The sequence below is a fragment of the Melospiza melodia genome, chromosome 11 (assembly GCF_035770615.1).
Source record: "Melospiza melodia melodia isolate bMelMel2 chromosome 11, bMelMel2.pri, whole genome shotgun sequence".
Lineage (NCBI taxonomy): Eukaryota > Metazoa > Chordata > Aves > Passeriformes > Passerellidae > Melospiza > Melospiza melodia.
The window spans coordinates 26,995,456-27,139,266 of NC_086204.1; the positions used below are offsets into that span (position 1 = coordinate 26,995,456).

Here is a 143,811-nt window from a genome sequence, read left to right on the forward strand (position 1 = left end):
CTGGCAGAGACTTCAGCAAATCCCATAGAATCACAGAACAGAGCTGGAAGGGAGCTAAAAACCCCTGCAGCTCCAACTCCCAGGTGGAAAAGTGGGGGAAAGCTGTCCCAGGGCACAGAGCCCTGCAGGGATGTCCTGTGCTTGGCTGGTGCAGTGCAGGGTGTGCAAGGAAAGGCTGTGCCTGAGGTGTCACACCCCTGTGACACTCCTGCAGCCTGGGCTCACCCTGGTGTCACCAAAGCAGCAGGGCAGGGAGCACCTGGGGTGTTTATGGCCAACAGGAGGGTGGGGAATGAAGGCGCAGTGTTGGCTAAACATTGGAACAGGGCTGTGAGCTGCTCTCCAGGGGAAGCATTGCCAGATGGATTGCATGGACGCAGCTCCTGCCTGTCCTTCCCAGGCTGGGGGAGCGTGGAGGTGGCTCTGGGGAGGCTGTTTGGATGGAGCCACGTCTCACTGAGTTTCAGAGGGTGCCCAGGGCAGGGTGTCACTGTGTCACTGCTCCTGTGGAGGGTGGCAATCTGGTGAGACCCAGAAGCTTTTACCTATTGAACCACAGAATGTTTGGGCTGGGAAAGGACCTTAAAGATCATCATGTTCCAATTCCCTGCCACGGGCAGGGACACCTTCCACCAGACCAGGTTGCTCCAAGGCCTGTCCAACCTGGCCTTGAATGTGTGCAAGGATGGGACATCCACAGCTTCCCTGGGAAAACTGTGCCAGCATTTTACACGGTCCAAAGTCCCTCCTGGCTCTCCTGTAGTCTCTGTGTTGGAAAGGGCTCCAAGGCCTCTCTGGAGCCTTCTCTTCTCCAGGCTGAGCACTTTCCCAGAATTTCCTCGCAGAAGAGATTCCTGCCTCATGGCTTGGCACTCTCTTTCACTTTTGGCAAAACAAATCTGTTTTTCAGAAGCATTTCTCCCGGCAGAGGCAGGGGAGGGGGCTGACACAGAGCCTGGATCCTGCCCCCACGGACCCCTTGGCACACGGGAGTGCATCCCCCATCCCGGCACAGCATCCTTGAGCCCAAGGACTCTGCGCCGGCCGAGGTTAAACATTGTGGGAGCCGGGACATTCCTGCATGGCATTAAGCGGGGCCCGCAGCCCCGGGCCCGGCTCGGCCCGAGCGGGGGGCACCGCCCGCTGCCCACGCGTGTCACCCGCGGGGACGGGGACAGGGCGACGGGAGGGGCTGGCGGTGCCACCCACGCGGGACGGGGACGGGCCCGAGGGTTGGTGCCACGCGGGGGTAGACCGCGGCAGCGCACCAGTGGTGTAGTGGTATCATGCAAGATTCCCATTCTTGCGACCCGGGTTCGATTCCCGGCTGGTGCAGGTGAGCCGTTGTCCCAGTCTGAGTTGCGGTATCGTAAGGTCAAGATGCTCAGCAGTGCCGAAGTGTTCCGAAAGCGCTGGAGAGTCTCCCTTTTAACGACGGAGTGCTCCATCTCTCCCCGCAAAGGGACGGCAGCAGGGATTTAGGGGCCCTTCCTCTCGTGGAGGTCTTTCCTGATGCCCCGTCTGCTCTCTCCTTCCTCCCCGTCTTTACACAGCCGTGCTCGCTGGAAGCTTCACAGAGAGCTAGGACTGCAACCGTGCTCTTCTGCACCAGGTGCGAATTTTGGGCTATTTCTGAATAATTCTCAAATTTTTAAAAAATAACCTTTCTGCAGATACCCACTCCTGGAGTGTGAGAGCTCGGCTCCGAGGGTTCCAAGACCTCCATGGGTTCCTCAGCACGTGGGAATGCACGAGGAACTGGGGGATTTCTGCCACCCCCTCCCTACTCTTTGGGCTCCTTCCATCCTTCCCTGGGACACAGATTGTCCCCTGGGATACAGACTGCCCCCTGTGCAAAAGGGAAAGGCGGCAGGGAGAGGGGGACTGTCCCCCTCGAGACAGGGTCCCCCCGTGCTCAGCTGCCTCAGAAGCCTCCCGAGGCCCCAGTGGTGCGTTGTGGGATTTGGCAGCACCGAGGAAGCTGAGCCAAAAATCCGGAGTGAGGCTTGACCCCATGATCAGTGTCCTGAATGCTGACCCCTTCCAGTGTCAGCTCTGTGCAGCACAGGGGTGACAAGCTGGGTCTGGTGTCCCTGCAGTCACCCAAACCAGAGTTCAGGCTCCCACTTGAGGTCTCATTTAAAAAATCAACATTTCCCCTGCAAACTGTTCACATCCATATTAAACACACCCATCCATATAAACGCTGCACATCCTTGTAAAACATGCACACCTATATAAAGCATTAATGTCCATGCAAGCCATTAATTACAAAATTTATTTTAATTAATTATAATTATAAGTAACACATGTATAATTATAAACAACCCATAATCATAAAAGACTCTCATCTATTTAAAACATTGTTGCGTGCAAACCACACAGATCCATATAAAACATATATGTGCATACAAACCATATACATAATTGCAACATGTACACCATGTAAAACATATATTCATACAAACCATTCACATCCACATGAAACACATACATCTGTATAAAATGTGTGCATCCGTATAAACATTTAACCTCTGAGGAGCTGATAAATAACCAGCCAAAACCACAAATTCCTATTTCCCTGAGAAGCCAGGAGCAGGGACGGGGTTTGCCGGAGGTCACTGGGGATGTGGGGCAGTGTGGGATGCTGATGCTGCGGGAGGGCAGAGGTGGGAAGCGGCGTGGAGACCCACGGAAATCACCGAAATCATCCCGCAAAAAGGGCATCTGCCACGTGTGACGACTCTGCAAAAAATGCCCAAACAGGATTAGCGGATTTCACGGGAAATTATTCGTGGAGTGAGGCAGTAGGAGGCACATTAAAGCTTCCAGCCCTTTCTCCAAGCAGTCCTTGAGCGGCTGCGCTTTGCTCGCCAGAGCCCCCAGCGATCCGCCGGGACTCGGGGTGAGCAGCGGCCCCATCCATCGCCCCCTCCCCGCGGCCCCGTTAATGCTGAACCCGCCCGGCGTGCCCGCCGGGGCCCGCGCCGTGATCCGCGCCCCCCGCGCTGAGCGCCGGCCAGACCGAGCCGCGGCCGCGGGTGCGCTCCGGGACCTGCGCGGGTGCGCTCCGGGAGCCGAGACCCGCGGGTGCGCTCCGGGAGCCGAGACCCGCGGGTGCGCTCCGGGACCTGCGCGGGTGCGCTCCGGGAGCCGAGACCCGCGGGTGCGCTCCGGGACCCGAGACCCGCGGGTGCGCTCCGGGAGCTGAGATCCGCGGGTGCGCTCCGGGAGCTGAGACCCGCGGGTGCGCTCCGGGACCCGAGACCCGCGGGTGCGCTCCGGGAGCTGAGATCCGCCGGTGCGCTCCGGGACCCGCGTGGGTGCGCTCCGGGATCTCAAATCCGCGGGTGCGCTCCGGGCCATCGGCTCCGCCGGTGCGCTCCGGGACCTGCGCGGGTGCGCTCCGGGACGCGAGATCCGCGGGTGCGCTCCGGGATCTCAGATCCGCGGGTGCGCTCCAGGACCTGCGATCCGCGGTCGCTCTCCGGGATCTCAGATCCGCGGGTGCGCTCCGGGACCTGCGCGGGGGCGTTCCGCGGGTGGGCTCCGGCCCCGCTCCATCTCCCCGGCCCCGCTCCAGCCCTTCGACTGCGCTGCAACCCCGCGGGTGCGCTCCGGTCCCTCGGCGGTCGCGCAGCGGGTCCCCGCCGGCGCCATCCCCGAGGGTCCCGGCGTGTCCCGTCTGCCCGAGGCGTGCGGGATGTCCCCGCGGGCGCTGGCGCTGCTGCTGGCGCTGGCGGAGCTGGGTCCGGCCCTGCGGGCGGCCGAGCAGGGCGAAGCCGCCGTCGGGGCCGCCCCTCCGGGCCCCGCTGCTTTCCATCGCGCCACCAAGGTGAGGAGCGCGGGGTGGGGGGGACAGCCCCGCTCCTGTGTGTGTGTCTGTGTGTGTGTCTGTGTGTCTGTGTGTCCCGAACCCCGTGCCGGTGTCCCCGCAGGCCTCGTGGCGGCTGCCCGGGCGCTACGTGGTGATGCTGCGGGCGGGCAGCGCGGCCGAGCGGCGGGGCACGGCCCGGCGGCTGCAGGCCCGGGCGGCTCGGCGGGGACACGGGGCCGAGCTGCTGCACATCTTCCACCTGCTGCCCGCCTTCCTGGTGAGGATGAGCAGCGACGTCCTGGACACGGTAGGACGGGGTGGTGGCAGGGGACAGCAGCTGTGCTGGTGGCAGCACCAGCCTTGGGGGGAACAGGAGCTTTGTGTCCTCCCTGCAGGCGCTGAAGCTGCCGCACGTGAAGTACATTGAGGAGGATGCCTATGTCTTTGCCCAGAGCATTCCCTGGAATCTGGGCAGGATAGTGCGGCCACAGCCCAGCTCGGGCTCCTACAGCCCTCCCAGTAAGTGCTGGGGTGTGTGAGGGGGGCTTTGAAGAAGAGTCAGGTCCCCTCTCCTTGAGGGATGGGAATATTCCTCTGCCCCATGGTGCTGCGGGTCTGGAGCTGCATTTTGGGAGCAGCCCAGGTGGCCCGTGCTGAAGGTTGATGATCATACACCCCCTGTGATGGAGGTTGCCTTTCTCCCCTGCTGCATCCCTGGCAGATAAAGGTGACCTGGCCGAGATTTACCTGCTGGACAGCAGCGTGCAGAGCAGCCACCGGGAGATCGAGGGCAGGGTGACTGTGACTGGCTTCGAGAGCATCCCCGAGGAGGATGGCACCCACTTCCACAGGCAGGTGAGTCCCGAGCTGCCACGTGCTGCATCCTGGCCAGAGCACCCCCCTGCACCCACCAAATCCTGGCCGGGCTTGTGAGGCTTTCCAGGACAAGGGAGACACTTGCTGGGCAGGATGGGCAACAGGAGCTGTGGTTCTGGGGGATATTGGGACCCGCAAGGTGGTGTGTTTGGAGATATGGTTGAGTCGGGCAGGGCTTCTTTCTAGGAAAGTGTTCTAGGGTAGCACGGGTGTGCGTCGGGTAAGAGAGAATGGGGAGACTCTGTGGGATTGCAAACCTGCTTTGCTGCAATGGGCTGGGGCATGGAACTGCGGTGCCCGTGCCAGGCCGGCCAGTGTGACAGCCACGGGACACACGTGGCCGCGGTGCTGAGCGGGCGCGACGCCGGCGTGGCCAGGGGCGCCAACATCCGCAGCCTCCGGGTGCTGAACTGCCAGGGCAAGGGCACCGTCAGCGGCACGCTCATGGGTGAGTGACCCCGTGCCCCGAGGGGAGCAGGGTCCCTCCCGGAGCTCCCTGCCATGGTGTCCTGTCGCTCGCAGCCCTGGAGTCCATCGGGAGGGCGCTGGGGGCTCGGCCGCGCGTGGTGCTGCTGCCGCTGGCCGGGGCGCTGAGCCCCGCGCTGAACGCGGGCTGCCGGCGGCTGGCACGGAGCGGGGCGGTCATGGTGGCGGCTGCCGGCAACTACAGGGACGATGCCTGCCTCTACTCGCCTGCGTCCGAGCCGGAGGTACGGCTGAGGGGGACCCTGGGGCTTGGGTGCCCCCTCATCCCTGCAGGCCATCCCCCGGGTCACCGGGCTGGGGGTGCCACCCTGCCGTGTTCCCTGTCACTGCCAGGTCATCACGGTGGGTGCCATCGACAGCCAGGACCAGCCTGCCTCCATCGGCACCCTGGGCACCAACTTTGGCCGCTGCGTGGACCTGTTTGCCCCTGGGGACGACATCGTCGGCGCCTCCAGCGAGTGCAGCACGTGTTTCACGGCGCGGAGCGGCACCTCGCAGGCGGCCGCGCATGTGGCAGGCGAGCTGTGCCCCGAGGGCAGGGAGGGCTGGTGCTGGCACAGGGCTCCGGGCATGCCCGAGCTGGGCTGGGGGCATCCTTGTGCTCCCTGATTTACGGGGTTGGTGTGTCTCCTTGGGGCGCTGCAGCTGCACAGCGCTCCCGATGGGCTGCAGAGATGCTCTGCCGTGTCTCTGGAGCCCTGCCGCCCACGGGAGCGCCGCGTGGGCGGCTCTGTCCCCTCTGGTTGTCACTGCCGGGCTCTTGCAGGCATCGCGGCCGTGCTGCTCAGCGCCGAGCCCCGGCTGGGCCGGGCCGAGCTCCGCCAGCGCCTCCTGCGCTTCTCCACCAAGGGCGGCCTGGACGCGGCCTGGATCCCGCAGGAGCAGCGCCTGCAGACGCCCAACAGCGTGGCGGGGCTGCCCGCACGGCTGGCGGCAGGTGAGGGGCTCGCTGCCCGCTGGGTGCTCGCACAGCTCTGCCCTGAGCGGGAAAGAGGTGGAAGCGCGGCAGGGAATGTCCCCTGAGCTGTGCGGGAACGGCTGGGCCTGGCTGCTGGCAGGGATAGGCGAGATGGAGGCCTGGTCGGTGCCGTGGGCACTGGATGACACTGTGGGTGACACTGTGGGTGACACTGTGGGTGTGTGGGTGTCACTGAGGATGTCACTGTGGCTGTGAGGGTGGCACTGCGGGTGTCACTGCGGGTGTCCCCTGCTGCTGACGCCCGGCCCCGTTGCAGAGGAGCAGCGGCTGCTCTGCCGCTCGGTGTGGTCGGCGAGCTCGGGGCTCTCCCGGCGCTCCAGGGCCGTGGCTCGCTGTGCCAGCACCGAGGAGATGCTCAGCTGCTCCAGCTTCTCCCGCAGCGGCGGCCGGCTGGGGGAGCACATGGAGGTGAGCAGAGCAGAGCAGAGCAGAGCCGAGCTGCTGCCCTGGAGGCCCGCTGGGCTCAGAGGGTGTCCCCGGCCCCCGAGGGCTGTCCCCGGCCCCGAGGTGACGCCGTGTGCCCCATGCACAGGACAAGCACGGGCAGAGGCAGTGCGTGGCCCACAGCCGGGGCCAGGGCGTTTATGCCATCGCCAGGTGCTGCACATGGCCCAGGGCTGGGTGCCGGATCAAGGCCGGGTCCCCGGGGGCCGAGGGGGCCCAGTGCTCCCCAGGAGAACACGTGCTGACTGGTAACACCCAACACACGGGGTCAGACCTTTGGGCCTGATGGTCAAGGGTGTTCCTACCAGAAACGCCCTGGGATTTGGGGTAAAAGGGTGCATGTGCTGTGTGCACGGGGTGAGGAAGGCTCAGGGCCCGCTGGGGACATCCTTGGCACCAGCGTGTGCGCTGGGATGCTGCCATGGCTGCCCTGTGCCCATGTCCCCTCTCCCCTGGGCAGGGTGCAGTTTTCACTCCCCATCCGTGGTGCTGGGTGCTGGGGGCAGGCCTGTGGAGGGGCTGGGGAGGGGGCCCAGCCGCTGTGCCAGCAGGACAGAGGTGGTGGCACACGCCCTGTGCTGCCCCAGGGCCAGCCTCGAGTGCCAGCTGAAGGAGCACACAGCCCTGGAACACGAGGACAAGGTAGGGATGGGCCGTGCTCCTCTGCCCTGCTATTGTGTCTGCATGTCCTTCTGCTACCCTGATGGCTTTTGGGTGTGGCTGTCCCAGCCCAGCCCTCACTGCTGTCCCCAGCTGTGATGGGATGGGTGACAACAGCCACATCTCCCTGAGCTGTGGGGCCATCGGGGATGGCCAGGCCCTGTGCTGACCCATGGATGGTGACCTCTGCTCCCCGTTAGGTGACAGTGTCCTGTGAGGATGGCTGGACGCTGACAGGCTGTAACACCCTGTCCCAGAGCCCCACGGGAGCCCACATTGAGGACGATTCCTGCGTGGCCACCGCTGGCCCTGGCAGCAGCTCGGCCATGGCCATTGCCATCTGCTGCCGGAGCCGGCAGTAGGGACAGACTGAGCTGGGGGAGGCTCCTGGGGCACAGCAGGGATGGAGGCCTTGCTGCACCCGTGTGGCCCTGGCTCGGTGCCTTCCCAGGGTTTCCAGAACAATCCACGCTCCGACATGCAGCTGATGAACTGAAATAGTTCCCCCGTCGCACACAGCGGGGTCAGGATCCAGGGCCAGCATCCAGGGTGGCTCTGCAAGAGCCCTCCAAGCATCCCCCATGCAGCTGGAGCCCTCTCCCATCACTGGAGTCATCCCAGAGTCCTTTCCCTGCCATGCACTGGCTCTTCGTATAAACACCTTGACAGAACAAGCTGTGGTGTTGTCACCCAACACAGGAAAAATCCACCACTTTTTAAAGAAAAAATGTTGTGAGGATCACTCCTTCCTTTCCTGCTTAGTTGCTCATTAGTTGTCAGCCAATGCTGCTTAGCACCTGGAAAATCTTAGTTTAGCCATTTTGGGGCAGTTTTATAATTGCCTAATGGTATTCCTAGGAGATTTCTTTACTTTTGAGTCAAGTGTAAGGGCTTTAGTTTAAACAGCCTGCTTGGTTAATTAGATTTTTATCTGCATTGCTACAGTCAGCTACTGCTTCATTAGTGCTTTTTTTGTTGTTGAGTCAAAGTTAATGATCTGCTGGTGTTATGTGTTAACAGTTTCAGGTCTTCCCAAGACACATAGGACTGTAGGAAGCTGCAATTCCTTTAAAACAGCCCCAGAATGAAGAAAAATCTTTCATAGCACCTTAGTTTTTACATTTGTACCTTAAATATTTACTTGGAGTTTTATAAAGGAGCATTTTATAAATGTCTTTTTAAAATAAAATTCACAGACCTGTGCTCCTGTGGTTCTTTGTCCGGCTTCACAGACATCCCCCCGGGGAGCTGGTCTGGAAGAGGGAAGGGGGACCCATCCAGCAGGGATTCTGCTTTGTCAGTGGGATCCAGGGTGCTCCTGGATGGCAGCTGGCACCTTTGGAAGCTGGCACAGACAGCCTTGCCCACAGCTGGGCTGTGCTCTGGGGCTGTGTTGTCCCCACACACACGAGAGCAGGAGTTTGTTTTAACAACAGTGGTTCAGGGGAAACACTTCCAGTTATGGAAACAAACATGGGCCAGCTTTGGGAATGTGCCCTTGAACTTGGGTTGCTGCTGTTCCTTCACTTGGGAAGGGCTGGAGCCCCGGGAAGGAGACAAAGCTCGGCTCAGAGCAGGGAAAGGCTGAGAAGCACTAGCAGCCACCAAAGCTGGGTCTCACTTCTCTCTCTCAGTGCTCAGCAGCCTCCTGGTACTACAATATATAATTTTTGTGGTGTTATCTGAGGATAGATGATAAAAACCCCACAGTATGATACCACAAGCTCCAGGTTAACCTGTCAGTTGGGTGTTTTTCCCCATCCAAAAGCCCCCTGCAGCTCTGTTACTCCGGCTTTAATTGGCAAGAGAAGACAAACCCAGCACAAAACACCACTTTGAAAGGTTGAAACTAATTCTTACTTGTTAACTAAAGCTGGCAAAAGCCCAACCCTAATCTAAACATGTAATTATATAACATGGACATAATTACAGCCCATAATTTCATTCAGCTGGAACCTGAATTCTGCACAAAGAGGCAGAAAAGAAAAAGGGCTGTCATCCTGAGAGCTCCTGGACAGCTCTGACACCGAGGGCGATTTCTCAGCAGGCTCCTTGGCTGTCACCTCTCAAAACACACACCAGGATTTCAGCTCTGCTGCCTGCCCTGCCAGAGGGGAGGATCCAGCACAAGGTGAGAGCATGTTCCATGCCTGATAAGCCAGACAGAGCTTCCCCTGCTCCGCTCAAGCCTTCATAAGCCTGGTGGAAGGAAACAATATTAAAAGATTAGCCCTTGCTTTGTGCCTTGTACGTGAGTAGGTGGAAAAGCCTCTCAGTCAGGAGAGCAGGGCTGATCCCAGGGGTGCTGATCCCAGTCCTGGCAGCACTTGGCAATGCCCAGCCCATGCTGCTGGGACCAACAGGGGAGAGCAGAGGCTGGAAAAGTGGGAGTTCTTGTCCTTAGAGCAGGGGACAAAGGCAGAGTGGGGATGGCAGCCCAGCTGCAGCTCCTGGCTCCCAAACAAGTGAGTGATGGAACACCAGCTGTGTGTGCACCCCTCTGGCCCTCACCCCTGTGGGAGGCAGGATGAATTCACACCCAGCTCGCCCACAAATCTCAGATCTGACACACAAAATCCGCTCTAATCCACCACTGTGAGCGTGGCCAGGGTAAATCACTCTGCTGAGGGCAGGAGAGGCTGCACAGAGGTGCAGATGTGACAGAGCCCCAGCACAGGCTGTGGCATAAGGAAATACAGCAGGGCAGCCTCAGGGCCACTCAGCTGCTTCCACTGACTCTGGACAGGAGCCAGAGCAGCACTCAGGGCACCCTTGAGGAGCTCAGCACCTGCAGGGCTGGCCCAGGGAGGTTCAGGGTAAGAGGATCAACAAGAGAAGAGTATAACAGTGTGTGCACAGTCTAAAGATTACACTAGTTTTCTGTGAAAGGAATAACTTTATTCCATTGACCAGGAATCCCAAGACTGTTCATCAAGACTGCCTATTTTTCCAGTGCCAAATGTCTATGCATTAATTGGACAATATCTCCCCGAGCGCTCACAGGCAGGCTGTGCCTGCTCCCCACTGAACATTTTGTAAGCTGTATAAAAACATTTTCATCCAAAAAGATTGGCAGTAAAAATTACAACATATAAATGCATCACAATTTACACAAAAACTAGTTTGGTTTTTTTTTTTTTCTTTTTTTTTTTTTGTCGAACTCTATTTTCCAAAAAATAATCTTCAGCAGGTTCGAATGACAGCAGCTGGAAACAAAAATAAGTGACCAAGTATCATCTCATTGCAAATTATAACCACTGACTTTGTACAAGCGTGAGCAGAAGGGTGAAAAAGTTTGTATTGGTTTCAGGTAGACAGTGGTGATGAGCCATCCTGATGCAATTCCCACCAAGGCTTCCCTGGGCCTGCGGCTAGCGAGGATGTTGTTTCCATAGGAAATAACAGGAACCTGAAGCGACAAGTGGTGCCAACCCATGGGAACATGACCAGCTTCTCCCATCACCGCTGTCTGACTCCTTGGGAAGATTCATGGCCCGTTACCAAAGCATTTGGGGGTGGGGGAAGGAGGGAAGGAAGGGGGGTGTCCGTAAGAAATGATTAGTTCGAAATTAATTTAAAACGCGTCACATTGAAAACGTCCCAGCACATCATCAGAAACATTTACAAAATGCTAACTCTGCCCTGTGTCTGTGAAGACACTGTGGTGCCCCCCTGCACTCCATCCTACCCCACAATAAGTTACAAAGCTGTACAGCTGACATCACGTGCCGTGGTTCCTTCCAACAGTGAAATGACTGGTTACTCTCAATATTAGTGCACAACAGTGAAAAGCTGTCTGCTGCTCTGTGTTTTGGCAGCAGCCTGTGAAAAGAAACAAAAAAAAAAGGCACTTTTTGGCTGGTTGTGCCTTTAACTTGGCAAATTTGTCTATTCTGGAGGTACCCAGGCACTCCTTAAGATGTCCCCCGTTTCTGTGCATGTTTGTTTATATAATTTTTTTAAAGTAAGGCAGAATCCATAAATAAAGGCAAAAAGCAGTGCAGAAAATGTGACAAACACAAAATGTACAAAAGATGAAGTTAGTTGGCACAAAAGAAGCTTGAATCCAGAGCCAGAAATCACTGAACTGCACTTGACATAGAAAACAAAACTGTGCTCAAACCATCCCAACTGGTTTCCAGTTATTTGTGAGCAAATTAAAAGAGCTGTGATATTTTAAACGTTGCCTGTTCAAGTGAAAATGCAAACAAAGCCAATTCTTTCTTTCCCTGTGTTAAAATTGCTCTAAAATCTGCACAACAGTGTTCCCAGCTCACTCAAGGAATTATTCATCATAAACAACCAATACCAACTTTCTCAGTTATTTCAAAGCACAAGCAAGTGATTGCAGATCCATGACTGAGACTACATTTTATTCAATATGTCTCCAAAGGTTAAAAAAATGTAATGAGTAAAACTGCAACAGAATTCCTTCTTAAAGTGCTTTTTTTTTCTTTTAAACTACTCATTAACTTTTTCCTTTTTTAATTCACCAACATCCTTGAATAATAAATGCTTGCATACCTAGAGAACAAAGCTTTTCTTTTACTGCCCTTCCCCACTGTCTGAAGGGTTTTTGGAAGGGTACTGGGAAAGATGACTCATTCCAGAGCTCCTTTACCACTCATTCCATAAGGAATCACTCTTCTTACAGAGCAATCCTGCTGATCTTTCTCATCAAGAGCTTTACAAATTAGCAGGGAGACATATTAAATACAGAAGTCCTTATGTAAACCCATTCTTTAACTAATATTTTACAATGAAATGTAAGTCATCACACATCTTTACAGAAATTTGTGTATTCCTATTCAATATTATCAGAAAGATTAAAAATTTGCCCTCCATACATAAGGGCAGTCTGTTTCTTTTTTTTTTCCTGTATAAAAACCAAAAGATTTTTTTTTTTTTGCAGCATCACAGAAAAGCAACAGTTTTACATTCACTCATTTAATGTTCACATAAAAATTCAACCACTAGCGTTTGTGTATCTGATAAAATCTTCTTGACAAACTTGGTTTCGGTGTTTTTTGGACTGTCACAAGCTACTCCAGGTGAGGATGTAGTTTTCTAGAGCATTTGTTGATCTGAAGCCTTTGTGGCTAAAAAAATGCTTTTATCTTGCAGGGAAACAACCTCCTCCAGCATCTCCTCTGGTCCTGTGCAGCCACTGCTCCCCCAGACTGCCAATGGCATCAGCAACACGACTCCAGTTCCAGCAGGGACCAGGCATTGAATGTTTGAGCTGGTTCTTGTGTTCACAGGGGTCTCCTCTAAGGGTCAACGTCATCAAGGTCACTTTTAGGCTCCCCAATCATCATAGGAGACTCTGAGCCCTTTCAAACAGGGGACAGGGAGAGAAGGACACAGTCACTGACACAGTCACTTCTGTAAATGCACAGCTGTTCACAGTATGATCAGTGATGGTTCTGACCCAAGCCCCAGGGAGCAGCTGCCCCACAGAGGCACACACCAGGGTGTAAGGGGGTAAATCTGCCCTCATTTTACCTGCTGCAGGTGCCTCTCTCCATTCTCATTGGCAGGGCTGCTTTCTGACCCATTGCTGCTCCCAGACTGATCCTTCTCATTCAGCAGGGCTGTGGCATAGGCCAGAGTGTCCTGAGTTGCAAACAGTCCAAGAGAGTGTCAGGAGGCATGGTGATCATTTCACATTTTTTAACATTTTTATTGTTTTATTATTACTGTTTTAAAACAATAATAGCTGCTCTAGTGAGACAGCCAAGTCACCACAGCCAAGTGGTGAGATAGCTGAGCTACCACTAATGAGTGAATACTCATTAGTGAGTATTCACTAATACCACTCAAGGGTTAATTTTCTCCAGGAACAACTACAGGGGCTGAGCTTCTAAAGGAAAATCAGCCTGAAGTGCACCAAAATATCACAGAACCATTAAGGCTGGAAAAGACCTTTTAAGATCATCAAGTCCAACTGCCAAACCAGCACCACCACCATGCTCATCACTAAACCACGGCCTCAAGTGCTGTATCCACATATTTTTTGAACATTTCCAAGGATGGTGAGTAAAGTTGCCAAACCCCAAGATGCTTCCAAGAAAAGAAGTGAGCAAGTTTAACATCCTCTGCCAGGATGACACATACCTGTGCTGAAATAGTGCGCTGGAAGGTTTTTGCAGTGGATGTTTCATTGGACACGTTACTCTGAGGAGCCCAGTAATGTTCAGACATCTGCATAAAAAGCCAAGAAAGCCATAAAATTTGCCATTTGATTTTTACTTGTGTAAAGCCTCAACCACCACCTTGTGATGGTGGGTGAACTAAGACTGGAGAAAGCTTCCTGAATCCTCTGGCAGCGAGCTGGAGGTCTGGGGCTCAGACACTTTAAATGCAGCCACAAAGGTTACTGTCCCTCAGCTGCAAACCAGCACCCAACTTCTGCTGAGCTCCAAGTTTCCAAAGTGTCCTTGGGTATTTATGAAAGATATGTTGGCCAAACTACATTGAGTTTAGAGGGAAGAACAAACACTACACGTGTGGGAGGAAAAGCTCTATCAGTTGGCAGCTGTGCTTTGTGCAAAGCTGTGATGATTCTGTAAGGAATCCAATCATTTAAACATTCTCCTGCATCAACACACAGGCAATGGAAAACTGCTTTTTTGAAAAAGCTGAAGCCTCCCAACACGAATATACAGTGGCACTGAAAGCTTCCCACGTAGCAAAGGATAATCACTGCAACCATTCACACTTGGTTTTATTCACTGTAAATGCATTTATGCCTGAAACATGTGGGGAGGCTACTGAAATTTTGGCATTGCATCAGATTAGCTGCATCCAAGTAGTCCTTGTAAAAAATGAAGTATTTTGTTTTTAGAGCCATCTCAGAGAGCCGTGCAGAGGATGGAGACTATCCATCCATGATCATTGTTGTAAATGAGTGACAATTTCCCTGTTACAGCCAAATTACCTTCTTCTGTAGCCACTGCACAGCCCAGCTCCAGTGGTGTGAATTCTCCTTGAAGTAATCTTTTGCAGTAGGGCACCTTGGGAATTGAAATTATATTCATTAGTTAGGAACAAGGCATTCTGGACAACACAAAAAAAATATGAAGACTTCTCTTTCTTTGCACTGCTGCCCTCTGTGTGCACTCTTATCACTGCAAACTGACTTAAACTCTACAGCCCTGTTGAAAATTGAATTAGCAAAAGCAATAATTTTAGTAAAATATTCTCAAAGCAGTCTACTCCACAGGTTCACATATTTCAGAATTACGCTTTATTGGGACATATGCCAAGTCCTAAACAAAGAGAATTTAGGACTCATAATATTTCAAAAACCTGGAACAGCTTCCCTATGTTTATCTGGTGTTAATGTCAGACTCCTGCTGTGCAGAATGGCCCTTTTCTTTATAAACACCAATTACCATTTGTTACCTGAGAAATCCCTTCAGGTACCAACCAGTAAAGATTTCACTTCACACTGGCACGTGTGCTACCAAGACCTTGCACCAGTAACAAAGGATAAAAAACTGATCAAAACCAGGAGTAGTAGGTTTGACAACAGCCACAGAGGGAGCTAAGGCAGGGATGAGGTTAAAGCCTGAGACCTTCACTACTCACTTCTGAGCCAGGGTAACCAGGAACTTGACACACTGGTAGCAGCGGCTGCTGTCCACGTGATTGCTGTGGTGCATCAAGGCTGTGGGGAGAAACACATGGATTAGAAACCACAACCCAGATTTCCATCCACCAGCCAGTCTGGAAGCAAAGATGAAGATAAAATTTTAAGTTAGGGAATAGATTTTGTTTCTACAGATGTGAGCATGAGTATTTGTGTTAATCACGCTGCTGTAAGTGCTGGTAGTCTTGAGTCTTCCACAACTCTACTGGATTAAAAATAGAACTGCTGCATTTTCACTTTGATCTTTCAAATGCAGTACCTGAATTTTAAACAGCCCTAATGCAGTTATTCTTCCCCTATAATCCATTCTATGTTAGATAATCACTATGGTTACATTTGTCTGAAGGAAAAAAAATATTTGTCTGAAACCCCCATAAATGAACCAGATCACCAGCTTCCACCTGGATCAAAGTTTGCAAAGCCAGAGGAATGTTTAAAGCTTCTCCACATAAACAAGCATAGCAGAATTCAACAGCCATGAAACTGTTCCATGGGAGACTCAGGCAAAACCCCAGGCCATTCCTACCAGCAAGTTTTCTCTACCATGAATTCCCACCACTTGAACAAAATTCTCTGACTGAGAAGAAGCACAAAGATTTCCCCGATCAGATTTGCTACTCAAAAGTTGCTCTGTCCATAGCAGTCAGCAAAGGACACTGCAGTGAAACCTCCAAAGATGGCAAAAATTGTTTGGGAACTGCAAATTGCCAGTTTTAATACTGCTGAAGCAGAGCAGATGATAAAAATTACAGCAGTGCTGTACTACAAATTATGCACAAACATCCTATTAAGGAGCACCAAAACCTATTATGTGCTGATTTCCCTTTCCTGGATTAAAACCAGTCAGTGTGAGGGATGTTGTTCAATGCTATTGTGAGGAAACTTCAAGGCAAAACTACAACTTTTACTCCCAAACCTCAGGGCAGTTCTCAAAGCCTTCAACATAAAAATCCAATTGAACACTTGCACTTCTCCTCTGCAGAGGAAAAAAGGTCATGTATTGCTCAAGTTACAGCACAGAATTGGTCCAACTGGGACCAATTTATCCAGAAATTAAAATAATCACTTAGCTATTCTCTTACACTGCTGCATATTTCCTTCTCTGCCATCAGCCACACATGGAAACTACTAAACAGGGGAGCACTGATGAGAGAAACGAAGAACAAAGCTAAATATTCTTTCTCCCTCAATCAGAATCCAAAATAACTGAAGGTGAAAGCCACAATCTGAAGCAGCTCCTCACCCAAACAGCCATGAAAGAGCTGCTCCAGCTGCACTAACCCATCAGAGGGGCTCTCTGTGTAACCCCACATTTCATTTACACACCAAAGCTGCTTCTCCTGATGCACATGAAATAGGTTATTTCTTTATATACCTTATTACTTCTGAGCTTTTTTCTCTTTGAATGCTTCAGTAAAGTTTTGTATCTAATGCAGAGACAACACTTTGTATGAGCAGCAACAGGTGGGAGCCACCTGTCCCACTGTGGGGCTCTGCTGCAGTCAGCAGGGGAAGCATCCTGCTGGGTGAACCAGGTTCTTTTTATGGTAAATAAAATATGTCAAGTTTTTTTCCCTGAGAAGTAGAAGAGTTTAGGAGGATTAGGAACCAGGAGATGGAGTGAACCTCTACCACCATGAGGGTCAGTAGGAGACTGGAGTGTTCCCCCACTGGCTTACTTGCCTATTAATCCATTTTCAGTTTCAAAGGCAAATTTGATGCGCTCTACTTGCAATGGGTCCTCAATAACCTGTTAGGAAAGAAAAATATCAACTTAGGTAAGTTGTGTGTGATTCTGTATCTGTTCTATGGAATGGTTTTACCCACCCCCACATGCAAAACAAGTAAGACTCAAGTTTTATGTGTCACTGGATTTTCAAGACAGAAATTTAGGAAGTAATAAAACTTCAGACTGAAGGATTAAAATATGTGTGGATGTTGAAATAACCAATGCAGTCCCAACTTTTTTCATTACACATCAATACAAAAATCTATCCTGTACAAGTTTTACCCTTCACCTACCAGGATCTCATGGAGTAACTGGAATATGTTTTTCAGTTCATGAGGAGGAGCAGTTTCCAGTTGAGTCTGCATGTAAGAAAAAGTTACTTAGATAGCAAAATAAGCTGGTTAAGCAAAAAATTTCAAGACAGCTTTAAAGATTTTTGAAAATTTATTAATTTAAACAATAAAGGCCTAAGAAAACCTAAACCCCAACACCCCCTCCAAATCCAACAAAGTGGATTGTTCTGTGGTGATGGCACAAGACACAGGATGACCAAAGGCTGGGAGAAACACCCATGGGACAGGTTTGTGCTGGCTTTGTGTGTACCTTGATGAAGTGCAGCACAGTGAAGGAGAAGTGCTCGTTGCAGAAGCAGCAGTACACCACCATCTCCATGAGCACCGACAGCGACCCCGTCAGCTCCCGCAGCGCGTGCATCACCTGTGGGCACAGCACTCCCTTCACACACAGCTGCCTCCCAGAAAACAAGGCTGTAACACGGTGTTTGCCCTCCCCAGGAAGGATGCAGCTCTTTTCCCCAGTGCCTGCATGGTCCAGGAAGCTGAACCCTTGCCCTTAAATCACTCCTTCAGCTCCTGATGCTCACCGCCAAAGGTCGAGCATCATCTATTAAATCAGAACAACTCAAGTTAGCACCTGAATTTGACATGGTAAAAAGCTGCAAAGGCCCTTGCAAAATGTGCATCAAACCAGACTGTGCATAAAACCAGGCCCCAAAGCTTAGGGATATACTGGAATATGAAGAGGACAAGAAACTAAAGGTGCCTTCTTATTTAGGCCTAAAAATAGCCACTGGTGTTGGATATTCGGTGTTTTTCACAAAAGGATTTGTCAAAGGAATACATCACATAAGTTTTTAGGTTCAAGCAGGGCAGAATTTAGAGCAGATACCTCCATTAAGTAGGGTTTTCCCTCAGACAGGAATAGCAAGGCTTCCACTTCTTCATGGAGTGCCAGAAGTGGCCCTGAAGCAGTGATGCTGAGAGGTGGACGCTGCTTAAAGAGACCAGGAGCTATAACAGCAAATACAAAAACAATCCACTCATAGATTAGTTTGTTCTAACACACCTTGAAGACACTGCTGCTCATTTGGCACCATGAAATCCCTCATGACACTCATCTCAACTAGTTTATAGCTCGTGTGCTACCACTCCAAGCAACAAATCTCTTGCACCCTGAAGTGTCACTTATTTTAGTGACAGCAGACAAAAGAACTGCAGGAAGGTCAAAGCAAAATGTCCACAGACTATCAGTAGTTTGAGCTTTAGTTTTACTCCCAATCCCTCTTGCACATTCACCATATACAGAATATTTATTATTCTCCTGTTACCTTCTGATTTTTGACTGCTTTCAACCTCAGACAGAAATTAAGTTATTCTTTTAAAAGACAATGTCAAATTCCTCCTTCAGGAAACTGAAGATTTTAACTTACTCCTTTATTACCTTTATTTGGATGTTTCTGCCTCTCATAAGAAGTAACTAGGAGAGTGTTTAATTTTTTGTTATTCAGTAACTTAGTCTAAATACTCCCCTTTAGATAAGCTTGAGACAACACAAGTCTAAACAAAATACAGCCTGTGAGTCTGTCCAGCCAACAACAGAGCTCAATTCACTCACATGAGGAAATACCTGTTAGGCACATGGGGAAGGGAAGAAGGTACAAAACTGTTAGTATCAAGATCTCCCTCCTCCCAAAATACTGTTTGCCACTCAATACATTTACAGCAAAATCAGAAGTAATCAAACTTGTATTAACCATTTCTGCCTTAAATTCAAAATCACTCTATTTTCCTCACTAATATTAAGTTACTCCAAATCAATGTAACTGAAATGCCAAGGCACCAAAAGACTAAACCACAATTCTTACCAACATTTCTTTGTGAGGAGACATCAGAGTGCAAGACGAGCAGTGCTACAGTGTTGTGAAGATATCCAAACTCACGGGCCTGTGCTGAACTCCACCTGCGGTTCTGCTTGAGTCAAAGACACATTTAATTAACTTTGGTTTATTTAATCAACTTTGTTTAGCCAAAACAATGTTCTTACAGTCCACCACCATGATCTAATACTTTAGAGTGGATAAAAATTTTATTATTATTAAAAACATCATGCTCACTTCTGCCAAAACAGTTATTCCATGCTAACTACACATAGGTGGGCTCACACTTGCACGAGGTTTATAGAATAATTGAAGGATTGTTTATTCTACCACATGAAAAGTATTTATTCATAATTTAAACATAATAAAAAACGTGGGGATGGCCTGTACCTGATTGCTCTGCCGGTTGGGGCCAAGGAGAAAGTTGACCATGTGCCTCAGGGCAGAGTGCCTGAGGAGAAGACTGCTAGCCCTTATTCCCTGCTGTGAAGAAAAAAACAACAAATTACCTTCCTGTGCAGGTGAAGAATTAGTGCTCAAGAGAACAAAAGTAAAATGCACAGGCTAAAACCTGCGTTTTCCACTCTGAAATCCCCAAAATATCCCAACACAGATCAGTAAGATAAAGTCCTAAAGAGTCTCATTGTACACAGCACATTACACAAACCAGAGCAGAATCAGCAGATGCACAATAAATATCTTACAAGAAATAAAGAAGGCAAAAAGAATAGAGAAATAGAAATAGTAAATTCGGTCCGTTATTCTGCTCTCCATGGAATAAAAATCCTGAATGCTTGATTTTTTAATATATATACATATATATAATTTTTTTTAAAGAACAACTCTATGCAACCCTTCAAAACAGACAACCAAAATTCATATGCTGGAAATAACATCTTCCACTGGTATACTTTTGTGATTTTATCCTACTCCATTATTCAAAGCCATTTATTTAAAAAACAAAACAAAATAAACCCGATTACTCCTAATAAAAGTTTTGAGTTTCACTCTACTGCAAATCCTTCTATGAATAAGGATCACTAGCTGCTTTATTAATGTCTTCTTAAAGTTAAATAGCCATTCTTACCTTCTGTACAAAGTTATTGAATAGCAAAAAGTACTGAGCACAGTTTTTACAGTTTTCAGGTACATCTTTATCCAGTAGAGCAAGTAGCACCTCCAGTAACTGATGTAGAGTTTTTAACTGTGAAAAGACAAATATTTTGAATGTAAAGAGCTGTCTACTGCTTAAAAACCCAAAGTGTTTCAAACAGCTCCTGGGCAGGAAGAGATGAACATCAACCTAGAAATTAAGGGGGAGGATGGGCTCACACAGCTCTGCCTGCAAACAGAGCAAGAGGCACCAGGGAGAGCCCAGCCAGGGGATGTCTGGAGAGGAGGTGGCAGCCACTGACCTTCTCCTGATAAAGCAAGGCACTGTCGAGGGTTTTTTCGAGGATTGTGGCCACAGCAACTCGCACCTCCCTCACGCTGCATTCCAGGAGGAAAGTCCTGGAAGAGAAAAGGTGAAGCTGCAAAGAGAGCTGGAATCAACATGCACACACAGCTGCTGTGATTAACTGTGGTGTTTAGTGTTTGTTATTTTAACAGTCCAGATACATTTTGTACTGTACTTCCGTGGGTAAGCTTTAATTTACATTCACACACTCCTGCTTGTAGTAAGGCCTGTAATATTTCTATTAATATATTTATTCATTTAAATAAAAAGAGCTCTAAAAGCTCTCATAAGATGTTGTTTTTCAATGCAAATTAAAAGATAACATGTTTTTTACACTGACACACTTTTTTCAGCATGTCAGATCTCCAATAATTTGTTTTCAAAGCACCTATTAGCTGATCCTTAGCTTGGCTAGAAGATAGTCTTTCCAGTTCATCTGTGATCCTTGTCAGGTAAGTACTTAACTTACCTTACCCCCAACACATTTCACCCTGTTCTCCTTTCTCACCACTTGTAGAGCTGACCACACAAACTTAAGCACATTCCAAATCCCTTCACTGAATTCATCACCTGATCCTCCTCCATGCACACTGCACTATCTAATTTGATTTTCAACATTCTCAGAAAGCTCCACAGAGAAAATACTAGAAACAAAACTCCAAGTAATTATCTAAAGTGTCTGTTTAAAGAATGTGCACAGTCAACTCTTTGGGAATACATCAGTACAAGGCAGATCATGTTATGAGGAAGGTTTATCCACACTTGAGACACAAAACATCTCAGACAGAATCACCAGGACTTACTTCACAAGCTCCCGGCCCTCTGGCCCAACAAAATACTCCACCAACCACTGACAAGCATCAATGCTTTTGGAGAGCAGTGCATCTATGGTGGCAATCCATTCTTCTGTATCAGCCCTTCAACAAAACAGGGACAACTGTCAGTAATCCAGGAGCAAAAGCACCTCCCAGAATTAAACCATGTTTCTTGTTTGCCTTACCTGAGTTTCTTCTTGGTTCGGAGATAGGTTTGGAAAAGGAATTGGACTGCCAGCTGTAAGCTCACCTTTGCCATGCAGGGATAATAGGGATGCTTTACCTTAGTCTGAAAGAAATATTAAATTTATAAAATGATGCCTGCAGCGCACATGATGTCTCTTAAACACATCAACATGTTCTATTCAAGTTATTTACTTCACTTGGAAAAAACAAGCCACAGCATTTTTCTGTGCTAAGTCAGTCTCCAGTGCTGACTTTGCTACTTAATAAATATGCTAAAACAGGAGCAAACTTGCTGTAAGGTCAACTAGATCTGTGGATTTCAAAAATTTATTAAATGCTGTTGCTTTATGACTCCATTTAGAAAAACTTAATTCAGAAACTATTACAAATTAAACTCTATCAACTTTGAAGTAATTAACACCAACTTTTGGACCTTCCATATGGAGAGGGATTTCTGTCCCTCTACAGGCTTGGTTTGCATCATTATAAAAGATATGGATTATTAAATAAATTTTACTGGGGCAAAATGATGTTTCTCCCAGTACTAGAAAAGGAGGCTGGAGTTTGCTTTGAGGCAGATGTTATCATCAGCATCCAAAATTACTGGAGGCAAGGAATAGCTTGCGTGGAAAAGCAAAATCATGTCAACTCTTCTCTTCCAGTTTTCCTGGTTTGACCCAAATAGCTTTTGTGGCCATTTTATCCAAAATAATTTGAACACTCCAAGATTAAAATCCAGGTACTTACAGCATTCAGGGAAGCTAATGACAGAACAAAACTGAAGTAGTCACTACTGTATACATCTCTGTTCTTCATAAATTTCAAGTTTTCATCTCTCACCATCTGTAAAAGTAAAGGAAGGCAAAAAAAATTAAAAATGTTGTCAAAATACACTTCTCTAACTAAAACTTCATCTTTTATGTAAATGTGTGATATTTAAAAATCAGTGTCAAACTTATTCTGTTTCCTTTTGAATCACAACTTCAGCAAAGGGAAAATACATACAGGAGATTTAGAAGATCTGGTATAAAACCAGTGATTTTCTTTCAAAGATATTACAAAACAGCAGATGAGGGACATAATCATTTAGCCATTAAGGGAAAAAAGGAAGAAATTGCAGATAAGTTCTATTTTTTGCTTGTTTTTAATAAACAAGCCAAAAGAACACCCCTCAAACCAGAAAGGCTTGCCTAACAAATTTAGATGCAGAGAGCAAGGAGTCCGGGTGTAATTACAAGCTCAGCCACAATAAAGGTATTTAAATGCCAAGCCCTTCTTTTCTCAAATGAGATTTTGCTGAAAGACTCTCAATAAATTTGAGCCAAGCTCTGTTCATTGTAACAACACAATCCCAGATACAAGAATGCCCCAAGAGGCTGTCAATGCCCTGAAACAGCCCATGTGGAGGGCCAGACACATCCTGCAGGGTTTATCCTCCCTGTGTGTGTGATGCAGGCTCTCCTCACTGCTCCTCCTCTTTCTACACTCTTGTGAACTCAAGAACCTGAGGATCACTGTAATTTGCCATCATCTCCACTGCTCCTCGAGTGCACTCCACATGAAGCGCCTTCTCTGCTGTTGTCTCTCTCTGCCTGTATGCTGACTGCTGCCAGATCTCACGTTTGATTTATCTGCCTGCAGTTTCTTCAAAGCAAAGAACTGATGGGCCTTTTTCTTGAGAAAGTACAGTGAAACTTAAAATAAGTATCACTAAAGAGCTTGTTAGTAACTTTACGTCAGAATCCAGAGTTGCTTTTTAGCTTTCCTACAAGGGAATTACTTCAAGGTAACCTTTAAAAGTTACCACGTTTCTCTCACTATGGGCTCAAATTTTATGTGAGCAGAGTTTAGTTGTCACTGTCAGTGTGCTCTACCTGATAAATCCTCACAGGCATTTTCTCTACAAAGAGCCCCTTTTTTTCTCCTTTTCGAACCAGCTTGGTCAAGATGGACAGACGGTCACTGTTGGGCCTGTGGGGTCGAGGTGATGACTGAGGTGAAATTTCTGGTGAAGAGGGAGCAGATCTGAAATACAAACAAGCTGAAGGTGAATAAAGAAATCCTACAGCAAATCTACAGTTTAGGTATAAAATACCACTGCAGCCAGAGTGATCTTATGGCAATTTTGAAGACAGCCTAAATATTTCTTGAGGCTGTCAGTCAGCTGGAACTTGCTGCAATAATGGTAATAAACAAGCAGCTTAAAAACCAAACCAAAACAACAGAAGGGTCAATACATTGCTTTGCTGGACAGGAATGACTCAATTCTTAGTTGTGGAGAGATGTTGGAACTCTGACAGCTGAAAACTTCAAGCTTTCTGAATTTAAGGGTGCCCGCCCTCAAGTAAACACCTCATTTGACCTGAGACCTTGGAAAAGGCATCAAAAAGTGAATGATAGCACAGAAACAGTGTGTGTGTCGTTTGGATAGTATTGTGTGATCTCACAGGTGAAAAAACTTAGATTGGGAATTTAGTATATGGTGATATATGGGAGCCAAGATGGAGAACTTTGGGTGTGGGTTAGTTGCCTTTTTTGCACCTTCCTCTTGGATCTGGGTGGTTTTCTCTAACTGGGCGAAACACATCTGTGTTGTGGGTTTTGGGTGATCATAACAGGGTTAGAAGTATAAATAATACAATTTCAGCTGTTTATCAGATAATTGAGACTTAAATAGCCTTGATTAGACACCATTTTATCTCACTTTCTTGACTTAGAAAGAGCTCACATCCCCTGAGTTTGTAATAGATAAGGGTAATAAACTTCAGAGTGAGACTTCAAACCCAACATCTCCTGAGTTTTATTGGCCCCGACCTCGGAGCCACAAAGAGCCTGGTATTCCAACAGAGAGAGGTCTAGATATCAATATGAGAGAAACCTTTCTGGATACAAGGGGGACTTACAGGGAGAGGTCCTCAGCTTCCTGCCTGACGACACTGACTCTGCTTTTCTTTGGCAGCACAGGGGAGTTCTGGTCGGACACTCTCTGGTAGAACAGCATGTAGGCGTTCCAGTAGCGCCGGCGCACGTCGGGGTAGGGATTTGCTGTGGGGATAAAAGGCAGCCCATGAAGGCCCTTGAAGGTTTAGTACCTTTCCCATTCCTGTATGGAAGCAAAACTGGGGGTACAAGTAATGTGAACTGCAGCAGGATAAATCTGTCAGATCGAAACATCAGTGATTAAAAGTGTCTGAATTATGAAACGGGCGAATATTGGAAATGTGCTTGGAATAAATTCCTTAAAGCATTGAAAAGTTCAACAATATGATGCCACAAAGTGTTCCATGAAGTCATTCTCATTAGCCTAAAATAAGGGCTGATTTATGTTTGGTTGGGGCTTTTTTAAAGCTATATTAACAAGGTGCCATTGTGTTTTTCAATCTCTACTATTAAGTCTACAAAGTGCTGAATCACAGTGAATATGGCTTAATTCATATTAGACCATACACAAGCTGTTCTGTTCTTCAGTAAAGGGAAGGCTTTAGGGGAAAATATGGTTCAGAAGGAGTATTAGTCCAAGTAACTCAAAGTACCTATAATGGACTAAGCTCTACTCAGTCCATTATAGGTACTTTGAGTTACTGAAATCAGTATGAAATTGAATCTACTGTCTGTACTTCTGCTTACATTGATCATAGACTTTAGGTCTATATTCTCCACCAAAACATTCATATTCCAGGGTTTCATCAGTCAAATCAAATTCTTCAACAACGGTGTCATTAAATTTATACCACTTTCCTTTTCCACATCCTCTGTGATCAAAACAGAACAGAAACACAACAGAAACAAAGTTAGTTGATTGTCTCAGCAAAAAAACAAACCACCCTGAACAGCCTAGATGTGACAAGCCTGAACTCACATTTGTTTTGACAGTAAGAAGAAAGCTTAGTTCAATTGATGTCAAGGTTGCATTTTAAAAAATAACCTTGATTAAAACTATGAGAAGCACATCACCTGCAAGTCAGGAAGCCCTCAAACTGTAATACAAGGTACATAAGAATTAATGAAAATTTTACTCTGTGATGTCCCATGTCACTGTGTCATTGCCTCATCACAGGTGCTGAGAAAGGGAAGAGTGGTTCCAGAAGAGCTCTGGATGGCTCCATGCACCTTCCCAGAACAAGAAGCCTTTAGACAGCTCCGAAACCTCCCCCACGAACCTTCTTGCCCGTTACCTCCTGTCCTTGATGAAGGAGTAGTAGTGCCCTGCATGAGCCTGCCCACTGTGGACAATCACACCAACGAGCTCGTAGTTCTCTGTAGGGGCAACTTTCTTCCTTGGGGAGCCTCCTCCTCCCTGCTCTGTGCTCCTGCCATTTTCCCCCACTTCTGAGGAGGAGTCCTGACGAGCCATCCCTGACACAGTGTAAGGTTCCATGTTCAGCATCCAGGGAAACTGTTTGAAGAGATACTTTGGATTAATCAAGACATTGCAGTGTGTATTGCTTTGTGTAATTTTATGAGAATGGTATCAATACTTCCCACATCGGGAACACCAAAGGAAAACATGAGACTTCAACTTCTTATGCTTCTTATACAGATGTTAAATAACAAACTGACCCCAAGAATGTTGCAAACAAGGAAAGCTCTAAGGAAAAACACTTCTTTTCTGTAGCACTACCATGTTATAAAATCCCTGCATCAAAATGTGGGGGAAAAAATGAAAAATGAACAGGAAGAATGAGAGTCCACTACACAAAGTATCTGGGGAAAGCACCATAAAGCAAAGTTTTCTTACCTTTATTTGTTCATCGTATTTAATAGAACGGCCACTCTCCCAGTCAAAGCCAAATCTCATCAGGTGAATCACCAGCAGGCTGGGTAAAACCTTAATGCAGGTGCGCTTCACTGTAGTTCTCTTGAAAAGAAACAAGAATATCACCTCTATCTGACATCCCAGGCCATCTGCAGCACCCTTCTAGAGAGTCACAGTGAAAATCCAGCCATGGCGAGTCATAGGTGTCCACAGAAGCCAGGGTGTCTACAGGATGACTGGGATACATCTCAATGCGTTACACAAAACTTTACCATCCTGTCATCCCTCTAAACCTTTAGTTGACTTTAAACTTTTAGAGGCATTGAACCTTTTGTCTTCAATGCAGCAAGAGCGAGCAGCATCTAAGCATGTTTTCCATGACTATGTAAAGCTTAGAAAACATCAAACGGCACATGAATCTTGTTTCACAAAAATTAAGAATCAATACCTTTTCTTTGCACTTTTCACAGTAGTATGCGTTGCTTCCTTCCAGAACTTCTCCTCTAACAAACTGATCCAGTGATATTTCCAGGCTTTGACATGAAGTCACACCAAGGTTGAGAGCCATGAAGGCTTCCTCACGCTCATACCTAAATTCAAGAAGAAAAACAGATTAGGATTTACCAGCTGGCAGGAACAAGACAGATGTTTAGGAAAGAATGCTGCATTTGCCCCACAGCTATCAAAGCTGTGATGCTCACAGGGGCATTTCTCTACTTTCCAGTGCTACTTTGACATACATATTTTAATAGTTCTGGGAACACATAACTTGGTAACTGATGCACTAAATGTGTCATTACCTGTGAGGGCAGTCCTTGCAGATCTTCTGATCAGAGAAGATTCCTTGAAAAGTATTCTTAAATATTTGGTCTCTTCCTATTTTCTGTTGGAGATGTAAAGTTAGACATCAGTGGGATATATTGCAGGGTGGAAGACCAAGAAATCAGTAGGAATTTTAAACTCCTAAATACTGTGCAGATTATAACATAAGCTAAATGGCTCTCTGCCTCTTTTCTAGAGATCAAAGCAAAAAGAGAAAAAAGGTACCAAGGATATGCATATGAAACAGAAAAGAAATTGCTGAGGTTTTTACCTTGAGGTACTCATCCATTTGATCTATAAGACTGGTGAAGAACTCATAAGCATCCTGTTGCTCTCTAACATAAAGTTCCTTATTCCACATCTTGAAAATCTATATAAAATATAAATCTATGTTAAAAGGTGGTTGCTTCATATATATATCACTGAGAAAAGCATTTTTATATAAATTTATTTTAACATGTTTTGGTTTTTTTGAATTAGAGCTTACTTTATAAATTCTGCAATTGAAAAAGGCCGAATAAATGATTACTTTTTAAGTAGAAAAGCTATAGAGTCTAAACAAAAAGATACAATACCTTCCAGAAGTTCTCAGGTACATAATACTGTAGCTTGCTTTCCATCAAATGACCAAAAAGAGATTGAACTTGATAGAACACATTGTCATCAGGATTGTCAGTATCATCATCAATGGAAAGCAAGGCCTAGAAGGAAACAAATAATCTTATTAAATTGGTTTTTGGAAAAATCATTACTATAAGCTGTCATGGCCCACAGCACTACAACTTAAAATTTATGTATTTATTGTATATATTTACACACACAGAGTTGACTTTTCATTTTACAACTTACTTACAAATGGTGCTAAGATGAAGTGGTTCAAGTGAAAGTAATTCCAAAAAGAGGATTTTATTGGATGCTGAACTAATTACCTCTGGGAGACCAGGCTGCATGTACAGCTGCTGGAAAACAGCATTCATGTAACAAGTAGCACCACCATTCTTCAGTCCCACAAATCCAGAAATAGAGCGACTGTCCACAGGTGGAAGGTACTGGAACGACAAATACATTTTTTGTCCCAAAAACTTATAAAAAATATGAGACTCCAACAACATTCTATAGCTTTTATAACCACCTTTGTATTGTAGAAAAACAGAATGGTATGAGTTGGAAGGGACCTTAATCCAGCTCCACCCCTTCCACTACCCCAGGTTGCTCCAAACCCCATCCATCCTGCCTTGGACATTTCCAGGGATGGTGCAGCCACAGCTTCTCTGGGCAACCTGTGCCAGGGCCTGCCCACCCTCACAGGGAAGAGTTTCTTCCTGATATGTAACCTAAAACAACCCCCATTCAGTTTAAAACCTCTCCCCCTTGTATGTGAGCTGTTAAGAACAATTTAATGGAAAACCAGGAATAAATTCTGAAAAACTGCAAGACTGCTGCATGCAGTCATTTAAATATTTAACACATTGCACAACACTGTTGAAAATGGCCTAAAATGTAATAATAAATAAAATCTGTGATATTTAGGAAATTCTTTCTTACTCAGTTAATAACAAAGACACACTGGAGTATCTGCTTCCGAGGAAGATTAAATGTATCTGCATTTCCCCTTAGCTGCATTGTGGCATTTTAAACTGAAGACCATGGAAATCTCATGAATGAAGCAACAAAGTGAACCATGCCCGGCCCTCCAAACCATGCTAACACAAATTAAAAAAAGCTTCTTGCTTACATCAAACTCCTTGTTGAGTGCAGGGTCACACTGGTGGTGCATGGAAAGCAGCTCCTTTGTGATAAGCTGGAGATTGGAGGGTGAGCTATCAGCCAGCATTACCAGCACCTCATAAGCAGCTAATCTGCTGTCTGCTGTGCTGCACCTGCAAAGAAAACCACAGCTGAGAGCTACTGGCTAGATGACTCAATTATTTCTAATTCCAGAAGGCTGTATTACTCAGAACAGGCAACAATTAATGTTCTAAAGAACACTTTGAGTGATTAAACACTCCTGAGGGACTGCAGAGTGCTGTTTTGTCTTTTTTTTTCTTTCTTGGGGTAGGAGAATGGGGAAGAATCTAATGAGAATAGTTGCAAGAGGAATATTCCATTAAAGCATCCTTTACTGACATGGATACACCTGCTAACATTCAGTAGAAGGAAAAGGAAGTGCTCTAAAAGGAGACAGAATTGGTTGCATGTCTGAGGACAAACAGACACTTTCCATCATGTAACACTGATGGAGACAAAATGACTTTTTTACAGGGAGGGAAACTTGGGAAGAGCTTGACCAGGCAACATCCTTGCTACAACAGATGAGTTTAGACCTGAGCTAGACCAAAACTCTCCCAACTCAGTTCTTTTCAGCAGTCATTCAGCACAGCAGCCCTTTCTTCTGAAGGCCAAAGGCTTCATTTACTGTAGGCAATAAAAAGAGCATGCTTGGGATGAACTGCAGTGGAGCAAAGCTGGACCAAACACTAAGGTGGATCAAGTCCCATTCATTTCAGGGGTTGTTAAATGATTCACTGGAACCTTCTTGTGGGTTTGTGGAAAGGCAGTGAGGATATGCCTGATCTAACACCAACTACTCAATGCAACACAAACAATTCAGCTGCACTAGCTCAGAAATCCACATGAGCTAATTTACACCCACCCCTTCAGATACTGTATGGCCATAAAAGCTGTGACAGGAAGGAGAAAGCCCACTCTTTTTTCTCCAGTTGATCTATTCTGGGCTCCATCAGCTTTCTCAGGTGCAAGGAGACTTGCTTGGTGTTAGCTTTTTTACAAAACAGGTAGGGAGAAGGGAAAAAGAAAGAACTGGAACTTTTGAGATTCTCTTTTACAAGGAGCTTGGGAAGTTAATTTTCTGCTCATGCTCCAATTTAGCCAACTTCCCAAGCAGTAACAAGCTAAAGGAATATTCTTTGGACTCATGAAATCAGCACTCAGTTGTGCCTGAAGTTCATCATTGATCTAACAAAGCACAGACTTTGAAGTACAGAAATGCAAGGATACTGGATCACACAAAACTGTATAAAATGCTATTTGGGCATTTATGTAGGAAATGTAGAAAACTGGAGAAATGCTCCACCACTGGTATTAAATCCTACTGTCTGTAGGGTTTAATTCTGACATCATCATTCATGACACTGAAGACAGAACTCAACATAAAAAGAAAAAAAAAAAGATAATTTTTACTTTGGATGGAAGTCTTGCTGGCTGATTGCAGCACTGCCTGCTGGGGAATGGCTGTTCAGAATAATCCTGGATGCTCGGAACAGGAAATCATCCAACAATGGCTTAATCAAAGATGAACCTGAAACACAGCAATCTACTGTTAAGCACTTACATTATCACTGCAAATGCCAAAAAGGTGTTTCATAAACAACAAAACCACTTCATAGCACCAAATCAACAAAATGTTTTATCAAATATTAGAGGTACTGCTAAACCCAGTCCTTATAGCTCTGTATCACTTCTACTGATGTCTTCACATGACTGTCCAGTCATGTGTTAATGCAGAATTCCCAGCAGTCTAGTCAATTTAAAGAGAAATACTCACCAACCATTTCCTTCTCTGCCCCACAGAGTGAGAGGAGAGTCTTGATGAGCCTCAAGTGTCCTGCTAGCAGGATGTTGTCAGCCTCACTGGTCTCACACTCTGCCGTGCGGTTTGGCTCAAAATTGTCCAGCCAAGTGATCTCATCTTCTAACATGGCAGCTGGGCTGATCTTCAGCTGCTCCATTTCTGATGCTGCAAGGAAAATAAAAAAAGGAACTCAGTAAAAAGTAGCAGCTTTGGAAATGCAGAATGTAATACAAAGAATTTCAAACAGTTTGGTAACGGTCTAGTTTTGCCCTCATGTGTATCAAGTAAACCTTCCACCAGGGAGCTCAGTTCACTTTCCAGAAGGAATGAGCTACCCAATGCCAAGAACAGACCATGCCAGGCACTAGAACAGGACAGAGAGCACACTGGCAGGTCACTCTGAGCTCAAGGTGTAGTAACCCCCTTCTGCAGGCAATTCTACATCTTTTCTAGAGCTTGGAAGCTGCCATCAGAATGAAGGAATCAGGTGTCTGCACATACTTACATGTCAGGTCATCCAGTAATTGACATCTCAGGTCAAAGTATTCTGTACACTGGGACAAAAGTCTGAAACAGATATAAATAGAAGAAAGGTTTACTTAAAATCATGAACTTTTCTCTAACCAGCTGTCTTTTAAAGTCTGTGTGCTCTGTCCCTCTAACCCAAAGCAGCATAACCATGTAGGTGTGCTTCTGCATGCTGCAGCTTAAAACAATTCCTTCCCAACAGCTACTTCTGAATGTCAGCAATCATATTGAATCCTCTTTTCTTCCCTCACCTCATGGCAACTCTAGTTAGTTGTCAGTTGACAATAAAATAAAAACATGCTTTAACTTCTCAGTTACTCCTCTGGAAATTGCAGGATACGTACCTCCAACACTTGCCAAGTGCAATGCCTTTTTCCTAGAGCTTCCACAGTGCTGCTCATTTCAAAATGTGTCAGATTTTCTTCCTCCATAAACACACATGTGACTTACCTCTGGTTGATTCCTCTCATGATGCTGGTTGGTGACCAAAGAGGCAGCTGTGCCCCAAGAACAACGCTCAGGAGGAACTGGTTTGGCTTTTGCACATCTGGGTGAGCTGATGTGTCTGTCTGGCTCAGGGTGTACAGCTGGTCACAGGCAACGCGACGAATCTGCAACAGGGTCATTGTCATTGCCAGCAGTTACTCAAGGGCTGCAAAAATCCCCCACACTCCTGTCAAGTTAGAAATCTAACAGAAAAAATGGGCATTGCAATGGTGCAAACCAGGCTCTGAGCTCTGCACCCATCAGCCAGGGTTTCTAGGAATGCAACAAACCCTGTTCATCCCTGAGTGAAAACCTCTGAGAAACACAAATTGTAAATACAGATAAAGGGTGAGATGCAATGACTTCATGCAAAATAAACGGATGACACATGATGAAATGAGGTAAGCATAAAAGTCAATAGATTTTAGAATATCCAAGAAAATCTTAAATCAAAAAGAATGAATTTTAGGAGGGTTACAACACTTGGAATAAATTTTCAAAATTTCAGAACTATCCATCAAATTTTACCCAAATCAAAGTTACTTGAAACTTCCCCTAAAATACTGGTTTTACAGAATTTGTGTCACCAAAATGAGACTATTTTCGTTAGACTAGTCACAGCACAGTCCTGTGCATCTCATGGATGAAACAAGCCTAGAAAATGTAATACTACACCATTTTCTATCAAACCATCACCAGATACTGGAATTACCAACAATTATACAAAGGTTATTTATTCAAATACTAATCTGTGGGAATACTTGCAATAAACAATTTTATGTTCAGACTATATGAAATTATCAAAACATACACATTTCAGAAGGAGCATTTAGAGGAAGACTCTCACCTCAGCACTTGGTGATCCAAGCAGAATATCAATGATGAAATCAGCAACACAAGGCAAATTGTAAAAAGATCCTGGAACAGAAGAGTACCAGGCTATCTTATTAAAAATAATATTTTAAAATAAGTCAGTTACAGTCTTGCATTAAAATACCACAGGACCTAGAGGACATCAATACTGAAAAGCAGTAAAGGCTATTTCCTGATTTCCTTCCCTCAGCAGAGGCTGCCACCATGATAAAACAGCATTTTCCTTGCCTTCCTGCACCACCAGTGTTTACACTTCCTGTACACAAAGACTCAAGTACTAAACAGGAGCTATGCAAACAGCAGCACTTACAGAATTACAGACTTCAAAAGCAGTGCAAATATTTATATTCTGGCAGTAAGTCAGCTTTCCCAAAACATTTTACTGAAGCATAGCACTACATGCCTTATTTCAGTCCTGGAAAAAAAATCCTGGCAATTTTTAATGAAATGTTGTATTTTTGCTTGAGCAAGTTTCGAATTTTTTTTTTTTTTTCACTTGACTGTATCCAAAAGCCTCCTCCCACCTGGCTTTTTATTCACTCCAAGTAGTGAATAATCCAATTTTTTTCCATACCTAGCTGCTGACTACGTAGCTGAAGGCAGGTTACTAAGAGAGACAAGGCTTCCCCAGCAATGAGAGCATCTTTGGTGGACACAGACTGCTGCCTCACACAGATCCCAGCGTGCAGCGCCGTGGGCTCCCCTTCGCTTCCCGAACTGCAGTTGCTTCCTGCATTAAAAAACAAAGAACAAGTGCTGTAATTTATTAAATTTTACTCAGATATTTTCAGCTTTTGGACAGTTATCTGCAATTCAAAAATTTCTCTGAATCCCTGATGAATGTACATAATTTTGCTCAGAGTTTTTGTAATTTAGTTGTATAATGTCCAAAGCTGGGGGAGATCCAAGAGGATGAACATTGAATGAATTCAGTTTCAAACTCCTGAAGTGTTCAATTAAGATTAAACCAAATGCTTTTGGACTGGTTTAGGGACACAGTTAACCCACCTGAGCTGCTAAGTCTGTTTCTAATCCCAGCAGGGAAGAGAGTGTTGCTCTCTTTGATGGGCTGACTGCTTCCCACGAGGTCCAGGCGTCCTGCAGCAGCAGCCCACGAGAGGCGCATGAAACAAGCCACTGTGGAGGTGAAATCATTCACCTCCATGGTCTGGAGGAACAAGAAACAGCAGTCACTTCTGTGATATTCAACAACCCTTGTTAATCACAGGGATGAGAGGAATGTATCTTCTAAATCGTGTCAAATTGACATTTACATGTTTTCCACTTTCTTCTCTTTACAGGTTAAAGGATTCAAGAGTCTGTTTGCCCCCAGTGAGAGACTGGTATTGCTATCTTAGGAGAAGTAATTAATTTTTAAATTCCCCACGAGGATAGATACCCTTGCCACCTATCTGCAGGCACTCATGCTGATTTCAATTGTTCAATCCATTTGGGAAGCACTACCCAAGAACCTACCACAGCACACTTGTCACATTAACTATGAAGTTTCTTTCAACTAGACTCAATGGGTTTTCAAACAACATTTTTTTAAGGTACTGAAAATAAAAAAAAAAAAATTCTTTTTCTCCACAATACCATCAAGCAAATTTAATTTTTAATGAGTTATTTGGAAAAAGCTTGTCCAGTTCTTTCTAATTCAAAGTATAATGGATTATAAAGCCAGAAGCTCAAGCAGGAACCTTCTCCTTTCGATTCACAGAAAATTAACAGAGTAAGATCTTAAGAGTTAAGTGTGACTGAAGATAAATCACAAGTAAGATTTCTATGTACATCTATTTCTTGTAAGCACTTTTGGGGTACTGCTTCCCTTTGTAGTGCCAAAATAATTTATGATAATATGTTAAAATTCAGATCAAGATTGGAAGAGACAAGATTTTCAGGGACTTTTAAATGGACTCAGGGCAAAAACCTGCATAAAAGACCGATTAAAAATCTCAGAGTTATACAGCTGTCATTGGAGATGACACTGCTACATCAGAGCCATCCAACACTTCCTTACTTGTATGGCAACTCTTGCAGCTGGGATGATTTCTTCTACCCTGATGGAGGATCTGTCAGACACAGAGAGCTGGCGGTAGGAGGACTTCTCAGGAGTGCCACAGATGGACATCTGCCTGCTGGCCTGCCGGCTCACGTTGCGGAAGGGCCGCGAGGACAGAGCTTCCACCCCATCCTTGATGAAATCCTCATCCAGCAGGGTGGGCATTGTCTGCCCAACCAGCAAAAACCTGCATGCACAGAGTAAAAACATCATGGGTATTGTCTGCCCAAGCAGCAGGAACCTGCATGCACAGAGTAAAAACATCATGGGTATTGTCTGCCCAACCAGCAAGAACCTGTAAAAACATCATGGGCATTGTCTGCCCAAGTGCAAAAACCTGCATGCACAGAGTAAAAACATCATGGGCATTGCCCAACCAGCAAGAACCTGCATGCACAGAGTAAAAACATCATGGGCATTGTCTGCCCAAGCACCCAGAACCTGCATGCACAGAGTAAAAACATCAACCTTGTATTTGAATGCTTGCAGAGTGAATGGAACAGAACTCAAAAGTGCCAATAATCTTAAATATTAAAAGCTGCATGCTAAAAGCCAAGAAAGCAGCACTTTCTCTAATGAGAAGCAGTTACATACCTTGCAAGCTGCAGGCAGATGGAATAGACTCCTTGTCTTGTTTCATAGTCCACCTCTGATGGGATGGAATCTCTCTGCATCACATTCACCACCAAACTTAAAAACAATCGATAAGACAGACTCCATTTGGAAATGTTTCAATTAATTTGTCTCTATCTTTCCTTCCTCCTATCCACTCAGCTGAGTTCCAGTTCAAACTAACTTCTTTGGAGGCCAACATCCTAATTTTCTCCTTTTATATCTACAGATGGAAGCTTTCTGCTCCTGTTGGAAAATGCTTCAAGATCTCTCGGGCAGAGGAGTGTCATGGATAGGGTTACTAAGAGCAAAGTATACTTGATAAATCTCACACAATCAGTATTGTCAGGTCTTCCAAACCACTCACACTGCCTCAACTCTTAAATGAAGAGTCTGAATTTTCAAGACTAATTACAAATTCAATTTGGTTCCTACTGCATGACCTATACTGTGACTGCTGAAAATGTCCACTGGTGTCTACACAGAGTAGAATGCAATGTACACACTTCCAAATTTGAACTGAAACATTTAAATGTCAAAAACTGTCCAAGTATCAACTACTTTAGTACCAGCTACATTCCACAAGCTTATTTGTGCCTAACTTGATTTTTGAGATTTAACTCTCAAAAGAGTACATGTACTCTCTTAAATACTCTCTTAAGAGAGTACATGTACTCTCTTAAATATGACAGCTACTGGACAGTGGTGAAACAGCCTTGGGTGGATTTTTTTCTCAGAAAAAGAAGCTGACAGGTGTATTAGTCTGCTGCAGCGTGGAAATAGGAAACCACACACAACTGCTAACTAAATGCAGTGCTACAAATTGAGTCAAGGTTTTGAAATCTAACCTCAAACCTCCTGCTCTGAGGAAGTTTTCACAGAAAGACTTGGCACAGTTTCTTGCCATTTCATCATCTGCAGTTGGCATCAGCTTGGAGCTCAGCACCTACAATAAACAAACAAACAAATAAAATAAATAAAATAAATAAATAAATAAGCAGATGTAGACTACCATGCCTCTTAGGGTTCTTTACCTGTTGAAGTTGGAAACTGTAACAGAAAAAAAATCCACTACAAATGAAGCAATTATTAATACACTTACACAAAAATGCAGTCAGTGAGAAATCTCATATACTCAATAAATCTCAAGTATTTAGAATAACCATGGCACCTACAGATGTTTATTCTGAATCAAAGCATTCTATTGTCACTGCAGTTTATGTGTTAAGGGAACAGATTAGGTACGTGGAATTTTTTGGTTCATTTTTCGTCATATTTTGGTTCATTTGGTGCTTCTTAGGAGCCCAAATTCTTCTTGGTTCTGGATTTTCAATTCACAGTATCCCATAAAATATCCTACAAATGGCTTACTTAATAGTCACACCTTCTGAAATATAATTGTACCACTCTTATTCTGTGTGTTTCTCTGTAAAAGATGGCTCAGGTAATTCTAAAGGTCTTATGAACATCACCCCTCTATCATCTCTCCTGTTTTAAATCAGCACTAAATTTCAGAGTGCAAATACACTCAGAAACATGGCCAGAAGGAAGTCTGTGGTCTCTGTGGGTCAGTTCTTATTTATAATCTTCTTATAATCTGTTTCACTTCACATTAAAAAAACCCAACACCCAAACAAACCAAGCCACCAAAAACCCCCCCACAGAAACCCCAAAACCGTCAACCAAAGAAACCCTGTGCCCTCCCAAAATCCCAGAAAAACCCCACAGATATTATTCACTTTCTTGAGAAGTCTCCTTGGCATGTACAGCCAAAAATGCTGCAAACAAAATACATCTCCTTCCAGGTTCCCAGATCAGAAGAATGTTTTACAGAGTTCCAGGCATGAAATCTTATCACGCCCTGGACATCTGCAACATTCAATTTTCATCTCTTTCATATGTTCTGCAAATTTCCTGTGCACATTTTTTTTCAGAAAGCAGTTCAGACTGGTTCCCATCTTTTCACCAGATCACCAGCTGAGTGGATAAAAAAGCACATACTCCTTTTCCTGAGAAAAACCATCTTCTATTTGGCTTGACTGGCGTTGAGGAACAAGTCCACTCATACAATCTTCACATCTAATCCAATTTATTACTTCTCATCCCTTGCCAGAAAACCAAGCAATTTATTGCTTGCTTTTATTATTTTCTCTGGCACAGAAGCAGCAGATAACTGTCCCATCCTACTGCTATATAACCTGTCAGCTCAACAAGACACCCTAAACCATTTGCTTTGAGTTGTAGAACTTGTCAACATATTTCAAAGACATAATCAAGTATCTTTCACTCCAGCTGTACAGAAAAGGGGGAATCCTAAGGCAGGAGAGTGATGACAGTGTAGGAAGATGAAGAGCTAACATTAGACTGTGGAAACCTAAAGGGAAGCAACCACAAGAAAATTCCTACAGTAATCTTGGCACACACCATGAAGGAAAGAGAATAATTTTGTCTAATGTTCTGGAAGCAGTTGGCAATTGCTCCTCCAACCTCAAGTTGCTCAAATCACATTTGTCATGGGTCCTTATAAACAGTAGGACCTGCAAGTAGAGCTAAACAGTGTCCAGCTTTTAGTGTGCAAGTCACTGTGTCCTACAAACAACACCAGCTGAACTCCTGTAATCTTTAAAATCTATTCTCTGAACTCTAGGAAAGAATCTTTACAGGGCCCTATCCAAAATTTCGGCTAAAGAATGTAGGAGAATGCCTGGGGGTAACAGATTTCTATATATTCCACTCTACCTGTGCAGCCTAAACAGGCCAGAGGCCTCTTGGCCAAAGCCCTGCATCCTTGGATAGTGAAAATTCTTCCCAGCTGAATGCTTTGGAAAAACACTCCTCCTTAGACATAAGATGGGAGACTCACACAGTACAGGAGTTTCTGACAAATTTAATCAAGCAAAACCAATCCAACTTAAAATAGCTTCCATTAATTTTTAAAGGCCAAGTTTTTTTTTTAATATAGATATTTTATATATACACACCCTATAAATTGTAGATTCAGAAATCTAGAGATTCAAGCAGGAATTTTATCCAATCCAATAAGAATTTGATGTTTCTTTGCTCCTCTCCACTTCTTCCACCTTGTAAATCACACAAAGGGCCTGGTTTCTCAGTAAAGTCTCTGAAGGAAAATTTTCTGTCCCTTTTATTTTGTGTAAAATTTACCACATGTATAAAAGCAGACTATGTCACAATATTTGCATTTTTCATAATGACCCCATCAAAGTGGACTCCTGCCCAAAACACCTAGAAATACTTAACTCTTGCTGCTCAGAAACACAGGAAAAAGCAAATTTGTTTTCTTACCTCTAAATTGTAGAGCACTCTGAACGTGGACATGCCTGGAGCAAAAGATCTGAAAAGACTTTCTAGTATTGAACTGGCACTGGGCTGATGTTGGTGTTTTGAAGACAAGGATGGGGATTTTGAAGACTGAGAACTGGATTCTGAAAGCAGTGTTTTCTAGGAAGAAAAAGGCACAGAAGAAATATTTTGAGACTCCTCTGTTTCGCTGTAATTGGGAATCCATCTCCTACAGCCCCTGTAATGACCCTCTCACCTCTGGCTGCTTGGCAGTAAGTCAATAATAAACATTGACTTAACATGAATATTATTTTGCTGTAGTTTCAAACCCTCTCTGTACAATAATCTGACGGGGAATTTAAGGAAGCTGGTAGTAAAATCCTCTTTGTGTAGCTCACCATGATCAATTATTAAATCCATACCTTCCTTCCCAGGGAATCCAGCTGATCAAGAGCCTCCTGAATAGCTGGGTCAGTGGGAATCAGGAGCAGAAGTTTCCTCACTCGCAGCGTTATCCTGAAAAGAAATCCCAAGTTATAGGCACAAAACAAGGGCTCAGCCACACTGGCCTGGTGCCTGCACACAGTGGAATATTCAAAGTGGGCACTGAGAGCAGTTCTTTAATATTTAGTAACCATTTAATCTGCTTACCTTGGCTCCTCCAGGTTGGCAAGCTGGTAAAGCATATCAAACACATTGCACACGAGAGCCATGACGACTCCAGGGAGGGATTTCTCCTGAGAATTGAGCAGAAGTACAAAGGTCTTTTTCTCCCTTCTCTGTTACATGTAAATTTAACAAAGCTCTTCACTGGCCCAGATGCCAGCCTGACCCACAAAAATCCCAGCTACTTTCTAGGCTGAGACAATATTTAGATAATTTAATTTCCCTTTTAACAGCCTATTTTTGAAATCAGCTGTTATGAAAAGCAAAATACAAAGCAGATCAAGAGTGCTCTGAACATGCCAGTTGATGCTTCTTAGTTTACTTTACTTTCACTTTTACTGCAGCTTTTTAGTAGTGAAAATGTGGAAATCTCTACCCTCAACAAACACAATCTCAAAATTAAACCAGATGGGTCCTATTTGTTTAAAAGTCCCTGCAGAGATGAATCAACACCAAGCAGGCTACCATAGGTGACAGAGTACAGATTATAAAATCCAACCTGCATGCTCAAGGCACTTGTGTATGTAGATAATCTGTTTCAATTGTAGTTTGAAAGCAAAACCAGATTACTAAAGATTGGAATATGTTACTGGAGCTTCTACTCTCTCCCCCATCTATCCCTGCTTCAGGAAAAATCTGAGGGAAGGCTTCAGGTCATATTGTACCTGTTCCATTGCATAGGAAGAACTAAATACACTGCTGCTGTTGCTGGAGCTGGTTGAGGAATCTGCAGAGCTCCCTGATGGAGTTCCACTTCCTGATGTTTTTACTGTAAGGATTTGTTCATCAGAGAAGCCCAGCTGATGCAGTAGTTTCTGATCTTTGTTTACTGTTAGCTGCAAGAAAATATTTATTGTTTAGTTCTGGAAAAGACTCAATTTCATCAAGAATGGGAATTCTTTGTGGTTAACATACCAGGCTGTCATTGGCAAATATCTGTATATTTTCCACAGGTGAATTCAACATCTTTGCTATCTTCCACCTGACACTTCCTACAGTTTCATTGCTATGAGCCTGTGAAATTAAACAACACTGGTTCAGTAAGTCTGCTCGAGCAGTAAATGCCAAGAAAAATTAAAATCTTCTGAGTCTTCCTGCATAGGGTGGTAAAAGTATTTTTTGTAAGAGTGTCAGGATAGGACAGCACAGAAATGCTCCAACACTCACAGTGAGCAAAAAACCTCATTTTTCCCATCCTGGAATTTAATGATCAAAATACATTTTGTCCACAGACACTTCCATGTACATATTTTTAACATTTTCAAGAAGAGTTTTCAAGCTGACTGGAATCTTTTTTACCATGTTACTCTATTCAGTCCAGGCATAAAACCCACCAAGAGTGGCTACACAACCAACAGTCCATGGCACACACAGGCTGGGCACACCTACCTCTATGGTGAAGGTATCTTTGGTAGACTCATATGTAACATTAAGGGTTAAAAGATGTCCATGGAAAGAGGCACCATGAGGTAGAATAGTTCTGGGAACAGAGTAAAGGTCCTGCAGGAAGAGAAGGATGACAGTAAACATCACTCTTGAAAACAAAGCCATTTCTGTGATGGTGGGTAACCAGGATTGCATGTTGAAATAACTTTTACTGGTTTTTAATAAAATTGCAAGTTGTGTTCTTAGCCTTGCCTTATAGGAAATGAAACATCTTACCTCTATTGTTATCACATAACGCTCTGCCAACAGCAGCAGCCTCTCAATTATTACCAGTTTAGTTGACCTAAAGATAAACATTGAAAACAAGAGTAACTTGTCTCGCAGATTCATTTCCAACGCCCACGGGTAACTACCCTGAATTGTCTGGTTTTAAAGGCACCTCCTTAAACTTGGAGTTAATTCAGCAGAAATGAACTAGGAAGAGAGGCTCATGTTGTACTGCTTGAGATATTGCCAGCTCCAGAGGAAGATTCATGTTTCTTAAAGGTCCCACCCTATGCCCCTATATTTAAGTTACACATATTCAGGTATAACTAAATTAAGCTTGAGGTTGAAAAAACAACCTTTTCTCTCCTAATTTAAGAAGAACCACACCCACTGCCTCAGAAATATTACATGATTAATAGGCTGGTAATAACCTGCGGGGTTTTTTGTTTTGTTTTGGTTGGTTGGTTTTGATTTTTGGGGGGCTGGAGGCAGGGTGGTTTTTTGGTTTTGACCTGTTGTTTTGGGTTTTTTTATATCTATTTGGCTTTGGTTTTCTTTGTTTCCTTGTTGTTTTGTTTTTAAACACAGTTTTCTCAAAAATCTCTGGAACTCCCATTGCATAGCAATTGGAATATTCAGTTCAGGAAGAACCATCAGAATTTACAACTACCAATTACTGAGATTTTTAATTAGCACTCAAAATCTTGTGGGAAGCAGCTGGGAGCAAATGTCTATTTTGTTCTTTATTCCTTGAGAGGCTGGCCTACCTGTAAGGAGACTGAACTGATGTTGCCACAGTAGGCATGGCAGTTGCTGTGAGCATTTTTGTAGCTCTGGTGACGGCGTGTGTTAATGTTGGACCGCCGAGCGCAGAGCTGGCTGCCTGCAACACAGAGCAGGGCAAGAGACAAGTCAGGATGGCCTGGAAAGCTCAGAGGACAAAAAATATTTGTGGAAAGAATATTTTTCTTTAAATGGAATTATCATAGACAAGTACTCTTATTCTAAGAAACATAATCAAAAGGATGCAGGCACGAGAATAATTAAAATTTGTCCTTTACCTCTAATCGTGTGTAGCAATCAGCAATGAATTTCTTGTGCAGTGAAACTGAATCCTAAAGACAAAGTGTACAAATTAATTAGAACTTACATTAAAATCATGGGAGCTACTCATAAACTGACAGAACCCAACAAATCACACAGCTGAACATGCAGACTATCAGGACTTCATGAATGTCAAAGGACATTTATGTACAAATATATGCCTACCTTTTTCAATCTGGGAGTTAGATTAATATAGCTGTAATTTATTATCAGTTGAATAGCTTCATTGGCAATTTCTTCATCTGGTGACTCCATTGCAATTTTCCAAATGAAATCCATTCCTATTAATTCCAGTTTTTCTACGCTCTACACAAGGAAGAACAACAGTAAAACATGACTGGATTTCTTACAAAAGAACCACAAGAACAAAAGTGTTGGAAAAGCACCTTTTAATCAAAACTTAAAAATTTTCTTTTCCAACATGCTGCCAAACTTTGGCACTGTGCAAAGTTATACCAACTGCTGCACATTTGTGTATTTATACAAGAAAAAAAAATGTTTACTGATAGATAAACAAGTTCCAAAGAACAATTTCAGTCAAGCCAACTGAAAAATTAAAAAATTTAAAAGCATGGAGAAATTTAATCTAGAATGGAATTAGTTTCAAAAAAGTCAACATGGTAACTAACCACATAATAAACCACCACAAAACCTGCTGTGATACTTGGCAAAAAAATCCTGCATTTGAAGTAAGCTCTCTGTGATAAAGATCTAAAATGCCTACAGAAAACTCCTTAACATATAACCATTAATTTAACAAAACCACTGAAGGCTCAGAGTAAAAAATTATAGTAGGTTAGAATTTAAATATGATAAGTCTAACTCCCATGCAAAGAAGAAAAATAAAAAATAATTTAAAAAAAGACTTTCACTGCTAGGAACAAGAAAAAAATTACAGACTAGAATCCATGATTATTTTCAAAAAATAGTTCACCCTTCCTCCTGCAAAGTTTTACAAGCTACAAACCAGCTTTCAATTGCTGAACTGTCAAGATTTTAGCTTCAGAATTTAACAATGTTAATGCTACAAGGACATTTTGGTCCTTAATACAAACATGTCAAACAGCTGCTACTCAATCCTTGTCTCACCTCCTCCTGTCCCTAAGAGGACACAGGCAGGACACAGGAACAAACTTGCCAGAGCAAACTCACCAGCTGAGTTCCTTGCCTCTTCAGCCGATGGTCACACAGGTTCACATTTTCAAAGAATGTTTTAAATAAACTAAAACCTGAAATGAAAAAAGGTGCAGATTTTTCATGCTGGTCAGGCTTAGTTTCTCTGTTTAAAAAGCAGTTATCAAATACAGGAGATGAACTTTTCCATCTAAAAGCTCAAAATGATAGACCCCTTTATTACACTGATTTGTAGAACTGCTTAGATGGTTGATTTGAAGGCTTAGGAAGCAAATTTCTGGTATATATTTCAACTCCAAATCTGTTCACCAAATCCATTTTCTTACCATTCATAGTAATTTCATATGATTCCAGTTTAAGAATTTTCTCTTTGAAGAGCTGTTGCTGCACATCACTCTCCAGATCATGCTGCCCTTTTGTAAACCACTCAAAGCACATCTGTGAATGAAAGGCAGACATAAATTTACCCCATTGTCACATCAAATATTTTAGTTTTATACAGCAAACTATGTCAGATACCACAGTAACTCATATTGCAGAAGTTTTATCTACAGCAAGAGGTTCAAAATTCTCATCTCATGGTAACCTCACATGTTATAGAGGCTTCTGTAGCCTACACAAAGCATAAAATGCATGACTAGTATGTGTTTGCTACTCACACTCCACATGTCTCAACAAACACACATGCTGCTCATGATCCATTAAAATTCCTTCTGCAACCACAGAAACCAACTTTTCAAGTTTCTCTTACCTCTCGGTCCAACTCACAAACATCCTGGCCAGTTACAAGGCATTCCCAGATCTCCCTGGCACGATTCCAGCCCAAATAAAGGGTGGCTTCTTGCAGAAAAAATGCCAAAAATTTTAGATGTGCCTCCAAATACTGAGAAAGAGGAAACAAAAACTCAAGCTTAAGACTTTTCTCTCTGAAACAAGTACTCTGAACATTCTATTTATTTTTGTTTTTGCAAATTTAGCTGTCAAACAAGAGCACACTTTGAAAAGCCTAGAAACAGAAACTGTTTATGAGATTTATTTCTTTTTTAAACATACTTTGTGGCTTTGCTTCTAAAAGCAAACACTGAAGTCTCCTTGGATTTGCTCTTACTTTGCTGGTGGTAGTGATATTATTTGACACTAAATCAAAACTAGCATGGAAAAGATAATTATCAAAGGATTAGCAAAAATCTGCTATTTTTGTGTGTGGCTTCTATGTGCTAATTAGCAAATCTGTTGCAGGTATTAAAAGCTTCACAACACACTCAAGGGTATCGCCTCTACCAGCAACTGAAGCTGGTGAAGAAGCTGGAAACTGCACAGGCTTAGCAACAACAGATCCTAGGATGGGGAGATCTACTTTTCACCAGGTAGAAATTTTGCTAAGGAATTTTGTAATTTTGTGTCATGTTTACAGAACTTTATTCTATATAATAACAAGGGTACAACAAGCCTTCACATAAAAGTAGTAGAACTATAAATAAAAACTAGATTAATTATTCACCAGTGAATTTCAAAAATGAAGTAAGAAGGTAAAGAAATGCGGTACCTCCCGGTAGGTGTATCGTCCATCCACCAGTGTTGCTCCCACCAGCCCTCCTGGGCCTGCCACAGATGCAGCCAAACGGTGACAGGATATCAAGCTTCCTGTCACCAACTTCACTATTTCAAAGTTTTTCTTTAAATCTTGAATAATGCTCTTGGCAATAAAAGAGAGGAAAGATGTTTTTAAAGCGATAGTTAAACAGGGATGTGCGTGCAGCAATTTGCTCTTCTACAGACACACATCTCTTACCAGAAGGAGTCATGTACCCCCACTCAGAGTCAGCTGTTCCCTTACCAAGCACCCAAACCCCCTAAATGCTGGAGTTTTTAGCTTGTGCTGAAACACAAGTGCTGCAAATTGCAAAGTCCCACACCTCCACACAGCCACTCTACAGCACACGACTGCTGGTAGTTTAGTCTGTTTTCAATGTCAATTCAATTACAAAGCAGTTGGTCTAAACATTAGCCATTGTTCATTTCTTAACACAAACATGCCTGTCAATTATTCTACAAAAAGCTGAGAATAAAACAAATTAGTCCTGACACAGCAAACAAATTTATACATGCACAAACATACACTCACAAAGGGACAGCACAGCACCTCTACTCCAATAGTTTGTTTATGCTACATCACTAAACTACTTTTAAAATTGTTTATTAGCCAATTATTTTTTTCTAAATTCAAACTTCCATGTTTGGCTGAGCTACACAGACACAACAAAAGTTTCAACAATCTTGCCAGCATATAGCCTTACCTTGTCTTGTTTTTGGTAAGTTTGCTTAATAAACGACCGCGTGATTTCGTGGAGCTGACGCAGGGCTGGCACCACCCACACAAACTGGGGATTATTGTGCTGGGACGACTGGCAGCAGGAAAGGTAAAAGCAATTACACATTTGGTATGTGCTCAACAACAGATTAACCTTCCTCTCAGACTCCTGGAAGCCTAATGATATCTGTTAAGGCTGCTGTTTCAAAAGAACAGCTACCACATCTGCTGGCTTCAGATACTTGTTCCTCCTCTCTTTTCAAACACACTCAAAGTGCCCTTCTTCACTTTCTACAAGAAGTCCCTTGATAAACACATATGCCATTTTGCTATCCCTATTATTAAGCCCAAAGTGCCAGCTCCTTGCTAGAAAACATGCAAATTAAGTAGCCAAAAAGAGCTCAGTTGCACCAGGGAGAGATGATAACCACCACCTTCCTCAATTATGGGAGATTAAACAGGTCTAAAAGGGCATAAAAGGGCAAATCCAGCAAAATGGTGTCACTGCTAAAGGAAGAGCAATAGAAGAAAGCATTTCAAATACTACTGAGGCTTAAGAGACAAGAAATTTCTGATTGGTGCTGCAAGCAGCTCCCTGACAGGAAGCAAAGGATACTTAAGCTGCATTTTGAAAGAGATCCTACAAAGAATAACCCTCCTACCTCATTTTTAGAACTGCTCATCACTTTTCTGGGAGGCTTCATTTTCTGTAAAGTTTGACCACACAGACCAGCACTGAGGTTGCTTGTTCAGAGAAGTGGTGTCTGGTTTAAACACTGTCAACACCCAAATACCACCTACATACTCAGAGAGGCTGAAGGAACCTAACCATTACAGAGTTCTCCACTGAAGACTTCCTCACAAATTTGAGAAAGCTGCCCTGACATTACATTCCCTCCCAGTTTATGTCTTCATTTCCCTAATGAAGGGAAATAAGAACACCATGCATCTTAGAAGTCTGCTGTATGCTTACCCCAATCCCTTCTAGTTTACAATCACAGCTTTTGTAATGTTTCCCACTGCAGCACCTATGTAAAAGCCCTTGCCAGAATATAATTAAAAGGAATGAGATTAAGAAAGCATAAGAGAAGATCCAAAAGAAAAAAATAAACCCTACAACTTTCAGATATTGAGAACCCAAGATTTGAAATTCATATTCATGAACACACACAGAAGTGTGATCAATATCAAGAACCAACATAATATACCTCCTAAACATCTAAAATCCTCTACAGATGCTGCAACACAGACAAAACCTAATTTATCATTAAAGAAATGAACAATGAAGTACAAGCCTTTTTCTCTATTTACAGCATACTTCAAGCTGAAAAAAGAAGACAAGAGCATTCCTGCAGGCCTGAAGAAAAACTGCCTGCTATGTGAACAGTGCAGGAGAGAATATATGCAGTCTTTTAAGCCATGCACATCTCTGCTGCTGCCAGGAAACAGTACAGGCAGCTTTGGGAATGGCTTTTTTATGTTACAGGAAAAGAGTTAAGTATTTTACTAAAATACAAAACTACTACAATTGAAATATTGATTTGCATTTTGAGACTTAATGGTCATGCCAGAACACATGCTTTACTCAAAATAAACTAATCTAGGCTTTCACATGAAAGGGACAGTTAAAATACTGACATACCTTTACAGTGGTTCCATTTGCAAATTCTAACCTTGGGCCCATCCTGGTAGTTTCCCATAAACTGATCACTCCTTGTGCTGAAAATTTGCTTAAAACAAAGGCAAGAGACTTACTATGAGTCTCATGATCAACAAAGTGGCTCACACAAAGCCTACCCCTCTCGAGGACTCCCCAAGGTAAGAACTTACAGATGGGACACACAATTTGTGCATCTTGAAAGAAAAGGGCAACATCGAGGCTAGATAAGATATCATTTTGGAAAAGATAAAATAATAAACCAACCCTCTTGATATCCTCTATGCATTTGATGATGTAGCTCCTTTTGATTGCCTCTTTCACTGCATAAGCATCACTGAGGATTGTCAGGTGTTCCTCCAAGGCCTGCTGGATAAGACTACACGGTAACGTTGGAAGATGAGCCAGCTCCCAAAGTACCTCCAGAACCTGCAGGAAGAAGGGCCAGGATAGTCAGGACCTAGGGAGCGCAGAGGCTACTCTACATTTAACAAATCAGAAATCCAAAGGAAAACCATCCCCTTGCCTTGCCAGTGGTTGTTTCCACTCGTGCTTCTCGGCCAATGCGCCCAATGAGGCTCAGCAGCTTCTGCCTCACTCGGTCACTCTCTGTCTCCCAGCTCTGCACAGCAAAGAAATCAATGTTAGAGCATATTATCAGGTGTTACATCTCAAGTGTACACAAAAATACAATCCACAATTGCTTTACTGCAGGAAAATCAAAATACAAACAAGTATGTTTCTACCGTAAGAATTCCTTATTTCTGTTGCTGGGAGTTACAGCACTAATTTGCTCAACACTTTTTAAAATACCATTAGAGATTAAATATAATAATAAAATCTCACTTTAAGTCCCTTAGGACTGGCTATCTAATGTACTTAAAATCCAAGTCAATTAGCAAAGCAGTAGCAGATTAGGCTTCTGGGTTAACATAAAAGTTAAGTGGTTTTTAATAGCAAATTTTACATTTATATAGAAAATACAAATGTATTCAAGGTATTTGCCTTTCATTAGGCTGGATGCACAAGCACATCTCATCAATTCTGTTCCTAAGGAATTTAAATTCATGTGAAAACTTACCTTTTGAATTAGAACAAATAAATGATTGAGCTGGTCAGAGCTAAACTTCACAGCAGCTGCAGCAATAATGGTGTGTATGTTCTCAATCACAGTGGAAGATTGTCCCGACTGAAAAGGAGGAAAACACAAGAAGGTAGGTCTTCAACTCAAACAAGCCAGAGAAAAACCTTCATGTAAGCATTATCCTAGCATTATTCACATTAATGAGTGAGAATAACAGCTTTTGACGTGGTAGAAACACAAGTTCAGAGTAAACTGTCTGTGCTCCTCATTTCCCTGGCTGAGAAGTCTTTGGAATTATTTCTAACGCAGGAAACTACAAGTCTGCCATCATTACAGAAGCTTTAAGCTGCTGCAGTGGCAGCAGTACAAACATCACCTTTTCTATTGCTTGGTGAGGTTCACATGTGAGGTTTTGAGTCTTTGAAACTCTTCCAGGCTTTACTCAAAAATGAGCAATACAAAATCTCCTCCCACAGGCATGTGAGCACCATGGTAACAACAGCCAGAGAGGGGGAGGAAGTATTGCTTTTTATTAAAGAATAAAAGTGAGGGAGCTAGAATCACATTTCAACTTTGCTAAGCATTAAAGCCTTGCTACCATGCCACACAAACTGCAGACATGACAGTGTTCAATGAGTTTAGTCTAAAATATCAACATTTGCACAGAGAAAAAAACCATTTCCTGCAGTGGAAGATTAGTTTCTTGTCAAAGTTTCCATGTGTCACTTACATAAACACTCAAACCACCTTCCCCACACAGAAATAAACTGAATATCCTTAAAGTGAAGGCCAAAAGATGACCTGTCAGTCAATTATATGTCTGTACAGGAAGGTAAATGAGAATGCAGCCCACTCTCTTTAAAGTCACACTCTGACTTTAAATCCATACCTCCAGCCACAAACATTAATATCTTAGTTTGGTCTAGACAAATATTCCTGTCACCTGTTTCAGGTGTGAAACCTCTGACAACCTCTTTATGCCAAGTCAAATACTTTTGCAGTTCCTTAACACTTGTTGCAAAGAACTGAACTTCATCACAGGATTCAGCAGCTGTGATACAAGAAATTTCCAGAATAATAGATTTTACATGATAAAGGAAGAAGTAGAAGGAAATCTTTGCATTAATTATACTGCTAAAATCTCAACACCTCCACATTGCAAGAGAGATGTACAGATTATTTTTAAAAATCCCTTAATTTGAATGTTTGTTTATAAGGCAGCCTAAAAGCACCTGCCTAGCCTTGACTGCTTACCTGAATTTTCCAAATTTTAGTGAGCTCATCTAAAGATAATTTGCTGCCCAGCAGTTCAATAATTCCCTTTATACGATCACAGTATTGTGCTTGGTCTATATTACCTGTGAAACAAAGAAAAGCAACTCAATGAATGCATTTCAAACAATATTAAATACATTAATTTTATATAAAGAGCTAATTATTTTAAAAGAGAGAACAAAGCTATCTTCATTTGGAAGGTCTTTCTTTACTGTTACAGACAAGTATTAGTACAAAGAAAAAGAACAAGGCTGTTTCCATTTTTATTTTGTTTTGCTTCATACATCTGATAGTACTCCTACAGAATGTTACTACTTGAGGAGAAAAACACCTCTTTTCTCTCTTTTTTTAGAGGCTAACAATATAAAAACTTTGAGTAAAAAACCCCAAGTACAGCAGAAGACATCTGCACAGATGTCAAACAGAGGACAAGATGATAGTTACAGAATTTGCAGGATTTTACTCTATTTTGGAGACAACAAAACCCTTGAACTCTGGTTAATAGTGCTCATTAAAGTGTATTGAAAGGGAGAGATGAGTTTTTAAAATTTGAGTCATTTAAAGCATGTGCCAAAAGGCTTTAGGAGAGTTCTTACCTTCCAGAGCAATTGACAGGACCGAATTCTCCACGAGCCAATTCAGCAGTCGGTCTGTGTCTATTGCATTCTTCACTGACTTGGACACAGTGCTGTCTTCTATTAATTTTGTTACCTAAAAATTGCAAAATGTAAGATTTAAAAAAAAAATTCCCACCTGCATCACACATACAGAGAATGAAACCTATTAAAAAAGGCTCATGATGAAGCTTAAGTGTGAATCCTGCAATATTTTGAGTACAGAAGGTGTTTGGGATTTTTTAGGTTGGTTGTTTTTTGCATGGTGTTGGCTTTTTAACTTTTTGGTTTTGTTTTTCAGTAAGTTGTTTAAAGGCAAATTCCTAACCAGAAACACCATGTCATCAGTCTCTGATGCAGCAGAATCTTATTCTCAGTCTGACATAGAAAAGCTGGCCTGTGCTGCCAGGTATCTTTCTACAGATATGCCAGAAGTAGGTTATCTCAGGCTTCTGCTTGTTACACTCAAATCAGTGTCCTACTTTTTATCCAATACTGAACTGATACAGGCTCCTCACTCGAGGGAGAAAAAGCACATTTCTGCTAAAATCTTCAAAAGCTGCACTTTTATAAATTCACCACGGATACACAGCATTTATGATTAAGAACCAAACAGCAATGAGTTTAACATCTCAATAGTCTCATAAGTAGAGAAGGAAAAAAGCAGCAAAGATGGACTCTGAAACACTACAGTTTGTTGTATGTCCACAGTTTATTACAGTTGTATATCCACATACAACTGTAATAAAAAATACAATATAAAATAGTACAATTATGTAGTGTAATGACATGATATGAGTGGACTGAAACATCAATATAGATTGTAAGTCCCATTTGGTTTTTTTTCCTGTTTCCTCTCAGTGAAAGAAGAAAAATGGGATATACCTCAGGATGCTCAGCATTATCCCAGAGTGAATATTTAATGAATAGCATAGACCACTGCTCATAAATCAATCTAAAATTATATTTCTTAGAATAGTGCACTTCTCAAACTGTGTCTAACTGGGAGGCCTTGCAGTGGCTACTGAAGCTATAAACAACTCCTGTTACATTAACTTGTTTCGGTGTTTATTTTGAACCGAGCTTTTGCTAAGGCAACACAACTTGCAAGGAGATATTGCACCATCTCTACTTAAGGCTGTGGTTTCAGTGGCTTATTAACAACCCATCCTACCCAAACCCATGCTCATGTGCACACACAGAGCCAGACAAAAAGCCAACCTACCTCTTTGAGGGAGTTCATTTTTGCACTGAAGTGGGGGGATTTCAACATGCGCAGCAGAATGTCCAGCCGCAAGTCATCGACCGCCGTGACCAGGTCAGGCTGGAAGCGCATACACAGCAGTTTGATCCCAGACAGGAGCTCAGGGATACTCACCAGCCTCTGTTTGAAACAAAACAACAAAAAAGGGACAAACAGAGCCATTGGTACTTTTGCTATTCTGCTACGGGTGTCAGAGACTCACAAAGAATAACCAGACTAATTAACCAAACAGACTGGTTAATCAAAACACAATACCTGGTAGAAATGAAAGTATTGCTTGTACAGTAGAAATTTTAAGATAATGAAACTTCTGGTTAAAGCTTTAGATTTGGTAAATTGCTCTCCTTTGGTTCAACAATCTATGAATACTTTCTTGTTTAAAATTAACTATTTATACCTAAGCAAAAAGTCAATACATTTTAATAGAACTGAATGCCAAATTCAGGGTAATGCAGGAAGTAGCCATAAGTTACACAAGACATTTTGCTACCAAATTCTCAGAAGCTATTGCAACAGTAATATGAATTTAACAGACTGCACGTCCGTAAATATCTTTGAGTCAGAGAAGCTGCTGCACAAGGGGACCAACAAAACAAAAAATTTGATAGCAACAGCAGAAAAATATTTAAGAAAGGGTCATAAACCGGATAGTTACTGAAAAGGGTATTGAATGGAATTGGATAAATGCATTTTCACTATGTCATTCAGTCAGAATTCAGAACAAGCTGTATTCCTGCCAGTGAGAAGAAAGCTATTGTTCTAATTTACACTGACAGCATTTCCAAGACACGCAGGAAGTTCTTCCTAAATATTTAATATGTAAAACATTACCTTGTCTTTCAAGTCCTTCTCTTCTACATTCTGTACATATTTAATCATTTTATGAATGACTGGATCCAGCATGGGCTAAAGAACGTGAGAAAAGGCATGACAATCATTTTAATGCTTCCTGAAATCAATTGCATTACTCAAAAGACGTGACTGCAGCAAAAGGAAATACTTAGCTGAAAGCTCACCACTGCCTTAGAGATAAAGCAACACCTACAACAAAGATAAAGCTATCCTGGTAGCTATGTCCAGGAAAATAAAAAGCAATTAAAGTAAGAACCCATTTCAGACCACTGTAATGCAGGTTTGCAAATACAGATACACCAATTGACCTCTAAAAACACCATCAGTTATTAGGTGCATGGGCCTCTCTTACTCCCAGGGGCTTCTAAACTACATCCTCTTCATATAAAGTCTTTCAGTCACTTAAGTCAACAGTTCTTGGTGGTGAGGGCAGGAGTGAAGCCTGGAGTACACTTGCACATACAAAGAGATCCTGGTGAATTATTTTCCTGTATCACAATTTTTGCAGTGTAAACTCTCCTATCCATGTCCTTCATCTCAGCCAGAAAGTTAAACTGAAAGCAAAATTCATCCTTCAGGCTGGATTCTCTCCCCACATGGCTTCTACTGCTGAAGCTTACTAATGGCAGTGGTAAAGCCTCTCACTGCTGCAGATGTAGATACATGACTACAGATAATTGCTTGGAAAATGAATCTGAACATTGTCTGAGCCCTTTACTCATCACCTCAGCGTGCTCAAAACGGTTCTTGTACTTTCTGCAACGTGAGGTTTGAAGGCTTTTCAAATTAGTCACCAGTTGCACACCAACACAGTTGGAAATTAATTTTCAGTCCTCTTACAAGTCATAACAAAGACATTTTACCTGTACTACAGAAGAGTTAAGATACTCTGCACAAACTCCAAATGGTTGAACTAATGCAGAGATTGCCTGAAAAAAAGACAGCAAGTATTTAGGTGCATATTTAAGGAACCTTTTCATAGTAATCTATAGCTTAAAAGGCAAATAAAGGTGAACAAGTATAATTTATATTATGTATTTCCAGTCACTTGCTATGATTGTTTTTGGTGTGCAAGTCCTTTACAACAACACATGGTTTCAGAAAGATTTACTCTATGGCATGCAGTAGAGTATGTGCTTAGTATTATATATGGCATACAGTATGTGTTACATATTTTTGTCTGAAATAAAAAATGCCTTCCCAGTTTTCTCTAATCTTGGTCCTCTCATCACTCTGTTCAGTGTTCTCTGACAGATCCTGTTTCAGTCACAGAAATAAACAGACGGAAAGGAACATATCACATTTTGCTTGCTCTCTACAGCAATCAAAAGTGTGAATGCAAAATTTAAGGTTAAAGCCATATGGCAAATTTCTTTCCCAAAGCAATACGTGGGAGAAAGCTTTTGTAAATGTGTCATATACATGTCAAGATCTCTTCAATGCATGATTTTAAAGTGGTATCTATCGTTAAGAAATTAAATGTATAAAAGCATTTGTTTGCCAATAAATAATATCAAAATCAGTTTCTTTTCACACTGGATCAAGAATTGTGGAACTGAGTGTGCAGCAATGCAATCCAAGGCCCAGATTAATGACGTTGACCCAGATTTCCTTCCTAAGCAAGCAATTATTAATCATTAAACAAAGTCAAAGTTTCTATTACGGAACTGGCATGTATATCAAGGTTTTCCTTATTCTTCTGTCAAGCTCACATATGAATCTATCTCAATACAAAGCAGAAAATATCAATACCCCAAGAAAAGAAGTTGAATTCCCTCCAAGTGGCATGTCACTGGAAGCATACTGATTTTATACTGGGGGACAAGGTTCCAGATGACATAGTTTTCCTTTAGCCTCCTCATTCTCCAAAGCTTGAAAGAATTGGAAGTCTCCTGAATATAGGTTAGGAAGCTAAAACTAACCAAGTTAGACTTCATCACCAAAAATAGCTTAGCTCCATTGAACCAGTCAGTTTTAAGACACTGCTCTTGAAAAGTTGTTTAGGATTAGACACTGTCTGTCTTCCCAAGGATTTTTTCCTTAATGGTGATTTCTATAATAAATGACAGAAGTCAATTCTCTTGCAGCTAAATGCAGCTATGGGTGCAGTAAACAGAAAACCAGGAACATACTGGTGAGCATACAACAAAAGTACTTTGATTGATGTCTAACCAGAAGGCTGAATGCTAGCAGCAAGGTACACTAATTTCTCCTCTTCTCTGTGAAGTCTTAATTGCTCTTCAGTCAGGATTCTTATGTACAACCTCACCTGACCTCCAGCCTGACAGCACTTCTCCAGGGCTCTCTGGGAGTGCTGCTCTGGTACCAAAGAAAAGGTGAAAGCACTGCCAAAAGGGACACTGCTGGTTCTACATGAAAGGTAAAATGGAAAGGGAGAAGTCTCATGACAGAAGATGGACTTACCCCAAGTTCAATATCTTCAGAATTGAGTTTGGACTGAATTGCTGAAAATCCACCCAACTCCGCAAACTGAAATAAAATAATCAGTGTTACACAGTGAATTACAGTATTTTATCTTTTAAATAAAAGATTATAGAAAATATTCCACTGACACTCCCTGAGATGCCAACAAGTGTCCTTTACCATGGAACATCCCATCCAAACAAAGCTCTGTACTTTCATGGAAATGCAGGGACACACTGGGGAATGCAATGCAATTATACACGACAGCAGGGTAAGCATCAAGCTAGAAACTCTGTCCTGAGTGAAAATGGACAGAGGGAAGAAAGGTAGACCACACACAGTAACAGCTGACTGGACTGGCAGTTTTGCCTTGGGGAACCTTTGATTGCAGCCTCAGCTGGGCTCTCAAATTCCTCTAGTCATAGATACCATATTAGGGTAAAGGTGCTCAGGGGAGAAGGCAGCAACTCAACAAGCTACATTTTACAAGGCAGGATTAAAATATCACACTATTTTTTTTGTGGTTGTCAGAAAAGTGATGAGTGAAAAAACAAGGGCAAGGTAATGGTGGGGAGAAGAAATTACCCCTGAAGACCAATGAATTCAAGTGACAAACAACAATTCTGGTTTACATTTACCTACCCTGTTTACCAGATCCACCAGCCACCCATGAGGCTCCTTGAACAATAAGAATGGGAACAAATTAGCAGCTGCAACATCAATGCTAAACATTTGTCTTCTGAAACAGACATTTGGACACACGTTCAGCACATCAACCCACGCCTCAAATGGATGCACCATTACACAAATAAAGCAGGGTTTGTAACAGCTCCTGTATTAAGTGTAGCTGGAGCTCTGGTTGGTTCTCATGAGCATCATCCTGTTTTGGACTCTGCCTGACATCACTGCCCATGTGCTGTGGCAACAGATCACATTGTGGCTGCTGACTCACAAGCAACTGTATTTATAGCACTGTAGCAGTGTGGAACATTACTTCCCCAAAGCAGCAGATGTAGAATTTTCTTTCTACGGCCACAAACTTGTTTCCTGAAGGAGAAATCAACTCCATGATGCTGTTTTGTCCCACCCATCTGGAACAACTGTGACAAGATAGTGCAAACCTCAAAAACTGCCTCCTTGCCAGTGTGTTTGAGTTGAAGATATTTTATCCTTGGCTGTCAGAAAAGCCTGCATTCTCTACTAGAACTGAACACTTGGAGTTATCCTGGTCATTTTACACTCAACAACCAAACAGATGTCAGTCCTTAAATACACAGACCCACCCGTTGTGTGCTTCATGTCTAAAGCAAAACACAGATTGTTGTGCTGCTTCAGACATGAAAGTTCACCCATTTCTAAATGCAGCCTCTAACAGAGAATTGGAACAACTTGAGAGCACAAATTAATGTCTACAGACAAACACACACTCCACATCTATTTGCAGTAATTCTTGGTGACATATTTAAACTTTGTGTTACAAATACCTACTACACAAATAATCTTATCTGAGACAAAGACATCCACCCTACAATTAGTTTTTAGGGCATGGCCATGCTTACCTTCTGAAAGGTGGATATGGGTGAGACAGCATGCATGTTGCCCTCCCCAAAGACTTCTGCCCAGTTTCTCTGGCACACCTTCATTCGGTTCTTGAAATGATATTCATTGTCGGGATTGAATGCCTTCAAAGAAAAGCCCAAGGCAATGAAACAGGTGCCTTATGCCACTTTCAAAACTTATCTTGATAATTGTTTTAGCTGAGCATTCTCCTGGCTGACAGTTAAAGATCTAGCGAAAAATAAAGCTGGATACAAGCCCCCTGCTCCCACCTCTCAGTTCTCAACATATAAAGCATTTTGAAACCTTTATATATCCAATAACCACGTGAGCCAGAGATCCATAAAACAGAGAACTGAACTCAAAGTATTAGTTTTAAAAAATAAACAGCAAAGTGACAAAAAAGTGATATATTCTTTTTTAAACTGTTAGTTTTCAGAAGTTTTGAACAGCACCCACTCCTTTGAATTGCATACTAGATGCAAAATACCTGCAGCAAACAATGGCTGCAGATTTTAAGACAATGAACTACAACTTAAACAGCTGGAAAAAACATCGGCTGCATAAATACAAGATGCCAAATACCCAGATATTAAAACAGCATCAGAGGGTGAAATACCATTGTAAGCACACCAAGCAGGCCCACGGGGATGGGATCTTGTTTTACTCTCTCTGCAACCAGGTCCACCAGCAGCATGAGCATGTTGTAGATTCCTTCATGGATTTCAGTTCCCCACTTGTGAACAGCACTGGATGTCAACAGCTAACAAGCAAAAAAAAAGGCAATTTTTTTAAAGTTGGAGCACAATCACAAACAAGGACAAATTTATCAACTCCTGTGACTCTTTTTTCAGAATAAATGTTTCCTTGGAATGCACTCATCACTATCTGGTGTGGTTCTCAGATGTTCTTTCTGCACTAATGGCTTAAGAGTTAACTCAATTTGTAATTTTGCAGAAGAACACCTTAAATCACAGTTTATGACAGAAAATAAAATCTATCTAAGCATTTTCCATTTGCATGCACTAGGAGAGATTGTAACCTTTGCAAAGAACAACCACTATGAAATGAATCTGTCTGCAGATTGAACACACAACTATTAAATCTTGAAACAGGCAGCCATAAAGCTGCACTGATTCAGCTGAGGTAACCATTTACCTATTCACACTTTTTGAGCAGCTTCTATTGGAAAACAAAGCACATGCAGCAGGAGAAAGAGGTATTTAATGCTGCTCCCACCTACTGAAACATGTTCTTTAAATCTGGTTTCATGGTTGTTTATAAAGGACACTTGGCTGCCATCTGCAAATTCATTTAATTTCTGCTGTGTCTGAACAGAAGCAGATAAAATTAATAGCTTAAATACAATAACTTTTTGTAACATTAATGGAGTTTCTTGTAAATATTTCAGCAAATTGCAATTCAGCACATCCTGAACTTACATTTCTACAGATTATCCTTTTGGAGGAACAATCTACATTGTTTATTTCATATGCAAAAAACATCAAGTGATGTTAAACTACTGTATGTAAGATTAGTACTCTGATAATAATAAGGAAAAAGAACTTTTCCCTTAAATTTCTGCCTTCCTTAAATGAAGTTATACTTTCAGTATTTTAACACTAGGACAAAGTAACTTTTTAAAGGGTATGTATGTGTTTTTATACATATGGACTAAATACTGGGCAGGAAATTCAGGCAGTACCTAAAGTGGATGGAATAGTGGGAAGTCAATTAGTTTGGGGAACTATATAAAGCAAATTCAAAACAGCCCAGAGAAACACAGGGCATTGAGAACTGAGGTGAAAGATAAAATTCCAAATGGATTGTGAAAAGAATTTAGCAACCCTCTGAAGAAATAACAGAAAGAATAGTTAATGGAAATTTGACCATGAACTTGCCACCAGTGGACATATCCAAGGGTCTTTAAACCTCTCTTTGGGCTCTGTTAATTACTATAGGGCTCTTCATTTAAGAGAAGAAAAAAAAAAAAGAAAAAAGCTAAGTGCTACAGTTGGCCAGAGTTACAAAATTGGAACCCTGTATGACTTAAATTTAAATTTCTGTGATTTTAATCTAGGAAAATATTTTGAGTGTGATTTTAATCTAAGAACCCAGCAGTTGCCTGAAGTCTGGATTACAAAAGACTATTTCCACCATGAACAACACAGAGAAACATTGAATTGGCCTACTGTACCTACTTACCTTTTTAAATGCTTCAGGCATGCATCTGTCCATAAACCTCTTGCAATTCTCATCAGAATCAGAAAGACCTTTACAGAAAAGAGAGTTCTTTTTAACAGTACTTTAAAAAAATGACTTTTTAAGATGACCTCGGAGACCTTGTGGCAAATTTGAGGGAACACCAACCCAAATTAGCAGTAGCAAAAGTGCTACTGTTCCTTCATAACTAGCATGCTTTTAAAGCCACAAAAAGCGTGATTTGAGAGAACCTGCCTTTCAGAACTAAGAATTAATTTCCCAATACCTTTTACAGGTTTTTCAAGCATTATTAGCACCATAAGTAACTTGTAAACTTCAGAGTTTACAATTCATACATTACTGATGCTTCACAGCCTCCCACCAACAGCAAATTAAAGCACAGCCTTTTAACACAGATTGCAAACAGAGAAGCAAAAACCAGAACCACTTAACAACTTCTATTCTTCCACGAGATTACAACATTCCTTTAGTCTGCCATCAGGCATGGCTGAAAATCTATCTTGTACTCTCGTTATACACCAGTTGTTGGGTGTGGTGCCTCCCTAACACTCTTAACCCCAGCCAAAGTACTGAATAAGAAGAGTCAAATTCAGATCTAATGCAATATAAGCACTTCACTCATACAAAGTGAAAAGCAACCACTTATACAAGAATGGTACAGCAGGGACTGAGATGACAGCTTGCTTTTATGAACGGAAAACACCCAGCACAAGGAAAAAAAAGTCAGTAATTTAGCTCTGAAAAGATGCAATTCCCACAATTATTAGGACATAAAGAAACATGTGTGCCACTTTTTGAAAAAAAGTTAAGCAAACACATTACTTTAGAGAGAAAGAAAAGAGATCAATGATGTTTTTACAGCACTGGGTAGAACAGTTCACTGTTAAACACTTTCCCAGAGATGTGATTGTTGTGCAGGGTGCAAGAAAACAGCAGCAAGATTAAAGTGAAAGACACAACTGCCCAACACCCTCTGAACAGATAATCTGTGCAATTGTGAAAGGGAACTTACCCAGTCTGGCCAGGTAGGTGGATGCAATTAGGCACTTGCCTAGAGACTCCTCCCTCTTGTAGGGTATGGACCAGTGATCTGTCAAAACTCTGCTCTCCAGCTCATACAAGTTGGTTGTTGGAAACTCAATCCCTTCACCAGAGCAATTCCCATTTTCATCATTTTTCTGCAGGTGGAAAAAAAAAAGTTCAAGCGAAACAGTTTCCTAAACACATTAAAGGGTTTAGAAAAGGCAGCTGTGCTTGTAACAAGCATGTCAAATTCTCAACCCTGAGGCTGCTTGTGTTTTTCAAAGCAGAATTGAATATTTCAATTTGAATTGAAGGGATTACATACCTATATGTATTTCATGGAGGTGATAAGTACCATGTTTACATAACTAATTGCTAACTAATTGCCAATTTAAGCAGCAAATCTTGTTCCATAGCATATCAGATCCTAGAGCCAGGTGATAAGTACTTCCAGTCCCTGGGAGACTGCAGAGTACAAATTTTGATCTCCATAGATCTGCACATTAATCCTCTGTTCAACAACTCCTGTAGAATATGGGAATAGTTTACTCTAAGGGAAATCCATTTCGCTCCATCACACTAGAAATACAGGATACTGTTTCAGTACCTAAAGATTTTCTTTTACTAAAGTAAAACCTACATCAAATATAGTTGTCTAACAAGGTAATGTAATTATCCTTCTGAAGTCATAATGAGTTACTGGCAAATATTCTGGAAGCCAAGAGGGAAAAGGCAAGCAGGTGACTGCAGCTAAGCTTTACAGGTTTCCTTGCTAGGGGCACTAAAGAGCAGCTATTCCTGTGTACAGGACACAGAATTACCCCCTGCTCTCCTCCAAGTGCCATATGAGGTAACTGCCCCAGCAGTGCCAAAGAAAGAGTAGACAAGTTATTCATTTATTTTCTTTTGTTTATTTTTTAACCTCCCAGAGATGCCAGGTACCCAATGTGTCAAAGAGTTCACATGGACTACCTTTCCCTGCCTCCACAAGAGCAGGAGAAAGGACAGAATGTCTGGGTCAAGCCTGGCAGCGAGCAGGAGCCACCGTCAGAGACAGTGGAAAACAAGAGCAGTGATGGTAACAAGATCCCACTGAGAAAGAAGCCAGGCACATGGAGGGAGGAAGGACAAGCAGGAAACACATTCCAAACTAAAAACCAGACAGTGTCAGCAAAGTGAGCGGAACAACTAGAAAGGAATAAACCAAAAGAACTGAACTCTGGAGGAGATGGTATACCAAGAACAAAATCAACGCATGCACACAAGTGTGCTTCCAGCTCTCTCACTGCATTTGCTATTTGTAGGATTAGACCTGTTTTTAAAAAGTAAATCTGTCATTCACTTTCATAATGGTTCAAAACTATTAAGCCAAGGGAACAGCAATTGTGCAGAGCTTAACCTTTAAAGTTCACGGACAGCACGTGGGCTGGACTTGCTAATGTTCTGCAGAGCAGCAGGACAATTTATAGGAGCAGAACACTGCTCAGAAAAAAAACACATATTGGTGCTTGGGAAATAAAGAGCTGCCTTTCTCCAACCCCCTACTAAACACTTTGTGCCCAGTTTGTCTTTATGGGAGGTTGTACTTCAGCAGACCTGAGTATCAGCTTCAGAAACTGTAGTCACCTGATCCAGCACTGATTATGGATGCCTGATGCAATTACCATCTAGCAAATCACACCCTGTTTAAATACTTCAGGTTTTGGAGGAGGGTTGTTTGAAGGTCTACATGAAAAGACACTGAAATTATCTAGAAGCATTTTTTAGAAATTAAACAGTTAATTATAAAGCTTTTGTAAAGAACACCCATGCAGAAAACAAAACCATTTCCTACAGAAAACAAGCGTGCAGTTACAAAGAAAGTGCTCACAGTAACAAAGCAGGAATGAACTTTTAGTATAAAAAAAGCAGACTGAGTATAACTTCAACACCCAATTGCTGGGTGTTCAAGGACTACAGTTCAGCCTCCACTTGTAGCCAAGGAAAACAACATTTCAACAAATGTTACAGAAACAGAGCAACAGTTGCTTCATTCCCTGGAGGAAAGCATCCACATTAAATAAACGCTGCGACAGCAACTGGCATCTAAAGAGGTGCAGAACAGCAATGCAGACCCCTTCAACTGGAGATGAAAAACTCCACTTCTTGCTCTGCTTTCCCATCTGCATCCCAGCAATGCTGCTCATTAGTTGCCTGTTTCCACACAAGTGATTGCCAGGGTCCGCAACACAGAAATTCACATGAAAAGTGAAATAATACATGTTCTTCACAGTGCATTCAGCTCCCACATTATCCTAAATTATGCTTAGAACACATCTGGACTATTGCTAGATTGAGTCTACCAACTCAGTGCAGTGAAAAGATGGTTTTACACAAAAAATGAGCGTGGTATTTGGAATACTGCCCTATAGTAATGGGAGCTGTTTGCTTTGAAGGAACATGCTTTTGGCACTTTCCAGGAATTAGAGGCAATGAGGCTTCTTGCCTGACAGTGCTCTGCTACTAAAACCATGTGCAGAAAGTATCAAGTTCATGTATTAATTTTAGAACACATCACATCCACATAGCTCCACAGCGACTGTGAAACCTGTGACAGTCTCAAGCACACACCCAGGCAGTTTAAAACCCAAATTCCCCTCCAAACCATTAATAAATTGAACACTCTGCATTTCTGGGAGATTACAGCTATGTTCACATTATATTAGTGCAGACTGAGTTGTGTTCCTTAAACAAATCCACGACAAGAAACAGTCTCTTTAAAGACTTACTGCTGCTCTTTCATAATTAGTGTCTTTCTGCACATGAAAAAGCCCAAACCGCTCACCTCCCAATTTTTAAATCAATTTTGGCACTGCTTTTTAAAGTGAGGGATTTATTAGCAGCAGCTGCTGCAGCAAGGTGAAACATCAGCTCGGTTCTTGCATCATCTTATGCTGGCTGGAGATCTGCACACAGATCTCACACTGCAACATAGCCTGCAGAATTCACTTCTCTGCTGACACTCACAAATGCAACACAGCCCTGAACACCACAATTAATGCTCTGCAACTGAGGAGCTCAGGAACTGTCACTGCAAACTCTACTGACAAAGATTTTGAAGAAAAATTACGGTACATGCAAAAGTAAATAGACACAAGGCCATGACAGCCATCCAAAAAGTGATTTTCTCAATCTTGGCTTTGAGGAATTACATGGGGTTTGTTTGCTTGTTTCTAAGTAAATATATATAAAGAGGTAGCTCCCTCCCCTCAAATAGGTGACTTCAGAAAGTTGTCTGCCAGTTGATGATGATCTGTATCAGGACCCTGCAATTCTGGCTGAACAGACTTAGCACTGCACTGGTTCCCAGCATGGTAAGGATTTGTACAGATTTTTTCCACAGAACAGCAAAAAGCAAAAAAAAACCCCTCAACCCTATCCCTGGTAAGCAATGGGTCATCCAAAGATAAACTGTCTAAAAGGCCATTACAATCACTGTTTTCTGCAGCAGGAAATCAGACTGCATATCATAAATCTGTGGCTATTTCTGCAGCTGAAATAGTGACACCAACAAACTTCTGCTGACAAACCTTTAACACAGTTTTCCATGCCTTCTGATATATCTCTTATTGCACAAAAGCCCTGAATATCCTCTCGTTCTAACAGTTTTGGCTCTTCTGGCTTATTTTCAAGGTGTGAAAATGCAGTTATGGCTAAACACACACAGAGGCTCCCAGGAGAAATACCCTCACAAGAACAGGCTCAAGCACTGATTCAAGATTCCCTCTCTGGGGACCTGGCACCTCCCAGATTTGCTTGCAAGGCTGAATAAACAAAAATTGTCCAACATCTGATCAATAAAGCATTGCTTAAATCTGTAGCATAAAACCTTCTGCTGAAGAGTAACAAAGATTAGCACAAAAACTGAAATATGATTTAACTTTAATTGCCAAAAGGCCACAGTTTAAACCTTCAAAATGTACTCATGCAGTATTCAGCTAATTAACTCATCAAACAGTGTTTAACTAAAGCCACTGACAGTTCTCATACCAGTCGCTTTACATAAAATAACAATGAGTTTAAGACTTGTTTTGATTCTAATTGGCAGCCTTAGCAATGAAATTACAGTCAAGTCATAATTTAAATTAGTTAATTTGATTTAGATAAGAGGCTACCAACAGAATCTATTATCACCATAACCAAATCACATTATGTGCTTGTGAATCCAGTATAACTTTAGAAACAAAACCCCAAAGTCTTGCTTCTTTCAACAAGCAACAGGATCAGACTTTCTAAGACACCAGCAGACCAAGCAGCTACCTCCACTTCATGCCTCTCTAATAAGTAATTTTCACAAAATAACCATAATTTTATAGCCAAAAAACGAGATTTTAAAAGTTTCATTGAATTGTTAAACAGAAAGCAACCACAAAACCTTGTTACTATGTACCTACAAACAGGACAAAGTTTAACTGCCCTGAAAAGCAGTCATGAAAAGAATGCATAAAGCCAGAACTAGCTGACAAAAATTTTAGGTTCACCTTTCAGTTTTTAATCACAGACACGACAACATAAAGAAATCAATTTTCCAATGCTACAGCTTTTCCAGCTGCCAAGTGTCAGCAGGGATGCTCCCCTCTGCCCAGCACTGCTGTACCACTCACAAGCGTTTGCAGAGCACTGCAGTGCTCAGGTGGAGGCAAGGTGAGAGAAATACATCAAATACCCATAAAAACAGAGCATTTTTCTGCTCTGATGTACTGTGCCCATCAATTTGTGGGAGAAGCTATGAATCCTCAAGTCATGACCTGACAGTCCCTCCACCTGCCAGACTATCGATTAAAGCGGTTTTTAGTTTCACGCCTGGATGTCAAACCTTTCTTTCTGTTAATTAACTCCTAAAAGGGGGATATTCTGTTACCTAGAACTCAAACACAAGTGTAAGAATTCAAAGCCTTTCAAATGCCTTGAAGCTACCACCTTACACTTACACATAAACACTAAGAACAAGGTCCTGAATGTTTAAAAAAATTGTCACATTTTCATATGTGTAACCTATTTGCTTTTTATAAACTGGTATTTCAGATGGTTAAAGAACTTTCAACTCTTGTTAAGTGGCAGATGTGGGAACAAAATTGGAGAGTATTTCCTAGCTGCCTGTTCCTGCACTCAGATTGAACCCACTGGACCCACACTGCTAAGAGCAAGCTTGATATCTTCTTGTGAATATGTCAGTATTAGTAAGACTCAAAAAATGGTGTCATGTATGGAATTTCCACATTATGTTTCTTATCTGGCAATAAGAAAACCCACTGTGATTTCCTGAATGCTTTACTGACAAACAGACATTTACTTGCAAAGTATTGTCACAGTTTTAAACTGTTTTAAGTCCTAAAGAGATACAGCATCGCATCCTTGAATTTTCATCCAGAGAAACATATTGGGATGCAAAAATTTTAAGTGCAGCAACAGATAGGAATGTTTATTGTTGTTTATGTTTTGCTAAGAGAACATAAGCTTGTTGGTGAGATACACAGATGTTTTGTTTTGTTCTTTTTTCATAGAAAGGAAGCTCTTGAAATTTCTACTGTGGACTACTTCACACAAACAAATACAGTCTTGTCACAAGGAAAAAATACCAGTATTTTGTCATGCCAATATAAGAGGATGATACCAGTCTACTACTAAAGGAAAAGAAATCCTATTTTACAGACTCTACCTAACTGAAGTTGATCTGGACTCTCATTCCATCATAGAGATGTCCTAAGAAAAATCCAATTTATTTAGTGAACTTTCTCACAGAAGGTTTCAGACACTGACCTTAACTGAGAGTTGCACTAGGACACCATCAAGGATGCATGTATATATATAATTTGTTATAATCCTTTACAGCTACTAAGGGTTTAGACTAAACCCTTAGTAGCTGTAAAGGATTATAACAAATTATAACCAGAAAAACCCTATGGCTTCACCTTCCCTCTGCCCCCCATCTCTCACAACCAAGAACTGTGTAAGACTGGGAATAAGAACAAGATATAAATTAAAAAATAAAAATAAATTCAGCAAAGATGAGAATTAACTCAGAGTGTCTGAAAACATGGCTTATACTCTCTCCCTGATTTCCAGGGTGATGGTGAGATGTTACCAGGCAATACTCCCTGATGTACTTGCCTGCCTGTTCAAAGATAAACATAGTCCTGAGTATCACAGCAAAACAAAACACCCGAGGCTGTGTAAAAATAGCACTTGAATTAAAACCTCCATTTAACTTCAAAAATACAAGGAGCTTCTTTGCCCTTTTATGTGGCTACTACCACAGCATTCAGTGAAATCTGAGGCAGAGATTCACTACAACCACTTTTGGCAACGTGTTTCGGAGTCTGATAAGTTGTAGGTGAGGGAGAGGTCATGGAAAGCACTGTTAGGAATGCCATTCATAAGGAAGCAAGGAAAACTCTTATCTTCCATGTGTTTTCACTATTGTCTGTGGCTATATTTAAAAACTTACTCCATTTGTGTAACTACAAACAGCCAGAGTCGGAGTCAACACCATTATCCCTCCCAACCCTTGAGTTTTCATAAGCACAAAACCTCATGCTTGTTCCAAATAACTCAGAATAACTTAGTGTGATATCAGATAAACATTGTGCTTTTAAACAATAAAACAATGAATCACAAGTGCTTAACATTTCAGTACTTAAAATTAAGTCAATGCTTGTATCTCCATTTGCCAAAACACCAGGAATTAATAGAGAAGTGCTGCAGAACCACCACATAAAGTATTTACTGCAACATTTTAGTGACCAAAGGTCAGGCTCTGGGAAGGAAAATTAATTCAATAATGCTACTAAACACCCATCTATACTTCTGTTCTACTGATGTATAGCGAGACAGAAACCAGAACTGACAAAGCAGATGATTTTTACAGTGTGTAATGCCAAAACTGTGACTAACTAATAAAAAAAAAATCTTTAAATGTCTCTCAAGATCGTTCTTGAAAAGCCAGTGGCAGGAAGATCAAGTGGCAAGAAACACTGGGAAGATTGGCTTTTAAAATTAATTTTTAATTTGGCCCCTAAAACATATATACCAAAGGCTATTTCCACAGCAGCACAAATACGTGTTTTTTTCAAAATAAAAGCTTACAAAAGAAACAGGCACTTCCTCTTTGCCCTCCTCATACAAAGAGCTACTGTTCCTTAATCCAAAAGCAATCCAAATGATTTGCTGGAATTAACTTCTAACACTGGCTAATTTGTTTTTATTCTCATTCTTCCTCAGTATTTCACTTCCTTATTAAACAGCTGCCACAGAACAGCACTGTAAACTGGGAAGATGACCAAAAAATGCTTCCAGAGGACATTATACCAGAAACACTTCCTGCCCAGCTGAGAATTTGGCTGTACAGAGCTGCCTCCCACCTTCACTGACCCTGCAGGCATCACCTTCACCAATGAACCAGTAATTACAGAGCGCTCCTCTCAATCCAGCAATTACTCTAACGATCACATTACATGATAATGACTTTGTGAGTTATTCAAAACAAAGCTTACATTTAAAATTAACCAGCTGCATCTCTCAGTATCACCCCTACTTCCCTAATTTCATGTAGCATCTCTATTAGTCTGTGTTTTATCAAGAATGAAACTCAGAGTGTTTTCTTTCAAATGCTTTCAAGGAAGTGTTAATGGAATCAGAATATAGAAAGAGGTTCCACACCAGGGCCACTCATTTTTGAAAACAGTGATGCTGAAAACCAGGAGTGCTAAAATACTAATTCCACTTGACATTCTGATGGCATCCAGCCAGGGACTCGATGCCAGAATCCACCACAGAGCTTTATTTGATTGCTTAATTGTTTTACAAGGCCAATTCGTAGACAAGCCACTCTGTAAAACTTCCACATGAGAATGCAAGAAATACTCACTTTTGCAAAGCTCAAGACTACTTACAAGAGAGAAGACTGACTTTAAATGTGCAGAATTGTAGCGTGAAATCCATCTCATTTGCTTGAAGGCTAAATACCTTCTTTGTCTTTAAATAAATACAGCTCCTTCCATTCAAAGATCAAAGAACTTCACAAGCCTAACATCCATGGTTCTCCTTAATAAAGCACACCCCATTATCCTCATTTTACACATTAAAAGCTAAAGCACATCTGTGGCAGAACTGCTTTCAGTCCTGAGCTTTAATAATGAGGAGAGGTAGGGTTTGAACACCACAGTTCTGCAGCATGACTAGTGAGAATGTTCCTGGCACTGGCACTCACTACGGTTGCCGGCCTGTTTTTTTCACAATATCTCTTCTCTTGCAGCCAAACAGCACCTCAAAAGCAATCTTGGACAAGTTTTATTATAAACCTTACCTAGTAAAATCTGGCATGTATGAGCTTTTGATCCAGTTCAACTAAAAAAACATAAATCACAAGAGCACATGCTGAAGGGGACAGGAATAGCCAGGGGGTAATATAATCTGTTCATCACAATTTAGCTAAAAGGTCATAGTAATGGCTCTCAGAAGCTGTTTGAAAAGCAAATTAAGGTTGTTTTAGTAAAGGTTATACAAATCATTGGTGTATGTTTAATATTTTCACCTGTCCCTCCCCACAATTTCAATCCTCACATTTGTTTAGCCTGCTCTTCTCCACCCCATTCCCTTTCAAACTCATGGAAGCCAGCAATTGTGGCACTTGTGGCAACTCATGGACACACTGACAGACGTTGTCATCACACTCATTTATAGTCTTGTCTTAAATTATAAGGATTTAGCAGCAGTTGATAAAGCAGCTTATCTGTCAGTCAGATGAAGAGATGAGCACAGCATCCTTCACCCGCCTCCTTCGGCACAGAATCACACCGTGACAATCTGCATGCTGCCTGAGGAATAAACACAGAAACCCCACATTCCTGCCAAACTGCAAGATTTGCGTCTGTCAACAGGCATAAACACAGAAGTTATGTCAAACACACAGTGTTGCCTCTTGGAAAAGCAGGTGACCTCAGTCTATCAAGTGTGGTTTGCTGCTACAAAGGGCAAAACTTCCAAGCAGCTGTAAACCTCAAGGTGAACTTCTCGGGGTTTTAGGAGGACTGCACAAATGAACTGAAGCCCCCAAGTTTGTCTGGCCTTTTCCTTTTGATGAGATAAGTGTGGTCATGCTACCAGCACCAATGCCAAAGGCACACCACAGCTATTAACCCAAAACTGAAGCAACTGGGAAACGCAGCCTGCAGAAACTGAGGTTTTAACCTCATGAAATTGAAATTTATGCACACCTTCACTCAAGTCTCATAGACAAAAAGCACAGGGCACATGTTGGGCCAGCTCACAGCAGATATCTTGCTTCTGGGCCAGTTACTCCAAATTCAGGCTTCTTTAACACTTTCAGACAGCCCTGAAGACCAGCAGCCTGGACCACTGAAAAAAGATTCACACTGATTTTTAAAACCTTATCTAAAGAAAATGTGTTCTAACTAGTATGATATGTATCTGGTTGCTGCGCTCCTCTCAAAGAAAACCACTAGACAAGCCTTTCTTTGATCCACATGAATGCTGAACAGATTCTAACATTATGTAATAGAGACCAAATAAGCATATGCAAACATAATGGATTCATTACTGATTAGGGAAAATGTAAAGTGTTTAATCATTCATAGACCTATTCTTATATGCATGCTTAAGTGTGCTCAGCCAAAAAAAGCACATAAATTCAAAGTACAGACCTGTTATACACGTTTTGAAGAATGACTGAAGCAATCTTGTTATTTTTAAATTATAAATCTAATCCTAACTTTTGTTCATGAAGCATTAGATTGGAACATTTTACTTGGGGGAAAAGTTCTAAGAATTCTTCTCCTGTGATTTATCTTCTCTTAATCTCCTATTGCTGATATATAAAATCCAAAAATCTAACACACCACTTCCTCCCCACTGAATTAAAGTTAAAACTGGCATTATGAAGAGAAGGAAGAATACACACTTGAAGAGCTGTTAGAAAGAGAGATGATACTGAGAGGAAGAAAACCAGAAATAACATCTGAATTACCACAAGACAGCATGGGGTACAATATGTTTCACCATAATGTGTATGACTACAATGAATAATATAGCTGCTTCTGCAATGGCTTTCTCTACAGCTTCATATGCCATAAGCTTCTGCTGAATGGAAAACTACTGATTAACCTGATTAATTACTGATTAACCACTTAAAGAATAGCTGTATCTTATTAAATGTAATGCTAGATTACAGCTGACGAAATAAAAAACCCCAAGAACTGATGATAGATCACTTTCCCCCTTTTCATAAAATGTATGTCAAGAGCTGTTAAATTGTACTGCAGTGTTAGACAAATATGCACAGGCAACAATTCCAGTCTCAGGACTTTTATAGATGTAACTCTTTTATTACAAAAATACTGTTTTGCATACACGTGCAGGAGTTGACAGATGCTCATCTGCAAATGAATCCAATTACTAAACTGAGGCATGAATTTATATAAAATTTCATGCAGCAAGACACCTCAATCCTTCTGAAATGCCTGCTCCGTGCAGTGATTTACCTACAATGAAATGTTTTGACTTCCCTCCTGTGGGTTAAAAAGAACACAAGTCAGAGCAAACAAGAAGGCGAGTAGCATAGAAACTATTATAAAGCATAAGTAAATTTGATCAGAAATACAGGATGAAATAATGGGGGGCGGGAGAATCCTCTGAGAGTTGTCAAAGTGCCATTTGTAACGGGAACAAGAGCGGGGAAAAAAAGCGCTGCTCTGAAGTTTACACTGACAGCTTCACTTGAAATGTCACACTGACAAGCCAGACTGTCCCAGCTCTAACCACATCCAACCCAAACGCCAACAAGAACTCTCGTCCACCCTCAATCCTCCACAGGGAAGGTTGGGAAGCGGTTCCCTGGCGCGAAGTCGAGGAGCAGCTCCGTTTCTGCACGGCACACGTGCCATGCCAGGGATCACCTTACTCCACAAGCACACATCAGCAGCTTAGAGCAGCTCAGGACCTAACCCAGTTAATTCAGGGAGCAGGATCACCTATCTTTATTCCGCAGGGCTGGACGTCAGCGCGCCGAGGCTACGGATACGGATGATCTGTGCAAGTGTAGTTACGCACCAGATACGCCCGTGGATTCCTCACGAATTTATTTATGGACACACACACACACATGCATGCACAGAAAGGGAGCACTTTTCTGGCACACAAAACCCTCAGGATACTCGTCACTGGAGCCTGGGAGGGTACATGAGGTTCCCTGGTTTTATTCATGAGCTTAAGCATCTGCTCTTGAGCAGTTCTTGAGACAGAGGCCGTGCAAGGTGGCCCTTTGGTATCACACAAGAGGGGCTTTCTGCTGTTCTCACCTCCATGAGTCCCATAGTCTGGACACTACTAATTAGCACTTTTCTTATGAGCACCCTGTGAAGTTTTGGGAAAAAGACCAGGAGGAGGAGAAGACTTTATAGGAAAGCACTACAAGATTGTTCCAGACAGCAAGGAGAGCACCCTGAGTGTATTTGCTGGTTGAAGGGTGCAGAGTTCTGGAAGAGGATGGAAGAGAGAGAGGCAAACAAGCAGGGAGGAGAGAACCTGGAAAGGGCTGACAGTCTCCAGCGCTTCTATCTACATCACAGCTCTAAGTCATGAGTTAAAGCTCTGCTCTGAAAAAACATTTGACCTCACTGGGTTCCTATTTCAGAACTTACGCTCAGCTTACCCAAATAAAACCGTACGTAAAGTCATACCCACCCTGCGCTTTCCTTCACATTGTGCAAACACTTTCAAAAAAATAGACAGCCCTTAGTCACCGGAATTATGCAAGAAGGCACAAGAGGGGGAGCGAAAAGCAGAGCCCTACGGTAGCCACACATTCCTGGAATGCCAAGGAAAACCCTGGGTGCGCTTCACCTTGCAGCGATGGCAGGGAACGGGCTGTGGAGCGCGCCGGGCGGGCGGAACGCGGGGACGTGAGGAGCCCCGGGCCCCGGGAGTGGCGGAGGGTCCCGGGCACCTCCCGCCGGCCCCACGCCCGGGCCGACCCCCGGGGGGCTCCCACCGCCCCGGGAGCGCCCGCCCGCAGCTCACCTCAGTCTCCACCACTTCGTGGTAGGCGGGCGGCGGGTCGAAGCCGCCCCCGCCGCCTCCGCCGTCCCCGTCGCCGCCGCGGGGGCCCTGCCCGCCGGCGGGGGAGCCGTGCCCGCCCGGCGGGCCCTGCCCGCTCTCCATGGGCTCGTAGCCACCGTAGTGGAGGCCGGGCCGCTCGTTGGTGAGCAGCGCCACGGCCTCGTTGATGTCGTTCTTGGCCAGGCGCAGGGCCTTGCGGATGGCGGCCGCGTCCGAGAAGCCCATGCAGAGCAGCGTGGTCATGTGCTGCTCCTCCTCGCTCTCCATGGCCGCGCCGGGGAGCGGGGCAGGGCAGGGGCAGGACGAGGAGGAGAAGGGAGGAGGAGGAGGAGAAGGAAGAAGAGGAGGCCGGGGCCGGGGGGAAGCCCCGCGGACCGAGAGGCGCCGGGCTCAGGCGCTGCCCGCCCCGCGCGCCGCCATGTTGCCGGGAGCGCCGCTCCCCTCCCGCCGCCGCCGCCGCGGCGGCCGCCCCGCCCTGCCCCGGCCCCGCCCCCCGCGCGCGCCCCGGCCCCGCCCCAGCCCCGCCCACGGCCCGGCCCGGAAGCGGCGGCGAAGCCGCGGCAGGGGAGCGCCCGCCGGGCCCGCGTCACGTGACGGGAGAGGATGGGGATGAATGGACCGGCGTGCGAAGGGGGCGGGGCCGAGGAGGCGCGTGAGGGCGGGCGGCGTTGTGAGGGGAGCGGGGACCCGGACCCGGACCGGGATGGGGACCGGGGACGAGGACTGGGACCGGAGATGAGGACGGGGATGAGGACGGGGATCGGGACCGGGATGGGGATCGGGACGGGGATAGGCACCGGGATGGGGATAGGCACCGGGATGGGGATAGGCACCGGGACCGAGACCGGGATGGGAACGGGAGCGGGAGCGGAGATGGTGATGGTAATAGGAGCGGAGATGGGGACCGGGACGACGATGTGGATCGGGACCGGGTGTGGGCACTGGGACGAGGATGTGGACCAGGGTTAGGACCCGAGATAGGGATGGGGATGGGGACCGGGCCGGCGGTCGGGATCGGGGCGGGGGCCGGCGGCGGTACCTGCGGTGTCTCACGGCCTGCCGGGGGTGGGCAGCCCGGGATGGGGTATCAGGGGTGGGCAGCCCGGCACAGCATACCAGGCCCGGCTCCCGGCGCTGCCGCTGCCGGTGGTGCCGCCGGTGATGAGGGCTGCTGTCCGTGGGCAGTGCCGGTGCGGCACGGCCGGCGCGGTCCCGGCGGAGCCCGAGGGGCCCAAGCGCAGCCGGGGGAGCCTGGGGCCGGAGCGAGCGGCGGGGCAGCCCTGACAGGAGCTGAGGGAATGGGCTCGGTCCTACGGCCCAGCGAGCCCCCGGGGTCTGCCGGCCGCTCCCGGCCCTGGAGGGACGGGTGGGAGTGCTGGGAGGATGCTTTGGCTCCCGGTAGCACATCGTGGAGTTACAGGAATTACATTCTTTAAGTATATGATAGTAGGAGAAAATTCAGCCCTGTGAGGGTGGGGAGCCCTGGCAGAGGATGCCCAGGGGAGCTGTGGCTGCCCCATCCCTGGAATCGGCCGTGGTGGATGGGGCTTGGAGCAACCCGGGACAGTGGAAGGTGTCCCTGCCCATGGCAAGGGTTGGATCATGAATGATCTTTAAAGTACCTTCCAACCCAAACCATTCTGTATACACACAATGAAGCAGAGTACAATCTCTGAAAATAAAATCTCTGAGTACAACCTCTGAAAATAAAAATTCTAGTGCCCAAAGCAGAGAGAAAGTTGTATGCATTCCTTCAACACACTTGGTGAGCCCTTGTACTGCACAGAAGTCAGCAGATCTGGATCTCCTGGCACTCTCCCCGACTAAATTTATTACCTCATTGTAACCATGTATTTTCTGTGTCCAGAGAAGAGGAGGAAGGAGGAAACAGAAGATTTGTCAAGATCAGTGCTGGTATCTCCATATAAACATTTGGTTTTGGAGGCCCTTGTTTTCAGGCAAACTATTTTGTATTAACAGCAACTGACTCCGGGGTTAGGAATCCAGAAGCCCCTGTCTGATGTCTCAGATACAAATCCCATTCAGCACAAAGGAAAGTTTCAATTGTAGGGGACACAAGCAGTATTTAGGTCTCTAACATGAACTTTCAGAGCTCGGTGTAGGTCTTTGAAAGAGACAAACTGATAGATCAGATTGTTGGACTGGCAGACTTTGGATTAATTTTTAGATTGTAGTATGGCACTAGTGATCTCATTTTCCTTATTTACTTTCCTGAAAAGTAATCACAGCTCCTTCTTCTTGCTCAGTCCTCTCTGGCTTTTTTTCTCTAAGCTGGCATTCAGTGGAATGGAGATAATGTGGATATGACTCTTATCTTCACCTTCTGGATCTTAGGAAGGTCTTTTAATCGGGCTGATCTCCAGCTACAAAAGAAATTGTTATGGCTTGATCTTGGCAGGCTTGAGAAAAACTCCAGCACTTCAAATGCATTCAGTTAATATGCAGAATATTGACTCACTGCTTACTCATGTGACTAACATTTAAATGACACTTTCTCATTTTTAAAGGGTATTATAAATGATGGTTTAATCCTGATGAAGTCAGTTGGCATAATTTCCCCCTACTAATGCAAAAAAAAGTTGGTAGGAAAAAGTAAGAAATTTTTTAGATGCCATTATTGCTTTTAGAATTATTTCAAGGAAGTGCTCCTGTAAATTTGTGCTGAGTTAATTAATGAAAACTACACAAGTGATGGAGGAGCTAATTGTAATCCCATGTGGCAAAGGAAGAAGAGGATGCTTTGCCATTAAATTACTCATGCCCTGTAGTCCAGCTGTCCTGAGAGAAGTTTGGGGGAATTTGAATTTACCACTAGGTGAGAATAACACTGGGACACAGCAGCTCAACATAACTGACGGTGAGGGGTGCTGCTCCTCAAAGCATTTTTTACAGGCTTCACTGACAGCACCTCTGTTGAGACTGCTTGAAGGACAAGATCACACATTCCAGCTTAGTGAGGGAATGGGCACATCCTTTTCTAGACATTATTCAGCCTGGAAGTCCCAGTTTGCAAATGTTTTTGTATTGCCTTGTCTAGAAAAGTTGCAGGGAGAAGCAGAGCAAACTTGTCTGAGAACAAGGAAAGGGAACAGAGAGTGATTCTCTGTGGGGCACATCTCCCTAATCTTGCATTTTGGATGGGCAAGGCACTTGCTGTTTAGTGCAGCTGCCTGTTGGGGCAAAGGATATCTTTATGAAAAAAGAGTATCTGGGATATTGCAGAACCAAGTATTTGTATAGTACTGCAAAGCATTAATTTAGATTTTCTGAATGATGTTATCTTTCCTTCCTTCCTTCCTTGTATTCCTTGTCCCACCCAGTCTCTTCCAGTTTCCTGTTTCTAGTGTATTTATAGCTTAATGTAATAGGTGGATTTTAAGCAAGTGCCTTGGGGACTAGATAGTGAAAATACCCCTGCGTTATTGAAAGTCACATTTTTATATATACATATTGATGAAATGTGTTTGGTTGCCTTTAGCAGAGAGGTTCAAAGTGTTAGTGTAGAGAAAAAATTAATAACCCTCCTCCAAGGCAGAGTTGCAATGGCAAAATAATAAAGTAGATGCACAGATGCTTTTGACTCCTCAGGTAGCTGTGCAGCCTCACTCAAAACAGATTTTAGCAACCACAGGAAGTGTGCGAGTCTGGTCACAAGCACCAGCTGACAGATTCCTGCAATACACTTCTAGACTTGGTCTGTGGTAGGAAATTTTGCTGCCTTTTGTCCATCAAGAAAGGAGATTTGAGCTGGGGCAGCCGCCAAGGCTTTGCCTGCTGTCAGCAATGATTTGCACAGGGCAGCTTCCCGTGGTCTCAAGCTGGGACTCGTGCGCACTAGTAATCATAATTACAATATTTAGCTCAAACTCAGTGCTTTTAAGATGGGTATCTAACATGCCTTTTGGGGGATGGAGAGATACCATTAGCTCCTCAACATGTATTAATTTTTGCAACAGCTACAAACCGTCGTGGGGCTGAAAGGGAAAGAAGGTGAACAGATCTGGTGGTGTTGCTGTGCCTCCTGCAGCAAGTCTGTCCCTGTTGTTATTCCAAAGGGAACAGGAGCTGAACCATGAGTGTTTTTGTGCAGCAGAAGCTGGGTACCCGCTGGCCTCCTGAATACAAAGATGAAGTTTCATACTGTGTCCCTTGAATGGAAACAGCATGACGTGAGAGTGGAAAGAGTGGAACAGTATGTTAAGGGAAACAGGACTGAAAGGAGAGAACAGCTGACTCCAGGGGCCGAGCAGATCTGCTGCTCCCTCTGCTTCACTGGGTGGGTTTGTTTTCTGCTCAGAACATCTTGGGTCTCACAGCACAGCTCCACAGCTCTGGGCTGGAAAACGAAACAACTGCAGGGAGGTTGTTCCTTCTTCCTGAAACAAGCTTTGCAGCCTGTGGGAAATGAAAGCTAAGGCTGAACTTCAAAACAAGCTGGAAGTACTCAGATGCAGAAGTGCAGAGTGAAGCCATTCAATAGAGCCAGATTTGGAACAGAGCCCTGAAAAAAAACCTGCAGTTCTGACTAATCCGTTTTTAATGTGTGTGGTTGTAGGTAAAATCACTTCTTTAAAAGATCATTTCTCTCCCTGTATTGGTTACAGCTCTTTACCGTCATTTTAGATAAATGATGTGTTGACACGTGAGCTCAGTTACAGATGGACTGCAAGGACAGAAGTGTTTCTGATGCTGGAGAGGCTCTGGCTGAGCTGCTGGTGAAGGGGAGAAATGATACAAACAGGATATTCAGCGTCAAGCTGCAGCAGCACCCTGAGAGACCCACCCAGGGGCAGGCACTTGAATGCTCACTCTCTCCTGCAGCCAAGTTAGCTGAGGAAACTTGACATAATAGTTGAGTGCGGAGCCCAGTTTGTGCAGGGACGAGGTCAGACAGTGACATTTTAGAAGTGAAACAATCTGAAATGGAAACTTCTTGCACAGAACAAGTCTGTGAAGCACAGGGTGGCTTTTGGGTGCTTTTGTTTTGTGCTGAGTTGTCCCAGCCTCACTTGCTGGTCCCCTTGCAGGGATCCCTCAGTGCTGTCACAGAGCCAGTGAGGTTAACACACTGCTGTAGGGGACCTGTGACACTGTGAATGTCCTGGCTGTTGTGATACCAGCCCAACACTTACAGACTTTGCAGTGTTATGATCAGTAAAGCTGTGAATAGGAGGAGGAGATCACTGCAAACACACATTGACTGTGGCGGGAAACAGCACAGAGACTGTTTAGGCAGCTAGAAAACAGCACAGCAAATCCAGCTGAGATGGGATATACTCAAAGTCTCCCTCAGTCTGGCTAAGGGTGTGTGGTGTGGTGACAGAGCCTGTAGTGACACGTGGTGTGTGTGTGTGTATCTGATAGCAGTTGGTGTTTCCTGGTGTGCACTGGAACATGGTGCAATGTAATAGAGCAAAAGGGAACTCCTTGCTGGCTTCTTGCCCTCTGCAGATTCCTTCTGAATTAGGTGTTGACCTTTAAAGCAAGACCTGCTTCTTCAGTTTCTCATTGTTTAAATTCTGCACTGGAGCTTGAGAAACAAGTCTGTGAAGCTGAAAGATTTTTTTTTAAAGCTCCAGTTAGTGAAACACATAATAGGTTGGAAGGAGTCTGAGGGAGAGAATCACCAAATGGAAACCATTTTACAGATCTGGTGCCTTTTTTTTTTTTTATTTTACTGCATTCCAGAGCAGTATGGGCCTGTGTGGTGCTGCCCTTAGATCAGCACCAAAAAAAAGGTTGATATTAAAGGATGGTCCCTAGCCCTCTCCTGCTGTTAAAGGGGACCTCTGATCAAAATACCACCTTGTTTGCCCTCAGTGATTTGGAAACCCAAAACTGTGCTCCTGCTGCCAGGGTTTTGTACTAGAACACTGCAGCTGCTTGGCACCAGCAGGAGTTTGGAGGTGAGAGAGGCGAAAACCATTATCCTGACTGAAAATCTGGAGGTATTTATGCAGAGGGGCTGCGATGGAAGAACCTCTTTCCCTTCTGGAATGTTTTTAACATTACCATTGCTTCGGCTGCGTTTTCACAGGATTTCTCCATTTCTCCTGCGGGCAGATTCTGACATTTCGTGCAGATTATGAAGTGCTGGCTGAAGGGCAGCTGGAACTCAGCTCTGGGTGGGAGGCAGCAGCTGCCCCGTGCCAGCCAGAGGCTCAGCACAGAGCTTCAGGACCTGCAGGTGGGACTTGCATCAAACCTGAATATTTTTCCTTCCATCACAAGGCTTAATTTTTCAGAAGCACGAAGAGGTTCTTCAAGGCTGTGAGAGCCTAAAGCCTTGGATTTCTCCTGCCTCTTCTGCCTGCTGGCACGCACAGCCCTGCTGTCCCATTTACAAGGCATTGATGTGTCAGTGACTCATTCCCAGGCTCGCTATCTGCACCAGCAAGGTGCTCCGGGGCTGAGTGGCACCCATGTATCAGCCCTGTTACTGTACCCTGTTATCAGCTACTCCTTTCACTCCTGGGGTGCTCCCGGCCTTTGATCTGTTCCCGAACTGCAGCAACAGCTTTTCTTGTTTTTTTAATGCTTCATTACACTGTGCAGGGCCACCAGCCCTCCCCAAATGCTGCAATCTCTGCTGCCTGCACGCTGCTCTCACAAGTACATCCAGGCTTTTTCTTGAGAGCGTGAAATAAAACTCTTATTACCCTCAGCCTTCAATCATGGTGGAAATCAGTTTGCCTCAAGATGGCAATTTCCATCAGACACTACATGGCGCTGTAATGATATGGTTAATTATTCCCTTGCTTCTCCCTGCTGCATTTAGCTGCTGCTTTTAAAAACTTATGGAGCAGAGGCTGTTTACTTCATCCTTACAGCACCTGGTGCTGTGGGCTCTGACCAGTCTGTAAATCCTAATGTAAGTCCCTTTTTTCTGGCCAGGCTGCATCTAGTTTAATTTGAGGCTGATTCTGTCAAAGCTGGAGAACCAAGTGGGAAGAAAGGTGCTCTGTGTGCTGAAGGACTGAAAGAGCTTTCTGTGTTTTACAGTTGATTTTTTTCTGTTTTTTTGAGAGTGGCGAATGGGCAAAGGCAGAGACGCACAATAATTCAAAATGTATTTGCTTAAAATCAGCTAAATTCATAGTAATTGTGGATGAAAGCAGTAGCTGCACCTGAGCTGGTTCTGCTGGAGATGGTTCTGCAGGTTCTGCTTATCAGATGACCTTGCTGGCTTGTAGGATTTGGGGCAGAAACTCCAGCATAACAAGCACATTCCTCAGAGATCCTTCTGAGCAGCCAGCTCCTGCTGATGTGGTTGCAGATCAGTGATCCACCAAAACTCGTTCTGTCCCTGCACACTGGGGTGGGCCTTGCCTGTGCAGTGGGGTGGAGGATGGACAGACAGATGGACAGACAGGAGTGTTGGCTGCACTAGCTCATGCACAGGGAAGGCTGTGGCTGTGGCTGTTTGTCTGCTTGTGGGGTCCAGCCAAGTGGCCCAGCCCTGATCTGCAGCATGTCCCAAACTCGAGTCCTGCCTGTGGTGTGCTGGTCCTGGGGTGATTTCAGTGATGAATCCTCTCCTTCCACTGCCCAGGCTGGGCTCGTTCTGTTTGTGCCTTGAAAAAACTCTCCTCCCCCCATGCTGTGAGCTGTGCCAAAGTGTTTGGCAAGTGAGAAGCTGTGCCTGCTGCGTGGGCAGGAGAGGGGCCAGAAAATGTGTGAGATGTGGGGAGCATGAGGCCAGGACCTGAGGTGTCATTTGTGCGCTCAGTTCAGGACTTGCCCAGCCTGTTTCACAGACTTGTGACTACTGATCCTTGACTATGTTTCAGGCCTGGCCTACAGTCACTGATTGTCAGTGTCCTGGGGCTTGTCCCAGGTTTTAATTGTCCCTATTTAATGTGATGGATGTGGGAAGAAAGGTCATGCTGGAGAAAGGTGGCAGTGTTTTTGCTGCTGCCATTGTCATTGTCTGGGCTGCCATTAAAGCTGCTTATTGGCGTTTGCCCTCCTGTGAAATGTGTAGGTGAGCTATTTATAAATGTGCAGAGAGATTCCACAGCTCTAGCTTGCGCTGTGATTTAAGAGTAATCCTCACCGGGAGGGGAGAATCTGTCCAGCACTGCAAAGGAGGTTAGGGGCAGAGCTGGAAATAATCCACCCCTTGTGAGCCTCAGGGTTGCCTGTGTGATGGGGGGAATTCTGGGGGCAGGTGAGGAAATGGAGAAGCAGCATGCTGTTTCCACACTAGCTGTGTGTGTTCCAGCGTGATCTCCCCTCTCCAGGGCGGAGAGAAGCGCTTTTCCTGCTGCACAGCCCCCTCTCCTGTTCTCTGCTCTTCTACACAGCAAGTGCACTCAGCTCTCTCCCGGGCTGCATCCAACCTTAGCCTTCACTCACTTCTGCTTTTCCTTTCTGGGGCAGATTCAGCCTGGGTTTCAGGAGGGAATGGCCCTTTTCCTGGAGCAGTCCAGTCACAGGCACACAGGAGTTAGTGTCTGTACTTCTCAAAAATTCTTTTGAAAGCAGATACTGCCATTTGCTTCCATTATTCCTCTCCTGCAAGCTCCAAATGACCTCCCCTTTTAAAGCATGCAGTTTCCTGAAGAGCAAGATTAATGTAGCAGGATTGTTAGTGCATCTGATTGTCTTTTACCTTTCCACATGAAGACTTGTGGGTGACTAATAACAGAGAAGCTTCTCAGCCTGTCCTGAGTGGGAACATGATTCTTCCTGACTCCCAGGTATTGTTTGTGATGTTTGTGGTGTTGATAAACTTGTTTGGAAATATCTTGCATTCAGCTTAAGGATGCTGATTAATGTTATTTCCAGAAAAAAAAATTGCTTTCATACCTGTTATAAAGTTTCCCTGTTAACATCAGTTTGATGTGAAACTTTAGTAAACCCAGGAGCTGGAATTTGATGATCCTTGTGGATCCCTTCCAACTCAGAATATTCTGTGATTTTCTGTAATTGAGAGAAATGATCCACCTTTGAGGCCTGCAGCTCAAAAAGCTCAGGTGGGATCACACAGACAGGGGTGCATCCCAACAGCCGTAGGAAGGTTAATGTGATGTGGTTGTGCTCAGGAAATGAGAATTTCTCCTTGAGAGCTCCTGGGCTGCTGGCTGGATCTGCAGGACACACTGCCCTCCCTCGGCCATGGATGGGCTGTGGATCTGGGCTGGGGAAACAGCCTTTCCTGAGCATCCCTGTGCTGGGAACCTGCCTTTCCTGAGCATCCCTGAGGAACCTGCCTTTCCTGAGCATCCCTGAGGAACCTGCCTTTCCTGAGCATCCCTGGGCCCAGGGAAGGTCACTGGAACCTGCTTTGTGCTGTGATTTATAAACTCAGTGAGAGGGGCAGACTTTGTAGGTGATTCCAACAATCCCTCCAGGAGTTTCTGGAAAGATTTATGTGAAGCTTCAGCACTGTGTGAAATCAACTGTGAGAAAAATAGCTTAGGAGTGATTTTATCATTCTGTGCAAGAAAGTGATGTAAGAAACCACAGAAATCTGCTAGGCTGATTCCTGAGCATGCAATGGGAGACTTTCATCTGGCTTCACTTGTAAATGAGAGTTTTATGTAAATGTTAGAAAATCATAATTATGACATAGACTTGTCAGAGAATTTGTACTTCCAGATGTAAGGGAGATGTGGGAGCAATCTGGGAACAGAGAATTGTTTGAAAGAGACGTTTCTGACTTCACCCCTTTTGAGGTTTTGCTCACTCAGAGCCTGTCCCTGGTGCAGTGATCCAGTGTCAGGCTGAGCTCTGGGCTGGTCCATACAGGTATTCTGACAACTGGGATGTAATGGTGCCACATTTTTCCATTTCTGCTACATGTTGTTCTTCTTCCTGCCCTTGTGTGGGTTATGTTGTCCTGGCAGAGTCTGACATTAACACTGACCTCATTAACATTCTCTATTTCTCTTTTAGATTACTGAAATTTCACATTACAGCAAGATGGAGGTGAGGGGGAGGAAAAGTCAGCTGTTTTCCAGTATGATTGTGTTCTTATGTTTTGTCTCTTATCAAAAGAATTACTGTCAGCAAGAAAACTCTCTGTGCCTTAGAAGTGCATGTACTCACAGCACATTCCCTTGGAGGAGCAGGAGCTGGAAACAGGCAGTGCTTGGGTCACAGTGTCTCAGAACAGCCACTGGTGGATGGATACCTCTATATTCACATGGAGCCACAGGGCTGGTTGTAAAAAAATAAAAAATAACGAAACTGTGATCCCAAATATCTTACCTCTCTTACCTGCCTTGCTCATGGGGTCAGGTCCCCCCACAGTGCACAAATTTCTAATTCTACAGATGGGCCTGAAGTGCTTAATTTTGTTTCCTGGTAATCTTGGGGGGTTGGTAGGTGCAGAGAGACACTGGGTTAATATGGAACTGGTTACCTGGCCCACTCTTGTTGTCCTGTGTCAGCTAAACCACAGAATTAGGAGTGAACAACTGTGCTGGCTGACAGGGCCCATGTGGCACTCGCCTCCATGGTGCTGGGGAACACGGGGCAGTCAGGCCAGACTGGCAGCACCCTTGGCACGTGGGTTTGGGGAGCAGGAGAGCAGGAGCACCCATGCCCCTTTCTGGAGTCTGTCTTTTCCTCTGGCAGCCTGCAGGTTCTCTTAAACCAGGACCTACACCTGGCAGTCTCGGCCTGTGGACCACCAGAAATCAGGTTATTCCAAATCTCCCTTGGTATCTTTCTAGTGATTGACCATTTCTGGGGTCAGGCCTCTGAACCTTTTTATTTAAAATTGTAATGAAAAGGAAAAACAGCCAAAGAGGTGTGGGGAGTTATTTTTCTTTTTCTTTTTCTTTTTCTTTTTCTTTTTCTTTTTCTTTTTCTTTTTCTTTTTCTTTCCCTTTTTCTTTTTTCCTTTCCCTTTTCCTTTTCCCTTTTTCTATTTTTTCCTTTTCCTTTTCCTTTTCCTTTTCCTTTTCCTTTTCCTTTTCCTTTTCCTTTTCCTTTTCCTTTTCCTTTTCCTTTTCTTTTCCTTTTCCTTTTCCTTTTCCTTTTCCTTTTCCTTTTCCTTTTCCTTTTCCTTTTCCTTTTCCTTTTCCCTTTTCCCTTTTTATTTTTATTTTTTCCTTTCCCTTTCCCTTTTGCCTTTTTTCTTTTTATTTTTCCTTTCCCTTTTCCTTTTCCCTTTTTCTTTTTCTTTCTTTTCCTTTTTCCTTTTTTCCTTTTCCTCTTTTTCCCTTTTCCTTTTCTTTTTCTTTTTCTTTTTCTTTTTCTTTTTCTTTTTCTTTTTCTTTTTCTTTTTCTTTTTCTTTTTCTTTTTCTTTTTCTTTTTCTTTTTCTTTTTCTTTTTCTTTTTCTTTTTCTTTTTCTTTTTCTTTTTCTTTTTCTCTTTTTCCCTTTTCCTCTTTTTCCCTTTTCCTTTTCTTTTTATTTTTATTTTTTCCTTTCCCTTTTCCTTTTCCCTTTTCCTTTTCCTTTTTATTTTTCTTTCTCTTTTTATCTTTTTCTCTTTTCCTTTTTCTTTCTCTTTTTTCCTTTTATTTTTTCCTTTTCCTTTTCCTTTTCCTTTTCCTTTTCCTTTTCCTTTTCCTTTTCCTTTTCCTTTTCCTTTTCCTTTTCCTTTTCCTTTTCCTTTTCCTTTTCCTTTTCCTTTCCCTTTCCCTTTTCCTTTCCCTTTCCCTTTCCCTTTCCCTTTCTCTTTTCTTTCTCTTTTTCTCTTTTCCTTTTTCTTTTCATTTTCTTTTTCCTTTCCTTATTTTATTTATTTATTTTATTTTACTTTATTTTATTTTATTTTATTTTACTTTATTTTACTTTATTTTACATTTTATTTTAATTTAATTTAATTTAATTTAATTTAATTTAATTTAATTTAATTTTATTTTATTTTATTTTATTTTATTTTATTTTATTTTATTTTATTTTATTTTATTTTATTTTATTTTATTTTATTTTATTTTATTTTATTTTATTTTATTTTATTTTTATTCTTTTTTCCCAGTGCCACCAGGCAGGATTTGAAGCCAGCCTGGGGTTGCTGCTGTCAGCGACCCTGTAGCATCCTCCCTGCAGTGGATGGGCTTGTGCATCTCCAGCTGTGCTTGCCAGTCTGGACAAGCCCCAGGTAACCTCGGGCAAGTCCGCACAATTTGATTCGCAGTTCTCACGCCTCAGCTCGACCAAACCCATTCCCTGACCTTGTGGCCGCGGGCAAGATCAAAATTCCTTAGCAGCGGTTGTTTGTTCACTCCCATGAGTCAGCGATGGGGAGATAAGGGAAGGTGCGCTCCCGGTCGGAGCCCTTCCACCGCGGCTGCCGTGGCTGCTGCCACCAGAGGACACTCTTGGATAGCCTATGGATCCCTCCCGGCAGGAAAGCATCGCTTCCCCCTCAGGTTGGTCTCAGCTTCACCATCCTGCACTCCGCCTGCTGAGCGCTCTGTCCTTGGCACTCCTCGCCCTGGCTCTGCTCCCTCTGGAGCTGCTCCTTGCAGCCCCCGCCATCCATTTTCCCCGGGCACTTTTATCGCCCGAGGTCACCGTGTGGCAGTGTGTGGTGCTCTGCTCTGTCTCTGTCTCCAGGGGCAGGTAGCCAAGTCCCCAATTTGCTGGGAGTGTGTCCAGGAGCTGCTCGGAGCTGCAGCACTTGGGACCAAGAGACATAACCCAGACACAACCTGCCCTGAAGCTTGGAAGGACTCAGAGCAGAGATTTGGGTATGGGCCTGTTCAGGAGATTAAGTTCAGTCTGGGTTCAGACCACTCCAGTTCTCCCTGTTAAAAAAAAACCCCAAAATCCTATAATTCTATTCCCTGTAATAAACATGAAGTGTAAGGTTCATTGCTTTTGAAGTGAGTGCCTTAATGGTTTGTGCAATGAGACTGACATGTCCTTACTTGCTTGAAATAAATAATAATAAAAAAGAGGTGTCATATTACTTTTTCAGATGGAAAGAGGCATTGCTTAAGGAGCCTGAGCAGGTGGGTATGTGAGTGCTGTGGCTCTCTTCCTTCTGAGAAAAGCAGGTTGGGTAATTTGTGTGTTAAGGGGCTCCTCTCAGGGAAGGTCACCTAGGGAGGGCAGCATCCATTGCTGCTGGGAAGAGTTTTCTCTCAGCATCCCATCCCAGGAGAGCAGTTTGTCTGTGCTGGCTCTCATACAGGCAGCCTTGGGGAGAAGGGGATGGAGGGGAGCCTGTGAGCCCTGTCTGCTCACTCATGGTGGCAAAAATGGATTTTGCTCCTTACAAAGGCAGGGCTTCCTTAGGTCCAAACTCAAATACACAAAACAACTCTTGAGTCTCTACAGTTAAACATATGATTGGAACTTTGCTTGGGACCTGCCCCTGGCTGCAGCTACTCCTGGCCTTTGGAGTCACCTAGCAAAGTGATGGAGCATTATCCCTGCTCCAGGCAGCACAGAGACCTCATTCTGAGTGTAGAACTGCTTGGTCTGTAAGAAGTTTTGGGATTATTGTAATTTTGGAAAGGATGTTCCTTTTTTCCTAGGATCCCCCAAGGCATGAGATATCTCCTGATCTGCATTGTTGCCTGAAGATAAGGACAGTGTTGTCATCATCCACTGTTCTGTCTTTCACTGCTAACACACTGGTTTAGAGGAATTATAATTCTGTATCTCTGCTCATGTCACTTGGCAGAGTTACCTTGAATTGAGACTTTAGTCCACCTGGGAATCTGGTCCACAATTGAGACTTTAGTCCACCTGGGAATCTGGTCCACAATTGAGACTTTAGTCCACCTGGGAATCTGGTCCATCTTGTACACACAGGGCTTTGTTTTATGTAGTGATGTTTCTCAAATACCTTTGCCAAGTACAAATATTGCACCAGAGTGAAAATCCATAGTTGTGCTTTGGTGAGAGCCAGCATGCTGAAGAACTCCATGCCTTGTGCTTAGACCAACAGGGATTCAAGCACCTCTGGGAAGTGTTTTTAGGCGTCAGTTTCCTTTCTCTTTGGGAGATGTTCTCTTTAGAAAGTGCCCTCAACTCGTACTGTAGGAGAATTTCAGCTCATGAGTGCTTTTATACTTGAAGCGTTTTAAAAAAAGGAAGGCGATTTTAGAAATGAAGAGCAAAAATGGTCTGGCAGTCAAGTGATGTTTGGGGATGGATGTGGTGTAGGCAGTGTTCCCTATTCCCCAGCAGTATGTCAGGAGGAGGGAGGCAGCAGTCTCTGTTAATTATGCTTATGGTGAGCAGCCAGTGCTTCAGCAGGGACTGACTGTGCTGATCATGATTGATTGGAATTCCAGAGAAGGCTCAAACACAGTGTGTCTTCTCAAAGTATGCTGAGATGATGATAACAATTCATTAAAGTTTTATATTCTTTATGGTGCTTTGTCCCTTGTGACAGTAGAAGCATTTCTGTAATCCAGAGCACGTTGGGTAATTCCTAGAACATTTCTTTCCTAAAGAGTGTTTTTACTCAGAAAGCTGTTTCAAGTCACTGGAAGTGAAACTTTCCTGCAAAGCCCCAGATTTCATGTTCATGTGGCCACCTGGAAATTGATGGAAAGAAAAGGAAGGTGCTGAAACCCCTAAGAGAAGCCCCCCTGCTTGCCTGCATCCCACATTACATCCTGAAGTGGCCAAGGTGCTTGGTAGGGCCTCCTGGCTCTCACAGAGACACTGAAGGGTCTCCATGTCACTGAGGTTTAGGCCATGTGTTGGAAAGGCAGTTTCCTCTGTAGTTAAAGAAGAAATGGATATTCTGACAGGAGAGTGTCTGCTCTGAGGACAAACTTCTCTGGAGAGTTTTCTTGGAGTTAGAAACCATGCTGTGGAAGACAGGCTGTTTTTAAAGTAATATTTTTTTTTCTCTGAATTGGCCTTTTGCAAATATCTTTGTAAACACGTGCAATGTACAGAGAAGGAGAGGCCAGGGCCTCATGGCTGGGATCTGGGGCAGAGGAGCAGGAGGACACCAGGGATCTGCTTTCATGGAGATTTGGTAACAGATCCTGCCTTGCAGGATGATTCCCACAGTGTGGCATCAGCATCTCTGTGACAGGGCCCCAGCAGAGCAGCTCTGGCAGTAAGACGTGATTTAAATTATTTAGGGTGTTGTCATGTGATCACAACTGATTGAGTTCCTGTGGCTTCACAAGTTGCCATCTGTTATCATCCCCATTATGAATTATGCATTAGCCCAAATCAAGGCTCAAACCAGAGGAGTTCAAACAGAGTCCTCACACAGAGATACCATAAAACTGTCTTTAGGGTGTTAGTAGTGGATCCAAATCCCTGCAGCCACATGAGGGATCATGCTGGTTTGGTATCAGCTCTCTCTGCTGGTTCAGACCATCCTGGAAGACTCCCTTGTTAGTGGTGGGATTTATGCTGGGCCAGGTGTCACCTGCTCCGTTTGTGATGCAGGCTCATAAAACTGGGCAAAAGTTTTGTGTGTGTTCTGGCTAAGTGGGCAGAAATGAGAGACCACAGTCCCACAGCAGAGCCCCAAATATCTCAGGATTCTGTGATGGGGAGCTGCTACTGAAGGCACAGTGGCCACATCCCAGATTGTTGGCTGGCTGGCTGTGGGGCTTTGGGAAGCTGCTGGCTTTGGAAGGGCCACGAGCCCTCCTGTAAAACCGGCCAGTTTGTGCATGTGTGGGGGTGTCAAAGTGGCCATTTGCGGCAAAACACTTCAAGACCAACTCAGGCACTCATCAGCGTCCTCTGGCCTGGAGGTGTCCTGGTCTGAAAGTCCCTCCAGAGCATTCCTGCTCCTCAAGCTGGTGCCCTTTTCCTGTCAAGGAGAGGTGCCTTGGATGCTCATGGATGGGTACTTCCCTCTTAGCCCAGCGTGCTGGGGCTCCTCCAAAGCTCTGGGAGCTGCTGCTGTGAAATCTTTCCCTTTGGGTTGTGTAGCTTATATGGGATCTCATTTAGGGCCTGCTGTGCTTCCAAGGGTGTGATGGATTCCCTGATGTCCCATCCTCTCCCAAGCCACATTTAGAGGCCAGGATTTCTCTGTCCAACACAAGGCAGCCCAGGGTGATGGGGCAGGCTTGGCTCTCCCTGCAGCCCTGGGGCATGCTGGATTCACCCACATCTGCTGGGCAGCAGATTGGGTCAGTGACCTTGTTCTGATGCACAGGCAGGCAGTTTATTCCCATCCATTGGAGATCCTATAAAACAAACAGTTCTCTTTGTGGGAACAGGCACCAGAGATTCCTGCAGCTAAATCAAGCCTTGCCTGGCGAGTGTGTGGGGTAGGGAAGGCAGAAAATTCACGGCATCCCCAGAAGCCAAGTGCTTTCACACAGATTGTGTGGCTGTTCTAGGGAGGGCCATGGGGATCTGTGAGCCAAGCAGGATGGATAGGCAGGCAATGGATGTCTCCTGGCATTAGCAGTGGTTGCAATGATAATTTCTGCTTGGATTTTTGGGTCATAAATCTGTTTGTGTCTGCAAGGACGCTTTCAGTGGCTCCAGCTTTATCCTAGTGTTGGGAGCTATTTTTCTACAGCTGGAGGGTCAGCTGGCACCAGGGCTGACTCTGGCTCCTGGTTTCTGCCCTTGGATATCTGAGGGCAAAAGTCCTTTGGCTTCAGAGGGAGTTGCTCACACAATGTCCCTGCTAGAAATAGAACTGTGTCCCTCCTCTTTAAAGCTGGGCCAGATTCTCTGTCTGCATCTTCATGTGTAAAGCCTTTCCCCTGGGAGGGAGCCAGCCTTCTTTTTTCTCCCAAATTCACAAGTGTCCACACCTCTTGCAGTTTTACAAGGGGCTGAACAGTCTCTTCAACAGGAATTTGTAGTATTTCTTACCCTCTTTTGGAAAGAGGGTGGTGGGTAGGACAGCAATAGTTTCGGTGTCGAGGTTTTTGTGAACTGAATTGGTGATACCAGAGATCTTTTCTCACATTTTGTCCCTGTGACTTTGCAGTTTGGAGGTGAAGGGAAGAATGGTGAAGCTCTGGATGCTGGGACCATAATGTGTCAGGAAAAAATGAGTAAGAAGGCAAAGGAGAAAGAGTTGGGATTTAGTGTGGACCACCAAGATGGGAGAAAAGTGAGACAAATTTTTGGACTAAGACTTAAATTGCTCCAAACCACAGGGTGCTGTGCCTGAGGGAGACAGGGAGGGAATGGTTATGCAATTTCACCCTCAATCATGCAGAGGCAAAGTGCTGGACAAAGGGATTGCCTTAGATATATTGCAGTTGGAGCCTGGTAGAGCATTTGAGACGGGGTCTTACAAGATCTTGCCCTCCCTCCGAGGTTGTTTGGCTTGTTTTGAATAGGAACTCAGTCCTGGGGATAAGCAGAAATGACAAATGATACACGGCCATGGCCATGCAGATTTTCTACCAGTGTGACTGATGAAAGTTTTTGATTCATCCATTTCACTGAGGGCTCCTCCTGTGCATTAGCAAAGCAGCAAAGAGCATTTTAATGACAGTTTTAGGTGCGATGTTTTTCAAATATTACTGAGTACCTTGTAGTGAAGCATGGCAGAAACCAGGAGGTTTGGTCATTTTGGTGGGAAAGTGATGGAATGCTAGAGGAGGAAAAGTAGTTTTTCTATATGGGAGAAACATCTGAAAGCAAAATTCTTTATGAAGGAGGAGCCCATAAAGCTTTAGTGTGAGAGACAGCAAAGTGAGCCCTTGGGTGTGTGTGACAGACTGACAGCAAGATAAGTGGAGCCAGGCTATTGGGCTGGACTGGGAAAAGTGGCACAGCTCCATGGAAATCACAGAGATTTGGCAGTTTATCCCGGCTGAAGATACAGCTGGGGTAGAATTTACTGACAAGAAATTACCAAGTCAACTGGTTTGAAATCAGAGCCGAAAGCATGAGGGACGAGTTAAATAAATCTCCTTGCCCCCACATATTAGAGAGTGGAGCCTGCTTATTGCAGGCAAGAGGAGAAGGAGAGAGGCTGTGCAGGAGCCTGCCAAAACCTCTGAGGTGTGAGAGCACCACTGAGCAGTGTGGGAAGGCTTGGCACACTTGAAAGGAAGTGGAGAATGGCACTAAAGCCCATTCCTTGGGAGCAAGAGGGCTGGGAGGCAGCCTGGCTCACCAAATCTGCCTTCCCACCTCATCCCAGCATCACAGCCAGCTCATTCCAGGAGGTAATTGGGTGGTCAGAAGGTTACTTTTGAAAATACTTAGTTTTGTATCTTTACTTTGTTCCTGTCCTTGTGATTTCATCCCCCGAAAACAACTATCAGGTTGTTGAAGGCTGCGTTTGTTAAGCAAGGCGTAAGCAGCTGGGTTTCAAACAACTGAGCTGGTCCTTCAGGCAACTCTTTGAGAATTTTTGCACCAAAGGAAAAGGAGAGAAGAAAGGAGAAAGTGGAAGGGAGTGTTTATATTGAAATCTTTATTTAAATCCAAGAGCCTAGAGCAAAGCATCAAAACACAGAGTGCCTCATGCAAGCCAAGACAGGGAATAGAATTCCCACTTTATTCCAGATGGGAAGTAGGTCTTGTTATAAAGGGGGTTGGGTGACAAAGCTAAATGCAATTTAAATTTCTACTCCAATCTATTTTTAATTATTCATGTGTAGATTCTTTTGTAGGGTTAACAAGGAATTTGCCAGGAGCCAGGCCACAAAGGCTTGGGTCGCAGTTTTCCAGCAGACATCCTGAAAATACACTGTCACAGGCAATCAGTGTCCTTGGGGAGGTGGCCTGTTAGCAGGGTGTTTACTAATTGGGATCATTCCACAGTGGATAATTGTTTGTGACACCCACGCTGATTGGGCCCACAATATCTTCCCATCCTGCAAATGGCCCGTGACAGTTCTGATGGATTTGGAGTTTGGAGTCTGAATAAACCCAAGGAAGGAAAGGAGAAATGCTTGCACTGGAAAATACATGTAGGGGAGCAGAGCTGTGCCCTGGGTCAGCCCCAGGAATGGAGACACATGAGCACACAGGGAAAGGCCACTGGTGGGGCTCGTCACGCTCCCTATTTTTAATTATTGCGTTAATTAAGAGACTGGAGGAGGACCAGCCATGCCAAAAGAAAATGGGGAGAATTAGTTTATTTTGCACAGGGCAGGGGTGTCCTAACCAAGGGCTTTTGAACTTCAAGGGGAAACTGCAGATTTATTGAAATATTGAATGAGCTCAGATGTGGGTCAGGCCTTGCTGCCAGACAATAGCAGAAGTGATGCAGGTATGCCCAGCAAACCTGCAGCTCTCTGGGCTGGGAGCTGGCTGTGAGGGTTGAAAAAAAAAACATTTTGCAGAGGAGATACAGAGATTTTTAAAATTTTGTTTCTGGGCGCTGGCCCGAAAGATATTAGATATTTTTTGCTATTATTGACTGATACATAGGTATGTGCTTTATGGCCAGTTTGACAGTCACAGAACTGTAAGAGCATTCCTGTCCAGCCCCCTGCTCAAAACTTTGCTCTTCCAATCCAAGCATTAATTGGATTTTCACGCATTTGACAGAAACGTGGTTGTTGTGTTTTGTCTGGTTTGTTTCTGCACTGCACCAAGATGAGCAGGAGAAGCAGCAGGTTTAATATTTGCAGCTCAGAGCTCAGAGCTGCAGTTGGATTCTGTAAACTCTATGCAAGTGAAAGTGCACAGCATTTCCAGATTTCAGACTAGGGATGAAGTGCAGAGCTGGTCTCTGGCCATGGATAATGGTAAATATTCTGGGCTTTCCTGCTCCCAGAATGTCCTCAGTGGTCAGTAATTTTTCTATATGTACTTCAAAGAGACTCTAGGAAACTTAGGACTGGACATATATCAGGTCTAAGCATCACTGCTGCAATTTCCATATCCACTGTCTGGACCTTTTGGTTGGGAAGTAAAGAATTAAAGAAGCATTACTCTGTAACAAGCTTGGCAAGCCAAGGAAATTATTAGTGCTCTTAGGAGAAATTATATCCATGTCCTGGCTAGTAATAGGCTAAAGTAATGGCTAAAGCATAGGAGACAAGGATTCAACAGCAAGAGAGTTCATATTCCTGTCCAAAACAAAGGTCAGTCATTCTTCTGATCCAGAAATTGCTCCTGGAGAGAGACTCCTCCTGCTGCAGTAGTCATGCTCCATTCCACAAGCAAATGAAGTTCCAGATGCAAATTGGCATGGAAAATGATGAGAAGCCATCTAGATCTGAGCTTTGAAAATGGGAACTCTTCACATAATCTCTCATTTCTTCCAGATCCTCCCTGGCCAGCCCAGTGTGAGAGGCGTGCCATGGAGGGCAGGCTTGCTGGGTGTTTTAATGGTGCTCCTTGTAGAAGTAATCATGGTGAGCTGCGTGGTGGTGTTGGATAGAATAGAAAATCCCTCTTTTCAATGGTCTTATTCAAGTGAAAACAGTCCTCTGAAGATCTGTCTGGATGCTGCAGAATATTCTCCACAAACTCATCATGCTGGGGCCTGTGGTTGCACTGGATGAGTTCAACTGAGTTTGGCCAAGTTAGACATTGGGAGAGAAACCAGTGCCTTGTCCTTGAGGCAAAGCTGAAGGTGCTTCTCAGGACATCAAAATTATAAAATTGAGTAGCAGTGCCAGGCCAAGGAATTGTGTAGGTTCATTATTTATGCAGGTGTGCTGTTCGATTCCATATGGAATCACCAGTGCAATGAGAGCTGCACCCAGCACAGCACGGACTGGACGGGTGAGTGGAAATGCACAGGACCTGCAGGAGCACATCCACTGCCACAGAGAGGCAGGTAGTGCCTGTCAGATACTGACCATTTGACATCTATTTAAGATCTCCCCAGGGGAACCCTCCAATCAAAGAAGAACTGTGTTCACTAAAATAAAACTTTCAAGGTTTCCTCAGAACCTTTGTTAGCCTCGTGTTCTGTTGCGGTGAAGTGAGGAAACTTGCCCAGGAGCCATACAGAGAACAAAAAAATCTAAACTGAAAGTGATGTGCTTTACAGTTGCCTCTTGTATACAACAAATGGGGTTAATTAACTGTTTCTAAAAATGTGCTGAAGGTTTCCCCAGCAGTGAGAGCTGGGGCACTGCTCTGGTCGCACAGCATTCCCCCAAAGCCAGCAGGATCACACAGGAGTGGTGTGGTCCAGCTTTCTGGCTCCTATCAGCAGATTATGGCTTAAATGGGATCAAGGACTCAGACTTTGGAGTGGGAGCACTGGTTACATGAGATGATCATTTTTATGGGTCTTAAGAGAGGCAACCCATCTCCTAAAACCCGGCATCCCGCGCATTCGCTTAACTCGGATAATCTTCCGGAGCTTTAGCAGATTCACAGGAAAGGGTGGACCTGGAAGGGTTCCTGGAGGCTGTCAAATCAGTATCCAGTGTTTCAATTGCAATGAGCTCCAGTGCATCTTCTGTAAATCTGTTTCAAGCTGTTTTTTCGGGGTCAGTGGAACACAGTATAAATCCCAGCTCGCTCAAGTCCTTCAGGCAGAGAATTTGTGGAATATACATATGGAAATACTTTTGCCTGGTGTTCTCTGCTCTGCACCTCTCCCGAACAGAACTTACAACAATTGTGTTGCAGAATAAAAGGGGAAAAACCTCCGAGCCTGGAGTAATGTATACAATTCAATAATACATGGAATTCAAAGCCGCACATTAATCACATTCATGTTTAACTTTCAGATTTAAACCCCTGCAGGTTGGCTGCCCTTTGTTCTGCTCAGTGGAAGGGGGCATTCCAGCCTCTCCGTGCAGAGTTCAAAAACTGCCTCGGGTAACAAGTGCAATTGGCTTTTTGGGCCTCATTTTATTCTCCCTTCGGGGCAGAGTGTGAAGCTACTGCACAGGTTGGCCCCTTATCAAGCTGTTCAAAGGGAGAGAAGTTTGGATAGCAGAGGTTTGGCAGGTCACTGCGAGGGGCTGCTGGCAGGTTCAGGAGGCCAAGGCAGGAAAAGTGATGATGCTGCAAGTCAGAATCCAGCTGCATTGGCAGGTCTGGGCAGGAAGGGCAAGTTATACAACAGCCTCTCCTTTCCTCCCGCCGCCATGCAGCTTCCAAGCCCCTTGTTTTCATTAGTGTCAGCTCGTTTGCAGATTTCTGTGAGCAGGATTTTGGGTGGGAGTGCTTGCCTCTGACATGCCCTTGTGTGTGTTGGGTTATTATTAACTGTTCCTGGTGGTTACCTTTGTCCAGGACTCACTCATCCGAGCGCTGCAGCTTCCTTGCCTCTGGCTGCTCAGACCCCGTTCTCCCTCCCTCCTTCCAATCCATTCAAAATACCATTGCAGAATGGCTTTATCCCTTCCCTTTTCCCAGCAGCCTGGCTTTCCAGGGCTCCACAAATTAAGCCACAGGGAGAAGCAAAGATTATTCTGCTGCCCTTCAGAGGAGAGCTGCCATAGGGACCTGCCTGCTTGCCTATGCCTCCACTGGGCTTGGTTATAAACACCAGTGGGGTGCTGTGGCCAGCTGGAGAATGAAATTATTTGCAGTAGCTGATTTGCATCAGGGTTATAGTCTGGGCTGATCCAATCACAGCAAGATGTGGCAGCAGTCAGGGCTGGGCTGTGGCTGCAGATATCCTGGGCGTAGCTTCAGGGGGACAAATCTGGGGCTGGAGCAGTCCAGCTGTGGAACTGTGGGGGTTAAACATGTAGTAAAATCCTCACCAAAACCCTGGTCAGTGACAATTAATCTACAATATTTTGACCATCAGGGAGTTTAAAGTGCATCCCCAGAGCTGTAATGATACGTTGTCCAGCTTCCAAATCATGGAATCATGGTTGGGTTGACAGGAACCTTCCAGATGATCTCATCCCAACCTGCTGCCATGGGCAGGGACACCTTCCACTATCCCAGCTTGCTCAGGGCTCCATCCTGGCCTTGAGCACTTCAGAGATGGGGCATCCACATATTCTCTGGGCAGTGCCAGTGTCTCTCCATCCTCACTAATACCCAATCTAAACCTGTTCTCTGTCACATCAAAGCCATTCCCCCTTGTCTTGTCATTCCAGGCCTTTGTCCAAAGTCCCTCTCCACTTCTCTTGGATCCTCTCTAGGCACTGGAGAGGGCTCTAAGGTCTCCTAGAACCTTCTCTTCTCCTGGCTGAACAACTCAGTCTGTCTCCACAGGAGAGGTGCTCCAGCCCTTGGGTCCCAGTGTGTCAGCCCAGGAAGGGCCAGAACTGAAGATGTTCTGTCTGAATGGAGGAGACACAATCAGCATCCCAAGAGCACTTATAAACGTCCCAGAAAACAGGATACGGAGCAGACAGCTGAGCAGTAAACAGGGTGACTCAGTGAGACCCACCACCAGCCAAAAGAGCCTGAACTTTGAAGTTGAATGGTCTGAATTCCAGGGAGTCCGAGCATTTTACACAGCCAAGTGAAATGCCAAGTTCAAGGCACATGGGAGGTGTAGTGTTGGATTGAGTGCTCTCCAAACAGTGATGACCTCTTGCTGCTGGGTCATCCAAGGACATTTTCCATGCTAAATCCAGCTTCTGATGGAAGCACACTGGTGGTGCACACCATTAACAGCCATCAAAGTGCTGGAGGGGTTTGATCCTGCTGAGGACCTCTCCAAAACCTAAAGGAGGAGAATAAAGAGGTCTTTCAACAGGGGGGTGGAGTTCAAATGTTTGTTAAGACTGAGTGGTAAATTCGTCACTCTCACCTGCAAAACTGTGGGCTGGCAAACTGGGCTGAGCCCAGTTGTGGGCTGACAAAGGCAGTGTGGCCTGAAGGACTTTCATGTAGAGCACAAATATTGAGGTGCAGCAGAGGGCAAAGCTCTCCGGCGGTGCCAGTTGAAGAGAGAATATTTTATGCAGCAACACTGAATTCAAATTGCACTTATAAAGAATATACTGTTCCTGTAGGGCCACACTGGGGTTTTAATAACACAAATGGCAAAGCTCCCACTGATAGGGTTTGGCCCACAGCAACTTCCAGCTCTGGAAGTTATTCTACATTATATGGAGAAAGAAGAAAATTTCCAACTTATCAAGCTTTGATGATAAAAAAAACTTTTCCTATTTATGTCAAAAGAATGATTAGTGTCCTGTAAGCAGCATGCAAACATTTCCAAAAGGCTGGATTATTGAACAGTACTTTGGAGTTTTAGTGAGGGATCACACAAATAACTTTCCAAACTTCCTCCCTGTGCTTCTGCACTATCAAAATATATGGAAAAACGTTGAGCAGGCTTTCCAAAGGCATTAAGCATCCCACTTGAAATCCATTTAGAGCCAGGAGTCTGATTTAGGCAGTCCCTGGTGTTCCACAGCTGCCATAAGGAGCAGTGTTAGGTAGGACAGAGTGAAAGATCTCAGAGAAGTTCTGTTCACTTAAAAAGGAGCAGGACTCAGCTCAGCTTCTGATCTGAAGGGTTTGACACAGGAGTAAGCATCTGTCAGCTGCCCAGTAATAATTGCTGTTGGTGTATTCTGACCCTGTGACGGTCCACAATAAACGGGAAACAATTAGATTTAGTGTTTCAGTCTGTAACTCGTGAGAAAGCCACCCCATATTTGAAAAAAAGGCTCCCCAGGGACACGAGTGTGCATGTGCACTGAGGGAAGCTGCTCTGTGGTGGTTTGTTGCAATCACTTATGATTTCTGAGTGAGAATTCTGAGATACAGCAGTTTCCATCTCCTCTAACTTCTCTTGATTCTCCTGTTCCTTCCTTTCAATTAATTTTTCCCTTACAGAAAGGAGGGGAGATTTCTGTCACGGGCCAGTACTGAAATTGTAAGTTTAATGCCCATGTGCCATTCCTTCTTCCTGTTTTCCTGACTGATGAAGATGAGGTTTATCCCATTTTCCTAAGGGAACAAGACCCATGATGGTGGTTTCCTGCATGTTCTCTCAGCTTGGAATAGCACAATCTGCAATTTGGAGCTTTTGCTCACGTCCATAAGGGTTGGATGGATGCTCACCCAACCACTGGATGCTCCCGTCCTTCAAAGAGGGTCACAGCTGGAAGATGTGTTTATGATCAGCCAAACTAATCCAGGTTTGAAACTGCCACATTTGGTTTAAAGTTTATAATTAGTGAGCTGTAAAATTCCTATTACGCCGGGAAGAAAAATCAGAGGATTTTAAAATTTTTAAGGTTCAAGGTGTGGGAAAGGAAACGCCCACAACATTCTAGGGAGGACAAACCTGTGTCTCTTTGCTTTACAGCAAGACAGAGGTGGCACATTCAAAAAAACTGTAGACCTTGCTTGGGACAGGCTCAGCTTCCCTCAGAGCAGAAAATTGCTTCTAACATCCCAAAAGTTTAAAAACATAGATAAGAATACACTTTGAAGGAACATGAAGTAAATCTGAGGCAACAGGTTATATCTAAAAGGACTTTTTTTCTTGAAAGGCAGTGTCTGATGAAAGGCTTGCAGTCTCTCTTCTGTTCATATGCTGGTGAAAAAATATTCTGGCCACACTTCAGGCAGCCAGCTAGTTCACAGAAAGATTCAGTAACTTAACATGATCTTACTTGTACAGAACTTGCTGTTCTTTGACCTAACTCAGTCCAGGAGGGTTTTAAAAGGAGAGAAATAAGGTGTTTCTAATTAAAAAATTGAAAAAAAAAAAAAAAGAAGTTTTCAAGAAGGGAAAAAAAAAAAGCAAACAACAGAAGAACATCGATTGGAGAATTATTTAACTGAAAAAGTTGCCTAATTCTCCCCATGTTTCGACACGAAAGGTGGATCTTGTAAAGTGCAATCTCTTGGAGAAAATCTCTTAGATTTTCTCTTGGAGAAAATGCTCTTTTTCTTCTTTTTCTTGGTAAATCTTTGGAGGGAAAAGCATGTAGGGTATTTTGAAAATAGGTTTAGTTTAGGGAAAGACGTATTTGATCTTGAGTTTCACTGCAATTTTGATCGTTCTCTCTGGCATCTGGTGCCCATTTAAAAGGTACAAAGTAAGGAATCAGTTAAAAGCATGCACAAGCAAATGTGAAATTTGTGCTAGAACAATGCACTTGGGGATTTTAATACAATAATTGACCCCTTCCTTGTTTGTCTGCCTAGCGCTCACTTTGTTCTCTCTAGATCTCACAAGATATTGAATTTACTGGCTAGAGAAGGGCTGCAGACTAGAGAAAACAGAAAAAATTGCTGAGAAAGCAAAATAAGAGGTTAGTGGGGAAAAAAAATCTTGTTTTCTCTGGGCAAATAGTACTTATTCTCTTTGTGATCAACACCAGACACTCTCCAGCAATGGATTCTTGTTTTTCACTCCACCCTGAAAGAGCTCTTACAACCAGAACTATTGTTTCAGTGGCTTTACAGATTTGACAAAAAAAACCCCAGAGAGCCATACAATCCATGTCAGATAACAGCTGATCAGTGCTGAAAACCTGCCACCTCACAACTCCCAGCTACCAAAGAGATTTACAGACAAAAGCCCTCTTCCTCTTACTCCGCGTGTTTGTCATGCTGCAGGCTTTTTGTATTTTCAAGGTAAATCTTAAATCTGTAATGGAAAATGAAGCTGGCGAATATTTTGTGCCTGGCAGGCCGGGAGGGAGAAACTCCTCCTTGATGAGTTGTGCTCAATACAAAACGAGTTATCTGTTTTGTAGAGAGCCCCTGTGTTTCTCTGTGATGTGGGTGCTGTGACACCTTCATGCTGCCACTGCAGTTGGAAATGTTTGTCCTTTGGCCCAAAATATGCAATTTTTTTGGTGGTACCTGAGAGTTTAGAGTGCTGGTGCTGTGTCTCAGGGCTAGGGTAGAGCTGGTGGTGGACTCCACTGAGAACCTTCATGCTGCCACTACAGTTGGAAATATTTGTTCTTTGGCCCAAAATACGCAAATTTTTGTGGTACCCGAGAGTTTAGAGTGCTGGTGCCGTGTCTCAGGGCTAGGGTAGAGCTGGTGATGAACTCCATTGAGCTGCTCTGAAAGAGGGAATTAGGACAAAGCCCAAAGTTTCAGCAGGGTCACTTCAGTGGTGTCTCCTTGTCTCCATCCTTTGCTTGTGTCCCATTGCACCAGACTCTCCCCTTCCAGCTAGATCTGCCTTTTCTAGGCAAGGAATGCAATGATTTTGGCATTTCCTATTCTAACCCTTGGGCTAACGTTCAGGTGTCTGGCCTCTGATTTAGCTCCTTGCTTCTCAGGTGCCAAGCAGCTATTTGGATCTTGTAACCAGGCTTTCCTTAGGCTGGTAGAACAAGGTTCCACCACGATCATGAGCTCATTCCTTTCCATAGCCATGCAGCCTCCTTGTTTCTCAGCCTGTTGGCTTCACCTGTCCCCAGGAGCAAGTGCTGGGCAGAGGAAGGATTGCACAGCCAGGCCCAGATGCATTTGTCTGGCTGGGGAATCTCAAATTCTGAGGTCTGATAATTAAGTGTTTCATTAAGCCTGACCCTGCGGTGGAGCCTGGAAAAATATGTGATGTGTGTTAGAGCAGAACTCTGCTATAAACCAACAGTGGGGGAGAGCTGAGTCTGCTGTGCTGGATTAAACCCGGTTCTAAAAGGTCTAAACCTTGTTCTGAAAGGATGCAGAGGGTCCTGGGTGAGGACAAGGGACAGCTGATGGCAGCTTGTCCCAGCACAGGCTGCTCCACCTGTGGAGGAATCCCAGGAAGTTCCTGTGTGGAAGTGGAATGAGCTGAAAAAAGAACAGAACTGTCCTTGGGGGAGCAGGAGAAGACAAAAGAGGATGCTGAGGAGGGCCAGAAAGTCCCAGGGAGCTGGAAGACTGTCAGAAGGGAAAGACACGACTGGAAGGGTCCCAAAGACTTAAATGTGGGAGGAGATTTTTGCTCTGCAGCTTTAGATGAACTGAAAGGCATTTGAGCATGGCTGGTTCCCTGTCAGCTCCTTATCACTGTATCCAGGCATCCCTCCAGAGCCCAGCAGCAAAAAGAGGCTTCTCCATGAATCATTTACACTGAGCAATTCTGCTGCAGACACCATCTCTGCAAGACACCCTGTGGTCCTGTGCAGCTCTGCTGTTCTACATCACATCTGCCCTCAAAATCTCATTTATCCTGAGCGAGACACTGCTCATCGCGATCGGAACAGTCTCATTCCAGAGAGAGCAAAATGAGAATTAAATGGCAAACAGTTCCAGCAAAAGGAATTACATCTTAGAAATGGAGTCAGGTTGTGCTGGACTCAGTCACATCAGAGTTGAATTTTCCCAAGTGCCGGCTCGGTTTATGGGCTGTACCTGCAGGAGAAAGAAAAGCCTCATGTGTTGCTGAGAACTCCCTGCCCAGGTGCCCATGTGTGGACAGGTGATGTGGATAATCATTGCTAGATAATCATAGTTAGATAAAAGCTAAAGGGTTTTCTGTGGTTGGAAGGAAACCCTGTGCAGCTTTTCTTTTACACCAGTGGGAATAACTTCTGGTCTCTGCTTTTCTATTCAGCCTGACATTTATTGCTCACAAACAATGGAAATAGCTCACATTTAAAGTGCTTGCTCATCTTAAAACCAAAACCCAATCAAAAAGGAACTCTTTGAAAGAAGTTTTCAGCAATAATTTATTTCACTATAATATGAACAAGCTTGAACTGAAACTTTTATGACCTATGACTTGTCAGATTTTTCTTCACAGACCTTACCCTTTAGCACATTTTTCATGATAATAAAAACCAATCTGTTTATTATTTTCAATTTAAAAAAGTAAAAAAGTATCGCATCCTCATGAAAATTGCTTCATTGTTGGGCTGTTTGAGTGGTCAGCGTAATATATCATTGTTTGATCTGGCAGAACCATCTATTTATAAGCTAGTATGTGTCAAACTATTTTTTTGGCAAAACTGGGAAGACACCTGGTTCAGTTTAGATTCCTCGCTATGTAATTCCAAACATCGCTCAGTCCTCTTGGATGGAAAACGTGGGCTGGGATCCAGACTTAGGAGCGCTGCTGTCATTCACAAGATGCTCAAGGGCCTCTGCTCTGAAGGTTCTCTGAGATCATAAATTCTTTTTTAATTTTTCTTTCTTTTTTTTTCCTGGTTCAAGTCTAGGCATGAGCCCAATGCAGGGGACACACAAAATATGAGCGAGGTGCAGTCAGCCCTGCCTGCTGTTCCAGAGCTGCCTGGATCCACCAACAGAGGCAGCAGCAAGGCAGCCACTGCAGGTTTGATGCTGAGATCAGGAGGAGAGGGTCACCTTTGCAGGGCTGACATAAAGCTTGGGAAGGCAGCACAATCCTGGGCCAACATTGGGAATAGAAATTAGAAACGCAGAAATTCCGCAGCTAAGTACAATTAAGGGAGATGGTGATGGATTTGCTGTTGAAAGGCACTGTTCAATAGCAGTGCAATAATGCCTCTACAGAGGTGTCTTTGTAGTTTGTTCGTTCCCTCTTGTTGCATATGACATGTTATATATGACATTTTATATGTGACATACTGTAGCAGCACTGTATTTTAATACAGTTCCCCTTTTGAGTCAGCTAGATCGTGTTATTAGAAAAGATGCAGGCTGTGCCTGTCACTGTTCCACGGTTGTAAAGCTTAAGAGCTTTATATTGATGGATTCATATTGATTTCAGCTGTAATTGGTTACAGATCTCATAAAGGGTGCTGGGATCATCACTGTCAAGTGATTGGTGTGATGAGGGCTGTAGCGTGCACGACGCTGTGTGTGTTCAGCACTTACAGAAATGGAGTAGCAAAGATGAGGGAGAAGGCAAGGTGAGAGCCAGGGGAAGAGAGGAGGAGGAGGCGGAGGAAGAGAGGGAACAGGGAGGCACAGACCCTGACCATATGCTGTGCTCCTGGACAAACCCATGCACCTGGTTCTTTCTGTCCAGTAACATCAGAGCAGTCAATCAGCACCAGGATCAGCCTCTGGCAGGCTTTGTTTTGCCTCTGTGGTGGATCTTCTGTCTTCTACCCGAGATGGAGCCCTCTGCAAGGAGCTGACCAGTTGTCTAAATAGGCTCCAGCCTCTCTTGATTATTTTCTCTTCATCCTCCTGGTGAGGGACATAGGTGGTCTGGAAAACAGAGGCCAAGTGAAACTGTTCATGCCCAGAGCAGCTAAGCAAAACTATGCTTTGAGGCCAACTTATTTTTCATAATTTATTTTGTAATGTAAGCCAATGCAGTAGTTTGAGGCAAAATTATTTAAAGCCTTAAAGGGCAAAGGACTTGTATATTTAACCACAGGCTAAGTCTGACTTAAGTACACTGAAGTCAGCAATGACTGTTGCTTCAGTGGCCTCCTATGTCCTGTTAGGCAAAGTCCTTCTGCTCCTGCAGCCCGTCTTTAGACACCCCTCAGTAATGCAACCTTGACAGCACTCTGGAAAGAAGCAATGGGGCTTGGTTGTGAGTGGATGAGTGGTTATTTGTGACAGCTGGACATTTATCAATGCAGTGATTACCCCTGTGCTGCCGTTTCTAATGTGTGTGGGACACTGAGTTGTGGCTGAGACAAGAGTTGGTCACTCAGCCCCAGCACTGACCCCAGCTCTGAGGGGCTGCCAGGAGAAATGGCAGAGAGGAAAGGATGCCTGAAGTATTTCCCTTGTTAGTTCAGATTACTGAGGGTTCCTGCAGGCTGGGTTTACCCAACTTGCTGAGCTGCTGCACACACAGACCAGAGTGCCCTGGAGCTCTCTGCTCCTTCGGCCAAGGGGTCACAGCAGGGACAGCTCCTCTGGGAGCAAGGGTAAAACCTGATGAGGTGGGAGAGGTGCACTTTAAACCTTCTTTTGCCCAGGGTTAAACCTTCTTTAATGCTCCTGTAGCCCTTCTGATCCACCTCTTCCAATTTCATACTGGAAGACAACTTAGGATGAGTTCAGCTCTCCTGAAGCTCCCCTGAAGCTGCCAGGACCAGAAGGAACATTGCTCCTGTCACAGAAAGCATTCCCTTGTTTTCCAGTGGTCTTAAAACTCGATGCATATTTCATTTTGTGCATCTTTAATGCAAATTTCAGAAACTGTCGGGTTACACAGAGTTTGTGTCCTGTCTTCTTGGACTCTGATATCTGTAACACATCCAGCCTGAACTGTAGGTAGCTAAGTGGTTTGCTGGATCTGGCCCTAAACATTTCTTCTGCTCAAAATATGAAGTGTCACCTTGCTATTAATGGAGCATCTTCTCTGATAGGGCCATTACTTTTCTTAGTTGCCTGCTACCAATTCCAGGCTATTTAAATGAAGTTACATGGATATGCATGGCAAATGCATCCATTTAAAACCAGTCAGTAACTGTGCCAGCACAGCCTCTGATGGTTTATGAATCTGAAAAGGTAGCTAAGCTAAGAACCTATAGAAGGTGAAAAAAATATTATAAAGAGCCAGTAAAGAGGCTAAATTTTCTGCTTTTGTTTTAGAGATTCTTTCCTGCAACTCTTGCAGAAGCAGTGGGACAGACTATCCCCACTAAATCATTCCTTTGAGCATATGTTGGGTTTGAGCTGTGATCCAGTGAGAGAGAGCAGGATGCTGTGGATTCAAACCATTTCATACTGACTCTGCGTGCAGTGAGAATTCAGTCCTGAGACAGGAGGACACACTGATTTTTCTTTTTCCTGTGCTAGTACATTACTGAAGAAGAAGCACTTAGCAGCTACTTTAAAAACCCTAGAAAAATTGTGAACATCCTCTATGGCTTTTAAATGCAATATTTAATTTTTAAAAAGTTCTGTGTCCAGAGCCTGGCACTATTGCAGACTTCAATAAATTAGCATTCATTAATAAATGTGCCTTGAGCTGTTTCTTAGATTGTTGCCATTCTGTCCTTGGTGGACATGGTTGCCCTTCCACTTCCTGCAAGAAATGGCATTTTATTTCTTGTTTTGCCAGTTTTCAGGATCCCAAGATCTTTGATTAGCTGAACCTTGGAATTTTGAAATACTTTGTCACCTTTACCACTTTGGGGTAAAGGTTGAAAATTTCTATTTCTCAGAAAAACTGTTCTGGCACCTACCCAACAGAGAGAAGAGATTCACAGTAATAGGGATATTAATTGAGAGAACAGTAATAGAGATATTACTTGAAGAGTTTGCAACAGTTTTAAGAATACCTTTTTACCCTGAAGTGAATTACACATCTTTGTTCTGCTCCCTTAATAATTCTGAATTCTCTGTTTCCTGTTGTACCTACCCATTACAATTAATGAGGTCTTTTATATTTATCCTTAATTTCATAAGGGTAAAGAGGATGCAGGCTGTGGGAACAACTAAAATATTTGTTCCTCCATATGCAATATGGAATCCCAACACAGGATCCTTCCTGCTCCTGAATGTCTGTTTGCTGAGCCCTGACAATGAACACTATTTCCAGTTCTGTGCATATCTTAGCAAAAAGCAGGGCCTGTTCCAGTGGTGAAGGCATAAATTTGTTTTATGAGTGTGTTACACAAAACACCACGAGCTAGTAGATTCTGATTTTTATTTGGTGGTAATCTTGATCAATAGCAGCTAAATCGTTTACAGAAGAAAAATAAATGGAAAGAAAATTTCACATTTATATTCCAGCTGTGCAGAGGGATCTCGGGTTTTCCCCCATTCTCTCCTCCCAGAGCTTGTCAGCAGTAGGAATTCATGGTAATAAAAGCCAGACTTATTTCCAATGCAGGTGTTTCTGGGGTGATTGTAATCTTTTTGATTAACTGCATCTGCAAGAGATCTCATCATTACAAGCAGAGCAGAAGTTATGAAGGAAGGTGCCCCTAAAGTAGCGAGCTGGCAATTAAAATAATATGATATGCTTTGGCACAGGGATGGGAATTTTGGAAACACATAAAGGTAGGTCTGAAGATGTCATTATGCCACCAAAATCTTTGAAGCCTGCAGCAACATAATGGATTGGCAAAGGCAAAGGAGCCCGATGTGATTAGGTAGTGCTGAAACCCAGCTTTTGGAGATTAAGCTGCACTACTGAGATCAGGGGCCCTTATCAACCTCAGTCCTAGCAGATTGCCCTAAGTCATTAGTGAAATGGCTGCAGAAAAGTGCTGATTTTTCCAAAACAGCATTTCACTGTTTGTGGAAATTTGTAGGATGACAGCCTTGGAGGCTGGGTTTGGTTTCCTCATGCCAAGCAGCAACATGAGGTTTGGGAACATTACAAACTGAGTGGTCTCACTCTGTATTTGGAACAACAAGATTTAATTGAAGGGGAAATTGATTAACAGCTGCTAATCAAGGCCACATTCTCTTCTAGCCTCTCAGTTGGGGCATGTGAAATATTTATGAATGGTTGTCATTCCAAGCTGAGGTTGTAGAGAGAGCAGGGTAAATTTGCACAAGTAAAATGCGTGTGCTGTAACCTGCCTAGTTTTCATAGCCTTTAGAACCACAGCCTAAGTAGAGCTGTCACAAAGGGTGGGGCTGGGAAAGGTGGAACAGCCTGATGACAGCACTGTCCCTTCCTGCTCACCCTCACTGCTGCTGGCAGATCTTTTTCCAGATCTTTCTTGGTTGCCTGGAAAGAGATTTCTTTCCCTTGATGCTCATCATTACGCTGATCCCTCCAGTCAATATAGGATATCATCCCTTACAGAAACCTGTTGGGGTGAGAAGTTACTTCCCTACATGCAGATGCAAAATTGGGTGATTACCCAGGATGTGTGTCAGGGTTTGAACCTCTGAGTGCCAGTCCAAATCCCTGTTTTTGAGACAATCCATCCTGCTTTGTGGTGTAAAATCACAATTCTTTGTGGCACAAAGAATTTAACTTTCTCAGCCAGGGGCATGGCAGTGCTTTGGCTTTCCCATCATAACTTGCAGAGAGACAAATGAAAGGATTCAGTGTCCTGCAGCCATGACCCAAAGTCAAGAGGCTGTCTAAGTTGTTACTGGAGGAGATCCAGTCGTAGGAAGAAAAATTCTTGCCAAATCAGCTAGAGAAAGTTGACTGAAGTGTGTTTGAACAGACAGATTGTTCAACCATCTCTGCAGCTGGCTCAGTAGAGGAAACAGTTATTCCTGGGTAATTGGAAACAACTATGTGTATATAGGTATAAAAAAAATAATATATATTGGACAATCTTTCAACTGTCACTGATTCTCTCAGTGAGGAGGCTGAGTTCCAGAGGTAGTAGAGGGAAGAACTCAAACCTAGAAATTCAGGCTGGTACCCTCCCACCCCAATAATCCCCTATTTTGTCATAGGAGTCTGTGGCTCTGGATAGTGCTGTTGTTTGACACACTCCACCCAGCCATCCCTATTCTTTCCTGCCTTAAAAAGCCACACCAGATTTCCTCTGTCTCATCCTATATCATCAGCTAGGGAAGGCCTTTTTGTTTAGTGAACCTGGTTGCTAAATCCAGGATGGCATTTCATCAACAGCTGAGCATCGATGCAGAACCACAGCGTGTACTTGCTAGCAAAACATTTCAAATTCCCCATTCTGCATCAATTTACATTTTGGGGCTGGGCAGCAGCACCTGATTTTGTATGTTTTTTGGGATAGCACGAGAAGATATTCTATCCCTTTTGAGGCATTTACCATTCCCTGCCAACCTTCTCTGCTGGACCCTCCTGCTCTGGCCCTGGCTTTTCTAGTGGGCTCTGAAGGGTTAAACTGAGCCCCAAGCACTTGTTCCTCCAACATACCCTGCACTCCTCACTCCCCAGGATTTATGGTCATCTAGTCACTTGTTTAAAACATTATTGGAAAAATATGTAAATGAAAGTTAATAAGTGTAGCAGAGCGGTGTAAAAGCAGACTTATTAGCAACAGGATGCGAGGCTCTGCACATGCCACATTTCTGTTGCTGGAAACACCATCAAAGAGCTTTCCAAGACTGCAGGGCCCAGATGGATTTTACATCTTTATGCACCAGCCCTGAGCCAAAGCTGAATTCACAGGTGAAGCTGACACCACAGCACATGGGGAAGTGTCTGGGCTGTGTGTCTGTCCCTCAGCCCAGCTGCAGTTCTGGCTCCTGGGAGAAGTGGGGGAGGTCCCATCAGAAAAGTGGTATTGGGCATACTACTACTACTACTACTACTACTACTACTACTACTACTACTACTACTACTACTACTACTACTAATAATAATAATAATAATTGGTGCAAGGGACAGCTTTGCTTCTACGTTGGGAGTTTAATGAGGCTTTGGCTTTGGCTTTCAGGCTGAAAATACACATCACAACAATTCCTTTTCCAGGCCCACTGGAACTTTTCCCCCTCTAGAAGTTAAACATCTCCTGCCAGCAGCCTGTGGGGCAGTGCATTAACCACGCTCTTTTCTTCCTTTGCTGGCAAAGATGCTGTAGACTTAAATAGCAAACCAGCAGTGCCACAAGCCCCATCTGCTCTCAGCAGCCACAGGAATCATGGCAAAGGTTTCTCTGGCAGCTGGTGGCAGTGGCCACCTGCCTGGGCAGCAGGACATGGAGCAGAAAGAGCAGAAACCCATTTTCCCCTGCTGTCCCCACTGCAGGCTCTGCTCTCCTGAGGGAGCAGTCCTCCAGTTGTGTAGCTGATGGAGAGATCTCACAGACACAGTATTCCACACTGAGAACCAAAGGCAGGTCTGTGGGCATATTCAGGTTTTTGGGAAGAGGCCCATATGGCAAAATTTATGAATTATTATTATTTCAATGTTAAACAGTTAGGTGTACTTGAACTGTACTCTGCAGAACCCCTCTTAGATTCCAAAACAGAGGCTGTCAGCACACCAGGCTGGATTCTGTGGCCTGGAGGTGTGGGCAGAGGCCCCACTAAATTCCCTGTCTGTACTGGTGTGACCATGGTCACAGGGGTCTTATGTTGAAGGAAGAGACGAGGATCTGACTTCATATTTGAGAAGGCTTGATTTATTATTTTATTATATATATTACACTAAAACTATACTAAAAGAATAGAATGAAAGGTTCTCCTCAGAAGGCTGGCTAAGAATAGAAAGGAATGAATGACAAAGGTTTGTGGCTTGGACAGAGATTCTGAGCCAGCTGACTGTGATTGGCCATTAATTAGAAACAACCACATGAGACCAATCACAGATGCACCTGTAGCATTCCACAGCAGCAGATAATCAATGTTTACATTTTGTCCCTGAGGCCTCTCAGTTTCTCAGGAGGAAAAAATCCCAAGGAAAGGATTTTCACGAAAAGATGTCTGCAACATTGGCTCTGTGACGGCCCAAACACCCCTGATCCCTTTTGCACAGGGAGCAGAGTGTTTGGGCTGCTGCAGAGCCCAGCCCTGAGCGCTGGGAGGGTGCCCCAGCCTCCAGCAGGCCCCGATCCAGGAGCGCTCCAGGGGTGATCCTGCTGCTCAATTCATCCTCTGGATCAGGAGCCACCAGGAGGGCGTGTTCGAGACACCTTAAATCCAGCCTTTGGAAACCTCAGGCTGAGAGAGCCCTAACAGAAATAAGCCCTCAAACAATAACAACAAAACCAGCATGTGACTGAAAGCTGGAGCGAGGCACTGCCAGGATTTCTCTTGGCAACCCGTCACTCCAAGAATCTGCTTCTTGCCACACTTGTGCAAGGCACATTATTGAACATTTCCTGACCATTTGCCCAGGATGCTGTAAATGCTGTCCAAATAGCAGGGTCCTGCCTGCTGCTTTGATACATCTGGCTAAATTGCATTAAGCAGCACGCCAGAGGCTGATGGAGTCCCCCCAGGACGTGCTCTGCCTGTCAGGCTCTGCACAGAGCCCCGGTGATGAATGATGGTGCTAACATTAAACAGCCTGCCTGGGATGGTTTTCAAGTGTCCCTCCCCGGCAGCCTGCCTGCTGCCCTGTCCTCCAGGAGATAACCCAGCCCGACAGAACATTACCTCATTAAACAAGCTGGCTCTAATTAAAAACAGACAGGGCATCACCTCCCCTGTGTTAGCCTGAAGGGTCCACTCTGCCCTTTGAATTCCTCTTTGGAAGATTAATATCCATGCACGTTGTGAAGAGTGATGCTCTCAGGAGCAGTCAGCTCAGGGCAAATATTGGATGTGATGAAAGTGAGCATCAACAACAGGAATTGCAGTCGTGGGGGCTTCAGATGTTCGTGCCATACCCTGGGAGGGTGGTGTGGATGTGTGTGTGAGGGATCTCTCCATGCCCAGCTTAGAATAAATGGAAAGATGTGATTTTGTGCAAATCCCACCCAGACATCTTGTTTAAGCCCAGGTTTCTATCACTACACTACACCTCTATAAATGTATAATGTGTATATCTATACCTATGTATATATTTTCACAGCAGAACCTTCTACAAACATCCTGCCACATCAGCTCCTCTGTTCCTCCCATTACTGTGAGTTTCAGGATAAAGAGAGGCCAGGTAAGAGATGCATTTGGCTGGTCCCTGAGTGGATGGAAAGGAAAAGGAGAAAATGAATCATATCCATGAACTCAGAGCTCGCTTTTCATGGCACTCAGGTTTGTCTTCCCTGATGGCTCTCTGGTTTATTTTAAGCCAAAGGTTTTAAGTTCAAAAATGACTTAATTTGGAATAATTTGAAGCAAGCCAGTAGCCTTATTTAAGTCACTTACTACTTAGTTTGGCTTTTATTTGACACAGAGCACTGCCATGATTTATGCAGAATTCCCATTGCAGGAGTGGCCTGACACATTGGAAGTACTTCAGAATTTTACTGCCCACTACCTGACTGGCATATCTAATCCTTGTTTGGATTGTGTGTTCAGTTCATATTGGAGTGGTCAGAGATATGAATACCTATGGATTAACAATTTTTTCAGGTCCAGAAGCATCATGTTTTAAAAATAGCCTTTTAAAAGAATATTTGCTAACCTTAAACAGGTGTAATCTGTTTGATTGGCAGCTTCACAGTTACTCAAATTACAATTATCTGAAATTACTATGATATGTGTACTTAACTGTCTTTTTCCTTTCATTGATAAGATGATGCTTGAAGTCACAAAATGTTGGCTTAGCAGCCACTGTACTGGAAAATCAGCACAAAATGTGCATTTTAAGTTGTCAAACATCATGAAAAAAGCCAAATGCAGTTGCCTCTGGGTGGAAAAGATCAGTAGGGTTGCTTAGAGGAGCATGGCGGGGGAAAAGTGCTTAAATATCTATAGTAAATTTTGATATTAAACCCTTTGGTTTAAATTAAACTGGAGAGCCATGAGGGAAGAGAAATGGTGACTTAACGAGACCTAGTCTGTGACCTGAAGAAAAGGCTGTGTGAAATGCAGGTGATGTAGGCAATAATTTTAGGTTATGGTGCCACCTGCACTTTGGCAGCATTTAGTAAAGATTGCTGTACAAAAACCTTGGTTAAGGTGGGGACATGTTTCAGCTTAATTAGCTGGTGTCTTGGACAAAACAGCCAGAGCCACTCAGTAATTTCATCTGTAATTTCATCACACATTTAGAGGAAACAAGTGCCCTGGAAGAAAGATTCTCATCCTCTGTGCCTGTCTCTCCCCCAGGAAATGTTTGGTCCAGAACCTAAGCAAGGGAATTGAGATTTAAAACTGAAACATCAGACTTAATGCTCACCTGAATGTGCATGTGGGAACAGGAGAATGGATTTGATGAGGAAGAGGCAGTTTGGATCCCTGCCCAAATCTTAGTCCCCAGTACCATGACTTGAGAATGATCAGGTGCAATTAAAAAAAAAAAAGAAGTTTCTTATTTCTGTGTTCTCCAATATCTATTTCCTGCCAGTGTTCAAAGTGAGACTGTCAGGTTCTCCAAGAACACCTATTTTCTACCTAAAGTATCAGAAAGATATTACCCTGATATCTTTTTATCAGGAGATCACCAGTCCAGTTATGGGAGGTCATTTGGAGAGGGCAGGCAGCCACAGCAAAGCTGGCAGACCCTTGAGGTGCTTCACTCAGGAGTTTCAGCACAATTTCACTCAGTTCTTGAACCATACAGCTCCACATGCACTCCCAGCCCTCCATTTATAGTGGTGCTCAGACTTGCAGTCAAGTTATTTTAATTCATAAAGCATTCTTGTTGTTATGAGTGTGATCTGGAACTCTTCATGATGCTTTAAAGTGTAACAGGTTTAAAAAACAAAACAAACCCAGGCAATAAATGGCTTTTTCAGTTTGCTTTTTTGAATAATCTGCAATAGTCATAAAATCAAAGAGGAAATAATAAAATCCAATATTCACACACGTTATTAACTAAGTGGAAATGGCTTTTAAAAACTCTCTACCTCCATCTGTGCTGTATCCTTGGGAGTTCCTTTAAGGTTCCCTTAAGGGATATAAGTGGCAGAAACTGTGGTAGACTGGAGTAGACTTCTCTTCTTCACTGGCAGGACCCTCACCTCCATCCTAAAACTGACTGGTTCCATATTCTCACCCTTTCACACAAGGAGATAACTGTAAAATAAAGTGACACAAGGAGATAATTGCAAGCTTGCTGCTGTGGAAGCTGCTAAAGGAGAGGGCAGAATGTGCTGATCCCAGAGTGTTTGATCAGTTTATTTGGCACTACAAATATCACATATTACATGCCTGTCCCTTGGAAATATGTGCACCTAGTTTGATAATTCCCATGGAGTTAATGGTAAGCTTTGCTCTTCTCTTCCATTCTGAAGATAATAATCATGAGGCCATGACATGGCAATTCCTAAAACATCCCTTCTCCATTCTCCAACCTAGGCCACCTTCCACCATTTGACTGTCCTACATTCTAAAATTCAATGAAAACTTTTGATCAAGATGTCGATTCTTCTTTCTTCTTTCATCGCTAGAGATGAAATGGTTTTTTTTCTTAGTAAGAAAACACACTAGAGAGTTGTAGTAAGGGAATAGAGTGCTAAAGGACATTCCTTGCAAGTGCCATTTTCCTGATGGCTAACACAATATTCTAGCAGGTCCTTTTTGTGCACAAGAAGGTGTGATGAGATTTAGAAGGACGGAACAATGCAAATTTTCCCTGACAAACATTTCCTGGGAGCAGGACAAGGAGGATGCTCTATCCTACAAAGAGGAATCTGGCAAGTCATAGCAGCTCATGTCATTTAGCTCTGTCCTGACAAAAGCAGATGCTGGGCACACCCAAATTTCCAATACACCAGGAGACAGTGTTTTCACAGCTCTCCTTGCCTCACTCATCAAGGTAATTGCTTTCAGCTGAAATCAGCTCGCCTCCCTCAGAGCTGCCTCTTGGCAGAGCAGGCACCTGCACTCACTAACCAAGGCCTTTTTTTAATGCTTCTGTTTATACATTAAGCTGCTAAGCAAGTTCCAAACTTTTAGGAACTCTGTACTAGAAGGCTTCCAGAGGTTCTGTTTCTCTCCAAGTGAGTGAATTCCCACCTGAGCCTCTGGCACCTTGGAGCAGAGCTGTGCACTTGTTGGGAGCTCAGGAGCAGCCTTGGATTGCAAAGCTGCATGGAGATGTTTGTTACCTCATGGGCAAACTCCTGTAATCCACATTCCCTCAACGCAGAAACTGCTCCATCCCACCTAAGAAGCTTGTGTGAATGTAGTCATGTTCTGGTGTCAACTTCTTTGAGGCCTTTAAATAATGTAAGCCCTGCAAACAGAGTTGAGGCAGAGAATGTTTATCTCATTGGCAAAGAATTGTGAATCTCAAGCTTTTCCCCTGCTGGGAGTCATTACAAAACCAGAAACAGCTCACAATAGCCTGAACTTATTCCCCTGGGATGTGGTAAAGCCCATCTTCCATCCTGGCCAGGCCTCACTCAGGATATTCGGAGTTGTCTTGGTATTAAGTAACAGATGCATTTCTGGAGAGTTTTAACAAAGACATTTTCCAGCAGAAGACATGTCAGAATGGTCCTAACCAGACCTTACAATAGAGCAAATCAGTCATACATTTTGGGAGGTTCTATGGTTAATTCCAACTTCCAGCTCTGCTGCAGGAAGAATTTCACACAGCTGGGATTGGTTAAACAAGAAACTTGAGATGACACCACTGCAGGCCCAAACATTAATGGCAACAGATCTCTCTCCTCTCAACACCAAAGGTAAAACTCAAAGTATTCCTGGCTGTGTCTTGCATGTTTGCAGATGCAGGATGTGTCAGGCTGTAGTGCACAAATCCCTGAGCACAGCCTCAGTGGTGACATTTATTTGTATAAATTTCCCCTCAGTTTCTCACTGGTGCTTGGATTCCCTATTTAAACACCAACCTTTCAATTCCAACTATCCCCTTCCAAAGGGAAAAATACTCTGATTCCTCACAAGCCCTCCAGGACATAAACACAGCACTAACCTTCAGACGCAAAAAGTTACTTCCATAAGAAAGCTTTTCCAGAGAATGAAATAATTCCTGACTGTAGAATGAGAGTTTAGCCATATAAACTCACTTTGGGGTCTGTAGTGCAGGATATGAACGTGAATGAAAGATTAAAAATATGAGTGGAGAATAAAAGCTCTCCCTAAATCTCCCTTGTTGTATAAGCTGCTATGAGTTAAAGCTTGATTTTTAGTCATCAACGTAATTATTCATGAACATTTTCCAGACCAGTGTTTTTTACAAGTATTTTAACAACCTGCAAATCAGGAAACTGTAAATCAGAGAAATGAACTGAAATCAGCCATCACAAGGCAGGAGGCCCCTGGCTGAGGCTGTGACAGTGAATGGTGGCAGCCCTGCTCCCTTGCTTGCCAGCACTGGGAATGGCTTGAGCTAAAATCCACCACAGCTGGGGCCTGACCAGGCTGGGAGAGTTTCCCTGCAGTGCCCTGAGGAGTTCTGAGCGCAGAACACCCTCAAATCCCATATTTGCTGTGAAAGATGGGCATTGCAACACTCTGGGTTTGCATTCTCTCCTTTTTCCTCCCCAAGCAGGGCAAACCTAGAACTAAAACTCCTTTGCAAGCATCTTCTTCCTTTCCCCAGAATGAACCAGTTCTGCTTCACTTTCATGCGCCAAATTGAGGCAACAGGTTTATAAACCATATTTGCAGGGCAAACCATAAATATCAGTGCCAAAAAAGCACAGCTGTGTGTTTTCCAGAGGTGCACTCCATCATCAGGCTGGGTCAGCCTCACCTCAAGGCAGAATTCTGATCTCTCTTCCATGCTCTAAGTATGGCATTAGTTTTGCTGTGAAGTTTTTTTTTTGGTAGTCAAGTGAGACAACTTATTCAACAGTATTGAATACTGAGGGATTCTTATTCAGCCTCTGCAAATAAGGTTTGTGGCAGCCCTTGGGTTCAGTGGTCAGCAACCTGTAAGGCAGATGTCTATTCTCTGGCCAGAAACCAAAATCACACCTGGCATGGCAGGAAAGTGAGCCACTGCGGTCCCTGCTCTGCTCTGTTCTGTCTGGGATTGAAGTGATTTCAATTATTAGAAAAAATCTCTATAGAAATGTGGTACAATGAAAAAAAATTAAGTAAAAATAAACAACAGCAAAAGAAAATTATTGTGTTTTATGTTTTCCTTACTGAAGATGTCAAAAGAGGACTGACACTGTTCCACTTATCCCCCCAAAAAGTAATTTAAACCTTTCAGAACCACTTATGCAGTCAGATACCTGGAGCTGTATTAGTGCTTACTCACACTTGGCTATAACCCCAGCCAAGGAATGCATGAAAGGTGAGTTCCAGGAAAGTCCAGAAAAGGACTGAGATGGGGGAAAGGATGAGAGGAAGACAAATTGATTGTGGGTTTTACTCTTTTCTGAATAACAATATTTCTTGTATGAGTCTGAGAAGAGTCTTTCTATTGTTTCTGAGAGGCTTTTTTCCCACTTCTCATTTTTTCTCCAGAGTTCTCCTCAGGCTTTGCAAGTTTCTGTTGTAGCACAGAATAGGTCAGTGTTCTCTAAATCAAAGTGGTGGCTTTCCTTGCTGAACTTCCTTCCATAAGGAAAATGCATTTGGGTTACCAGGAGGGCTGGCAGCAATTTCCTAAACAGCCTTTTGAAAGTTTTTTTAAAAAGTAAATTAAATTAAAAATAATAGCAAATAACAAACACAAAGATATTCAGTACTCCCACCTCCTTGCACAGAAATGCTGGCAGCTGCTGCAAGGAGCTGAAAAAATCATCATTATACTCCAGGCAGCTTGAAACCAAATAATATGCACTCACAAAAGGTTTTCATTTTGGAGCTATTGTGCCTGGCCTGTTTGGGAGGAGGGGAGAAAGAGGCCTATTGTCTGTTAAAAAGCAAAACAGTGGCCTGGTTTTGGTTCTGCAGGAATGGAGCGATCTGTGCGCTATTGCAGTCAAGACATCCTCTCTGCACATCTCACTCCCTGCTCCACTGGGTTTGCAGCTGGTTTGCCAAATCCCCACAGGGCAAGAGGCCTTGCACTGCAGCTGCTGGAGGAGGAGTATCCCCCACTGCTCAGCGTGATAGGAGGGAAATAAAAACATCATTTCTAATAGGAAAATGATGCTTGCAGAGGCAAACGGAGGCTGGATGGCTGAGCAGAGAAAGGGCTTTGGGCAGGACAAAGCCATCCTTAGCAAACCTGGGGATGAAAACTTGAGGAGAGCAAGAGGTGTCCCAGAATCTCTCAAATCTAGGCAGATAGTGAACCTTTATAGGCATTTGTAATTGCAAATTGCATAGGCATTGTAATTGCATATGCATTGTAATTGCGTAGGCACTGTGATTGCTGTCTAAAGTCCTTTTAATAGACACTACAATTTTTATGAAAATATTGTTTAAGATCTTTCTAGAAGAAAAAACCACTTCTCTATTCAAGCAATCACTGCAACTTTTCTCAGCCTCCCTTTTGTTCCTGACTACTCTTGAACAAAAACAACTTTTAAGGAAAACTACTGGTTATAGGCACAAAGCATCCACAGAATTTCAGTTCTGTCTTTGTCAAGGGCTTAGCATTGATCACAACTGTGAATACAGACCTGTTGAATGACACTTTTATAAGTAAATTTTTCATTATACAGCCTTGCTCTGGCACCCCTAAAAATATATAAGTCAACTTTGCACCATACAGTCTTGCTCCGGTTTTGGGAAGGTGCTACTTTTCCAAAAACCAGGAAATAAGAGGTGCCACCAACTATAAGCAGAAGTGATTCAAAGCGATTCAAACTAGTTTGTGAGCCTCTCTGCTTACATGGATTTAATCCTAAAAGCATTTTTATAATTTAAAAAGGTTATTGACTTTTCCCCACTTAAATAATCTCAGCTATACACAGATATTGATCAAATAATTAAGGAACAAAGATGTTAATCCCTTACATTTGTGTTCAGCTGTTTTTAATGAAGAACATTAAGTGTAGCATCAGGACAATTTGGACTCCTGGGATGTGTAAGCACGTGGTGTCTCTTTCCAAACAAGGTTCACAGAAGTTTTCTCATTTGAAGCACCAGGACAGCAAAAAAAATAATAATCCTATAAAGAAAAGGAAATAAACTGTAGGATTTCATATGTTTTTCATTGGCCAAAACATGATCATACCAAGAAAATGGACAGGTTGAAAACTAATGTTTTGAACTTCTCAATGCCAGGATTAAACTCCTGTCTCTGAAACGGTAGGAATTTGTCCTGTGAAACAGAAACAGCTACTTCAGCAATGAACATTAAAGGATGTATTATGATACTGAAATGAACTGGTCTGCCTGCATTCAGCTGAGCATATATATATATATATATATATATATATATATAAATGTATAAAGTATATAAATGTATAAAGAGTTCTGAAACATCCCCTCTCTTTGTGGGATACTCATGCAGACCTGTGCCTTTTCCACTGAGGGAGAATAAAGGAATCTTGGTGTGTTTCTGACAAATGAGTAAAGTTTTTGTCATGAGGGAGAGGATTCAGAAGATCTTGGATTTGAAGCACTCAGTGAATATCTCTTCTTGGTTTTTTTCAGAATAGAAGGATAACACACAGTTGTTTTGCTCATAATGATTTGCATGAAGTTTCATCAGAAAAAATTGCCTTCTGATGAAATTAAAACTGCATCCCATGTGAAATTTGAAAGAGGTCTGGGTGTTCTTCTAACGTTGTTAAATGCTAGAGATCTGTTAGTTCTGCAATGTCTAACAGTTGTGAAGAGCAGGAGGACATTTGTAAAATTAAATGGAGCTGGTGTCCATTTAAGTAAATAAAAGGGTCAGTCTGACACTTTTATTTACTCAAAGGACAAGGTGATATCCAAAGAAGCGTGGGACTGTTTCTGAAGCAAACAATACCACAAAATTCAAGACAAAATAATTGACATATCCAGGAACTCCAAATGTTGCTGATCTTACCTGAGATCAGGTCTGAGGTTTTAGAAACCAGTTGATAGTGAATGAGAGATTTTTTTTTGAAACATAGAGGGGGAACTTGCAGCTGAAACTTTGTGTTTAGAGGCTGAGAGGGCTGATGCAGAGACAATTGTTTGTCTCAGAATGAGAAGGCACCTTCTGCTGAGAATTACAAGTGGAGGACGAGTTAAATGACACATCAGATAATAAAACACAATAGAGATGACAGGGGAGAAGAGAGGGATTAATAATGTGAATGCACTTTACAAGAATATCCATGTGCGGAGAAATGAGTGAGCAGGACTGAGGATGAAAGTGGAAATTACAGAGTAACTTTAAAGAAATGGGGAAAACACTGTGATCTCTTCAACAGTGAGGTGGAAAAAAGAGACACTGGCTGTAATCCAGAGAGCTCAGCTGTTTTGTAGAAATACCACATTCTGAGGAGCTTTGAGAGACAATTACAATTCTCAGGACCAATAAAGCACCAGGGGCTGATAGTGTTCCTGCTGCATTATTGAAAACAGGAGGGCCTACACAGACTCAAAGGCTTTTGAAACTGATTTGGTTTGGAAGCTTGAATAACTTCCAAGTGAATATGCCCAATTCTCTAGAAGAGAGAAACCAGAATGGAAGAAATGTTGCAGTATTTTCCCTTCTTTGTACAGCCTAATATGTCCAAATTGCTTTATAAAAAACCTTTTTTTGTTCACAGAGAGACTTCATCCATTAAGAGCTCAGGAGAGGCCAGAAATGTGATCAGGATATATAGATGTATTTTTTTAAATTTTTTTTTAATCTGCGTGTAAATTTGCTCTCTAGCTTTTAGGGGGGTATAAGAAATATTGTGTATTTGTCACAAATTGACTTCCAGCAGAAAAAGGGCCTGGCACAGCTTGAAAAACAAATTAGAAAGGTGCAAATATTAATTGATTGTATTGGCAAACATTGCACATTCTCCTCTGTTTGACCTCAGTGAAAAGTTAAGTCAGAGAGATGCTTAAGCACCATTTCTATAACTTTTCATATGACTGGGTGGGATTAATACACTCATTGTGAAATTCTCAGAATGGTGTGAATTTGAATGGTTTACATTTCCTTTTTGACCATTGTGGTGAGTTAACTGTCGTGAGAGAGAAGAAATACAGCTCAAAGGAGAGCTGTAGAACAGAAGGTACTGCAAATAAAAAAACCAAACTCCAAACAGTGCTTAAATGTGAAGGAAATAAAGCCCATTTTTTAGCTTAAGATCATCTTGGGAATGATTTTCTGGGAGTCAGTAAATACTCTAGCTTATGTTGATGTTAAAGGGTTTGAACACCTCAGAGGAAACCAAGGCTGGTTAAGAGTGATAATGATGTTATTTTTTCTACAGGTAACATTTAGGTCCAAAAGAGTGAGAGAGACCTTGAAGAGCTTCAGGCTGATGGATCTCTACTTAGATGGAAGAATGGTCACTGAATAACCTGAACACAGCCCTGAGATGGGATTTTGGAGAATGTAGGGGAAAATGCGTGGAGAAAATTTAATAAAGATGAGCTTGAAGTCTGTAAAGAACCTATTATAGTAAAGGTAATGAAATCCCTGGCCAGCGTGCTGGCAGAGATGATGGAAGGCAGAGCAGCCAAGCATCTCTTGGAAGGCTGTTCTCATGGTATTTGACCTGGGTGCTGATCAAAGAGACAGCATGACTGAGCATGACCAAGGGCCTTTAATGTGAATTAGCAACAATGGAGAAAAAAAATGCCCTAATGGAAAAAAAAAAAAAATAAAATAATGTCCTTGACAGTCTTAGCAAGCCATGGGAAGAGCCAGGGAATTTTTGGGCCTGTAGAGCTAGTAAATAGGTAACTAGCACTGCATTAAAAGCTGGATGTCATAACAGGGTTTCTATAATGGCAGATATGATGCTGTTAAAGTGCAATGGGAATTTTGCATGCAGGAGGTCAGAAGGTAGACCTGACCCAAATATTAGACAACAGTGGAGGTGAGAAAATGAGGGCAAAATCTGCTTGGGAAGATCTAAGAGAATTAGAACTATTACACCAAGAACTGTGAAAGGGAGCAGTCTGGCTGGAAGTGTGGTTAGTGGTTATTAGAAGGCTTCTGATGGCTGCAGCTTTGGTTTTCATGTGAATTCTTACATAAAAAATTGTCCCAGCTGGAGATAAGGAGCTGTAAATGCACCACACTGGGGTAATTCTGATGTGACTGTTTGACCCTAATCTGTTTCTCCACTTGCATTTGTATTCAAACCTTCTCAACTGCTAGCACAATATTTTTATAACTTGGACTTACTCTTTATGCAGCTCACTTGGAGCAGCACTTCTGTCCTTAGCTAGCCTGAAAATTTCAGGGATTCTGGGATGTGAGCCAAAGCTCTCTGAAGCTCCTGGAAACACTTGTGGATGAGGCTCTGTCATGTGGCTGTTTGTCAGGTCTGAAGATATTCACCATTCTCTGCCACGTTCAAACTCTAGATCTGACCTAGATTGCTAGGACTGACCCCTTTATAGTTTCAATTTCTCAGACCCTTTTATTCTACATTGACGTGCAATCAAACCAGCATTAAATGATTGTTTGGTGTCCTGAGAATACGTGTGACTACATCTTGGGGGAGATAATGGAGACATTTTCCAGCTCAAGAAATACTTTGGGTTAAATTCCTTGATGTGCTGTGATTGTGCAAGTAAGTCTTCCTTTCCAGTACCCTTACCTGGCAAAAAAAAAAAAACAAACCCAAACCCCAAAAAACCAAACACTTATCAGGTGTATTTATGCGTTTATCACATGTGTATGTATTATGTACAGATACAAACATTTCCATACCTGCACAAAAAGCTCAGCCCATTGCATTGTGATTTCCCTCAGCTCACTGCATTGTGATTCCCCAGAGCTCACTGCATTGTGATTCCCCAGAGCTCACTGCATTGTGATTTCCCAAAGCTCATTGCATTGTGATTTCCCTCTCAGCTCACCCTGGCTCCTTGCTCAAGCTCTGTCACAGCCCCTCCTGCAGTGGTTTTTCAACTCAGAACTTTTCTCCGCACCCCACTTCCCCTCCATGGATGTAAAGGACAAGTTGTTCTCCCTCCAGTGGCTTTTGTTCCCATGGCTCTTTCTCAGACTTTTGCATTAGCCATTAGCATCCTGTTGCCCCTGATAGCTCATTGAACTTGCTCTTGACTCAATGCTCTTGTTTTGAGCCGATTAGAAAAGATTTCCTTTCCTTTATCAAAGCTAAACAAAAACAAGGAAATTAAATTAAATACAAAACTGTGTTTGAATAACAGCAGGGCTGTGACTCGAGGCAGGAAGCTCAGAGATAAGGCTGATGATCTGCCCAGAAATGTTGCAGGAATGGAGGCCAGAATGTCAGCCCCCATCCATGAACTGAGGAGATGATTTTTCTGGAGCATTCCAGGCTGCTTCTAGGGTAAGAAACGTTGCTAAACTGGGCATCCTTTGCTGATGCTGTTCAACAGCTTTATTGCTCATCCTTCTCTGATACTTCTCTTTATAGCCTTGTACAGGCACAGAGGGCAAATATCCATTTATTCTATCCTTCCCTCGGTTCTCTTGATGAGAACTGAAAACTGTCTCTACAGCTGATGCTAAAGGAGTTGGATTATTGCTCTGCTGGAAAATATCATGTTAGTAACTCTGACTCTTCACTGTTGTGACTTCAGCTGGAAATCAGAGTTATGAACTGTCCATCCATCCTGCTCCTTATGGAGACTGCTCACCCTTCTCCTCCCTGCTGGTGTCTGATGAAATGACAGAGAAATAACTGGGTGTGATGCCTTTAAATATATTGAACTGTCCCATAGTTTCACTTGCTACAATTTCTGTCCTAAATAGGAGTTATGATTCTCATATTCTCACCAGCAGACTGAGAGACGAGTTCAAAGCTGAGGAAGGCCCAAAAAAGAAAAGCTCTTCACTCTGCTAGCAGGTACTTGGGCATAGAAACACTGGAGAAAGCAGGGAGAGTGAGAAATGCAGAATAAGAACTGCAGGTCCTTTGGCTTCCACCTATTTTCTAAGACGTGTGGTAAATCTTCCTTTTTAAAAACACGAGTTTCTCCAAAGTTCTTAATTTATGTGAGCTCATTTCAATGGCACTGACTCTAAATATTTATTTGGCTATTCATTTTTAAATATTGTATTTCAAATTCTATCAAGAAAGAGAATATTCAATGGAAATTCAAGGGAGAGCCCTCTGTTGGAGCATTGCTGACAGCTGTAAGGACAGAAAAGCCACAACTCTGGTAATAAAGACAAAAGGAGCTCAAAACATGAACTAACTTCTCACTTGCTGTAATTCAGTGTGGTTTGTTTCTTTCAGGTTAATTGAACACTGTCAATTTTCAGTCATTTTTGTCAGGATGTGTTGCAGATAGTTTTTTTCTCAATTAACCATTTTGGCAAAATACCTGAAGGGGACTATGGACAGTTTCAAACCTCAGGTAAATGATATATAATGATGTGTAATGTGTAATGTTGCTGGACTGCTGTCTGGTCAGAATGTGCTGGGGTAAGTCTCGTGAATAAATGTCCCCATCTAGCAAAGTTCAGCACCCTGGAAGTGGCCACAGGACATAAAACTTCTGTATCTGAGAGCAGCAGAGAGTCAGGGCTGAGCCCTGCAGGTGCTGACAGTGCCCAAACCAGCCCTGCCTGGAGCTGTGACACCTCCCTGTGCACAGGGAGCAGGTGTTGGCAGGAGCTGGAGGCTCTTTGCCCCTCTTATCTGTGCCTCTTATCAGGTGCAGCCCCTGCCAGGAGGATGGAGAGTATCAAAGAACACATTCCAGTGACCCTTAAATTATAAAGATGCCTAAAGCTCGGGACCACCTGGAAGATGAGGGAAACAGAGATGACTGATGGCTTTCTCCTTTTTTAGTGTCCTGATTGCTGCTGTCACTATAATGCCAGCCCTTCACAGCCTTATCCTGCTCCATCTCAGCTTCAGTTTAACAGCATCCATGGCTTCCTGTGCCTGTGGCCATTTGGGGCTCATCCATCTGCCACAAGGCAGTGTGAGAACTCACCTGGGCAGGAAGGAACACCTGATGCTTTGCCTTAATGATTGACAGAGTCCCTATGATCACAGTCACACCAGCTGATAGATATCCTGTGTGCTTTCCTGTCCTGGAACACATCCTGGGTGTTTGCATTTGCTGCTTTCTGCCCTCACTGGAACACAGGAGAGAGTGGTTAAACCCCTGTTTTGATTCATTCTTCTCCCTGTGCAAACCGCTATCTTTTCCTTCATGGTATTTGTTCACAGCAGATCTTCTGAAGCTGAAGGATAGGTGTGTTTTTCAGAAGATAAGCACACCTTGTTTTTCTTTTTCTTAGCTGTTTTCCCTGACTCCAGTCCCTGACTCTCTCCTTGATCTCTCTCTCTCCCTGGTGCTTCTTCCCTCAAGATCTCAGATTTTCTTGGCATGACTTGAAATTCCCCATTATGTTTTTTTTTTTTTTTAATTTTATTCACCTTTTTGGGCACACAATGTAAAGAAGGGACCAAAGAGGGGCCCAGCAGAAGAACTACCCAGTGGAGAAGTAGAGATGACTGACCCAAGCAAAAATTGTGCTCCTTCCTCTGGCACAGGAAAAGAAGAAAAAGGGAATCACATGGGAAGTACCTCAAAGCAAAACCAGTGAGAATTTATGAATTAGATTCTCCAGAATGCTCTTGCTGTGAGTTGGTGACCAAAAAATCTCTTTAAACAGCAGTGTCATGTGACAAGTGCAGAGCCTGAGACTGTTCCCCATTTGGTTTTGGTTATTTAATGCAAGTTACACTAACAGAAAGCTCTTCAATGAAAGGCCTTAAGGGAAGAACATATTGTTGATCTGAAAAAGCCGATAAACAACTGGCAGCCATGCATGGTATTTTCATGCTAAACCAAGATAAAAAGCTTCCCTCCCCGTTCTCCCCCCATGCCCCCTTGTTTCTTTTTGGGATAATGTGAACATATGTTTTTGTCCCCATGAAAGGGACATGATTTTGATCAAGGCTTTGGCATGTCCAGCGAGCCTAAAGCAATTTTTTTGCGTTTGCAAATAACAAAAATCATTTTTGTAAGATTGGCAGCCTCCCATCCTCTCAGTGAACAAACCACCTCACAGCTTTGACTGTGACACACAAGGAGTCTGCACAGCACTGCTGAAACCTGATTGTCTCCTCAAACTGAGTTTTGTACCCAAAGCAATGGCTCTCCTCCTCCACTGTCACATCCAGGGAGCTCTCATGCCTCACACCAAATAATAATTAGCCTGCCACAGCCTGTGTGACACTTGGAAATGTCTGTACCACTACCTAAAGACTCATCACCAACTCTCCTTTATTTCCAATTAAAATAAACACGTATTAAGTAAATATCCAGTGTCAGGTTCTAAATGTGAATTACTGCTGTGTGCTGTTTGTCAGGCCTTGTTCTGGGACGTGTTGCTTATGATCTGTCCGGGTGTTTGTTACATTTTCCCCTGTAAGAGTGTTCGGATATTTCATCAATCATGCATGCGAGTTCCTTTGTCGTCTTTTGAAGGAGTGATGTGGTTTAATTTATGAAAACCATGTTGAGAACATGCTTCCTTTTAAAAAGTGAAACCTCTTCTTAGCAGCGCTTCATCTGGAAGTGGCAGGGACAGAAAACAACTTTAGCTGTCTTGGGGATGGTTTCTCTGCTCTGGAAAGTTTTTCAGTTCTGCATGCAAGCAGCCAAGGCTGCCTTCTTGAAGGGGTCTGGTAGTAATTAGGTCACTCTCTGTGGATGCCACAAACTGAGAGCAGTTCTGACAAAATCCAGGTCTAAACATCTGCTTGGACATCTTCCACTGTGCAGAGCTGAAAAGAAGGGTTTCAGTGATCTAGAATGTTCCCAAAGATGCACAAGATAGTTTAAAGAGAGAAGTGAAGGATTTCTGGTGTTAATGGATCATCCCACACAGTCTCTGTGTGCCCTCCCTTGGGTATTGAGGGGACAGGTTTTCTCTGCTTTCAACCTCAGGCAATTTAATTTCTTCACTGAAGAAAGGGTGGTGAGGCACTGGAAGAGGCTTTCCTGGGAAGTGATGGAGTCATCAGCCCTGGAAGTGTTCAAGAAACCTCTTGGTGAGTAGATTGCAAAGAATGGCTTATTGGGAAATTCTTAATTAAAAAATGAGTTAATGAGTTCATGTGAGTGCACCATGAATTTGTGAGACTAATGAACTAATCCAAGCAGTGACTGTGACATGTCTCTGATTGTCCCTCCACCTTGACTGATATTTCAATCCAGAACTTGATGGAGATCTGGGCAGGACAGAACTAGAAATGAAAGGTGCTGTGAGATGCCATGAGTCTTGGCACAGGCTTTTGGCACTGGGGCTGGGAGGCTGTGCATCAGCCCAGCTACATGAGCTCATGTCTGTGCAGCTCACATGCTCCCACTTCCCAGCGAAACAGGAGAGGGTGCCTTGGCATCACATGAAGAAGCTTTTTGGTCCCTTTCAAATGTCAGCGTTCCCCCTGGAGACTTGTTAAGCACAAAATGACAGTGTCCCCAGGTCATGCATTACTCAGCAGCAGCATGAGGCCCCCAGATGTGCTGTGCCTCCAGCTCACAGGATGTTCTTTGTCCAGGGGGCATGGCTCCAGTTTTGGGGTCAGTTTTGTTTTAGTGCATCTGGCTGAAAAGGGCAGGAGCCAACACAATGACTTGAACTTGAGGCATCATTCTCAAACACAAAGACCCTCCCATTTCTCATTCTAGCTCGAGCTCTTGAGGAGAATAACATCTTCCTTCAGTTCAGTTTGAAATTGCTGTAGCATATGGACATGTTTAGGGATCGCAAGAAGGATCACCATGCTTTGTAATAAGTGAAGATTTAAAAACTGAGTGTTCTTCCAGCTGTACATGTGTGAGAGGCAGATCCACTTACAGATTTATCAGGCATGAGAACACACAGAGAGGTGCTTGTACTCCATCCAAAGCTCCTCATAAAGCAGTTTAGTTTGCACAGCTCTGAGTCTTCACTGTGAGTTCATCTTCCTAGAGTGCTCCACAGCTTCATACACAGTGCTTTTTTCCAGTTAACTCCATTGATTTCAACAGAGTTTGGTTGCTTTTTCCTGCCCCAGTGCATCCATATGGCATAAGCTTTTTTTTTTTGCTGTCACATAAATATAAAGTAATGAAGTCAGGGCTCAGGGATATGCCAGAGAAAACACAGCGTGCCTCATATGAACTCAAGATGTCAGCTGGCTTTGTGTAAAAAAAATAAATTGGATTTTGGCCCAGTGAAAGGTATTCCATTAGGGGACACAAGAGAGATGGTGCAGGTTTGGTTTGGGATACCATCAACAGTGAGAAGATACATTGGTTGTCTTCTATAAATGGAGCTCTTTTATGAGAGAATGAATCCTGAATTCTGAAATATCTATGAATTGCTTAGGACTTCCAGGGAAGGGTTTGGGGGCTCTCTGCAGCCTCCTCTCATCACTCCTGCTGGTCAGATTTTCTGATCAAACCTTTGTCTGTGCTGCTGCTCACAGAGAGACTCAACAACTGTCCCTGGCCAAGGAGAGGGGTAGAGTTACTTGGTTTGTGGAAAATAATATGGGACCAAGAAGGAGATCCAAAGGTAAGAGGAAAGGACTCAGAACGCAGTTAAGTTTTCCAAGAATTTGTGATTCTGGAACAAGTAGCATAGCCAGCAGGTTTTATATTAAATGTATGAAGAAATATATCCCAAATTCAGGCAATGTTGTTAATTCTCTGGTAGAAGGAGAGATGGTGAGGCCTTTTCCAATAAACATCACAAATTTGGATAAAATAAACCATCTGTGGGGCTGCAATCAGTAAATCTGGCCTGGTTTAAGAAAGCTCACTGCAACATTGACCCAATGAACTATGGGGCAGGATTCCTCCATCATCAGGCTCCCATGGCCCAGCATTTGGAAATGTTCAGCTTTCTTCTCAGTGTTCTGATCTGGCTAGCAGGCTTGACTTGTGTGGGTAGAAATCTAGAAAACATCCTAAAATCCTGTGGGAAACCCCCAAATTTTTCAAGGCATGTGTTCATAGGGAACATAGATCAGGGATTGTGTCTTTGTCTTCCATACAATCCCTGCAGAATGTTATAATGAATCAGCTTTTATCTCTCTTTACACACCCCAAATTTGGGGATTACCAGTTAAAACTAGAGTTAGGAAATAAAATGGGCTCTTTCCTGTTAAAATTAATTATTACAATAAAACCCCCCGAACACATTAACTTCTCAGCTCCTTTGTATCAGGCCATTAACTGCTCAAAATTGCCTGGTATTGTCACAGAATTAATGATTGCTCTTCCAGAACACCCAGTCTCAGTGGAATTACTGTGCAGCAAGAACCCACTGGTTTGAGCTCTTTTATTTTTATCCAAAGTCATCTGTCCCAATGCTGCAGCATCAGATCCTTTCAGCTATGAAATGCTCAGCTGGCACAAGCTTTCCCCAATATTTTTATCAGGATAATTGATGGCACTCATGTCCAAGAGGAGGGTGGAACGTGCCATCTGATGTGCCTGACACAGGGATCTCCACGAGGAAATCCCAGTGAAGGAACCTCTCAGTCCTGTCTTCTGTTCTGCCTTTCAGAGGATATGAAGCCTACAGGAGCAAAATCTGTATTAGATATGGGACATTAATAAAGATTTCCTCTTGGAGAAATTGGCAGTAAGAATTCAGCACAAATTGATCAAGTAAATCCCAGAAGCCCCTTGTACAGCCTCAAGGAACATTATATCAGAGGTCCTCCACGTGGAAGATGGGTAAAACAGAAGAGGCATGCTCCTCTTTTTATAATGGGTTTAATTCTGAATTTAACCACGATTAGGATTTGCTTGTTTTTAAATTAGTCCCATCCCCTTTCCAGATTATTTTTTAAAACTTATTCCCTGTGTCACAGGAGCTTGCTGTAGGTCCAGCTGTAGGTCGATGATTTCATTGCTCCTAGAATTGGACTAGGGATTTCCTAGGAAATTGAGAGTCAAGGATGAAAACCAGTGAAATTCAATATTTTCCTGAGCCTGAGCTTTGGCACTGGTAAAGTCATACACAGAGATTTCTATGAAATATCTCCTCTTTGAATGTTGGTTATGCAAAGAAACTCTGATTTTATGTATGAGGAGAAACATACTCAAGCTTCAGTGCAGACACTGAAGTTTAGTCTGAAATGTATGCTGCTATTTTTTTTAAATCCTCTCCAAAACCTACAGAAAAAGTTAGGTATTTTAAGCAATATTTTAAAACATTTTAAAAGGAAGAAAAGAGCTTATAATTAACATCTCTCTTAGTCTCCTGTTTTTTCTTTTAATTTAAAAACATCTGGAAGCCAGTGTTGACAGATAAACCCCTTAATCTCTTTACTTATGTTAAATGTGTTCTCCAAGTCCTATTTTTCACCTCTAACTTAGTGGCACTTGACGGGGGTGTGTGGGGAAAGTGAGCCAAAGGCCAAAATATTTGCAGGAGGATTGGTGCAGGAACTTCATTGTTGGAAACACACCTGAAGAAAGGAGGGATGCCCACAGACCGAGCTCCTTTGGGCTGCCCACCTCTGCCTTGGCAGCTGTGGGGGGCTGAAATCTTCTCCAGTGTCTTGGTTTGAAAAGACAGGTGTCTTCCTTGAAAGGAAGCCGTTTCGGGACGTTTCAAGGCAGGAGCCTTCCTTGAAATGGAAAATGTAAACCCCCTCCCTCCGAATTATTATGATTTTGAAATTAAAAGGCTCTTAGGTAAAGAGATGGGAATAGGAATAACAGTTCTTTACTAGGAAAATTAAAAATACAAATACAATACTACAAACAAACAAACAAACAAAAAAACCAAAAAAGAAAAGACTGCCAGAGTCAGAACAGGAGATGACATCCTGTGTGTCAGGGTGGCGGCAGAGGCCCATCCCATGGGAGCTCAGCCCTGCAGCAGTGCCAGCTGTGGTTCTGCTGGAGCAGGGATCCTGCACAAAGGGGGAGTTTTCCTCAGAAGGTTCAGGGGGGATGTAGATGGGCCTGGGCTCCCTCTGGGAATGCAGTGGACAAAGGCTGCTGTGGTGTCCCAAACCTCAGATTGTATCCAGGTAGGAATGCTTGGCTCCTCCCCCTGGGTGGAGCATCTCTCTATGGGATGATGGAATTTGATTAGCCATGCAGGGACACTCAATTAACAGAAGAGATCTCCTGGAGGAACAATTGGTTGTGAGAGAGATAAAGAAAACTGCCCAATGAACAGAAGAGAACCGCCTCACCTCTGACAGATGGAAATAGAATACACAGCCCCAGCCTGAGACAACCACACATAAAAGCCAAGCTGCAAGAAGCTTTATAGCTAAGCTGTGCTTGTGGCCTTTTATAGGTTCCTGTGCAAAATTAGTGCTGTATGGACAATTCTTTGCTGGCCTTTGGTGGTTTGGAGCTGCTGTGGATGAACTGAAAGCAGCCCCATCCCCGTGGGAATCACTTGTGAGGCTGCCAAGGAAATCAAACTGTTTGTTTAGTGGCAATCACTTCCCAAGGGGTCGTGGGAGGTCGCCTGGCATCTGACACTGCTAATATCAGAGCTTTAATGGAAGGCTGGGTGACAAAAATCTGGCATAAAATTGCATTTAGAGCTGTGAAATCCAAGATTACTTGCTAAGCATAAGCCTGTGTTTTCTGGCATGTTCCTGCCATGACAAGCAAGCAGGGTGCCCTGTTAGGAACCATCTCCTAAGAAGGTTTTGTTTAATCATCTTTGCTTTGTGGCAAAAGGCTGTCAGAAGTGACTTTGCCCAAAGTAAATGTGCTTTTTTTCTTGATTGGAAAAAGGCACATAAATCCCTGATGAGGCTGTGAAATGTAAAGGACACACCCCAGTGCTGTTGGGAATGGTTTGGATTTCCTTGCTGCTTCTGGAGATTTTTTCCTTAAAGTCTCCTGGAATCAAGGGATCCTGTGGTGCTTTTGGAATTAAAAGTTTGTGAAACTGCAAGTTACAGGAAAATGCTTAAAACCATGTGAGCCATACATAGCAAAAGACAAGTATTGGGAATATGGTGGTTATTGGTTTTGGTTGGTCTGTACACTGAATAATTTCTTTGGGAGCTGCAGAAGGATTGAGTGTCCTGACACTTGAGTGCTTGGAGTTTCCAAGGCTGAGCCCTCCATGGAGAGGGGGGAGAGCAAGCCCCTGCTCCTGGGACACATGGCAGGGAATGGAGAATGTCAAGACACCTGCACTGACATTTTTAAGGCAAAAATCTCAATTTTCAGTGCTGTGTCCCACACTTCATAAATGAATAATTGTGAGACATTTTAAAGAGTCTTCACTTCTATTTCAAGTCAGAAGGTATGTCAGTAAGAAACAGTGACCAGAACTGAACAAATAGGAAAAAATCCTTATGGATGTTATTTCAAATTCCAAAATTAATTTGTTTGGCCTATGTTCAAAAGCCTCCCATGTCAGCTTCGTGGAAACACTTGGGTGCCAATGTTTTACTACCAAATGAAGATTTTAAAGCTCCAATACTTCCAGTGAGTCACTGGAAGTGAATTTAGTAATTTGGAATATCTAATTCAGATTTTGCACTGTGTTAAGCACTGCAGTCATTCAGGTGACAGCATCATAAACCTGAGTTTTTTCCATTTCCCTTAGAGAACAGCTGAATATTAGTCAATAAACAGGGTTTGGCATTCAGAGGAAAAAAGACTCAGAATTCTCTAACTTGAAACAGTGGAAATTTCAGATAGTGAAGCTATTCCAGGAAACAGTGAGCTACTGTGTTTGTAATATTCATAATTTGGAAGGATCCAGAAGTGTACTGCTAATGCATCTGAAGCTGTTCCCAGGGAGCTGACAGAGAGAATGCTAGAGAAGCTACAGGCAGCCCTTGTTTTTAATACAAATTTTATGTGTGCAAACATATATCTCTTGCTGGTATCCCTGCAGCTGAGATGTTAAGAACAAAGCTCTGCTCATCTAAAAGCACCCTTCTCAAATATTTATCTCTGGATGGCAGCAGATCCAGCAGGGAAGCTGGAAGTTCTGACAACTCCAGGTTTATCAAGCAACTAACACTTAATCCATGCCAGCTGCCTGTGGTTTCCTCCCCACCACTGCCAAACCAATACTAAATATGTGTTTCATATTAGAAATAAATCTTTTAGTACGCTACAACATGGTCATGTCTCTTAAAGTATGTAAAAGAGTGAGGGATCAGACTAAACTGCGGATTGTGGACAGTTTTCTTTCAGAACAGAATATCGTTTTTCTTAATTTGGGCTATTTTTATAGATATTGTCACCAGTCATGGCTTAATGGGACATGAACTGGGTGGGGAGAAGACTGGAGTAGGGCCTGGGGTGGTGGTGAGGATGGATCTGGATGGAAGGCAGAGTAGGTGTGCGAGGATTAGATTTAGAAAAAATTTAGGAATTTTCTGATGTAGGGGACGAACAAGGGTGGCTGTTGAGGCCACACTCCAGCATTACCCTCCTCATTCTCATTCCTTTCACTTCCTGCTGACCTGTGGGCCTGGTGGCCTAAACAATTACTTTGTCTCTGTTTTCCATGAGGCATTTTCTCTCTTGCTCTCTAAGGCTGAGCTGAGCTGAACTGAATTTAGAGAATTCAGAATTTAGAGAATTCACAGAGTCACTAGGTTGGAGGAGACCTCAGAGATAATAGAGTCCAACCCATCTCCAATACCTCAACTAAACGCTGGCATCCAGTGTTGTTTTAAACACAACCAAGGAATGTGACTCCACAACCTCCTTGTTTTAAACACACCCAGGGATGGTGACTCCACCACCTCCTTGGGCAGCCATTCCAGCACTTTATCACTCTTTCAGTGAAAAACTTTTTCCTAATATCCAACCTGTATTTTTCCTGTCATAGCTTGAGAGTGTGTCCTCTGGTTCTGTCAGCGCTGCCTGGAGAAAGAGACCAACCCCACTTGACTACAACCACCTTTCAGGAGCTGCAGACAGTGAAAAGGTCATTCCTGAGTCTCCAGGCTGAGCAGGGATCCTGCACAAGGGGGGAGTTTTCCTCTGCAGCTCCAGAGGGGATGTAGATGGGCCTGGTTTTCCTCTGGGAATGCAGTGGGCAAAGGCTGCTGTGGTGTCCCGAACTTCAGATTGTATCCAGGCAGGAATGCTTGGCTCCTCCCCTGGGCTCCCTCCGTTGTTCCTCATAGACCCCAGAGCTGATTGCTCTTCCCAAACCACGCTGGCCAGGAGGGATGAGTAGGCATGAGGTGAGGAGCTGGAAAGAGTCAGAGCTAAGCCCAGGCCTGCTTCATTCTGGGCTTGGTTACATAAATATTGCACTGCCCTTTCTGCAAGGAGACAGAGTGTCCGTGTGGAATTCCAGCAACAACACCACCTGTGCTCAGCAAGGGTGGACCCGACACAGGATCTCTGTGATGGCACAGGGGTGGAGCAGGAGAGCCGTGGAGACCAGAGCCCTTTGTAAATCCCTCTCTAAAGCAGCAGGTTACATAATGGCTGTGAGCAATCCTGGTGTTTACACGACCCATTACTGAGCTCTTTGGCAAGTGCCCACCTGCCACAGCCCAGCCAACACGAGCAGCCAAACGCTGATCTCACATCCCCACAGCCCCACTGAAAGGGCTGTGGATTTATCTGGGTCTGAGTGAGGTCAGGAGCTGGCCCAGGATCCACAGGAATGGTCAGAGCTGATGTGTGGAGCTGCTCACAAATAAATCCCTGCGTCTCTGCTGCTCTGAATCCTTTTAAGGCTGCTTTGCCACAGCTTTTGGGTTGATCTAGCAATTGAAAAATATTATTCCTGGTAGTCAAAACAGAAAAAAAAGTGCAAAAAAAAATGGATTTCACATCCCTGCACAGAGCTTCTGGCTGCTAGCATTCTTTCTGCACTTGTAATGACAAATAATGCTAACCTTAACCATTTTGCTTGGCACTTGGGATTGTGTTTTCTGTGGTCATTACTCTGCCCAGAACAGGGAACAGTTTGTAATCACTGTTTTGGTTTTTTACCTGCCTCATGTGCAAAAACAAGGCTAAAGCAGAGGATTAAAGGCTTTATTTGCATGGGAACAAAAGCCACATCAGTCACAGGATCCTGGAGATCAGAAAACACCTCGTTTAGGGAGCCAGTAGAAAGTATCTCTGTTATCTCATATACTCAGATATCTCTGTTATCTCATATACTCTGTTATCTCATATATCTCATATAGTCAGCACCAGAGTATTGTGACCTGTGTGAGGGTTCTTGGTCAGCCAAGCACTATGGTTTTCTTCAAAATTAATTTCTCTTATGTTATTTCTTTTTTTCTCATCTAACCATACCAAATTTGCTCCCTGGGATTTGTTTTGCTGAGGGCCTGCAAGCAAATAAGAAAGAGAAGCAGAACAGAAACAGAATAGAAAACAATAGAAAAGAAGAGTTCCTGGGTTCAGGTTCTGCCCAGGTGTGACATCAGTGATTCCAACATCACAAAGGTTTTAAAATCAGACCAAAGAGATTGTCACAAGGCCAGAGAGGTGGTCATAATGTGCCTGCAATAGGTTGTCATTTGTTACCTTCCCAGGTATCAAATATTGTCATTTGTCCCCTTCCCAGCACTGGCTGAGCCCTTGGAGGTGACTCTGGATGAGCTCAGTGTGCAGGTAAATGTGCAGTGCTGACAGGGAGGGACCTCCCTGGTTGTGGGGTCCCTTCTCTGCACCCTGCAGGATGGACAGCCACGCTCTGCAATTTCATTCACAAATTCTCCAAGCCCCAGTCAGTTTGCACAGTCCAGTGATATCCTGCAATTTCAGCACAGGGTGGTCCTTTTAGTTCTCAGAATAATGCTCCAGAGTGTCTTTTAACAAAATGGATGTGATATAAGCAACTGCTGCACTGAATATTTCACTGCTAGACTTGTAAATATGCAAACCCATCTGTCTGGACCATATTTTAAAAGTATGGATGCTCACTTATGTTATTACGAGGCATGGGAACATTATGGTGTGCTGTAAATTAAACAGGGATGTCCCGCGCAAAGATCTTTCCATCCCAACCACATTGTAGGCCATTTCTAGGAATAGATTTTCTGTTTTGAGGAGAAAATGGTACAAAAGCTAAACCTAAAAAATCTTCACGGAGGCTGACCTGGCTATCACCCCCCAGCTCTCTGATTTTGCAATAAAGCAGAAGCTGATCAAATCCCACGGGGCTGTTCAGGGTGCAGGGTAGTCTCCCCACGTACCACAGATATTTACTGAACAACTCCAGTATCTTGAACCAAAACAAATGGGGCAGCTTTATCAGTAGACTTTCCCTGCTTTTCTAATCCTGTTTCTCATGCAAGCTCATTGTAATAATCCAGGCTGGATGTTGTCCAGGCAGCTGGTGGATGTTGTCATTCTTCCATTGACTTGACAATGGAGGTGTGGGCCAAGAGTGAGAACCTGGAGGAATAATTGCCTTGACCAAGGGTGGGAAAAGGCCTTGCTGGCAGTTTTGGGGGTAGTAATTACTAAAATCCATGCAAAATCCTCTCCATCTCTTTCTGGATGATTGAAAGGATTCAGCTCTGCATGCCATCACTGGGTTTTTTTGGCTTGGAGAGGTATTTGGAAGTTCATTCATTACTTGCTATAATCCCTCCCAGTTCAGCTGTGCTGAAAGCGAAATATTTACATTAGCAAAAACGTCCTCACTGCCAGTAACTGAGCTGCCCATTGTAGAACCTGTGAGGGAAATGAGGTCTTTATAGTGCTCTTTGCTCTGCCATTCTGTTGATCACTCACATTTTGCTCCCCTGGTACTCTAATACATGTGTGACCTTCCAAATAAACCCTGAGCATGGCAGCAGAGCCAGGTTTTTTTTTATGCTATACAGAATTAGAGTTTCACATAGTTCCCTTTTGAACTACCCACCACTTGATTTTTTTGCTATACAGAATTAGAGTTTCACATAGTTCCCTTTTGAACTACCCACCACTTGAATTTGTGACCGGTTTTGGACCTTGGCTACGTCCGCTCTGCTCAGACTTTCTTGCTTTCTGCAGATTTATTTTGCCCTGCTCACAGGATTTGAGTCCAAACACTACATCACAAATGTGGGCTTTTCGGCAGCCCTCCAGCACTGTGTTGAATCTTTCTCTTTTGCCTTGCTTTTAATAATTCCAGTCTATGTGGACAGAGCTGCTGCTGCTGCTTTTAAGGCATGTCTTGTTGAAGCTTTGCAGGCTCCTTCAGATTTGCCCAGGACTCTGTTATAAAAGGAGAAACTAAATCTCTTATCCATTCCGCTTCCAAATCTGTGTGTTTCTCTTATTTCCAAACACTTCATTTAGAGAGCTGGCCAGAGAAGCCTGAGCTAATGCCACGTGCCTCATGCAGCTCTGTTGTTTAGTCCAGGCAAGCTTTGCTTTTGTAAACTTTTTTAGAGATCTAGAATTAAATGTGAAACATGAGTCAAACAGTTTTTGAATGTGTTTAACTTGGAACACTTCTTAGTTATGATGTCCTGATTCAATGCAGGAGAATGTACTTTTTTTGCCCTTGAACAGCTCTGTAAGATGGTTATCAACTGGATAGATATGAGCTTACTCATCTTGCTCCTGATTCATTTGCTTTGGTTACTCCAGGAAACTTTGCCAAAGAAACTCACGTTTCTTTGACTCCAATATGAAAAGAAAGCCTGGACCTGCAGGAAATGTTCCCTTCTTTGAAGGAGTTTAGGGCAGACAGGCACAGAATCCACTTTGGCCCACCATTGTAGCAGAAGCGTGTTGCGCAGACCAGGTATGAGGGAACTGAGCACAGCCATGTTGTGGAACTCTTGTCTAATCCATAAACCTGTAGACAAACTCCATCACTGTTTGGTGTCTTCAGGGCCACACAGTGATTTGAAAAATCCTTTTGGAGCAGATTTCTTTATCCTGATTCTTTCACCTCAAGGATGCCTTTGTACCAGGCAGCTCCCATTCCTACTCCAGTATGTGATCCACTGTTTGCAGCCCTGTTGCAAATGCTGCCTTTTAATTCCCCTGGCTTCATCTCAGGTTCTGTTTTCCACTGTCAGAGCTGTTGTGCAGACCTGCAGCAGGTGAACATCAGCAGGGTTTGTTTTTGGTCAGCCCTGCTCTGCAGGAGGATGTGCTGGCTTTTAGGGTTTAGGCAAACCCCATCAAGGAGTGCATTACATCCCTCAGGGAAAATTGTCTTGCAATGGTCCCTCCAGTGCCTCTGGAGCTGGGTCAGACAGTGGTGCCAGGCCCTGGCTGTGCCCTCACATTAAAGAGATTTGCACCACAAGCAAACATTTCTTATCACAACTTCCTCTCTTCTGAGCGAGGCACGGAGAGCTCCTTTTGGCATGGAAAAAAAAAATAATGGCAATCTACAGCCCCCATATCTGTCCTGTATCAAGGTCAGAGCATTCCTGACCCAAGTTCTGGCTCTGATGCCTTGGAGCTCTGTGTGAGCTCTCTGGTTTAAAGGTTGTCTGCAAAAAAAGAAAAAAAGCTATTCAAAACTCGGAATGAAAACACAGAAAAAGCAGCAGGGCATGGTCTGTTATCCTAAGTAGTCAGCTCGTGGAAACTTGCTACCAATTGACCAATATTTTCCACTCATCTGAGATAGTGATGGAAGTCAATGCTCATTTATTACCTCAGCTGGCCCCAAATGTCACCAGTGGTTGTTTATCTGGGCTGTGCACCTCACGCAGCCACGAGCTGTGGCCTTGGCTGCCTGACAGTGCAAAGCCAAGAGGGACTCTGCCTGGAGTCATGCTTTATCCAGTTGCCTCTGGCCAGACTCATTGTTACCCCTGTACAGTCACGTTACCTTAACAATTGGCCAAAGATGCCCCCATGGACGTCAGGAGTGGCTCAGAAACTTCCACAGTGGAAATCCAGGACCTGGAGTCCCCACCTGGAGAAAATAAGGTGTGTCTGTGTGAATGGCTCCGTGTTGGTTATCTGCAGGTGCTGGGTCCTCTTGTGAATATTTCAGGCCTTATCTGCCCTGTCTCTGTGGAAGAACAGTGCTAATCTGATCAGTTTTGGCAAGTTACTCAGTGAGACCTCTTGTCATAACCCAGACTTTTGGTTTGGTACTTGCTTGGCTTTCAACAAGCTGGTTCTCTTCTGTGAGAACAGAGTTTATGTACAAAAGCTCTGATTAAACAGTTCTGTTGCTCTTTTTTAAACAACAAACCTGTGTTTGGTTGTGGCAGTAGAATATTGACATTCATGTTTCATCCTGAAAGCAAGTTTAAAACATCTTGTTTTGGAATTTCGTATTTTTTTCTCCCACTGACAATCGTTCAGATCCCATTCCCTCAGCTCTGGACACAGAGGTGTTTTCTGCTCATTTTTGGAGGTGTGGACACACTCCAGACTCTGAACATGCAGGGTTTTTCTATCCTGCACATTTTGTCCTTTCAGAGATGGACAAAAGTTAAGTATATGGCTCCTCCAGATTTTGCCAAAGTTTGGATTTATGCACAGACAGAAGAACTGGAATTTTACTCTTGTGATTGGGTACTGCTTTGCATTTAACCTGTGCATGTTTTTGAAATGGATCTAATACTAAGGTAAGCAGAAACAGAAACTCTACATGTTGGGCTTCTCTGAAGACCTTGTTTGAGATGGAGAGGTTCAAATGTTCTCTTGGAGAAGAGTCCAACATGTTTCCTGCCTAAGAATCCTTCACTCTTCAAGCTATGAACATGGCTTAGTTACTTCTATATATATTTTTTTTTTAGAAATTTGAATGTATGGGAGTAAAGTTCCCATTTTGGCTCAGAGAGTTCAGAGTTTTTGCCACTGCTCCTATTATTACTTCATTATGTTCTTTCTCTTCACGATTCTTTTGCATCATATTGTTGAGTTATGACCCCCCATGTCTGGTTTGCAAGATCATTGCTTTGCATTTGTGACCAGCACTCTCCAAATTTCAGATATTTGATTTTAGCAGCCCTTAAATCTGTTTATTACCCAGTTCATTTGAATGTCTTTCTTGGTTGTTCTGTGCTTAATCCTTTCAAATATTTTCCTTTTTTGCTTGCATGAGTGTCACATCACTTTGTGGTCAGCACGTGAGCAGATCAAGCCATCACACAACCAACCCATGGTTCTGGGTTTGTGAGGTGCCTTCAGTGTTGAAGGCAAAGATCTGCTGAGGGAGATGCTGAAGGGACTGATGCCTGTTTACCAGATCAATCTCATCCCATAATTATGACAGGATGTTTTTTTAACCTTGGGGATGGAGCTCTGCGTGGGTCACTGGTGGGGTGCTTGTCACCCATGGTGTTTATCACCCAAGGTTTTTCAAAGCAGACTGAGAATCTCCGTCATGGGAGAGTTGCAGTGGTGACTCCCATAGCATTTGTCTCTCTGTGTGCTGGGGCATGAACAGGACAGGACACCATGGAGGGGGCAGGGGGCATTGTCCTCTTGCAATATTTGCTGTCTCAGCCTTGTGTGGTCCTTGCCAATGTGGGTTTATTTTCCTCTTCACAGCCAGTGTGGTTTTCTTCTGCATTCAGAGAAATTTCTGGCTCTCTAAAAGTGCCTTTTCACCTGCATGAAGTCAAAAAACAGAAACAATGTTAACTTGAGACAGAAATAGAAGTTTTGGATCCCCTACCTTTGCTTTCTTCCACTGACCCTGAAATTATTTAATTAATTATTCTAGCACAGGGAGAAAGAAGCCATGAGGCTTAGATTCATGCACACATGGCAAGCATAGCTGTGACATTAAGTCATGTAGTCTTTTATGGGAAACCCCTGGATGTTGACTGGAATATTTCAAAATCCTGTTATCACAGGATGGGTAAGATTGGACGGGGCCACAATGGGTCCTATGATCTAACCTCCCTGTTCAATGGAACTCCATTAACAATATTGACTCCAAATAATAACATTTTATTTATTTATTTATTTATTTATTTATTTATTTATTTAGTTAGTTAGTTAGTTAGTTAGTTAGTTAGTTAGTTACTTAGTTACTTAGTTACTTAGTTACTTAGTTAGATAATTAGGTATTGGAACATAGACGGGGAAATAATGAAAGAAACCTGAATAGATACCTCCTGTATCAGCTGGTGACCTGGAAAAAAAACTTAAGATGTTGTTTGGACTCAGGAAATTTCAGGTCAGGGCTGTAGTGCTCCGTCATTGTCCTTCCTCATCATTACAGATTTATCTGCTACATCCAACTCTAGCAAGAGTCAGAATAACATTTTCTTGGTGACAGCACAATTTTTCTCCTTTCCTGCTTTCACTTCTTCATTCCCCTGTGTATCTGGACAAATACAACTTGCAGCCATGGCCCCAAGGAGCCAGCAAAATGTGAAACATGGAGTGGTGGCTGTGCCTGGGCAGCCACAGGTTTGTCCCAGAGCCCTTTGTCCTCCAAGGTCAGGATTTGCAGCAATCCCTTTCCCTAAAACTGTACCTGCCTGGCTGATGTTTGGGACATGGGTGCAGAATGAAAGGATGGATTGCTCCTGAGGAGAAGAGCTGTGCCTGGTACTGACTGTGAGTGGTCTGGTGGTGAATAAAATCTGGGTAAACCGACCCAAAATTCAAAGCGGAGCAAACCCCACATTTTCTTTCAGCTGCACTGCTGGTATGGAAGTGTGGTCTGCCTCTGCTGTGGTAGTTTCACTGGTGAGGAACTGGGGAAGTAGGAAACTGTAAACCCATTTGGTTCAGATAATCTGTTACATGAACTCTGCTGTTGAAAAGAAGGAAAAAAAAACCCCATAAAATATTTATTTAGAAAGTGCAGCTTGTTCCCATTTGTGACCAAACATATTAAGAAGACTGAGCTTTGTGGGGGCATTTTTGAATGGAGGAGGAGAGAACCCTGTAATCACAAAAGCCTGTGAAAAGAGATTTTTTTTCCCTAAGGAAAAGAGCCCATTAAAAGATTTTAATGTACAAGTCATGCAGCACCATAATATTGACCTCTCTACTGTCAGCCTGTTCAGCTCCTCTTCTCCTCCAGAGCTTTTTCCTTCAGTGTTTATAGCTCTCCTTTAATGGATTCTCCTCTGTTTTTATCTCTCTCATCTCTCCTGCCTTTCCTCCATTTGGAGCACGAGGGAAATGAGGAGAAAAGTTCTGCTTTTAAATCCAGTTCCCTGTGATTTCCCCCAAAAAACTGATGTAGGCTCTCACCTCAGGCAGTGGGAAGGGATCAGAAATTGGGTACAGGGCACGATGGGCTGGACCCTTGCACCAACAAGAGAGGCCTTAGTCACACCAAATGTTTGTTGGAAACCTGTGAGAGAGCAACCCAAATCCCAAAGTTTACGGTAGGAAATGCTAGGTAAAAAAAATTTATGGTCTGGACCGTACAGGAAAGTAGAGCTTGACAAAGTGTTTCCTTGGGTCTTAAAAGCTACAAAACTCTTCATTTATTGGAGGAGAATTAGTGTGAGGTAATATAAAAATGTTAACTGCAGAGGCTTTCAGAGGAGCTTTAAAGTTAGGAACTTAGCTGCCAAACAACCCATCATGTCTACTGCAGGAAAATGCAGTGGAAGAATTTATTTTCTGCTGCTAAATTTCACTCTTGCACTTCTGGGAGGGGTTGACATTTTTTATGCTGGATTAAGGTGTTCCATACAAGAAATGCAAGGGCTACATTTTGGGAAGTGCACACCCCTGTGCCAGTTCACTTGTGCTAAAAGTGCATATGAGCCCTTTGGTGGCTTAAACCTACCACAAAACTCAGCAGGAATATGGGATTGCAAGGAGTAAATGTCATGTTGAGTAATCACTGCTGAAAGAGAGGGCTCTGTTTTTAACCTAGTTAGGAAAAATTGGTGGTACATTATGAAAGGGGGAAGAAGACATTTCATGAGATGCTCCTGGAATAATTTTGTATTGGGATGGCTTTTCAAAGGAGCTGATTTAACCAATTCCTTCATCCCCACAAATGTTACATAAGAACCACTGGCAAAACTAACACACACACACACTTCTTGTACAAAGGACTAAAAACCCAACCCAGATGTTTACAAAGCAACCACAAAAGACCGGAAGAAAAACAAACATACAGAGATGTTTTAAATGCAGAGCAACCAACAAACACAGGGAAAAAAAATTTCCATGTTGCTGGCAGTAGCTTTTGAACATACTGAAGCCATTTGGGGCAACCCTTCTTTAAACTTCCCCCATGGCAGGTTTGAATTATCAGTTATGTTTTCATTCATCACTTAAGGTCAAAGACTTCATCTTTCAATATAGGCCTGCTCTTCTCTGAAAAGACAGATGGGGAAGGTGTAGCAAATCTTCATCCACTGCTTGATGATTGGACCTAATTTGTTTACCCTGCTTTCCCTGCATCCCTTCTCCTGACAGAAGCCTTTCAGGGAGGACATAAAAGAGGATGCTCTGGTCTCATTTGTGCTCCTCTGTGAGCAGGCTGGCTCCTGCTTCCCTCTGGCCCCCCAGTTCCCTAGGAATGGTTGAAATTGGTATTTTACAGGTCCAAAACTGAGCTGGAACACTGTGCAAATTGCTTTGTGACCATTCACTCATTTCAGGCTGACCTTTTGGGCTCTTTTCTTCTCAGTGCTTTGAGAGAAGATCCGAGTGTTTCCACTTCCAGGCTGAAATGCCTTTCTGTGATGCTGGCAAGAGAAAGAGGATGGTTGTGCCCACGTGGACCCTTGCAAAGCTGCTCCTGGGAGTGTGGATTGCATTGGGGGAGGAGATTGGTTTCTGCACCACCTTCTTGGTCTTCTTTGATAAAAGTCACTACCCTTGTGATTTTTAGGTCAGAAAAAAGTGCCTTTTTTCCTCTCTAGAGGTATTTCTATGTCTCCTTTGTTTCCCCAGTGTGAATAGCTTGGAAAAATGCATTGCATTTGGACAATTCATGCAGTCACTCCTAAAATGCAGCTTACATTTTCCAGATGGCTCAATAACAAACTGATTTAATATCCTTTGCACTTATATAAAAGTATTAAAGGGTCTCACAGATCCTTGTGCCTGGATGAGGTGGTTCTGAACTGAGGATTACCAAATACAAGCCTAATTTGGATCCATATATGAACTTCATGGATTTCTTGCAATTAATATGTTTATTAACTCATAGTGAAGGTATCAGAATTAATCCTGCTTTTTCTCAGAGAAAACTATGCCTGTTACCCCTAAGCACAAGAAAACACTGTAAGAGCTGTTTACTTTGGCTTCTGGTGTCCTGGATTTGCTGAAGAAGGTCATGGCTTTTGTCCTCATCTACCTACAAGGCAAAGTGCTTGAAGAGGAAAAATGCTCCTTTCAGGCTGGAATGTCGAGGTTACAATTTATCGTACGGGACTTGAAAGAGGAATTTTCAGTTCTAACTTGTTTTAAGAGGAATGGGCTGGTGAAAGAATTTAAGGGCACTTCTGAAATGAATGTTGCCTGTCTATGGAATGGCCTAGAAAGGAAACATCCAAGAGGATCTGTAGCTCAGCTATTCTGCACTGCCTGAACAGAATAATGAAACACTTCTCCTGAGATTTATGAGCCTGGAAAATACACTGCAGATTTCCATCAAGGCCTGAAAATACTACAGTCTGTTGTTGTGGTCTTTAGCACATCTCTTTTTCTACCAGCAGTACTGGCTGGGAGTATAGGGAAGGAATCAGAGATGAAGGGCAAATGCAAACACAGAAAATAAATATATTCTTTATTGTCGTGAGACTCCCAAGTTGCAACTGTCAAAGAAGTTTTATCTCACTAGTGCAAATTCCTTGGGTTTTTCGCTTCTGTTGTTTTTGTAGCTTCCAAATTACCAGCAGGGCAAGGGGTGGTGGAGGAAGCAGGAATTCTGTTGAGATTTTCTTTCTTTGGAAAATGCACAAGCAATGGAGGTGGTGAGTTCAGGCTCCTTCACTTTCCTCCCTGAAGGGCAGGGGCTCTCAGGAGGGTGCTGGGAATGCTGCTCCATCACCTCATGGGAATGCTCATCCATCCCTCCTGTCCAGGAAAGGATGAGTGGGGCAGCGAGTTGTGCAATTTGTGATTTTGTGTTAGAGAGTGCAATTCACAGAGTCCTAAGGCAGGATCACAGGATTGTCCCTAGAGCCATGTCAGAGCTGAGAGGTGTGTGACAGTTGTTACTCCTTCCCATTCCAAACAAATTGCAGTGCTTGGGATTCCAGCCCTCTATTTGCTCTAACTGCTCAGAGGAATTTTTTCCTTGGCTGTAATGCCAATCTCTCTTGCTGCAAGTGTTTTCTATCACGGTTTATGTCATAAACCATAAAGTAGATAATGTTCCTTGGCAGCCACATCTGCTGCCATTGTTGGCATTGTTATTTTATCACTGCTGTGTTTTTAAAATGTCCAACCCACGGGTTTGAGAGTTATTTTGGATGTGAGAAAACCTTTGTCAGGTGATTAGATGCATCAGCACAAGGAATGAAATCTTACCCGCCAGTCCTGGATCTCAGTTCTAGGAGTGGGGACCAAACCCTCTGTGTAAACACTTAAAGAAGGACTAATTTGTGCTGTCACCTCTCAGCCACCTTTCTTAAAGCCAGAATCTCAGCAGAGCTTTAGAGAACCAGCTCTGAGCTCTGCTGAAAGCCCAGCTTGCAACTTGAGTGTCACAGCTTGGAGCTGGACTCATTCAAAAATCGAGTGATGAACCCCTCTAATAAAAACTTCTCTGCAAGGTTTCCCCAAAAACATCCCAAAAAAGCCCATGGCCTAAGCAAAGCAAACAAGTCCACCCTGATCCATGGCTCTGCATCCTGGCAGGAATTGCCTGCTACAAACTCCCAGTGATTTCCTTGTAAGGTGCCGTGGGCAAGGACAGCCCCAGTCGCATTTGCAGGGAACAATTTTGTGGGCAGAGAATTAGAACAAATGCCTTATGTGTGATGATTGATACTGCCAGGCGGACAATAATTGTGATTTACACACGATTTCTGTATTCTTGAGGGGAAATCCCAGTTGCCAAGTATGTTAACGAGGTATGTAATGGTGTGTTAACGGACACCATTAGTTTGCTGGACAAAACCGAGCCCCCTGCCAAAACAAACCTTCTCCAATGGTACGTTTTATGGATCAGCAGATTCTGAAAATGCTTCAGAGCGGGACTGGATGGTGGGGCACATGCTCTGGGAATGGCTAACAGTTTCCTAACCACAAGTTTAAAAGGTATCTGTTAGTAATTAAATGCACTCGAGCAGTTGTTAATTCCAGTGTTGTGCAATTTCTCTATGAGGTGCAATAATTGCAGTCCGGAAATCGTTTGTTTTAATGTTCTGAGCAGATTAGTATGGAAAGGAGTCCCAGCTTGTTGCAGTTCTTGTTAACTTCCATCACCAGGGTCGAGGTGCTTGTCTGTGCTTGGCAATGTGCTCATGGCCCAGGGCGTGCAGGGAGCTGTGCCTCCCAAACCCTTCCTGGTGTGGACAGGATGCAAAGCTGAGCTCAGTGAGGTTCTGGGGAGATGGCAAAGAGAAGGGTCTGGCAGAGCCTCGTGGCTCAGGATTATTTCTAACCACTGAGGAAGCTCTTGGTTCTGCTGCTTTTGGAAGCAGAAGCAGCTGAAAAACTCCTGCACAGAGGGAATTGGGTGATTTCTGAGTACTGAGGAAGCTCTTGGTTCTGCCGCTTTTGGAAGCAGAAGCGGCTGAAAAGCTCCTGCACAGAGGGAATCGTGGTGGCTCAGAGCCTTTTTGAGGTGTCTCAATGTCTGGGCCAGTGTAGGAGGCCTTGGACTGAACCTGAGTCAAAAATGCTCGTGGGTGCAGGTGCACATTCCCAGTGGGAGCTGCCTGCAGCTTGGCAGGAAGAATTTGTGCTGAGGAGGGAGGGTGGTATCACACCCTTCCAGCCTGCAGTGCTTTCCCTGAGAAAGCCTGATCTTGGTTTTCAGATTGGTTTTTTTTTGTATAATCCATGCTTCCCCAAAAAAAAAAAAAAAAAATTTGTGGACCTGGACTTTTCTATTTCCAACAAAATGTTCAAATGGTGGGAACTTGTGCAGTACCAGATGTGTTGGACAGCAGAGGACAGTAACATCCTGGAAGTGATGTGCCATAGTATTTGCCCCAGGGGTTGGATCAATGGACAGATGTGAATATCCTGAAATCTCAGAAATCTCCAAAGCACATTTTTTAAAAACCAAACCGTGTGACCCATTTACTCCAGAGCAGAACTTCCAGGCCCTCCCTGTACTTCTTTCTGCTCAGCTGTTCAGCAGAGATGTACTCAATAAAGTTCCTTAAAGCAGATTATTGCTTCAGTTATGAACCTTCATGTATTATTACAAGAATTTTAGAGCACAAATATAAATTAAACAAATGGCTGACAAGGCTGGAGCGATCCAGCAGTGATTCTGCTTCTTCCTCTGAAAGGCTTCCATTCATCTCAGACATGATAGTCTAATCTTTGACTGAGACAAGAGTGCTACCTGGATAGTTTCCAGTTGTGTTAATGGGAGCTGTGAAAATCCTGTGCATATCAGCAGGAGAAATGGCCCCCCTTTCCAAAGGGAATGGTTTTGGTTGTCCTTAGTGCATTACGATAACCAGCCACCACACTTAATTACTTTTTTGTACCA

At 43.6% G+C, this 143,811-nt stretch overlaps 2 protein-coding genes and 1 non-coding gene across 10 annotated transcripts; 2 read left to right on the plus strand and 1 right to left on the minus strand.

The window, feature by feature from the left end:
- The first annotated feature begins 1,264 nt into the window (after positions 1-1,264).
- Positions 1,265-1,335, plus strand: TRNAG-CCC (transfer RNA glycine (anticodon CCC)). The gene has a single exon. It is a non-coding gene; the product is annotated as a tRNA-Gly (tRNA).
- A 2,675-nt stretch (positions 1,336-4,010) lies between these two features.
- On the plus strand, positions 4,011-8,465 carry PCSK9 (proprotein convertase subtilisin/kexin type 9). The gene is made up of 11 exons (XM_063166166.1): positions 4,011-4,124; positions 4,213-4,336; positions 4,539-4,672; positions 5,000-5,141; positions 5,216-5,403; positions 5,513-5,696; positions 5,946-6,116; positions 6,415-6,566; positions 6,691-6,850; positions 7,063-7,244; positions 7,463-8,465. The coding sequence occupies exons 1-11, from the start codon at positions 4,101-4,103 to the stop codon at positions 7,622-7,624; spliced, it is 1,623 nt and encodes a 540-aa protein (XP_063022236.1). The 5' UTR covers positions 4,011-4,100; the 3' UTR covers positions 7,625-8,465.
- Positions 8,466-10,138: 1,673 nt separating this feature from the next.
- Positions 10,139-71,677, minus strand: USP24 (ubiquitin specific peptidase 24). 8 transcript variants are annotated; one of them, XM_063166170.1, is made up of 68 exons: positions 71,232-71,675; positions 59,146-59,311; positions 58,116-58,183; positions 56,530-56,673; positions 55,913-56,035; positions 54,996-55,031; positions 54,354-54,419; positions 52,793-52,858; positions 51,909-51,983; positions 51,039-51,197; positions 49,796-49,910; positions 49,179-49,282; positions 47,922-48,029; positions 47,367-47,462; positions 47,108-47,269; positions 45,846-45,890; positions 45,170-45,277; positions 44,419-44,568; positions 43,624-43,755; positions 43,199-43,310; positions 42,891-42,967; positions 41,904-42,044; positions 41,696-41,749; positions 41,402-41,517; positions 40,644-40,710; positions 40,371-40,481; positions 39,897-39,995; positions 39,647-39,817; positions 38,967-39,052; positions 38,738-38,831; positions 38,319-38,474; positions 35,861-35,958; positions 34,995-35,090; positions 34,359-34,587; positions 33,347-33,506; positions 32,913-33,068; positions 32,313-32,383; positions 31,430-31,590; positions 30,957-31,018; positions 30,425-30,616; positions 30,061-30,178; positions 28,595-28,739; positions 27,789-27,908; positions 27,435-27,560; positions 27,131-27,229; positions 26,838-26,920; positions 26,486-26,627; positions 26,020-26,139; positions 25,457-25,677; positions 24,909-25,033; positions 24,185-24,326; positions 23,156-23,306; positions 22,029-22,124; positions 21,281-21,384; positions 21,084-21,197; positions 20,237-20,333; positions 19,909-20,025; positions 19,212-19,301; positions 18,810-18,912; positions 17,834-17,955; positions 17,249-17,362; positions 16,939-17,004; positions 16,600-16,666; positions 14,856-14,934; positions 14,203-14,278; positions 13,380-13,466; positions 12,768-12,878; positions 10,139-12,595 (listed from the first exon to the last, which is right to left on the minus strand). In XM_063166170.1, the coding sequence occupies exons 1-68, from the start codon at positions 71,535-71,537 to the stop codon at positions 12,533-12,535; spliced, it is 7,836 nt and encodes a 2,611-aa protein (XP_063022240.1). In that variant the 5' UTR covers positions 71,538-71,675; the 3' UTR covers positions 10,139-12,532. The 8 variants fall into 8 exon arrangements, 6 of the variants coding, with proteins under 6 accessions (XP_063022240.1, XP_063022239.1, XP_063022238.1 ...); XM_063166169.1 differs by having other exon boundaries at positions 18,810-18,915; XM_063166168.1 differs by having other exon boundaries at positions 19,212-19,304.
- Between the last annotated feature and the right edge of the window lie 72,134 nt (positions 71,678-143,811).

Bases quoted from the DNA above. Each gene is read 5' to 3' on its own strand.
- PCSK9 (XM_063166166.1), top strand. From the start codon at position 4,101: ATGAGCAGCGACGTCCTGGACACG. The intron at 4,337-4,538 runs GTAAGTGCTGGG...CATCCCTGGCAG, and splicing joins GGGCTCCTACAGCCCTCCCA to ATAAAGGTGACCTGGCCGAG. The intron at 5,697-5,945 runs GCGAGCTGTGCC...GGGCTCTTGCAG, and splicing joins GGCGGCCGCGCATGTGGCAG to GCATCGCGGCCGTGCTGCTC.
- USP24 (XM_063166167.1), bottom strand. From the start codon at position 71,537: ATGGAGAGCGAGGAGGAGCAGCACATGACCACGCTGCTCTGCATGGGC. The intron at 32,384-32,912 runs GTATGGAAAAAA...CTTCTGTTCCAG, and splicing joins GCTACGTAGTCAGCAGCTAG to GATCTTTTTACAATTTGCCT. The intron at 20,334-21,083 runs GTAAGTCCTGGT...TTTCTCTTCCAG, and splicing joins GAGGGCCGGGAGCTTGTGAA to GACTTTCCTCCTGGAATGCA.